Source organism: Salvelinus alpinus, chromosome 9 (assembly GCF_045679555.1).
Source record: "Salvelinus alpinus chromosome 9, SLU_Salpinus.1, whole genome shotgun sequence".
NCBI classification, from domain to species: Eukaryota; Metazoa; Chordata; class Actinopteri; order Salmoniformes; family Salmonidae; genus Salvelinus; species Salvelinus alpinus.
Genome location: NC_092094.1, coordinates 22,775,476 through 22,895,093, shown reverse-complemented (window position 1 = coordinate 22,895,093; position 119,618 = coordinate 22,775,476). Strand labels below are relative to the sequence as shown.

General features: G+C 42.1%; 4 protein-coding genes and 1 long non-coding RNA gene across 10 annotated transcripts; 1 reads left to right on the top strand and 4 right to left on the bottom strand.

Annotated features, from left to right (window-relative positions):
• Positions 1-11,244: 11,244 nt before the first annotated feature.
• LOC139584508 (diphosphoinositol polyphosphate phosphohydrolase 3-beta-like) lies at positions 11,245-41,154 on the bottom strand. Its single transcript, XM_071416465.1, has 5 exons — positions 40,692-41,154; positions 27,414-27,524; positions 21,588-21,632; positions 20,958-21,045; positions 11,245-11,902 (listed from the first exon to the last, which is right to left on the bottom strand). The coding sequence occupies exons 1-5, from the start codon at positions 40,788-40,790 to the stop codon at positions 11,688-11,690; spliced, it is 558 nt and encodes a 185-aa protein (XP_071272566.1). The 5' UTR covers positions 40,791-41,154; the 3' UTR covers positions 11,245-11,687.
• Positions 41,155-43,758: 2,604 nt separating this feature from the next.
• Positions 43,759-54,314, bottom strand: LOC139584509 (ubiquitin-conjugating enzyme E2 N). Its single transcript, XM_071416466.1, has 5 exons — positions 53,945-54,314; positions 53,811-53,863; positions 47,839-48,085; positions 45,735-45,875; positions 43,759-45,124 (listed from the first exon to the last, which is right to left on the bottom strand). Exons 2-5 carry the CDS (start codon positions 53,838-53,840, stop codon positions 45,078-45,080), a joined length of 465 nt encoding a protein of 154 aa, XP_071272567.1. The 5' UTR covers positions 53,841-53,863; positions 53,945-54,314; the 3' UTR covers positions 43,759-45,077.
• A 1,983-nt stretch (positions 54,315-56,297) lies between these two features.
• On the bottom strand, positions 56,298-71,486 carry LOC139583981 (uncharacterized). Of its 3 annotated transcripts, none has more exons than XR_011676657.1 (4): positions 71,254-71,486; positions 58,771-58,850; positions 57,632-58,015; positions 56,298-57,519 (listed from the first exon to the last, which is right to left on the bottom strand). It is a non-coding gene; the product is annotated as an uncharacterized lncRNA (long non-coding RNA). The 3 variants fall into 3 exon arrangements; XR_011676655.1 differs by having other exon boundaries at positions 57,662-58,015; positions 71,254-71,470; XR_011676656.1 differs by lacking the exon at positions 71,254-71,486 and adding an exon at positions 63,544-63,659 and having other exon boundaries at positions 57,662-58,015.
• On the top strand, positions 64,578-69,750 carry LOC139583980 (complement C1q tumor necrosis factor-related protein 4-like). The gene is made up of 2 exons (XM_071415474.1): positions 64,578-64,767; positions 67,835-69,750. The coding sequence occupies exons 1-2, from the start codon at positions 64,737-64,739 to the stop codon at positions 68,926-68,928; spliced, it is 1,125 nt and encodes a 374-aa protein (XP_071271575.1). The 5' UTR covers positions 64,578-64,736; the 3' UTR covers positions 68,929-69,750.
• A 7,218-nt stretch (positions 71,487-78,704) lies between the features above and the next one.
• nr1h4 (nuclear receptor subfamily 1, group H, member 4) lies at positions 78,705-115,778 on the bottom strand. Of its 4 annotated transcripts, none has more exons than XM_071415471.1 (10): positions 115,610-115,778; positions 108,181-108,397; positions 105,858-106,235; positions 91,031-91,189; positions 84,833-84,975; positions 84,251-84,346; positions 83,747-83,846; positions 81,407-81,553; positions 79,617-79,730; positions 78,705-79,328 (listed from the first exon to the last, which is right to left on the bottom strand). In XM_071415471.1, exons 2-10 carry the CDS (start codon positions 108,275-108,277, stop codon positions 79,090-79,092), a joined length of 1,473 nt encoding a protein of 490 aa, XP_071271572.1. In that variant the 5' UTR covers positions 108,278-108,397; positions 115,610-115,778; the 3' UTR covers positions 78,705-79,089. The 4 variants fall into 4 exon arrangements, with proteins under 4 accessions (XP_071271572.1, XP_071271571.1, XP_071271573.1 ...); XM_071415470.1 differs by having other exon boundaries at positions 84,251-84,349; positions 115,610-115,777; XM_071415472.1 differs by having other exon boundaries at positions 84,251-84,349; positions 91,049-91,189; positions 115,610-115,775.
• Between the last annotated feature and the right edge of the window lie 3,840 nt (positions 115,779-119,618).

The window sequence follows — 119,618 nt, the reverse complement described above, 5'->3', positions numbered from 1 at the left end:
TTATGAGAAAATCAAAAGATATCAGCCAAGACCTCATAAAAAAATTGTAGACCTCCACAAGTCTGGTTCAACCTTGGGAGCAATTTCCAAATGCCTGAAGGTACCACATTCATCTGTACAAACAATAGTACGCAAGTATAAACACCATGGGACCACGCAGCCGTCATACCGCTCAGGAAGGAGATGTATTCTGTCTCCTAGATATGAATGTACTTTGGTGCAAAAATTGCAAATCAATCCCAGAACAACAGCAAAGGACCTTGTGAAGATGCTGGAGGAAACAGGTACAAAAGTATCTATATCCACAGTAAAATGAGTACTATATCGACATAGCCTGAAAGGCCACTCAGCAAGGAAGAAGCCACTGCTCCAAAACCACCATAAAAAAGCCATACTAGAGTTTGCAACTGCACATGGGGACAAATAACATACTTTTTTGGAGAAATGTCCTCTGGTCTGATGAAACAAAAATAGAACTGTTTGGCCATAATGACCATTGTTTTGTTTGGAAGAAAAAGGGGGACGCTTGCAAGCCAAAGAACACTATCCCAACCGTGAAGCACGGGGATGGCAGCATCATGTTGTGGGGGTGTTTTGCTGCAGGAGGGACTGGTACACTTCACAAAATAGATGGCATCATGAGGCAGGAAAATTATGTGGATATATTGAAGCAATTTCTCAAGACATCATTCAGGAAGTTAAAGCTTGGTCGCAAATGGGTCTTCCAAATGGACAATGACCCCAAGCATACTTCCAAAGTTGTGGCAAAATGGCTTAAGGACAACAAAGTCAAGGTATTGGAGTGGCCATCACAAAGCCCTGATCTCAATCCCATAGACAATTTGTGGGCAGAACTGAAAAAGCATGTGCAAGCAAGGTGGCCTACAAACCTGACTCAGTTACACCAGCTCTGTCAGGAGGAATGGGCCAAAATTCACCCAACTTATTGTGGGAAGCTTGTGGAAGGCTACCTGAAACATTTGACCCAAGTTAAACAATTTAAAGGCAATGCTACCAAATACTAATTGAGTGTATGTAAACTTCTGACCCACTGGGAATGTGATGAAAGAAATAAAAGCTGAAATAAATCATTCTCTCTACTATTATTCTGACATTTCACATTCTTAAAATAAAGTGGTGATCCTAACTGACCTAAGACAGGGAATCTTTACTAGGATTAAATGTCAGGAATTGTGAAAAACTGAGTTTAAATGTATTTGGCTAAGGTGTATGTAAACTTCCGACTTCAACTGTATGTACCATAAAATCGATAACTTGCTAGCAACAGAAAGCATTCAAATACTGGCTATCTCTGAAACTCACTTAGATAATTCCTTTGATACAGTACTAGCAATATATGGTTATAACATCTACAGAAAAGACAGGAATGCCAATGGAGGAGGTATTGCTGTTTATAATCAGAGTCATATTCCTGTAAGGCTTAGAGAGAAGCTCATGTCACATGCTGTTGAAGTACTACGGCTACAGGTTCCCCTGCCTCACCTAAAGCGTATTATTGTGAGAAGTTGCTATAGTCAGTATATGGATAATATGTGTGAAATGCTTGATAATGTATGTGATATCAACAGAGAGGTATATTTTCTGGTTGACCTAAATGTTGACTGGCTTTCATCAAGCTTTCATCAAGCCACTCAAGAAAAAGCTTCAACTTGCAACCTGGTTCAGGTTATCAGCCAACCAGGGTTTGATTTAGGAAAATGTGGCGCCAAACAACGTGGCCTTACCGGACCCATATGCATTAGGGCGTCCATCCACAGTGTGAATGATAGAAATCGCATTTAGATTATGGTAATTAATCTTAACAGAACATGCAACTCCTATTACTGAAGCAGCTAATAAAACATCACTCTCAAACATTTGCCAAAATGCAATTCGAGGGAAAACACCATTCTAAACAGTGCACCTGATGAGAGCGGTTCCATATATGACAGAGATGAAAATCTCCATTAGAAACTTAGAAAGAGGGGGAATCTAAAGATACAACAACTAAGATGGGATGCTAATATGACTAGGATTGTGCCTATGGCTTCTGGACAATGAAAGATAGTATGAACCAATAGAACAGAAATTGCATCGTGGTGGGTCCAATAGTCTAGGGAAGTAAATTGAAATACATTTTCCAAAACTATATAATTATTTTTGTCTATATAAAATACACCATAAAGCATGACTTAGCCACATAGGAATCGAGGATCATTAGCTTCCCCCAAAAAAAGCTGTGGATTGTTTCAGAACACAAACTTGTAGGCCTATGCCTATTTTGGGAAGTACGCAAATTGGGGCAGCGCAAGTGGCAATAGGCCTAGCTGATTATTGACTTGCGGATGTCAGTGAAAAGCATCAAAATATGTGTGAAGATAATGTGTCTTGAGTATAATTTAAAATGTTGAGATAAGAAGGGGAGGGTGTGTGTCAAAGATATAGGCTAGTCTCTTTCCAGAATGGCTCAGCAGTCTTCAGTCAGTTCTTGCACATTCATTGTGTCATTGTGTGAATTGTTTCCCCTTTGATTATTTATTTTGATCAATTCCCCATTACATATGTCACCAGTAGCAAATGTACCTTTAATCTCCATCATTTAGTTACAGTAATTACTGTTACTCCATGTATTAAACCCTCTAAGGGCAAAGTCCGTGACCCCACAGAAATCGAATTAGCATAATAAAAAATCCCCTTCAAAATCTGTCAGTTTAAGATAGAGATCTGTTCTTTAGTAATGGATGTGTCTCAATCCCCCACATCTGCCTATGTCACTTCCGCATCTGCAGTGAAAGGTGACAGAGCTAGAGCGTGTTTGTCAGACCATGAGACATCCCAAAATGTCAGTCTTCTCACAAAATCGTCTGTATCGTCCGATTGGTTTGGCCTACAAACTATTATTATACCGCTCTATGGAAAGATGTGACTCTCACGAACACGATGGTGTTCTACATTTTGCTCTACGACCCCAACAAGCATATTGGGACTTCTGAACTCTGAACGTCTGAACTCGGTACAGTTGATCTGCCAACTTCTGTCTGTAGCGTCCGAACAGTTTGGGCCTGTTCTTTCCCTCTGTGGAAAGGTGAGAATCTCACGAACACGTGCATGTCGATTGCATTCCTCTAGGACGCCCACAGGCCTCACAAGACTCGTCTGAAGGTCCCCCTTACCAGTTAAAAAAAATGAATGGAAGTATATATGGAGACTGTTTAGTGCCAATAAGGGGTTATATACATTAAAAAATATATATATATATAGGTATAGGACAGACACTTCAGAACCAACTTTCTTTTGATTTTTTGGGGGGGGACTTCCTGTTGCTCCATGTTGTGAATCTGTTATTCAATGCGTTTGTATTGGCTAATAGCAGTAAGGGTCCCCAAAAAACGTTTTTGTTTTGTTAATTGTTTTAAACATTTTTATATTTTAATACTTCAAGGGGTCTTAAAATTCAAAATCAAATAGCAAAATGATCCTTGGTATGGTCTTAAATCAATTCCATATAGCTTAGTAGAAGCCACCTTAGACGGGGCTTAGAATCTTATAGGTTAATTAGGCCTACAGTCATTCTCATTCACAACAACCCGCTACACTTGTGAGAAACACATTTTGGTTTATTTCATAACCATCATTTACAAGTTTTTTTATTGTCTTTTGTTTAGAGTGCTCCATGTGAGCAATGAGGATGTGTCTGGTTTCTCTGTCCTGTTAATGTTAAGTGATTGCGCGTGCCTGAGCACGCATAGAAGGACCTGGCCTGCTGCAAGGAAATGTAGGAAAGTCAACAGTCAGTTTTTTTTACATCCATTGTGAATGATAATATAGCCTATTAAAACTATAGTTCCTCACAGTAGGCTATTTAAAAAATATTTTCAACAATCTCCCCCTCGATAATCACCAAGCCTCAGCGTGAAAGAGCAAAATATCATGATCTGATGATCCCATATATCCAGTGGAAACGTCATAAAATACAGACTTTGTTAGTGACAGGTTTGTGATTTCCACATAAGTAGTCCACCACTAGCAGGTAGGTGGTGCTTTTTAGAGTGAACAAGTACTCTCCCAGTCTTTGCCAGGGTCTTTCAGGAAGTTGTGAAGGTATGAGTGGTTCTGTGTGGTTTGTGCACTCTTTGATGCATGTCCTGCAGTTAAGCACAAGTTTGTTTAGTTGCTGGCTTAGTCCAGGCCACCACACTGCCTGTTGTGCGCATTCTCTGAATACATTGTGACTCCTATTTTCCACATCTTCAATCTAAGCCTAGAAGAGGGAGTGTGCCCTCAGGCCTGGAGGGAGGCAAAGGTAATTCTGCTACCTCAAAATAGCAAAGAACCCTTTAATGGTTCAAACAGCTGACCAATCAGCCTGTTACTGGTGCTTAGCAAACTTTAGGAAAAAATCATTTTCGACCAAATAACATGTCATTTTACCCAAAAAAATTAACAACAGACTTTCAGCACTCTTATAGGAAAGGGCACTCGACATGCTCGGCACTGACACAAATGACTAATGATTGGCTGAAAGAAATTGATAATAAGAAGATTGTGGGAGCTTTTTTGTTAGACTTCAGTGCAGCTTTCATATTATTGATCATAACATATTTCTGAAAAACTCTGCCTTATCATGGATTGAGAGTTACCTATCCAATAGAACACAGAGGGTTTTCTTTAATGGAAGCCTCTCTAATACAAATTTGGTTGTGTGGTGTCCCGCAGGGCAGCCGGCTTGGGCCATTATTGTTTTCTGTTTTTACTAATGATCTTACACTGACCTTGAATAAAGCCTGTGTGTCCATGTATGCTGACGTATACACGTCGGCTGCAACAGTAAAATAAATAACTGACACCCTTAACATAGAGGTCCAGTCAGTTTTAAAATAGGTAACTAGCAATAGGCTGGTGCTAAATATCTAAAAAAACGAAAAGCATAATTTTTGGAACAAATCACTCACTCATTCCCTAAACCTCATCATGAACAATTACTGAATAATGTGGCGATTGAGCAAGTTGAGGAGACTAAACTGCTTCGTGTCACCCTAGATAGCGAGCTAACATGGTCAAAACATATAGACTCAATGGTTACTAAAATGGGAAGAGGTCTGTCCATGATAAGGCATTGCTCTCCTTTCTTGACATCTCAGTCAGACACACAGGTTTTACAGGCCCTAGTTTTGTCGCACCTGGACTACTGTCCAGTTGTGTGGTCGGGTGCAGCAAAGAAGGACATAGGCAAATTGCAGTTGGTCCAGAACAGAGCAGCACAGATGTGCACGGAGGATGAATGTCAAATGCATGTCAGTCTCTCCTGGCTCAAAATTGAGAAGAGATTGACTGCATCACTATTGGTCTTTGTGTGAGGTGTACTGAACTGTCTGTTCAAGCAGTTGGCACATAGTTCGGACACTTATTGGTATCACACAAGACATGTAACCAGAGGTCTCTTCACAGTCCGCAGGTCCAGAACAGAGGATGGGTAACACAGTATTAAATAGAGCCATGATTAAATGGAACTCTCTGCCACCCCAGGTAACTCAAGCTAGAAATTAAACCAGATTCAAAAACCAGATAACCAGTCTTAAGGCACAACGGAAGAGACACACAGACATTTTTATGCATTTTGTATTGTATTATGTATGTGATATGTGGTTGGTATACGACTGTGAATCAAATCAAATCAAATTTTATTGGTCACATACACATGGTTAGCAGATGTTAATGCGAGTGTAGCGAAATGCTTGTGCTTCTAGTTCCGACAATGCAGTAATATCTAACAAGTACTCTAACAATTTTACAACAACTACCTCATACACACAAATGTGAAGGGATGAATAAGAATATGTACATACAAATAAATGGATGAGCGATGGCCATGCGGCATAGGCAAGATGCAGTAGATGGTATAGAATACAGTACATACATATGAGATGAGTAATGTAGGATATGTAAACATCATTAAAGTGGCGTTAATTAAAGTGACAAGTGATACCATTATTAAATCCATTTATTAAAGTGGCCAGAGATTTGAGTCTGTATGTTGGCAGTAGCCTCTCTATGTTAGTGATGGCTGTTTAACAGTCTGATGGCCTTGAAATAGAAGCTGTTTTTCAGTCTCTATGTCCCAGCTTTGATGCACCTGTACTGACCTCGCCTTCTGGATGATAGTGGGGTGAACAGGCAGTGGCTCGGGTGGTTGTTGTCCTTGATGATTTTTTTGTTTTTGGTCTTCCGCTGACATCGGGTGCTGTAAGTGTTCTGGAGGGAAAGTAGTTTGCCCCCGGTGATGCGTTGTGCAGACCGCACTACCCTCTGGAGAGCCTTGCAGTTGAGGGCGGTGCAGTTGCCGTACCAGGCGGTGATACAGCCTGACAGGATGCTCTCGATTGTGCATTTGTAACAGTTTTTTCACACTGATGAGGTTGCAGAGGCGCTATTGCGATTGTGCCTTCTTCACCACGCTGTCTGTGTCGGTGGACCATTTCAGTTTGTCCGTGATGTGTACGCCGAGGAACTTAAAACTTTCCACCTCCTCCACGACTGTCCTGTCGATGTTGATGGGGTGTGCTCCCTCTGCTGTTTCCTGAAGTCCACGATCATCTCCTTTGTTTTGTTGACGTTGAGTGGGAAGTTATTTTCCTGACACCATACTCCGAGGGCCCTCACCTCCTCCCTGTAGGCCGTCTCGTCGTTGTTGGTAATCAAGCCTACCACTGTAGTGTCGTCTGCAAACTTGATGATTGAGTTGGAGGCGTGCATGGCCACGCAGTCATGGGTGATGCTCTGAGGACGCAGCTAGGGATGCCGTCTGGGCTGGACAGCCTTGCAAGGGTTAACACATTTAAAAGTTTTACTCACGTTGGCCACAGAGAAGGAGAGCCCACAGGCTTTGGTAGCGGGCCGTGTCAGTGGCACTGTATTGTCCTCAAAGCAAGCAAAGAAGTTGTTTAATTTGTCTGGGAGCAAGACAAGTTTTCTTTTTGTAATCCGTGATTGACTGAAGACCCTGCCACACACGTCTCGCGTTTGAGCCATTGAATTGCGACTCTACTTTGTCTCTATACTGACGCTTTGCTTGTTTGATTGCCTTACGGAGGGAATAGCTGCACTGTTTGTATTCGGTCATGTTTCCAGTCGCCTTGCCATGATTAAAAGCGGTGGTTCGCGCTTTCAGTGCAAGATGACGCCGATAGAAATGGTCACCTCCTTTCAGGTCCTTAGGAAACTATGCAGTTTTTTATGTTTTATTTTTTACATTGTTAGCCCAGAAAATCTCAAGTGTTATTACATAGAGCCAGGAAGAACTATTGGATAAAAAAGTGATGTCAACTTACCAACATTACGACCAGGAACACGTCTTTCCCGAAGCTGATCCTTTGTTCGGGCCTCCACCCTGGACATGGGATCTTAACCCAGAGGCCAACCCAAAACAACGCGGCCACCGCAGGAGAGGCAGACGGAGCGGCCTACTGGTCAGACTCAGAAGTCGAGCACACCATCCACCGCTTCCGAGCATATTACTCGCCAATGTCCAATCTCTAGATAACAAGGTGGACGAAATTAGGGCATGAGTTGCCTTCCAGAGAGACATCAGAGATTGTAACATTCTCTGTTTCACGGAAACATGGCTCACTCAGGATATGTTGTCAGAGGCGGTACAGCCACCCGGTTTCTTTATGCATCGCGCCGACAGAAACAAACATCTCTCTGGTAAGAAGAAGTGCGGGGGTGTATGCCTTATGATTAACGGCTCATGGTGTAATCACAACAACATACAGAAACTCAAGTCCTTTTGTTTACCTGACCTAGAATTCCTTACAATCACATGCCGACCGCATTATCTTCCAAGAGAATTCTCTTCGATTATAGTCACAGCCGTGTATATCCCCCCAAGCAGATGCCTCATCAGCCACGAAAGAACTTCGCTGGACTTTATGTAAACTGGAAACCATACATCCTGAGGCTGCATTTATTGTAGCTGGGGATTTTAACAAAGCTAACCTGAGAACAAGACTTCCTAAATTCTATCAGCATATCGAATGCGCGACACGAGCTGCTAGCATTCTGGATCATTGCTCCTCTAACTTCCGTGATGCATACAAAGCCCTCCCCCGCCCTGCCTTCGGCAAATCTGACCATGACTCCATTTTGTTGCTCCCAGCCTATAGACAGAAACTAAAACAGGAAACGCCCATGCTCAGGTCCATCCAATGCTGGTCTGACCAATCGGATTCCATGCTTCAAGATTGCTTCGATCACGTGGACTGGGATATGTTCCGGATAGCCTCAGACAATAACATTGATGTATATGCTGACTCGGTGAGTGAGTTTATTAGTAAGTGCATCGGAGATGTCGTACCCACTGTGACTAAAACCTTTCCTAACCAGAAACCGTGGATCGATGGTAGCATCCACGCAATCATGGGGTTGTCTCGCCTGGCTATCTGGAGATGAATGCACTAGCTATGGGTCGCTCTGGATGGGAGCGTCTGCTAAATGACTAAATTGTAATGGAAATATAGTGCTATGTGTATTTACATTGACTTATTTCCCCCAAAAAAACTGTTACAGCCTGAATTCAAAAATGATTAAATTGATACTTTTCTCACCCATCTACACACAATACCACATAATGACAAAGTGAAAACATGTTTTCAGAAATATTTGCAAGTATATTGAAAATTAAATACAGAAATACCTCATTGACAAGTACTCACATCCCTGAGTCAATACTTTGTTGAAATACCTTTGGCAGTGATTATGGCTGTTAGTCTTTCTGGGTAAGTCTATGGATTGCGCAACATTTGCCCATAATTATTTTCAAAATTCTTCAAGCTCTGTCAAATTGGTTGATGATCATTGCTAAACAATCATTTTCATGTCTTGTCATCGATTTTCAAGTAGACTCAAGTCAAAACTGTAACTAGGCCACTGTCTTCTTGGTATAAGCAACTCTAGTGTAGATTTGGCCTTGTGTTTTAGGTCATTGTCCCACTGAAAGGTGAATTCATCTCCCAGTGTCTGGTGGAAAGAAGACTGAACCAGGTTTTCCTGTAGGATTCTGCCTGTGCTTAGCTCCATTACGTTTATTTTTTATCCTAAAAAACTCCCCAGTCCTAAATGATTACAAGAAATATGGCAAAGTGATCAAATTTGTCCTGAATACAAAGTGTTATGTTTGGGGCAAATCCAGTAAAATACATCTGAGTACCACTTTGTCACGGCTCCTCCTCTGCAGTGCAGGGGGCGGTTCCTCCTGCAGGCAGAGGAGGGTCGTGAGTGATTGGAGCCACCTGGGCTCAGGGTATAAAACTGTCACTAATCACTTCTCTCTCTCTCTCTCTGCTCCTCCAGGTATGCTCATGTTTTGTTTGTTCCTTTGTAGTTTTGCATAGTTTTCACTCAGTCATGTTCACACACACATATTCACGCATCCATGCACTTTACATACACCTTACAATATGATACTTCCACACCTCATTCCTTTTTCTTAGTTTAAAGTTAATAGTTTGTTTATAATAAAGAACACTTTTAATTGGCCTATACCTGTTTGTGTCCCCTCCTTTTTGTCACAGGCTATGAGCCGGCTTGTGACAACTTCATATTTTCAAAACATAACAAACATAACACTTTGTATTCAGGACAAATTTGATCACTTTGCCACATTTCTTTGCAGTACTACTTTAGTGCCTTGTTGCATGTTTTGGAATATTTTTATTCTGTAGAGGCTTAAAGTCATCATTGGCCTCATGATGAAATCCTTGAGCGGTTTCCTTCCTCTCCAGCAACTGAGTTAGGAAGGGTGCCTGTAACTTGAGGGACCTCCCTGGTCTTTGTGGTTGAATCTGTGTTTGAAATTCACTGCTTTTTATTTTACCAGGCAAGTCAGTTAAGAACAAATTCCTATTTTCAATGATGGCCTAGGAACAGTGGGTTAACTGCCTTGTTGAGGGGTAGAACAACAGATTTTTACCTTGTCAGCTCAGGGATTTGATCTAGCAACCTTTCGATTATTAGTCCAACGCTCTAACCACTAGGCTACCTGCCACCCCAGGTACCTTACAGATAATTGTATGCGTGGGGTACAGAGATTAGGTAGTTGTTCAAAAATCATGTTAAACACTATTATTGCACACAGAGTCCATGCAACCTATGTGACTTAAGCTAATTTTTACTCCTGAACTTATTTGGCTTGCCATAACAAAGGGGTTGAATAGTTATTGACTAAAGACAATTCAGCTTTACATTTTTTATTAATTTGTAAAAATAAATCCACTTTGACATTATGTGGTATTATGTGTAGGCCAGTGACAAAAACCTTTATTTTATTCATTTTAAATTCAGTGTGTAACAAAAAAAGTGTAAAAAGTGAGGGGGTGTGAATAGTTTCTGAAGGTATTGTATGTATATTATGCATTTTATTTGAGTCGTTTCCTGTTTGGGCCCCATTAAGAGTAGCCACTGCCTCAACAGCAGCTAAGTGGGGTCCTAATAAATACTAAATAATTATGTTCTGGCACCCTGACAAAAGTTTCCTACCTTTGCCCTAGTTCCGGCACCCTGACAAAAGTTTCCTACCTTTGCCCTAGTTCCGGCACCCTGACAAAAGTTTCCTACCTTTGCCCTAGTTCCGGCACCCTGACAAATGTTTCCTACCTTTGCCCTAGTTCCGGCACCCTGACAAAAGTTTCCTACCTTTGCCCTAGTTCCGGCACCCTGACAAATGTTTCCTACCTTTGCCCTAGTTCCGGCACCCTGACAAATGTTTCCTACCTTTGCCCTAGTTCCGGCACCCTGACAAATGTTTCCTACCTTTGCCCTAGTTCCGGCACCCTGACAAAAGTTTCCTACCTTTGCCCTAGTTCCAGCACCCTGACAAAAGTTTCCTACCTTTGCCCTAGTTCCGGCACCCTGACAAAAGTTTCCTACCTTTGCCCTAGTTCCGGCACCCTGACAAATGTTTCCTACCTTTGCCCTAAACTAAGCAGCATTTGGGGTTTTGACATAAAGGAAATAAGCCTTTCCAGAGGTAACACTACCCTCTATTGGCCTATCAGAGCTACTTCAAGCAGAAAGCAGTTCACCAAAATGCTGCACTCTGACCATAGACTGTCGTCTTTGACCTTATATAATCAAAATGTAAGATAAACTTGTAAGAATAACTTGAAACAAAGGACCTTTTCACAGAGGTTGACGTCATTCTAATGATAGAAAGCTGATGACTAATGGATCTCATTAACAGAGATGAGCTTTAAGATCCAGTTTTTATTAATAATATATATCCTTATTTGGCTGATGACAGTTGATAAAAACAATATACAAAGAAAAATATTGAATATCCATTTGACACATTTTCACTCTTCATGCCCCCTAATAAAATAATGAATTCCTTTTAACTTAGAAAGTTCATAATGTACAAATTAAGAATCAACACAGAAAGGAATCCATGCAAAATGTCTATTCTGGGTACTTGCACCCTAGAGTCCCCCTGGGTCCTCCTTGGCTTGGTCCCAGATCAGTTTGTGCTCTTGCCATACTCCATTACTGTCATTGTCAAGCCAAACATGACAAGTCCACAAGGAGTTGGCAGGACAGCAGAAACAGACTGGCACCTAGGCTAGGTCCTCTTACGATGCTGGTTCCTCTGATGGCGGCATTCCTATCTGTCCTATCTGTCGACCGAGGAAGGTCCTCTATCTGTCCCCTGTGGTGGAGTTGACGTAGTCAGGGGCATTGTCGTCCGTCATGGGGAACACCCAGGTGTTGCCATTGGTGGGGCCGCAACAGGTGGAGCTGCATGTGGGATTACAAGTGGCTGTGAGTCGGCGCAGGTACTCTGCGTGGACAGGCTTGTGGCTTTGCAGCACCCGGATAGCCTCGTCGATATTGAACCACTTCCGTTTCCTACCTGAAAGAGGTAAGGCAGAGAGAAAAGGTCAGCGGGCTCTAATAACCTCTTAAACTGCCGCCCTCTAGTGGCACTTTCTAAACGACACATTATTGTATACTACCCTCAAAGTACATGTCAGTATAAAAAACATCCTACAAATACATGCTTAGTGCTCTGTGTGTGTGTGTGTGGGGGGGGGGGGTAAACAAACAAAAATGGTATTTTACCCATAAAGACACAGCCATTTTAAAAGCGCCGGGCTTGTGCAACGTGCCATGCTTTAATTTTCCGTGAATGATATACAGTGCCTTCAGAAAGTATTCACACCCCTAAACTTTTAACACATTTTGTTGTGTGTTACAAAGTGGGATTAAAATGTATATGTCATTTTTTGTCAACAATCTACACAAAATGTGACATTTTATTTATGTAAAATAAAATACTAATATATCTTGATTAGATAAGTATTCAACCCCCTGAGTCGATACATTACATTTACATTACATTTTAGTCATTTAGCAGACGCTCTTATCCAGAGCGACTTACAGTAGAGTGCATACATTTTATTACATTTTTACATACTGAGACAAGGATATTCCTACCGGCCAAACCCTCCCTAACCCGGACGACGCTATGCCAATTGTGCGTCGCCCCACGGACCTCCCAGTTGCGGCCGGCTGCGACAGAGCCTGGGCGTGAACCCAGAGACTCTGGTGGCGCAGCTAGCACTCCGATGCAGTGCCCTAGACCACTGCGCCACCCGGGAGATCCCATGATCCCATACATGATCGAATCACATTGGGCAGTGATTACAGCTGAGAGTCTTCCTTGGTAAGTCTAAGAGCTTTGCACATCTGGATTTTACAATATTTGCCAAATATTCTTTTAAAGAAATTAAAGTTCTATCAAGTTGGTTGTTGATCATTGCTAGACAGTCCTTTTCAAGTCTTGCCATAGTTTATCCAGCCCATTTAAGCCAAAACTGTAACTTGGCCACTCAGGAACACTCAAGGTAGTCTTGGTAAGCAACTCCAGTGTATATTTGGCCTAGAGTTTTAGGTTATTGTTCTGCTGAAAGGTGAATTTGTCTCCCAGTGTCTGTTGGGAAGCAGATTGAACCAAGTTTTCCTCTAGGATTTTGCCTGTACTTAGCTCTGTTCCATTTATTTTCTTCCTAAAAAAACTCCCTAGTCCTTGAAGATGACAAGCATACCCATAACATCATGCTGCCACCACCATGCTTGAAAATATGAAGAGTGGTACTCAGTGATGTGTTGTGTTGGATTTGCACAGAGTGAGCAAATGTTAAGTGATTTGTTAAGCACATTTTTACTCCTGAGCTTAGACTTGTCATAACAAAAGGGTTGAATACTTATTGACTCAAGCCATTTCATCTTGTAATTTATTCATTTGTAAACATTTCTAGAAACACAATTCCACATTGTGTTTAGATCAGTGACGCAACATCTCAATTTAATAACTTTTAAATTCAGACTTTAGCACAACAAAATGTGGATAGTCAAGGGTTGTGAATACTTTCTGAAGGCAAATGAGGAGAAAGCTGAAGTCTCTATCCATTGATGTAAATATACAGTATCCCTCCCCTGTCCGATTCCCAGTTCATCCACTAGATAGCAATAGGAGATCACATGACATCTCTTGGCCACCAGTTGCGTCTGGTTTGGGTCGTGAGTCACTGTGCCAAAATGGCTGAACGGTTTTTCAAGCCTGACATCTTAAAATTACATTATCAATCAGGGCTTTCAAGTTATGGAGTTTGCTTTTTTTAATTTTTTTATAAATAAGACTTCTTTTCCCATTCACTTTTCCTATTGTAAACAATTCGCTAGATCAGTGGCGCATGTGGAGGATGTATACAAGGATATTCATATGACATTGCCAGCAGTAAGATTTGAGTTAGATTTCCAAAAAGGACTGCAGCTTTCAAATGTCATCGCCGGACCCTGTACCGGGTCCAAAACAACCACTCAGAGTTTAGCAGGTTAACAGAGTAATAGGATCTAAAAACTGATTCCCATCAGATGTATACAACGATTTTCAGTTTTTGTAATAAGCCAACAATGATTACTGTTTGTTTTTCCCTGACTGCCTGAATGTACATTACATTGTATTAGGAACTAATCAAAACTTTCCTTAAAGTAGGTATTTGTTACTGTAACGGATGCATGTGACATTCAGAAAGTGTTTTTACTTATCTGCTTTTGTTGGACTTCCCAATTAGCATATCAACATGAACACTGGCTAAACCTCTGTAAGCAGCTACACATTTTCCCCACCCCTTCACACCAACCAGCTCTGAAATACTGAAAAATGTAACACCCCTGAATGTTGATAACTTTACCCATAGTACAACTGGACATTTCTGTAATTTATCCTGTGGTGTTTATGAAGCTTCCCACCTAAGCCTCAGTATAAAGATTTCACATAAAAAAAACATTGTCTGGTTAACTGTCAGTTAACATTATTTATACATCTCTTCAAAACCACTTTCTCCTGGCTTCCAAATGCTATCCATATTTTATCATTCAAGTATTTTGTAAAAGGCATTCAAAAGTGCCCTCTGACATGAAAATGGGTTACTGAGGGGGGCGTAGCGGTGTGTATGGGGGGGGGGGGGGTTCACTAACCACTGAGGTACTCCAGACAAGCCCACAAATGTAGAGCCTGACCAGGCACAGTCATGGGCCTTGTAAAAGGCAAGAGTGGACAGAGGGAGGGAGGGGGCGACAGTGTGGGTAGTGACGAAGACTGGAAAACAACTGTGCACAGCAAACATGCATGCACCTTGTGAACAGGCCTGAATTCTATTTATATGGCTGAAGGGAACGAACGATAAGCACTTTTTTCAGACCGGCTACAAATAGTTCACGTTTTGAGTTACAGGGTCCCTTGTCAAACGTTATATTTTAAACACCTGCTACCACATCCTAAACCAATTATGGTGATAATTTCTGGGATCTAGTCCACGTCTTAACATGTAGAAAGTGTCTAGTTAGCTAAGACAGTTCGGTGTTTTCTACCGTACAATATTTACTTGACACTAATTTGCACAGATACCACATATTTTAGTTACAGAACATGGAAAATGTCTTCATGTAAATATTAGACAAACAAATGTACAAGTAACTTATTCAAAACAGAATTTGGTCAGTTTCATCTCATAATTTGATACTTAGTTTGCATAAAGAAAAGTGTATCAAAACACAAGTGGACAGGAAATACTGTTTTTTCAAACCATTCTTCAAATACAACCATTTTATTTAGACATCCAGCAATATGCTGACATTACTGAAGATTAACAGGTGTGTCACGATCGTTATACTGAATGGACCAAGGCACATCGTGCGTAGAGTTCCACATTATATTTAATAGTGAAAACTTACAATCGAAACAACAAAGAATAACAAACGTGCAGTAGTGCAGTGCTCAACGCAACTAAACACAAAACAAGATCCCACAAACAACAGGTGGGAAAAGGCTGCCTAAATATGATCCCCAATCAGAGACAACGATAAACAGCTGCCTCTGATTGGGAACCATACCAGGACAACATACATCTATATAATCACCTAGATAACCCTCCCTAGTCACACCCCGACCTAACCAACATAGAGAATAAAAAGCTCTCTATGGTCAGGGCGTGACAAGGTGTTTGACATAGAGGTGATGATGGTGTGAAAACAACTGACACCATTTTTTCAGTCAATATATCCAGTAGGTCAGAGTTCAGGTGGCTAGGGACGTATTACTGTAGACATGGACGTGTCCCTCGGTCAGTATCTCAAGTGACAACAGAGACCATCTGTCAGTCTGTCTGCTTGTTCCTCTCTGTTTTTACAAGCTGTCTCCTGCCAACTAAACTGGGGTCAGCCTCTATATGAGTCATTTTAACTTCTTAAATGTAATGGCAAAATTTAGATTTCCACCTAAATAGACATAGCCAAAAGTAACTGCTATTCATGTGTAATTACATGATTCTGACATGCCAAAACTTGGTATATTTGGAAAGACGACGTCTGGGAGATTATGAGGAAATGATCAGAAGATAGTTGTTACATAGTTCAGAATACACAAGATCAAGCACACACAACATTTTATTTTGAAAGTAATCTTTCATTGACAAGCTATAAGTGAATTATTGATGCCCAGAGCTGGAAACACTCTCAGATGGCTTCCAAAACATGTGAACAAGATCAGAAAAAAAGGGATTGATAGACCTAACAACTAGAAATAGGCAGATGTTTTAGTAAGTGGTCAGGTGTGGTCACGGGATGTTTTCAAGTGTCTCTAAACCTCTCCAAAGTGGCATACGTCTGTAAATTAGATAATTCCAGTGCTATTACACATTTGCAATCTGTTCAGTATAAAAATACAATTTCTACCATATTAACCTCACTCAAACATTGTGGTGGTGTTATGTGGTATCCAGGGTACATTCAAGTGTCCTTTCAACCTCTCCAAAGTGGTAATTGCACAGTTTTTGCACACTGGATGTGCCTAAAAGTTATTGTTCACTATAAAAACAACATTTCTACAACACCAACCTCTCTCAAACATTGTGGTGGTGTCGGGGGACATACAGGGGATATCCTAGTGTTTTTTCAACTTCTCCAAAGTGACAGAATGTTTAGCCTAGGCATATCCATTGTATTAATCCCATATACAAATGAGCTGTTTACAAAAACAACATAGAAGCAACAGATATACATAAAAAATATATAACATTTCTTATCAAACACAAAGTTGGTTACACATGTATCCTTCACTAAAAAAAGGTGCAAAAATAGAAATAAGCTGAAATATTTACAAATGGCATTCGTGTTCGTTTTACATCCCAGGTGTAGATGATTAGATTTCCCTTTCACTGTACCTTGTGCATGTAGTGATAGTCTTTGAAGCAGTCCCTCTGCCTGGAAACAAAAAGGCAACTGGCATTTCGGACAGAAAATCTGGCATTTCACCCTTTTTTCCCCCTGTGTTTTGTGCAATGCTTGCAGTTCTTCCTTTTTGTTTTTTGGCATGTGTGTTGGATAGTGGTGCTCACCTTGAGTGGGGGGGGGTCTTGTGATGATTGTGAGGTTGCTTTGGGCCCCCAATTCAACCATTTCCAAAACCAGCTGCTCTCGGAAGGCCAACTGGGAGACGGGTTTGACCTTTTGCTTTGGCCATCTGCTTGTGGAGAATGAAAGCATTTACTGTAGCAATGTCCACAAAGTGGTAAATAAAAGTCTTATACCACTTCCTGGTCTTGTGGAAAACCTGGTAGTAGTTTATCAGAGCATCAGATAGGTTGACACCCCCCATGCTGGCATTATAGTCCTTCACAGAAACAGGAATGGAGACATTCTTCCTTTTTCACTCTCCTTGTGACATTGTTGTTATTGAATGCCTTATGCTGTGTGGTGAGCATGGTTGTTTCCTTAGTGTCTTTCCATTTCACAAAAAGCTGCTTGTTTGTCCTGATCCAACGTATGGTCCCCCTCTCCGCTGTCTTTGTCATGTTGTTTACCTTGGTCTTGGAGAAACCGATTCTGTTAGGACGAATGGTGCCACAGGCCCCTATTTTCTTTTTGAAGAGGTCTATGAAAAGTGGATGTAGAACCATCAGACGGGGTGATTGACATCGCAGTGAAGACCTTGAATGGCAGGGGCGCTTGCTGGGGAGGGGTGGCTCTCAAACGTCATCAATATCCTCTGCGGTGAATAAAATAAAGGGATATATTGTTGTATGACACAGAATTACAGTTGACTAAATTTACTAAATGACATTACTGTAAAGTAAAAACACCAAGCCTAAACTTTATCTGTACAGTGACTCACATAGAAGGTGTGAAGTACACACACAATGTAAACAGTAACACTTTGGAAAGAAAGGCAGAGGTGAGAACCACAAATAAACAATGACCATGAGAGTTTAGTGGCCTCTCCAAAGTTACAAGGATGAAACTTAGAACAGCATACAGTGAACTAATATGAAACATAGACAATAACTACTTTGGAATTATATAACATATAAATTACTTGTTACATAGGCCTATGTAAACGAAATCCAAAGCATAAAAAGCAGACAACTTACATATAGTACATTTTCTATATAAAGTCATGAAATCAATTTACTTACAGATCTAAAAGTGGATCCAATCTTCTAGAAAGCAATATTTTTCGGCCGAGTCGAAATCCTCATTGATGCACGTTCCTTATACTTTGCTTGAAAAAATGTATGAATAAACAAATACCCTACCATCTACTCTAACAAAATATAATAACAAATTTAAATAAATACCACCCCTACTCCACTATTTAAATCTACTTAGTCATACCTCAGGCCAACAACCTGAAAGGATGTGACACCACCACTTAACACACCCTGTAACTGTTCTGATGTCAAGTCTCGCACACCCAAATACCTCTCTGCAGCTGCCACCACAACCTCATTTTTCTGTGACTTACGTTCCATCCCTGCAGTACAGTTGATAACCATTGCTATAAATGCTAAAAATCAAATCTTACTGAAACATATATTCCTTGTTGGTCGATCCCTCTGTACGGGTACAGATCTACTACACAAACCACTCCTCTCAGGATCCCTCCCCCTTGAACCATCTTCCTCTACTTTCTTCACTGTCTCAGCATATGACAACTTCTGCACTACTCTAACCCTGGAAACCTCAACCTGCCTCTCTCGCACAGGACATTTCTGATCCCCAGCCCTGTGGGCACCCTTACAACTAACACATACCACTACTTTCCCCAATGCTACATATTCCTTTGTCTCATGCCCTTCTGCACACTTCTCACACCTAGGAACCTCCCTCCTACACACTGCTACCACATGCCCATAAGCTTGACACCTGTAACAACATAATGTATTCGGCACAAAAGCTTGTACACAAAGACTTAACGTAAAAATAAAAAAAAACAGACAATGACTCTTCTGTTTCACCACTCACGCTACCCTGTCTGTGTCGCACCAAACGACAAGCATCACAAACACTGGGAATCTTCCCCTTCAGTTGGTCAACTTTTACTGCTACCCCAGAAATCAATTCTTTCAATGGCACCCTTTTCTTGAGAGCAAAACAATTCACGTCTTGCCCCCATTCATTTAACGCAGAACGCCTTCTCCCTCTGAGCAGCAGAAACACAAACAATTATCACAAGACCACTTCTGGTTAACCTCACTGATTCCACAGCACCCAACTCTGTTTTCACCCATCCTGAAACCACAAATGGATCAGCCAAAAGGCAAGGGTCCACTTGTTCCAAAAACTTCACTCCTACTGTCACAGACTCATCTTTATCCTGACTCTCGGTGCAAGCATAAGGCTCAGAGAACTTCACTACACCTACCACCCCTGATACTTCAACCTCATTCACTTCCATTTCTCCTCCTGTCTTCAGCTCACTCTGCTTACACTTTCGAGCATTCTTCTCTAACAAACCATCTCAGCTTTTTTCCACCATTTTTAACCGACTCAATCGCAACCTCTTCCTCCCCCTCTCTTAGACCTCCTCTGCCTCTCTTTTTCCCTCCATTCCTCTTCCATATTCCAAGTATATGTCTCCTTATGATAATACTGCACTTCTCCTGACATACATCTTGTTCTTGCCTTCTCAAGGGACGCCATTTAACCGGCTGTCACAATCTCCATACAATCAGCACGAACACCTCGGGATCTTGAAATGAGGTCATCTGCTCGGCCTGCCCTATATGCCCATATATGGTAGTAAATCCCACCAAAGATTTTAAGGCACAGATAAATAGCCAAGAAACTCAGATTTCCGCAGACACCCTGCTTTTGCAGATAGGGCTACCGTTCTCATACCAGACTGAATTGAATAAAAACATCTAATAGGGTTCCTAAACATGGGGACTTTACATTTAAGAGGTTCATTTAAACTCCTTTCAATGCTGAGATTTACAATTTAAACTTTTGATTGATTGGAACATCAGTCAATAGTACAGTCAGTAGATACAAAATCATTGATTATTTGGCACTGATAATTGTTTTTAATATATTAAAAGATAACCAAGACACATACATCATTTGGTATGTACAGTAGCCATTTTAGGAACATGGCTCATCTGCTCCACTTTGATGTTCCACAGATCCACCCAGGAGAGAACAGTGATGTACATGTGACCTATGCAAAAAGCTCGTAAATAAATTTATCAAATTCATGGTTCAGCAGCTTGAAATGCAAAGAATAGTGATGACAGTGTGAAATTCTTGCTCCCAAGAATTCCGGTCCATGATGGACTATCGGCCTTGCGAGGGTCAACTGTCCTTGAGGCATTGAGACACTGATCTTTGACCAACAGATATCCTGACCTGTATATTGACTTAGAACAACAGTCAGATTCTCCGTCTGAAGGCACTGTACAGTCGTAATATGAAAGTGTTACATTTCTTTCCCCTATTAATAACATTGGATAAATTACATAAATGCATAATAATTTTACTTATCTAAAGAATAAATGTTTTGATACAACATGAGTACTATGCATGAACCCCCCAAAGAGCCACTTCAACTTACAAACTCCAACAGTATTCGTGCTTTTGTCTTTTCATGATACAAATTCTCTTCAAAGGGATTCTTACATGAACCTGACTTTGATACACTCTCTATGAATGGAATTACCAAATATCATCTGATGATTTGCGTTAAGTACCCAGGAGTCAAACCAACAGTCCTCAAACCTCATTTCACAGCCCTGACTGCTTAGGAGATCAAAATATTTTTGTTTAATGAGGCACAAATGTGTTTGTGAGTTCCAATGTTTTGATGTCAACATCACAGACTGGGAGAGTGAAAGGGGCCCGGGGTGTGAGAGAGACGTAGTTGCGTAGGTGTAGTAAGAAAAGGTTGTTTGTCTAAATTTCTCAGAAGTTCCCAGTTTCCCACCAATTGTGTCAGAGAGGAAATGCTTAGACAAAAGACGTGCATAAAGGTCTAAAGAGATGTGGGAAAATTGTGTTCCCTAACCAGATGTCTTCATGTACAGTAGAAGTTCCCTAACCAGATGTCTTCATGTACAGTAGAGGCCTACCGATGTTGACAGAATCCTCCCAGTCCTCCAAGGTCTCTGTCACAGTCAGGACATAGACGTATGTTCTGTGTTTCCTGTCCTGGTTGTGCTACAGGAACAGACAAACAGACAGACTGATTCATATCATAATAAACCCTTTGTACAGTGTTTCTGTATTGCATGCAGGGCTTAAACATGTTGTGGTGTGGTGTGTGGTATTTTCAGCAGGAACCCCATTTTTTGGGGTCCCAGCTGAAACCGACCCCACCCCAGCCCAAATCTAATGATACAACCTTGAAATCAGTAAATGTTTATTTACATCAACAAATAACCTTGCATTCATTCCATTTGTCTTTCTTATCAAAAGTAACCAATAAATACATATACTCAATAAAATACATTTACTAAATCTGTACTCTTAATTTTTTGTTCCCTGAATATCATTTTTTATGTGGCAACCCCACTGCAGTTCCCACGTGGGGTCGCGACCATGACTTTGAATATCACTGGTCTAAGGTATGAGGAAGTAGGGCTTAATAATAATGTTGTAATGAGAGAAATGTTTTGATATAATGTGTTGCATGATATGTAATATACAGTGCTATGCTACAGTGTGCTATGACATGATGATTGACAGTTTGCGAGGCTTACCTCAAAAACCCCCAGTAGCCTGCCAAGTTTTCCCTTTACACCAGCCTGGACAGTGACACAGACAGATTAGAACAAAGGACAGTCAGCTACTGTATAAACACCAGTATAAAACCAATACATTCCCACATCCTACATTACAAGACAGAATCACTTTTAAAAGTTGTTACAAGCCAATATCATGTAGAGTTCTACTCTTCTGTTAAATCAACATCAGCAAGACAATTATTTTCAGAAAACAGAATCAAATTCTACTAAATGTAAATGTAGCAGATGGAAATCTGTGAAACTGATTCCTCAGCCTGAAGTGTCCCCACATGTGCTGCTGAATAGTAAGACGCTTCAGGAGGGAAGTCACGTGTGTTTGCGAGGCAGAGGTCCTGAGTTCGAACCTTGGTATGAGCTGAATCAAGGGGAAGTGGTACTCACTAAGCAAGGGGCGCGACATGTTTTACATAAACAAATAGCCTACATTTATTTAATTGATGATAGGATAACTAACACATCACAGATTATAACAACTAAAAATGAATCCATGTATTGTGGTTTTCACAAGCAAGGTATGTGCTCTTAAAGAACGTGCTTGTTTGGTAAGGCAGATATGTTTTACCTCAAACAATGCAACATGTTTGACAGTACCCTACGCTCACCCCCTGCAAAAGCCAGATGTGAACATCGACTGACTGTGGGATATTTTCATGCCGAGACAGAATTCCAGCAGACTAGCCAAAGGGGAATACCATGTCTCTGCTCCCATAAAACTTAGTCTCAGCATTGCCCATGATGAGGACTGCATGTACAGTGCATTCGGGATAGTGTTCAGACCCCTTCACTTTTCCCACATTTTGTTATGTTACAGCCTTATTGTAAAATTAATTCAATCATTTTTTCTCCTCATCAATCTACACACAATAGCCCATAATGACAAAGCAAAAACAGGTTTTTAGAAATGTTTGCAAATGTATTAAAAATAAAAACTGAAATATTACATTTACATAAGTATTCAGACCCTTTACGCAGTACTTTGTTGAAGCACCTTTGGCAGCGATTACAGCCTCGAGTCTTCTTGGGTGTGACGCTAAACGCTTGGCAGACCTGTATTTGGGGAATTTCTCCCATTCTTCTCCGCAGATCCTCACAAGCTCTGTCAGGTTGGATGGGGAGCGTCGCTGCACAGCTATTTTCAGGTCTCTCCATAGATGTTCGAAAGGGTTCAAGTCCGGGCTCTGGCTGCGTTGTCTTGGCTGTGCTTAGGGTCATTGTCCTGTTGGAAGGTGAACCTTCGCCCCAGGCTGAGGTCCTGAGCGCGCTCTGTACTTTGCTTCATTTATCTTTCCCTCGCTCCTGACTAGTCTCCCAGTCCCTGCCACTGAAAAACATCCCCACAGCATGATACTGCCACCACATTGGGATGGTGCCAGGTTTCCTCCAGACGTGACGCTTGGCATTCAGGCCAAAGAGTTCAATCTTGGTTTCATCAGACCAGAGAATCTTATTTCTCATGGTCTGAGAGTCCTTTCAGGTGCCTTTTGGCAAACTCCAAGTGGGCTGTCATGTGCCTTTTACTGAGGAGTGGCTTCCGTCTGGCCACTCTACCATAAATGCCTGATTGGCGGAGTGCTGCAGAGAAGGTTGTCCTTCTGGAAGGTTCTCCCATCTCCACAGAGGAACTCTGGAGCTCTGTCAGAGTGACCATCGGGTTCTTGGTCACCTCCCTGACCAAGGCCCTTCTCCCCCGATTGCTGAGTTTGGCTGTGCGGCCAGCTCTAGGAAGAGTCTTGGTGGTTCCTAACTTCTTCCATTTAAGAATGATGGAGGCCACTGTGTTCTTGGGTCCTTCAATGCTGCAGATATTTTTTGGTACCCTTCCCCAGATCCTTGCCTCAACACAATCCTGTCTCGGAGCTCTACGGACTATTCCTTCGACCTCATGGCTTGGTTTTTGCTCTGACATGCACTGTCAACTGTGGGACCTTATATAGTCGGTGTGTGCATTTCCAAATCATGTACAATCAATTGAATTTACCACAGATGGACTGCAATCAAGTTGTACAAACACCTCAAAGATGATCAATGGAAACAGGATGCACCTGAGCTCAATTTCGAGTCTCAAAGCAAAGGGTCTGAATACTTTAGTAAATAAGTGTTTTTATATATATATAAATTTGCAAACATTTCTGAAAACCTGTTTTCTCTTTGTCATTATGGGGTATTGTGTGTAGATTGATGAGGAAAATGTTTTATTTTATCAATTTTAGAATAAGGCTTAAAGTAACAAAATGTGGAAAAAGTCAAAGGTCTGAATACTTTCTGAATGCACTGTATACCCACTGATTGGGGTTTGGCCCATCTCAAGACAAGATCCCCAGGAGGACCTATGCCATCCTAGCATGCCTCATCGACTGAAGCGCTCAGCAGTTTAGTCAGCAATATAAAAACAAGGCCAAGAACTCCTGCTAATGATCATAGCTATAATGTTAGCCTGGTTCCAGATCAGTTTGTGCTGTCTTACCAAATACATTTCTGTCATTGTCATTTGTCACGCCAAACAATGACACGCCAGGGATGGAATTGGCAAGACAACACAAATAGATTGGTGACCATGCTAATATATAAGCCTAATGTTGCTTGTCAAACCATTTGTGGTAAAAAGCAGACAACATGAAATGGCTGATGTGAAATGGCTCCACTGCTTCCCAACTCATCATACTGTCCTTGTGGATATCATACTGTCCACTAGGACAGTGGTTCCCAAACTCTTTCACTCGGGGCCTCCCTTCCGTTATTGGTAAACAAAATCAATGGGCAAAGGAAACGAGCTAAAAAACATTAGCTGACATGGGTTAGATGATCTAGACATTTCCGACAAGTTATAAATAATTATCTGAGGTCTGCAATGACTGACAAGAGCAAAACTGATGATGCACTACCCAATTTGTGCATTCACCTATTACAACTTCCAAGAGTAGGTTGAAAGCCTGAGTGAGTTCCCCCTCCCGCATGCCCCACAGTTTGAGAACCACTGCACTAGGATATAAAGATTTGTGATATATGCATGAGAAAAAAATATTAAAAGATTCTTGTGACCCGGCCGCTGACTGTTTTGGGAGAGCCTGTTAACACCTTGCAACATTCCAGGACTGGAGCCCATTGCTCTGTTCACATGATCCTGGGAGAGAGACATCATTCTGGTTTAAGTTCCTGCATCTCTCCCAGGTCTGCATGGCTAGGGCCAGGTTACCAGGACCACATGGTCATATGACAAACACAAGCCCCTACTAACTTCAGCTCTATGATGGGATAAACCCAATATGTTATTTTGGGGGGCTCAACAGGGTGAAAAGTCTTATATTTGAACTTATCGTATATATTTAACCACCACGTGGATATACATCATAAAACTGATTTATGTGATAAAATCGAAATAATCTGACACTCATGCACATATTAAACCTCAATTAAACGTCCATTACGTGGTTCTTTGGAGTGGATGTGTTGAACTTGACAGAAGGGTATTACAGTGGGAGGACCATTTGAGTTATTAGCTCCCAACAGCCTGTGTTGGGGAGCGACTCATTTAACCCTATTCAGGGACATGTCTATCTCAGGAGGAGGAAGATGTGGGTAACTGGACACTGCCTCTAAATGTCACCGCTCAATTCCTAACAGCTGTCAACACGACTCCCTGTGGCAGAACACGGCAGAACATCCACTACAGTCCAAACTAACAGTGAACAAGTAGTCACTTCTTTCATTAAACCAGGGATCATCAACTAGATTCAGCCACGGGAAAAAAAATTCTTGAGTGGATGGTCGGCGAGTCGGAACATAATAAACAAATATTTGTAGACTGCAAATTGATTGCAAGCCCAAACAGATATAATTTTTGACGAAAAACAATCATTTCAAACCTTGCTTACATTTGTATACAATCATGTGTCCCGATTATGCATGAAAATACTTGGGAACAGTTGCAAAACTTTTTTAGTCTTTTATGTTTTTTTTTATATATACACACAGTACCAGTCAAAAGTTTGGACACACTTACTCATTCAAGGGTTTTTCTTTATTTTTTACTATTTTCTACATTGTAAAATAATAGTGAAGACATCAAAACCATGAAATAACACATGTGGAATCATGTAGTAACCAAAAAATGTGCCAAACAAATCAAAATATATTTTATATTTGAGATTCTTCAAAGTAGCCACCCTTTGCCTTGATGACAGCTTTGCACACTCTTGGCATTCTCTCAACCAGCTTCACGAGGAATGCTTTTCCAACGGTCTTGAAAGAGTTCCCACATATGCTGAGCACTTGTTGGCTGCTTTTCCGTCACTCTGCAGTCCAACTCATCTCAAACCACTCAATTGGGTTGAGGTCGGGTGATTGTGGAGGCCAGGTCATCTGATGCAGCACTCCATCACTCTCCTTTTTAGTCAAATAGCCCTTACACAGCCTGGAGGTGTGTTTGGTCATTGTCATGTCGAAAAACAAATGATAGTACCACTAAGCCCAAACCAGATGGGATGGCATATTGCTGCAGAATGCTGGTTAAGTGTGCCTTGAATTCTAAATAAATCACTGACAGTGTCAACAGCAAAGCACCCCCACACCATCACACCTCCTCATCTACGCTTCACGGTGGGAACTACACATGCAGAGATCATCCGTTCACCTACTCCGCATCTCACAAAGACACAGTGGTTGGACTTTTTTATTTTTTATTTGGACTCATCAGACCAAAGGACAGATTTCCACCGGTCTAATGTCCATTGCTCGTGTTTCTTGGCCCAAGAAAGTCTCTTCTTATTATTGGTGTAGTAGCGGTTTCTTTGCAGCAATTCGAGGCCTGATTCACACAGTCTCCTCTGAACAGTTGATGTTGACATGTGTCTGTTACTTGAACTCTATGAACCATTTATTTGGGCTGCAATCTGAGGCTGGTCTAACTCTAATGAAATTATCCTCTGCAGCAGAGGTAACTCTGGGTCTTCCTTTCCTGTGGCGGTCCTCATGAGAGCCAGTTTCATCATAGCACTTGATGGTTTTTGCGACTGCACTTGAGGAAACCGTCAAAGTTCTTGAAATGTTCTGGATTGACTGACCTTCACGTCTTAAAGTAATGATGGACTGTCATTTCGCTTTGCTTATTTGAGCTGTTCTTGCCATAATATGGACTTGGTCTTTCACCAAACAGGGCTATCTTCTGTATACCACCCCTACCTTGTCACAACACAACTGATTGGCTCAAATGCATCAAGGAAGAAAGAAATTCCACAAATTAACTTTTAACAAGGCACACCTGTTAATTGAAATGTATTACAGGTGACTACCTCATGAAGCTGGTTGAGAGAATGCCAAGAGTGTGCAAAGCTGTAATTAATGCAAACGGTGGCTACTTTGAAGAATCTCAAATATATTTTGATTTGTTTAATGTTTTTTTGTTGGTTACTACATGATTCCATATGTGTTATTTCATAGTTTTGATGTCTTCACTACTATTCTTGTAAAAATAAAGAAAAACCATTGAATGAGTAGGCGTGTGCAAACTTTTGACTGGTATTTAACCATATTTAATTTTTTTAAATGCTGAGAAAACCTGGAGGGGTAAATAAAAACAGCCGCCAGTTGTGGAACCCTGCACTAAACCATTAGCGAAAACTGGATGTCTGTGCAGTGTACATCATGCTCAATCTAGAACATTTTGAAACTATATCTCCACCAAGTCTATCAGCGCTACTAATTTATCAAGGAAACTATCTATCTAACTTGGTGCATTACATATAGATGATTAGGATAATAACATTTCTATGGGGGGGTTCTCACCTCTTCGTACACCTCTCTGACTGCAGCTCCACACGGCTCCTCCTCAGGCTCCATCCCTCCTCCTGGTACAATCCACTGGTCCGGGTGCCGACTGCTGCTCACCAGCAACACCTGGAATGGGTAAAAATAAACCAATGATACTCAAATAGTGGTTTGTGGGAAGAATCCGGCCCGCAAGCCTCTAGTTTCTTGTCCAGGCAGATACTTAACTACACAACCTCTCAGTCCAACAAAAGATGCATGAATTGAGGCATACATTTGATGTGGAGGAGTTTAAACATATTCAGAGGGATATTCAATTGAGGAGGACAGTGAAATTTGGATAGAAAATGCTTCTTTATTATCATATATTAACCAACACATTGATCAGCAGTACAGCCTTCATCTGGGTATCTGCCAATTGACATAAAGTATATTGTATGTCTGACACCAGCAGCCGCACCTGCCAGGGTGAGGTGGGTCTGTGACAGGAAAAGCTGCCATTGGAAGAACCCCCAGCTCAGCTCTGTGCCAATCACATGGTCGTCCAGGTCAGGTTTATAAACATGGGGCAATTCCACGGTAACGGAATTATTACTCAGATTTTTCACTTTAAAATGTATGCCAAACAAAAACCATTGATATCAAAGTTTAACAAATCAACTCTATTCACTAGGTCTACTTTGAATACATTTACTGGAGTATGTGCAGATGCAAAGTTTGGTAAGAGATTTATGTAAAATCTCCCTCCGTTTTTATGCGACCACATTTTCAAAAACTCTTAAATATCTGCTCCGAATTAGGATTAAAAAATGTCAGCAGAAATAATAGGGTGTCAGCTATGATATGACAACTTGAGTTTGAAAAATATATATTTTAGTTATTGAACAACAGTAAATTAAGTGGATTTACACCCCATAACAGAATTACGGTAACAGAATTACATCATGGGTCCCTGATATGTACTACACAGAAATTACGAATTATGGATATGAATGTCCTTCTCTTCAGATGTATCGTGAATAGGTACACAAAGGTAGAAATAAGAAATATTATCCTTTGCATATGGGTATTATTCTACACAATGGCTATTATTCTAATGAGCTCGGCCCCCAAACTAGACAAAATCTGAACCAATCATAGATGTCGATGTTTCACAAGTTTGGACATTACAGTACAGTAGAGTACATCACAGTAGAGTTCAGGACAGTAGAGTACAATATAGTAACTATTTACTGTACAATACTCTACTCTTCTTTACTTTTCTGTACTGTAATGTACTCTACTGTGCTTCACTGTACTGTCCAAATTTGTGAAACATATACGTCTGTTATTGGTTCAGATTTGTTCCCAATCATGGTCGTCTATGTTTGGGCCAAATCAAGGCCAGTACGGACCAAAACTCAATGTCTGTGGACGTTGAAATCAAGGCCGGTCCAGACCGACCCAAAAAATGTCCTCTGTGGACATTAAAATCAAGGCCAGGGTGGACTGACCAAATTTCAACTACTTTTCAAATGTCCATGGATGTCTGGTGTCGGTCGGTGCTCAGTGGGTGCGTATGCTGTTTACAGTAAATGGGAAAAGATGGGGCTCATGGGTAGGTGTTAGTAAGATATAGGTAACATTAACGAGAGAGAGAGAGAGAGAGAGAGAGAGAGAGAGAGACGACAGAAAGAGAAAGAAAACAGTTATGAGCTGAACATAACAGTATGCCAGTGAATGGGAGGACATTAGCAGGTGACCCAGCTGTGGTTTGTGACCACTATAATTTCCCATTGTAGCCTATTCAAATGCAGTAATTCCGTTTCATTTTAGATATTTTTTATTTTTGTACTTGATTTTTTACTAGAACACATTCTCAAATACAGCAACAAACTGGGGAATGGTTACAGGGGCGAGGAGGGGGGATGAATGAGCCAATTGGAAGCTGGGGATGATTAGGTGGCCATGATGGGGTAAGGGACAGATTGGAAATTTACTTCAACATTATTGTGTTTTGATGTATTTCTAATACTTTTTGAGACTTTTTTCTGGTAGATATTTTCCAAGATCTCTTTTCCATCTGATTGACCAAAAATCAAATCCATTACATATGCCTAATTTTTAAGATGGAAAATTGTTAAAAATGCATCTATGTCCTTCATTTCCCAAAAATAAAGACTCGAAGCTTTAATTTGACACCGAATTTGATATGCTCCTATGAATTTCACGTTGGTGCTCATGTGTCCTTTTACATGGAAATGGCCCATGGCGTTTAACCAGATGGCTGAGAGTCAGATAGCAGCAGGGTACTGTATTTTGCAAAGGGAGGGTATATTACTGGACACTTTTAGTTTACCAGTAAACTACCAGAATGTTGGCATCTTTCAAGGATTTTATGTTATCTATCACATTTAGTGGCACTTTTGGGTACTTCAGATTGTCACATGTAAAATATATGAAATAATAAAATAAGATGATTTTAAAATAAAAACTGAATGACAAAGCTGTAAAACATGATCCTAAATATAAACAATACATTTTGAGAATACCATTGGTGTTGAATATGAGGGTTTCAGCATGGCGTCAAACTGGTGGAGGTTGTGAAAAAAGTCAATAGTTGGAAGAGTTGCAGAGTTAATTGAAAATAATGCCATTGTTGATTAGATGCTTTATTCATTCATTAAGCTATTTTCTCTTGAACCATATGGTCTATTCACTAGAAAGTCATAGACAATGAATTCTATATATTCTTTTTTTTCTTCAGTTATTCAAGTATAAATTACCAAAGTTAGGGTATATTGACATAGATTTTCAGTTAATTACCAAAATGACTTAGGTACCTGGGCTCTGAGGTACCAGTGGCAGAAGCATCCTCAGAGGACCCTGTTCAACAGGTATCTATTTTGACAGAGAGGTGACAGTAAAACCATAGACATAATCAGGGAAGTGTTCTGTGCATGTTTGTCCTTTTCAGCGATCCCCAAGGTTAGTTAGTAAAGTATCAACTTGTCTTGTGTTGCTATACTTCCAAATCTCGTTCAGCTCTCTGAACAAACATGAGAAAGCCAGAATTCGAGATTTAGTCTACAACAAAATAGGAGTTGACAGTTATCAACAAAAAAAAGGGACTGCCTTTACAATCAATGTCTGCATTGTGACAAAGATTTATAATCTTAAATGAACAATCCACTCATCAGTTCACTGTTGATACAGTACCAAAATATTTTGTATGTCAGCAATTACGTTTTTCAAGATATAGGACTTTCAAAAAGCAAATTGTAACTTGCCACATCATCATGATGCTGTGTCTTGCATTATATGATGCATTTTGCATCATCATGATGATGTGGAAAGTTACAATTTGCTTTGACATGCAAAACATTTGAAAGAAATACCAAAATATAGTTTTTGAGTGGATTATTCCTTTAAGGGAAACATACCAACAAGTCTATGTTTAAAAACTGACCAGAGACAAGCAAAGGGAGAGAGACAGGGTACCCCTCTGGTGCCTCAGTACCATGACCTTCAACCCCATCTGGCATCACACTGACTCACATAAGAGGGCCACGTGTGGATGCCTCCCAGATCCCACCAGGTCGTTCCAGCTCAAAAAGCACAAGAAAGAGGATTGACACCCACCATCTCAGATTGTTCTGAAATTGTTTCTGTAGTATGTAACAGATACGATTAGCATTCCTTAAACATTATTTTGTTGAAATATAATTTGATCTCTGAGAAATTTAGTTCATTGATTGCACCCAAATTGACCATTTTAATTGATAGGATTCAAATCATATTAAATAAATATAGTACTCAACATCTGATTTCTTCCTACCAATGAGTAAGACGTGAGGAATCAAAAAACATGGGGAATTAAAGCCAACTACAGACAGCCACACTATTTTATCCATTTTGCTTGTCTCTTGTGTTTATTAAATAGATCACAACAATTCCTTTGCAACTTCGGGTAGAAAACCAATAGATTTGGCTCATTAAGAAAATACATTGTGTGGTCATCCTCACAATTCAAGCCAGTCCTCCATGAAAGCAATTCAGTTTGTCCTTCTCTCTGCAACCTAATGCTTCAGCCCAACTCTCCTTGAATAGTCCAACAAGTGGCTGCTCTCTGCAATTCTCATATCAATACTTTTCCTACAAGCCCAACACTTTGTTAGAGAAATGGGCTAGAGACAAAAATGTTGTGACAAGCCTAATAAATAATGAATTGCACAGCAGTCTTACCCAACACAACTCAATACTATTACAATTGCAAAACTGTAGTGTGTGTTTGGGACTTTTCCCATTGAAGACCATTAGAGACAATAACATTGAAACCATTAGAGAACTGCTGTAGCCTAATAGTTTGGTTGTTCACCAGGAAGAGTGTAACAGTAACTACTAATCCAGATCTTTTTTAAAGGGAATAAACTACACACAAAGGTGCCTTGTCCTGGACACAAATTAAGAGTAAAAGAAGGACAAACTGATTTGCTTTCCTGGAGGACTGGCTTGAACTGTGAGGATGACCACACAATTTATTTTCATCACAAGCCAAATCTATTGGTTGTCTACCCAAAGTTGCAAAGAAAATGTTATGATCTATTTAATAAACACAAGAGACCAGACAAAATGATGAGTGTGACGGTATAGCAGGACCAGCAGCATCTAGTGGTAAACCAGATTCACAGGGAATACATTACATAGTATGGAGAAGTAAAACTCCAAGTCGCAGCTTCATACTACTTGTCAAACATAAAGAACTGATACTAGCGGTTAAGAGTATTGGGCCAGTAAACGAAAGATCGCTGATTTGAATCCCCAAGCTGACCAGGTGAAAAATCTGTCGATGTGCCCTTAGCAGAGCGTCTGCTAAAATGTAAAAGTCAGTCTGTATACTGGTTGTTGGGGTGGGATGGCATGGGGTGTGGGGGGTCCGTGGATGGCTTTTGACCATGTCTTACTCATTAGTAAGAAGAATTTGGTCCAAATCTGATGTTGGGTACTATATTTATTGAATATTATCTGAATCCTATAAATTAAAATGTCCAATTTGGGTGCAATAAATTAGCTTAATGTTTCAGAAATGCCAATATTACCTGTTTCTAACTACATAAACTATTTTATAACAATCTGAGATGGTGGGTATCATGGCTTGCTGAAATGACATGGAATGACTCCACCATATGTGAGCTCAAAGAGCACATGCATCCTCTGGCTCCTGCATCCCCCCAGCCCCTAGTCAGCTTCTGTCATCAAGAACTGATTTAACATCAGCTTTACTGACTGTTGTAGACCATTGTCCAGAACTAATGAATTACCAACTAAACAATAAAATCAAGGACCCAGGACAGGAGCAGTTGCTAAAAGTATTGTACTACCTGCACGGATATTTAGCAAAAAGTGGGGCTGGGCTTGGGAGATTCTGAAGAGGACTTGCTAATGATAATGCCTGACCTCTAAGATAATGTTGCTGAAAGTCACCCCAGAGTTGCACAAAATTGAGAATGAGTCATTTGGAAAATTACACCATTATGGTATGAAATGCTGTAGATTGGCTATTGATAACTTTACACAGTTTAACATGACCTCGTCATTTCTATCCCTAGATAACCATAGAATAACCCTCAATTCGAATTACAAGGAGCTATCAGGTGACCAAAATAGACCCAGTGAACCTTGGACAGATGAAATTGTGAATTAGCAAACTATAAAATTACAACCTAAAGGATCATAAGGAGTTGCTGTTTATAGGCTGGGATTATTGAAATAAATACTTATCGTGCAACAGGATGTGTGACACTACCTTTCAGAATTGGCCACAGAAACAGAGGTTTCACCCACACTAACTCTGTATAAACCCAAAGCCTAAGGTGTTTGCTGGAACATTGGCGGCAACACACACACACACACACACACACACACACACACTGCAAAAGTACTGGATCAGCAGTTGCCTTTCTGCATGAAAACCACAACAGCTTAACAGAGCAGCTGAATGACCAGTCCTGATCCAATCCACACCGGTGTGAAGGCCTTGTTGTCCTAAGGTTTCAGTGGTTTCGTTTCACAGTTGTTTCACTTGAACTGAAACAATGGTGAGTGCAGCATTCAGCCTGGCTTAACCAAGCTGCCTACTTATGGTAAAAGAGCTCATTTTCATTTGCTTTTCCTCCTGATAGTCAAATGGTATGCATCTTTGATTACAACAAAACTGTCTCTGTCTTTTAAAGAAGTGTAAAATCCATTCTGTGGGGGAGGCTACACATCTAATGCCCCCATCTCTGAATGAAAATGGCTCCTCAGATGCATGTTCTCAGAGAATAGAGATCTATGCCACTAAGGAGGAATTTCCACACATCTTCATTGTATTAATGTGAGTAATACATGTATACACCCTGTCACCCTGCCAACTTACAGACACGTTGCAGCTAAGGTCTCCTATAGTTGAAGTGATACTTTGGGATTTTGACAATGAGGCACTTTATCTACTTCCCCAGATGAACTAGTGGATACCATTTGTATGCCTCTGTGTCCAGTATGAAGGAAGTTAGAGGTAGTTTCAAGAGCCAATACAAGTGTTAGCACAATGACTGGAAGTCTATGGGTATCTGCTCCTTACAAGTAAGGAGAGGAACAGAGAGAGTGAGTGAGTGGGTGGGTTGGTTGTGTGTGTGTGTGTGTGTGTATCAGAGAGAGAGAGCGAGAGAGAGGAGGTGGGTAAGGGAATCTGACAGGGGACAGCTAGTGCCTCTGCCGCAGCGTTTCTATAAATTGCAGCTGACAGGTTACTGGGTATTTAGCACAGTGTAACACTCATCCCTTGGCCCCCCTGGCTCTCCCAATCAAATGCAGGCCTGACAGACAGGGTCTTGTCCCCAGGCAGAGTAGTCATGATCCAAGATGCTCCCTTTCTTACCACTTCAGTCCCATGTTAAGTCCTAAACAGTGTGTGTGTGTGTGTGGTCTACGTACATACAGTACAGTACAGGCTGCCTTTGTTTATTGTGGTGCCTCAGCATAGAGATCACATTAACATGTGTGGTGTCACTCACATGGTACCGACCCTGCACAATATAACCAAAACAGCTGAAGCCTAGAGGGACCCGTATTAAATAGCCAACACCACCCTGACTGACTGCAAATACATTATTTAATAATGGGCCAGTATTTATAGACAGAGGTAGGCTATCATATCATATTTTGGAGGCAAGTGATTATAGCTTGTTACCAATGCAATGAAACAGGACAAATCGCATAACAGCTTCAGAATGCAATTACAGTAGGTAGGCTTATTTGTTCCTCAATGGTCTAAAAAGGTGGTAAAATATATGCCCAAATAACATAGCCTAAGTCTGACACTGTTTCCAAATGGGCACAGTTGTTTTTGTTTATTAAAACCATGCCTTGAGTAAGCATAGCTTACACATGTCAATGAAACTTATGTTGACAAAGAAATGTATAAGTCTAGATGGCATCAAAGCATGCATTACTCTCTCTCTTTCCCTCTCTGTATCAATGGAAATAACGTGACTCTGATACATGTGGTAAAGAGGCCAATGGAACGCAGACCATGGGGGACAGAAGGAAGACGCCGGATTGGCGCACATTCAACAAACCTGATTTAACAAAGTGGATATTTGTCGAATCTGTCATGATTGTAACAGGCCCACAATGTGGTTACTAAAGTCCGATTTTGATATATTTGGCTGTTTTCACTGCATAACATTTAGAAGTTGTCCCTTTTCAGATTTAGAAGAAGCGACTGCTAAATGCTAACTCCTGTTCGGATAAGCTGGTAGCATAGCTAGCATACAGGGATCGGTGGTGGTAGTCAAAGTTGTTTTTAACTGTAATGCAGTTGATTGGCGATGATGATATTAACATGTATTTGGGTTGGCATCCATACAAGCATTATACTCAGTTTTTTACCTCAACATAGTGTGAAGTACACATATATACAATAGCATAGAGAGTTGCACCCCTTCTGAAAAAACCTACACTCGATCCCTCCGATGTCAACAACTACAGACCAGTATCCCTTCTTTCTTTTCTCTCCAAAACTCTTGAACGTGCCGTCCTTGGCCAGCTCTCCTGCTATCTCTCTCAGAATGACCTTCTTGATCCAAATCAGTCAGGTTTCAAGACTAGTCATTCAACTGAGACTGCTCTTCTCTGTGTCACGGAGGCGCTCCGCACTGCTAAAGCTAACTCTCTCTCCTCTGCTCTCATCCTTCTAGACCTATCGGCTGCCTTTGATACTGTGAACCATCAGATCCTCCTCTCCACCCTCTCCGAGCTGGGCATCTCCGGCGCGGCCCACGCTTGGATTGCGTCCTACCTGACAGGTCGCTCCTACCAGGTGGCGTGGCGAGAATCTGTCTCCGCACCACGTGCTCTCACCACTGGTGTCCCCCAGGGCTCTGTTCTAGGCCCTCTCCTATTCTCGCTATACACCAAGTCACTTGGCTCTGTCATATCCTCACATGGTCTCTCCTATCATTGCTATGCAGACGACACACAATTAATCTTCTCCTTTCCCCCCTCTGATAACCAGGTGGTGAATCGCATCTCTGCATGTCTGGCAGACATATCAGTGTGGATGACGGATCACCACCTCAAGCTGAACCTCGGCAAGACGGAGCTGCTCTTCCTCCTGGGGAAGGACTGCCCGTTCCATGATCTCGCCATCACGGTTGACAACTCCATTGTGTCCTCCTCCCAGAGTGCTAAGAACCTTGGCGTGATCCTGGACAACACCCTGTCGTTCTCAACTAACATCAAGGCGGTGACCCGTTCCTGTAGGTTCATGCTCTACAACATTCGCAGAGTACGACCCTGCCTCACGCAGGAAGCGGCGCAGGTCCTAATCCAGGCACTTGTCATCTCCTGTCTGGATTACTGCAACTCGCTGTTGGCTGGGCTCCCTGCCTGTGCCATTAAACCCCTACAACTCATCCAGAACGCCGCAGCCCGTCTGGTGTTCAACTTTCCCAAGTTCTCTCACGTCACCCCGCTCCTCCGCTCTCTCCACTGGCTTCCAGTTGAAGCTCGCATCCGCTACAAGACCATGGTGCTTGCCTACGGAGCTGTGAGGGGAACGGCACCTCCGTACCTTCAGGCTCTGATCAGGCCCTACACCCAAACAAGGGCACTGCGTTCATCCACCTCTGGCCTGCTCGCCTCCCTACCTCTGAGGAAGTACAGTTCCCGCTCAGCCCAGTCAAAACTGTTCGCTGCTCTGGCACCCCAATGGTGGAACAAACTCCCTCACGACGCCAGGTCAGCGGAGTCAATCACCACCTTCCGGAGACACCTGAAACCCCACCTCTTTAAGGAATACCTAGGATAGGATAAAGTAATCCTTCTAACCCCCCCCCCCCTTAAAAGAGTTAGATGCACTATTGTAAAGTGGTTGTTCCACTGGATATCATAAGGTGAATGCACCAATTTGTAAGTCGCTCTGGATAAGAGCGTCTGCTAAATGACTTAAATGTAATGTAAATGTAAGCATAAATGTAGGCACATTTTGCTGGGGGGCAATGAGGAGATTCAGAATGTTTTCCCCACGCAAAGCCACAGGAAGTAGGGGTGCAGCACCCCAGACAAATCGGAATAAATAAATACAAATGTAAAAATGTAATAGTAGAAAAATAAATATTCAAAAAACTACTCCTGTATTAGCGGCCCATACAGCGTATGAAGCTCAGGGAGAAATGTTTTTCTTTTGAAGGTTTAATAAAACCTTAATTCAGCCAAGAAATCAGTTTTTACAGGGTCCTGACCAATTGTGCTATTTTGTGTGTTTTCTTGCGCTGACCTTAACTTTTTTTGTACATCATGTTTCCTTCTGGACATCAGAATAGCAATCATTAACCTGAATTTGGATGTGATTTCTACTTCAATGAGCTGGCAGCAAAGGACATACTTGCTCATCCCAGACCAGGCCCAAATCCCCAACACTTTAGGATATACCTGACAAGACTATGTCGGAGAGTGGATAAACCGCCTCTACCTTCAAACGTGTAATCCAGCGTTTCCCAAACTCAGTCCTGGGGACCCCAAGTGGTACACGTTTTGGTTTTTGCCCTAGCACCTAACAGCTAATTCAAATAATCAAAGCATGATCATGAATTAATTATTTGAATAAGCTGTGTAGTGCTAGGACAAAAACCAAAACGTGCACCGCTTGGGGTCCCCAGAAAGGAGTTTAGGAAACACTGGATTAAACTGGACGAGCTCCGTTCGAGACTAACCTATCAAAGTGATCTGAAGAACTGCAATATCCTATGTTTCTCAGAGTTACGGCTAAACAAGGACTTTGAAAATATAAATCTAGCTGGTTTTTCTATCCGTCAGCAGGACAAAACGGCAGTGGTGGGTACACTCAAGGGGGATGGTGTGTTTCTCTTTGTTAACAACAGCTGGTGCACAATCTCTAATATTAAGGAAGAGAGTTTATTTGGAGGTGAAACAACTCTGGTTCACCTTTACTCCACACATAGATGCATACAAAGCTCTCCCTCGCCTTCCATTAGTCAAATCTGACCATAACTCTATACCCCTGATTCCTGCTTACAAGCAAAAACTCAAACAGGAAGTACCAGTGACACGCTCAATACGGAAGTGGTCCGATGAAAGGGATGCTAAGCTACAGGACTGTTTTGCTAGCACAGACTGGAATATGTTCTGGGATTTATCCAATGGCATTGAGGAGTTTACATCAGTCACTGGCTTCATTAATAAGTGCATCGACGACGTCATCCCGACATTGACCATACGTACTTGTCCCAACCAGAAGCCATACAGGCAACATCCGCACTGAGCTAAAGGCTAGAGCTGCTGCTTTCAAGGAGCGGGACACTAATCCGGACCCTTATTATAAATCCTCCTACGCCCTCCGACAAACCATCAAACAGGCAAAGCGTCAATACACGACTGAGATTGAATACTACTACACTGGCTCTGACGCTTGTTGGATGTGGCAGGACTTGCAAACTATCACAGATTACAAAGGGAAACCCAGCTGTGAGCTGCCCAATGACGTGAGCCTACCAGATGAGCTACCATGCCTTCAGAAAGTATTCACACCCCTTTTTGTTGTGTTACAGCCTGAATTTAAAATTGATTAAATTGAGATTTTTTGTCACTTGTCTACACACAATACTCAATAATGTCAAAGTGGAATTATGTTTTTCGAAATGTTTTACAAATTAATGAAAAATGAAAAGCTGAAATGTCTTGAGTCAATAAGTATTCAACCCTTTTGTTATGGCAAGCCTAAATAAGTTCAGGAGTAAAAATGTGCTTAACAAGTCACATAATAAGTTGCATGGACTCGCTGTGTGTAATAATAGTGTTTAACATGAGTTTTGAATGACTACCTCATCTATATACCCTACACGTACAATTCTCTGTATGGTCCCTCAGTTAAGCAGTGCATTTCAAACACAGATTCAAACACAAAGATCAAGGAGGTTTTCCAATGGCTCATAAAGAAGGGCACCTATTGGTAGATGGGTAAAATAAAAAAAGTAGACATTGAATACTCCCAGGGGTGTGAATACTTATGTAAATGAGATATTTCTGTATTTCATTTTCAATAAATTTGCAAGAATTTCTAAAAACATGTTTTCACCTTGCGGTAATGTGGTATTGTGTGTAGATGGGTGTAGATTTTTTTTTAAATCGATTTTGAATTCAGGCTGTAACACAAAATGTGGAATAAATCATGAAAGCTTTCTGAAGGCACTGTAAATACCTTCCTTCGAGGCAAGCAACACTGAACAATGCATCAGAGCACCAGCTGTTCCTGATGACAGTGATCACTCAGGTACAAACAGGTTTGTAAACGGATTTCCAGGATGCTTACTCAGAGCATGTGCTGACCTGACATTTTCAACCTCTCCCTGACCTAGTCTGTAATACCTACGACGATGAGACAGCCTATAGGTAGGTGGTCAGAGACCTGGTAGTGTGGTGCCAGGACAACCTCTCCCTCAACGTCAGCAAGACAAAGGAGCTGATCGTGGACTACTGGAAACGCAGGGCTGAGCACGTCCCCATTCATATCGATGGAGCAGGTTGAGAGCTTCAAGTCCCTCAGTGTCCACATCACTAAGGACCTATCGTGGTCCAAACACTCCAACAATCGTGAAAAGAGGGCACGAAAATACCTCTTCCCCCTCAGGAGGCTGACAAAATTTGGCGTGGGCCCACAGATCCTCAAAAAGGTATACAGCTGCACCATTGAGAGCATCTTGACTGGCTGCATCACCACTTGGTAAGGAAACTGCTAAGCATCTGACCGTAAGGTGCTACAGAGCGTAGTGCGTACAACCTAGTACATCACTGGGGCCGAGCTCCCTGCCATCCAGGACCTCTATACCAGGCGATGTCAAAAGGCCATACAAAGTGTCAAAGATTCCAGTCACCCAAGTCATAGTCTGTTGTCTCTGCTATCATAGGCAAACGGTACCAGAGCGCCAAGTCTGGGAACAAAAGGCTCCTGTACAGCTTCTACCCCCAAGCCATTAATCTGTTTAACAGTTAATCAAATGGCTACCCAGACTATTTGCATTGACCCACTTTTTTTTGTTGCACTGACTCTATGCACACTCACGGTACTCTACCCACACACACACACACACACACTCTCCATATATACTGCGGCTACTCTGTTTATTATCCATCCTGATTGCCTAGTCACTTTTACCCCTATTATCTCAACACTAAACTACCTCGTACTGCACATTGACTCGGTACCGGTACTCCTTGCATATAGCCTCGTTATTATTTTATTGTGTTACTATTTCCTGCATTTTTGTTGGGAAACGGCTCGTAAGTAAGCATTTCACCGTAGTCTACACCTGTTGTATTCGACGCATGTGACAAATAATATTTGATTTGACTTAGGAATTTGTCACATAGGTAGACAAAATCCATTTAGATGTTAAGTTTACTGAAGATTTTCTGGGGATTTCAATACAAGATCTGGTTGATTATAAAGAGACTGTTTAAGGAACTTGTCATTTGAACTTGGTTAAATAGGCCGTGTTCTTGTGATGAGTCAGTAATGTGAATATCTATCCCATATCTAACCAATCATCTCGAGTCTTAGCCTGGGACTCCCTAAAGCTACGCCACTTAGATACAACTGACTTTTCATAGCAGGTTTGGAGAGCATTTTCACAAACCGTAATTTAATGTTCCTATCCTGCTACGTTAATTATCCTAACCTGCCGCGTAGGTTCTAAAGTGATACGAAAAGTCGTAGCTGTCTCGAAGTGACGTGATTTTAGTGAGTCCCATCCATACCTCTTCCTCTTTTTCACTCTTGAAGCATAAACATGCCGCTCGTCTCTTGAAACCTTCACCATCATAAGTCCTCGTCTGGTTGGGCTTAAACTTCATCATATATTCCCAATATTCTGCAATCTTCGTGCTCCAAGGAAATACGAAAGGTGGTGTGAATGGGGATCTAACCAGATCAAGTCAAGTGCCTTTACTAGGCCAAGAGAGCAACAAGAAACCACGCACACAATATCTCCAAAGAAATCTTCAGGCAATCCAATTTAAACGCTATTCATCTATTCGCATACAAGCATCGCATATCCCGGAGTGTTGTCTACCTAACATGCTGTCTGGCTGGTTTCCGTTGTCAACACACATATTCCCTACGCCAAACCACTGTGGTCCGCGAGCACCGCAACCTGCTGACCTCCGTACTGCGCCGTGTCCACCTATCAGCGCCATGCTACGATTAGACGTGGTTAATTCCATCTAACAATGTGATGACTCATATTTGTCCCTTTAAAATGTCAAACAAAAACCAAAGGTTGCAATGCCGTTATTGTGCATGCCGTTAGAGGTTTTTGGTTTGTTTATCTTTGCAATCTTTGGTTTTTGTCTTGAATACATTTTAAAATGACACATCTCAGCATCACTGTTACCATGGAATTGTAAATTTCAATAACTAGACATTGCTCAAGCTAAAATGAAACGCACTCAGTTGTCAGTCTACTTTTCAAGTTAACGGAACTACGGTTAATTGTAAGTCTACTTTAAAATCTGGCATAACTGGTTCTTCTTGGGCAAGTCAATTTCCCCATTTCGAGGTCCATAAAAAAACACTGCACTCTTGCCCTCGAAGCGCCGAGACTGAATGCAGTGTTCACCACCAATACATTTTACATTGTAGCCAGCTCAGTCAAATCTGCAACACTAACAAAAACTAGTATCAACCTTAACGTTACATTGCTGTCCTCTAGTGGTAAATCGAATAAGGAGCCACCTTCCCTGTTATACAATAATTCTAAGTGTCCCTGTTGTTTTGGATGAGGGAATATGTACAGAAAAATATAAATATATTTTGAAGGCGTGAGAAAATGTTATTTGTTATCACCATGAGGTGGCTGACTTTGACAATATTAATTGAAGAATAGACTAATACATTCAGTAATTGTCAAAAAATCTAGGACCAGTGAAGATTAAGACTGTCTGGCAATGAGCAAGGGTTACTCTTCTTTCTGAATTCACCCGAGGGCAGTCATGTTGAGTTTAGAGGTCGACCGATTATGATTTTTCAACGCCGATACCGATACTGATTATTGGAGGACCAAAAAAAGCCGATACCGATTAATCGGACGATTTTTTTAATGTATTTGTAATAAGGACAATTACAACAATAATGAATGAACACTTAACTTAATATAAAACATGAATAAAATCAATTTAGCCTCAAATAAATGAAAAATGTTCAATTTGGTTTAAATAATGCAAAAACAAAGTGTTGGAGAAGAAAGTAAAAGTGCAATATGTGCCATGTAAAAAAGCTAACGTTTAAGTTCCTTGCTCAGAACATGAGAAAATATGAAAGCTGGTGGTTCCTTTTAACATGAGTCTTCAATATTGCCAGGTAAGAAGTTTTAGGTTGTAGTTATTATAGGAATTATAGGACTACTTCTCTCTATACGATTTGTATTTCATATACCTTTGACTATTGGATGTTCTTATAGGCACTTTAGTATTGCCAGTGTAACAGTATAGCTTCCATCCCTCTCCTCGCCGCTACCTGGGCTCGAACCAGGAACACATCGACAACAGCCACCCTCGAAGCAGCATTACCCATGCAGAGCAAGGGGAACAACTACTCCAAGTCTCAGAGCGAGTGACGTTTGAAAAGCTATTAGCACGCACCCGCTAACTAGCTAGCCATTTCACATCGGTTACACCAGCCTAATCTCGGGAGTTGATAGGCTTGAAGTCATAAACAGAGCTGCTGGCAAAACGCACGAAAGTGCTGTTTGAATGAATGCTTACGAGCCTGCTGGTGCCTACCATCGCTCAGTCAGACTGCTCTATCAAATCATAGACTTAATTATGACATAATAACACACAGAAATACGAGCCGTAGGTCATTAATATGGTCGAATCCGGAAACTATCATCTCGAAAACAAAACGTTTATTCTTTCAGTGAAATACGGAACCGTTCCGTATTTTATCTAACGGGTGGCATCCATACGTCTAAATATTCCTGTTACATTGCACAACCTTCAATATTATGTCATAATTACGTAAGATTCTGGCAAATTAGTTCGCAATGAGCCAGGCGGCCCAAACTGTTGCATATACCCTGACTCTGCGTGCAATGAACGCAAGAGAAGTGACACAATTTCACCTGGTTAATATTGCCTGCTAACCTGGATTTCTTTTAGCTAAATATGCAGGTTTAAAAATATATACTTCTGTGTATTGATTTTAAGAAAGGCATTGATGTTTATGGTTAGGTACACTTTGGAGCAACGAGTCCTTTTTCGCGAATGCCCCCCTGCATCGATTATATGCAGCGCAGGACACGCTAGATAAACTAGTAATATCATCAACCATGTGTAGTTATTCCTAGTGATTGATTGATTTATTGTTTTTTTTTAAAGATAAGTTTAATGCTAGCTAGTAACTTACCTTGGCTTCTTACTGCATTCGCGTAACAGGCAGGTGGTTAGAGCGTTGGACTAGTTAACCGTAAGGTTGCAAGATTGAATCCCTGAGCTGACAAGGTAAAAATCTGTCGTTCTGCCCCTGAACAAGGCACTTAACCCACCGTTCCTAGGCCGTTATTGAAAATAAGAATGTGTTCTTAACTGACTTGTCTAGTTAAATAAAGGTGTAAAACATTTTATTTTTTTTATAAAATAAATCGGCATCCAAAAACACAATTTCCGATTGTTATGAGAACTTGAAATCGTCCCTAATTAATCAGCCATTCAGATTAATCGGTCGACCTCTAGTTGAGTTCAATATATTCAATTCAACAACAGAATTGAGGATATACTGTAAGTCCTAGCCTGCCATCCTTACTTCCTCAAAAAACAAAGGCACACATTTTCTTATTAAATCAACAGATTTTATTTACAGAAAAAAATGCAGGTGGACTGTTTTCATACCATTTGGAGAACAGGAAAACGTGACCCCCCCCCCCCCAGTTCAATAGAAATAATGAATTTACAAACAGTGAATTGAATACAGACTTTTCAAACAAAATACCAATATTGACAGTTGAGACAAAAGCCTTCATTGATCTCTTGGAGTTTGTTCCTGCGATTCCCCCATTACCCCTAACCACCTACTCTTACCTCCCCCCAACCTCCTTGAGCAAAATTCCCCCTAACACACACACACTGCAGAACTTACAACTCATTACACTTTTCTGAAATTAATGCCATGGGGAAGGCAGTAAACCGTTGTGTCTTGTAGCATTAGATTGTGACAAACAGGAAGAACAAGAAGCTAAAAGAGCCATGTAGCCCGAGGGTCATTTGTAGTAGTAAAGCGATGTCAGGAAAACATCCATATCAAATAAAAGGAGAGACGAGACAAACAATATATTCCTAAAACAGAAGAAAGTTATGGAATTCCTGTCCGACTCCCTACTGCCCTCCCTCCGCCACCCACCGCCACAAGCCTACGTTAGGGTCTCTACACGGACAGCGGTTGCAACAGTTAAACGTGATGATGGTGGCAGGCTCAGAATCATTGTTTAGTCGTTATATCGTTACTTTGTATTTCATGTTAAAGTGGTTTAGCAGGCGCTATGTTGATTTTTTTTTTGCGGCTTGGCCTTCAACAGGGTAATGAGTCCAACAATAGCCTGTATCAAAGGGTGTGTCTACTACATGGGGCTAATCAGCGGATTTCAATAAACAACCAGCGAAAACAAGAGAAAACAAAGTTAAAAGAAAAGTTTTTTAAAGTTTGGCCATCTTGGACAAGAACCCCCACTGTCTCCCTCAAACCCACCTCCTCCGAAAAAAACATGGGACAGAAACACTTCGTTTTTTTCTTTTTCTTTACGAAGCTAGTTAAAAGCAGAGGTTGGCGGTTTCCTCCCAAATCAATGAAAAAAGAAAGCCAGGTGGTGAGTTAGATCTCAACCCTGGCTGCCCATGCATCTGAACAGTAGTGAGTTAGGACAAAGATGACCAGTTAAGTATTTTTTCTCTTATGTGCATTTAAAATCACCAATTTACTTGTCTTTTTCCTCTTTTTTAATATATTCCTTAAATGTTTATTTTATTATAATAATACCTTTTTTTTCCTCCAAGACGGTGTCCTTTAAATGCAAATGAAGTAGGAAGAAGAAGAGGTCTTGGCAGAAATAAGGAGTGTGTTCTCACACTGACTTCCCGCTTGTTTTACGTTTTCTACACTTCTATGTTGTTTTGAGCGTAAAGCCTGGTCCATGTCCGGGCTGCAACACAAAATAAGGAAGAGAGATGAGGTCAGAAAGCAAGACTAGGTCCATTATAGTCTGTTCTAAAAAACGACATGCTTTGGTGACAGAGTTAGTTCATTATTAGTCTTCCGGTAGAATCCTTGAGGCTTCAAGTTAACTTTGTCACATTTGTACTTGCTTTGCATGATTGGCTACAGAGTGAAAAAGCTATAATATAACAGTTAAATGTTTATCAAAGGATTGGCTGAATGGTAGCCTACATTTAGAGACTGAAGTACAATTTTAACAAGGTTGTGTTCTTTAGGCACCACACAATAAAATTACCTGGACTTGTCTAAAAAGAAAAGTTTAATTTTCTCTTTCTGTTGCGAAACATTTTAACGTTTCCATTGCATGCCATAACGAACATGACACAGGCAAGTGGGGGTGGTGAGGGGGTAGGAGTGCACTGCTCAGAGCCGGAAAAGGCTATACAGATACTCCTGACCTGTAAAACTATATTTAATTTCAGAACTGGTTAAAATTAGGTAATGGTAAGGGTCAGCTTTAGAATTTAGTTAGTCGTTTTGCAGGTCATGAGTGTTCTTACACTCTCCCCTCAGAGCCGGGCTTCATCTAGACTTACCCGTCTCTATGGCTTGAGCTTCATTGGACTTCCACTGCTCCGCAACATCATTCGCTAGAGGATCATCAGGGTTGGGAGCACTTAGTAATGCCTGGATTGATAGCAGGACAGTACGGATCTGCAAGGCTGGAGACCATTTATCTGTGAAGAGATTTGATGAGAACAAAAAAGGACAAACGAGGGGGAGAAAGTGAGGGAACGGGGGAGAAAGTGAGGGATGAAGGAAGGAGGAAAAAGGGGGAGCGAGGGAGGCAGGTGAGAGGTTTGAGCAATGTTTCTAGTTTGAGTGATGTGGATAGGCAGTTAGTGGCATGTCGCAGCAATGGGGAGATGCGGCTTGAGTGAGAGGTCAAAAGTGTAATCGGAGAGGCTCTTGATCTTTTGAGCGAGACTAAAAAGGCAAATCCCTCATAGTGCTCACAGGCCAAACATGATTCTAACGCAGTGGGGATATGGCAGGAAACAATGCCCAGGCCTGTCCCACTAACAAGCCTGAACTTACTGACGTGCATGACAGAGAAACAGAGCAGTTGCAGCAATGTGACAGACAAGTTAATGCGGTCTCATATCCCCAGTATCTGTTATCAGTCACCTGGATTGTACATAAATACTTTTGATGATAAAACAGGTCAAATATTAGGGCTGGGAATTGCCAGGGACCTCAGGATACAATATTATCATGGTACTTTGGAACTGATGTTCCATGTTTCAGATGTCTGCTGCAGAGGGAGCCATGAGAACACATTTTTATCAGTCATAGAAATAAAAAAGTGCTGAAAACAAATTGGCTCCCTATTTCAAAAGAAGATGGAGAACAAGCTATGAAGGGAAATAATATCCTGATATTTAACTATCGACCCCCCCCCAATAGCAAATATATCGTGATATTTCCAGAAAGGTAGACGTCCCTAAATGTCAGACCTAGAATCAGATAACGTTGGTTGCCACTATTTTAAAAAAGGAGCCATTTTTATTTCTCCCATCCCATTCGGATGCATATGCTTTTGCCTGCCTACCATTTACTATCAGCGGGTCACCCACCACTTTGCAATGTGAGCTTGAGGCATTAAAATTGTTTGGAACCTGAACGTTTTACTTCACTTCAAATAATGTCTTACCTTGCTTCAAAGTAGCCTTATCAAAATCCATCCATAGAAGTGAATTATTTTATAAAGACTGCCATTACCCAGCCCTTCTCTCCAGTTCTACTGGTTTTCATATCAACTTTCTTTCATTGTCCAGAAGCCAAAGGCACAATCCTAGTCATATTTGCAACCCATCATAGTAGTTGCTATTAGAGTCCCCCTCTTTCTAAGTTTCTAACAGAGCTGTTCATCTCTGTCACATATGGAACTGCTCACATTAGGTGCTCTGTTTAGAACTGTGTTTTCCGCAAATTACATTTAGCCAAATGTTTGAGAATTACATTTTATTAGCTGCTTCATTACAGTTGCATGTTCAATAATAGGCTATAGCCTTTTGACTGTAAGACGATTGGCTTGCTAACGTTGCATGTTTCCATTAAGCTCTTCATGAAAAATGTCAGGTCCTTGTATGCACAAATAACGTTAGTATCAGAGAGGAAGAGTCGAAGTGAGAGGTTTCACTCTCGCAAAATCTGTCTAAAATAAGTCCAATGCTATTCTATGGGATTATTTTGGGCCTAAAGCATCTCGTCATTATATACAGATCTCTGATAGTTCTCTCTGTTGGCCACCTCATTTGACTGTTAATATATTTTTATTTACTGTTTGTTGAATGGTTAATGAGGGTCACTTAGTCTGCAGCAAAATTGACAGAAATGTTTAGGGGTATGAAAGGAATATCTGACCCTGTATCAGCTGCACCTGCAACATCTACCTACTCAATATTTTCAATACTGACATCATTTGCTCCATTATTGCTAACAATCTAGGCCAAAATCTTCATTTTCAAGCAGCCACATTGTACTGACAAATAAACAATTTTTTTCAAAACTTGCCATGTTGAAATGCTCCCCATTAACTAACTTAACATGAACTGAAACAACGGTGAAACGTAGCAAAATCACTTTGGATGCCGGGCTACCATGTTGGTGCAAAACAAAGAGTCAAGCTTTTCTTACCTTTCAAGATGTCTAGACATATTCTTCCCAGCTTGTCTACGTTGGGGTGGTATATTTTGGTCATAAAGCGTACTTTTGGAGCTGCCATGGGGTATTCCTCGGGGAGAAAGAGTTCAAGTTTAAACGTGCCGCCTTCGAAGGGTGAGTCCTGGGGCCCGGCGATGACGACATGGAAGTAGCGGGCGTTCCCTTCGTCAGGCTCCGCCTTAATGCCTGGGACAGGCTCAGCCATCAAGCGCTGAGTCTCCTGACAAACAAACGACAGACATAGAAACAGGGTATACCTCTATGCAAATACAGACACACAATCACAGCGAGGAAAGGTACAGTGGCTGCGTTCTGATTCTCCACCCTTCTCCCAAAGTTTGTAATTGCATACTCCCTTCTAATGAGGAAACTCCCTCCAGCCAATGTCCTCTGTAGCTCAGTTGGTAGAGCATGGCACTTGCAACGCCAGAATAGTGAGTTTGATACCCGGGACTACACGTATGCAAAATATATGCACAACTGTAAATCGCTTAGGATAAAAGCACCTGAGAAATGGCATATATTATTATTCTTATACCAGTCCAATGGTTGGAAATCCATGACAGGGAGAATGGTAGGGAATCGGGACGTAGCCAGGGACAATGGCAAAGATGCATAAAGACGGCGGCCCCCCATATTCTTGGATCAAATGCCTTGTTTGCTAAGTTCACCTTTTGTACACTGCTCTTCCATTAGTTTTATTATAAGCATTAGCATAGTATACATGATCCAAATTCTAGCTCCAAGACTGCAGCAATTTAAAAAAAGAAAAAGTTAATTTACTGGCACATTGAACCATGTCGCGCACCGTAGTTTAAGAACACTGTGGGCAGTGCTAAAAACAATGACATCATATCTGAATTCTTCCATCTTTATGCACCTTTGTCATTGTGTGATTTTGGAGTATTTGTCTAGACTAGAACAGAGAACTTAAGATAGGCTGCTTTTCACATAGGCTAGGCCTAAGTGAAAAGCAGCCTAAAGTCTCGGACACACCAATAATGTTTGCCTGCCGAGAGTAATTAGCACCACTGAACAGAGTGCCGGCCATACGAGAATGTCGGCAGCCAGACGTCAACAGCGCACTGAGCGATCAGTTGACGAACAGGACATTCACTGTCCTTTACACGTCCTCCAAGAGGACAGATTGTCCCATGTCATTCCTGACACATGGACTAGAGCCTGCCCTGACCCCTCTAGTAGCTCTTGAAAAGCATGCTGTTAACTGTGACAAATACCTCACTTTCACATAGCAGCTTACTTTCAATATTTCAAAGGTTTCATTTTCTAGGAAGCGTACTGGAGTTGTCTTAGCATGTAGGCTACCTGCCACAATGTTCATTCTGTGCTTTCCCATTTGGAATCTATCAATCTAGTGGTGGTAACCATGGTTCAGCAGACAAGTTTATGTTCCCTTGCTAGCTCAACCCTAACAATAGAAGAAAAATGGCACATTTTAGATTTATCCTTTTTATCAGCGTTAGTACTGATCAATCTTTCAAAGACATCGCCTACAGCCGAAAACATCTAGCCTAACAATTCTCCATCAAATGGATGGGAAAAACACAAGCAACCTGTCCTGGGCCACGCCTCCAACTTGGCAGCAACCAGTGACTCACTACACTTAGCCTAATCGCTTACAAAGGAGACCTGTTGCCAAGAGGTGCATTGTGGTATTCTCCTTTCTCTCTCTCTCACACACACGGGTTGGGCGGTATCCAAATTGTCATACCGTTTCTGTACCATACCGGTATTACCGGTAGTGCACACAAGGGGCGCTATAAAAAATATACAAAATAAACCATTTTTTATTCATTTATTTTACACACAAAACAATTTAGGCAACAGGGATCTTGATCCAGGAGGGGATTGAATGTCTCTGCTGTAACCAAGATCTTGAAATCTAGCCACTTAGCAAACCAACTGCATGTAGCAGGAGCACGGGGCTGGATATAATTTATTTGACATCCTAGATTTCTTTTAGTTCTACTTAACTTATTCAGTGGCATAGCACACACCCACAAAATACCCCGGTATACAGTATATCACTTAAGCACACACACACACACACACACACACACACACACACACACACACACACACACACACACACACCTCTGTAGCTGGCTGCAATAGCACCTAAAGCAGAATATCAGGCAGCCGAATCAGATTTCTCCCATTCTCTGCAATGTGCTAAGGGCTTTTGGAGATGACACAGAGTCATATTTATTATTATTATTATTATTATTAAGCACCAATACAGAAGAAAACTGACTGAAACAGGGAATGACTACCTGTATTTGTTCCCCCCCAAAAATGCTTATTTGGGTTTTCCGTTACAAAACTGGCTCCAATTTTTTTTCTCTGTAGCGTGTCCTAAGGAATACGACCCAGGTGACAACTAGGGTTAACTTTCCCATCAACCACTGCAGCAGCAAGAGTACGTCATCAGACTATAGGCTGACTAGCTCATCGTGGAAGCCAAATGTCCCGGACTCCGGGCTGTGACCTGTTGAAACTCACACCCATCTCAATGTGATGGAGCAAAAGGAATCTGATACATCCTTATGGTATGCATGAGGCTGACTGGGTTACACACCTGAGCCAGAGAGGTGTACAACAAGGAGCCACTGAAGGAATACTGCAGGTGCAGCAATAACAATGGACTTTTACAGGTCTAGGCCTATTCCTCTTCACTCGCCTATATCTATTTTTCCAACAGCCTAAATGGAAGCCTAAAACACCAATACCAATCTTTAGAAATTTTCCTTTCATGACTTTATACTTAATTCAAGTGGATAATCCTAACAAAATCTTGAGCACTCTTCAGACAATAAATAGCCTCCCTCTACGATGATGATGCTACAGGTCAGGCTGAATGACATCCCAGGTCAACAGAGCAATGTAGCTTAATAAATCAACTGTGTTAGCCTAGATCTATCTACAGGCAGCTTTGACAGACAGACAACTAATAGAGGGGGAAAAAAATAGTTGCCCAGCAGTAGCCACTGTTCCTGCTGCTGTTTTTTATTTCCCCAAATGCAACTCGGAGCGAGATTCCTGAAATGTTTCAGATAACCCATAGACAAAAACACAGTCCAAACACAGACAAGCGAGTGGCTCCAGGACCAGTCACACGCTCATAGGGGCTCAGGGGGCCAAGCTCACTGGGAACAGTCCTGCCCCCAGAACTTCTCCTTTTCCCACCACATCAAACCAATGTAACCATCATGTGTGTTCCCTCCCTTACTCACACACCAGCCGCCACCACTGCGTGATTGTCCTTCTCTCTGTTAGCATAACAGCACTGATTCAATGACAACTCGCAATGGCACAGGACATGAACTTGGGAATGGGAACAACAGCTCAACATTCCCTGTGTGGGGGACATTGTTTTTGTGGGAGGGGATCAAGATTGAAATGTTGAAAAGAACCGTAGGATAGAGGCCAACTAGTAGCAACTTTTCTTGGAAGCATGCAAATTTGACTAAGAAAGTCTGTTTCATGGCTACTTTGAAGAATCTCAAATATAAAATATATTTTGATTTGTTTAACACTTTTTTGGTTACTACATGATTACATATGTGTTATTTCATAGTTTTGATGTCTTCACTATTATTCTACAATGTAGGAAATAGTAAAAATAAAGACAAACCCTGGAATGAGTAGGTGTCCAAACTTTTGACTGGTACGGCAGGTAGCCTAGTGGTTAGAGCGTTGGGTCAGTAATCGAAAGGTTGCTATATCGAATCCCCGAGCTGACATGGTAAAAATCTGTTGTCCTGCCCCTGAATAAGGCAGTTAACCCACTGTTCCTAGGCCGTTATTGTAAATAAGAACTTGTTCTTAACTGTCTTGCCTAGTTAAATAAAGGTAAAATAAAAAAACACTGTGTGTGTGTATATATATATATATATATAGATTTAAAATATTTTACCGACATATGGTTTTTAGGCCATATCGCCCAGCAATAGTGTAGATGGGTGACGGAACAAAAATCTATTTAATCCATTTTAAATTCAGGCTGTAACAACAAAATGTGCAATAAGTCAAGGGGTATGAATACTTTCTGAAGGCACTGTACTAGTATACTGGTGTATCTAGGCCTCATCACTTTCTTTAGTGTATGTCAAAATAAATGTTCTATTGATTTTGTGTCAGCACAGTCGATGTCTGAAATATAATTATAATCCTTGTTGTTGTGTGTGACAGATTCATAAAAACGAGCTAATGCTGAAAATGCTCTGTACTGTTAGCAAATTAGTTAGATTGCATTTGCACTAGCTGCAAAGTTAGCTACTTCCGTTTCGTCCCTGTTCCATAACCGAATAAGTATCTATGGGTGGGTTAAATACGTCCACGCTGTTAAAATTTTGTTGTTACAGCCTGAATTTAAAATGGATTAAATAGATTTTTGCTAGCTAAACAAAAACATTTGTTGATTCTTGGCCTATTGCCCTTCTACCCACCACTGCGACCTGTACGCTCTCGTTGGCTGGCCCTCGCTTCATCCTCGTCGCCAAACCCACTGGCTCCAGGTCATCTACAAGACCCTGCTAGGTAAAGTCCCCCCTTATCTCAGCTCGCTGGTCACCATAGCAGCACCCACCTGTAGCACGCGCTCCAGCAGGTATATCTCTCTGGTCACCCCCAAAACCAATTCCTCCTTCGGCCGCCTCTCCTTCCAGTTCTCTGCTGCCAATGACTGGAACGAACTACAAAAATCTCTGAAACTGGAAACCCTTATCTCCCTCACTAGCTTTAAGCACCAGCTGTCAGAGCAGCTCACAGATTACTGCACCTGTACATAGCCCATCTATAATTTAGCCCAAACAACTACCTCTTCCCCTACTGTATTTATTTATTTAGCTCCTTTGCACCCCATTATTTCTATTTCTACTTTGCACATTCTTCCACTGCAAATCTACCATTCCAGTGTTTTACTTGCTATACTGTATTGTATTTACTTCGCCACCATGGCCTTTTTTTGCATTTACCTCCCTTATCTCACCTCATTTGCTCACATTGTATATAGACGTATTTTTCTACTGTATTATTGACTGTATGTTTGTTTTACTCCATGTGTAACTCTGTGTTGTTGTATGTGTCGAACTGCTTTGCCTTATCTTGGCCAGGTCGCAATTGTAAATGAGAACTTGTTCTCAACTTGCCTACCTGGTTAAATAAAGGTGAAATAAAATTTAAAAAAAATGGGTGTGTCATGACTACCTAGCTTTCTAATCAGAGAAATTGTTGACTGGTAAGTGGAATCGAACTATCCGTTTCAATGAAGCTCAGTTAAACTGAAATCCTGCTTATGCCCTGGCCCCCAAGTATGTACGCAGTTATCCGTGTCTCCTGCCCACTGCCCATAACTTCTTATGCTAGTTAGCTAACACAGGCCTTGCGGAAAATATCTGCCACAATGGTCATGTTTTGATTAGTAAATAGCCTGCTAAATTGATCCTTTAATAAAGGTTAAAGTATATTTTTTATTCATGAGCAATTTAGCCCAAAATAAAGATTTCAGCCGTTTATATTGTGGCACAGTTAATGGAATAGGCTGTTTAATTGATTGTTTATTCCTTGCAACACATTTACGGTTAGCTAGCCTATTTGGAATGGGTGGCTGGCTAACCTTTTAGCTAGCTAGTAACAGTGATTGCTAACGCTTTTTTGTCTATATGTTACATTCACCGTGTATAGTGTATTAACGAATAAACAAACACCAAATTTATCCGCCATTTTTAACAAGCGTGGACGTATTTAACCCACCCGTCGATACTTATTCGGTTATGGAACAGGGACGAAACGGAAGTAGCTAACTTTGCAGCTAATGCAATCTAACTAATTTGCTAACAGTATAGAGCATTTTCAGCATTAGCTCGTTTTATGAATCTGTCACACACAACAACAATATTCAGTCAAAATCACTGAATAATTACCTTAATAATCCTGCGGGGAAGTCCTGCCATCTTGTCTTTATTGCGGGGTTTAGCTGTAACCACAGATAGAACAATGAGACAGATATATTACCGGATGTATAAATGTGAAGCATCCGCTTGGCGTTTCCACTCACTTTCACATATGGTAGTGAGAGAAAGTCCAGTGGGAGAAGATGAACGAGATGGATTTTGGCCGATGAAACATTTGATCTCAATACAGTTTTCTGTTCTTAAAACTAAATTCTGTTATGAACAGAGTGAACTACATTTAGTAGATTTTACTCTTTGGAAAAGTTTTTTTTAAATCGCGTTGTTTAGAAGGACTGCAAAGGAAAATGTAGGTATTGCACACGCGGAAACATGTGTGCAATACATGTGTGTTCCCTAACGGAAACACGCAAACGTTTACGAGAACGCGCCAATAGAATCTCACTAGTTTGTCCTTGGCTCTGCCCACCGCCCAGCTAGTTCAGCCAACTATGACTCTTTGTTCCGATTGGACAGGCTGTGGTCTATCTTTGGTTAGTTATAAACAATATTTGCTGTAGCTCTCTTGCTTCTTTTCTTTGGTTTGCATTGGCAGCGAAAGGCGCGCGCACACACGTCTTCCGGTGTTCTGCAGTTCTGCGCCATGAGACGATCATTAAAGATGATGGAAAATGTAATTTTATTATGGTTAATGGGTATGATAAGTGACAGTGATTGATTGGACAGATCCCCATCTCATTCACATCCTTGTACTATATTTAGTACAATCAGAATGAGTTTTTCCCCACAAAAGGACTTTATTACAGATTTTAAACACATTTGTGCACAACATTTGAGAGAAATAAGCTTTTTGTGCTTATGGAACATTTCTGGGATCTTTTATTTCAGCTCATGAAACATGGGACCAACACTTTACATGTTGCGTTTATATATTTTTTCAATTTAGTTACAAGTATCGACAGGCCACATTGAAATGTTAAGATTGACACTGGAAGTGTAATAGATAATGACAATCAAAGTTGACAATGGAATATTTCAGAATTAAATTGTTTAAAAGCATAGTATTGTTATTTGACCTGTTCTAAGCCCCAATATGCCAAATACCGTACATTCGGAAAGTATTCAGACCCCTTGACTTTTTCCACGTTTTGTTACGTTACTGCCTTATTCTAAAATTGATTACATCTTTTTTTCCCTCATCAATTTACACACAATACACCATAATGACAAAGCAAAAACAGGTTTATAGAATTTTAGAAAATGTATTATTTTTATAATGCATTTACATAAATATTCAGATCCTTTACTCAGTACTTTATTGAAGCACCTCTGGCAGTGATTACAGCCTCAAATATTCTTGGGTATGACACTACAAGCTTGGCACACCTGATTTTGGGGAGTTTCTCCCATTCTTCTCTGCAGATCCTCTCATGCGCTGTCAGGTTCGATGAGAAGTGTCACTGCACAGCTATTTTCAGGTCTCTCCAGAGATGTTAGATCAGGTTCAAGTCCGGGCTCTGGCTGGGCCACTCAAGGACATTCAGAGACTTGTCCCGAAGCCACTCCTGTGTTGTCTTGGCTGTGTACTTTGGGTCATTGTCCTGTTGAAGGTGAACCTTTACTCCAGTCTGAGGTATTGTGTGTAGATTTATGAGGAAAATTGCTTATTTAACGCTCCTGTTGTGTTCCGGTCAAATTGGACCAATTTACAAGTTCTCTCTGAAAAATGTAGTTCATTAAATCTCATTGTCATAAGGTTCCATGACTTTGCCCACACAGGGCATCTGAACACACAAAATACATTTTGTTGGGTGTTTTATTTAACTTTTGTACACCTGTGGTGTTCCCGGTATATAAAGCTTTTTTAAGGCCTTGCTCACAATTCATTCTGTGGCTGCACAATGACCAAACTATATACTGTATGTGAGGCTCTTGATTATATCTTTGATCATGACACTGGCGAGGAGGAGAGAGTCCTTAATAAACTTTGACACAAAGTAGTCTGTGATAAATAGCACAATACGTTTCATCTGAGTATTTGTTATAGTCAAAATAATCCATATATGCTTTTTTTAACTCAAAAACTAGTTGTATGAGCTCAGGTCAATGAGGCCTACAGGCCATAAATAGCAAATAGAAGTTCATAACTTGTAATGTTCACAAGAATTTAAGTTGATGAAAAGATCGAACACAATATTAGGTGATAATATATTATGGATTTATAATCAGCTATAATGGGGTGGTCATTTTAGACCTGGAACACAGAATTAATTCACATGAAACAAACACAACAGGAGGTTTAATACATTTTAGAATAATGCTGTAATATAACAATGTGGAGAAAGTCAAGGGTTCTGAAAACTTTCCAAATGCACTGTATATTATTCAACTCTTTGTCGTTTGTGAAATACAACAGTTTCTGTATTGTACTATATTTAGTCTTTGGACACATGGGGTTACTGTTTTTTTTCCACATTTCATGAATCAAATCCTGTGAATACATGTTCAAATGATCAGATTTTATTATTATTTTTTTTTTAAATCGCTTTGGTACTCCATTCACAGGTATGTGGTACATTTTGACAAATCTTAGTACTAAACTCCAAACTGGTCACACAGACAGTTTTTCATTAACAACCTGTCATTGTGCAGTCTTTTGGATTGTAAACCTCTCACCACACAACCATTGATTCAAAATAGAAGTTTGTGAAATTTAATGAGAAGATTAGACAATCACCAAAACATAATGATATCTTTCAATTTAGTTGTTTTAACTACCAGTTAATGCAATAGAAAACAAAGCAAGATACGCGTTTCAAATCACCCTTAGAAGTGCTGAAAATAATATGCTACAGTACTGTAAATTACATAGTTTTCACATTAGGCAATACACTTACATTATCGAACAAAATTGACAGAAAATCTATAATTTACATAATATCAATCCAATGTGTAATCAAAGGTGTGCTCAATAAAAACATCCTCTACAATCATTCATGCTAAATATTTTTACAAAATAATTGCAACGTAGCTGTACTGACTGTAATCAAATGTAAGAAATTAAATGAAACGAATGAAAATAAAACCATTAATTTGGATCAAGCCTGTCTTCATTTGGCCATAAATTCTCATCCACATCACAATGAATGTCCTCATTGTTCATGCAATCATGGGGAAAACCTTTTGGCATGGTGAATCCAAGCTTGACATTAGTCTGCATTGATGTCTTCACATGCCTCACCTATGGCCAGGAGGGTGGCTCATGGGGATGGGTGGAAGTGTGATCGTACACACTTCCACCTCCATGCTGAAACAAATTCCTCAATAGGGTTGAGGAAAGTAGAGTATGGGGTAACGAATCAGGGATCGGCCCAATACCATGCCTCAACCCCCTCTGCATGGTGGAACCTGACATTGTCCCACACAATGACATACAGTAGGTGACCCCTTCAGCTTGACTGGCCTGCTCAATTTAATTGAGAAACACAATGAGGTGTGCAGCATTGTAGGATCCAAGTAATGGCCTACATCCTACCACACCATCTTCAGAGATACCTGCGCACATGGAGATGTTTGCCCCACATTGTCCAGGGACTAGGACGGTCGCCCGTTGACTGATGAGGTTCCGCCCACGACACAAGTTTTTGGCCAGGTTGAAGCACGCTTCATGAAGAAAGATATACTTGTGATGGTTCACAGCAGCATCAAGCACCATCACCCTCTAAAAATATATTTTAGTCAGTTATTTTTACAGTATAGTTCCAACATGATATTGTGAAGTAGCATGTGCATCAAATAGTAACAGTAATACAGTATACAGTATAGTGCTGTACCTGAACATACTCGGCCCGCAGTTGTTTTACCTGGTCACTGTTTCTCTTAAAAGGCACCAGGTAAATGTGTTTCATAGATACCTGGTGCCTTTTCAAAAGGTTGGCGATTATTGGTAGGCTGATGGATGCCACATTGTCGAAGGTGTCATCGTTCTCCTCAATGGCCTGCTTTGTTGGTAGGCTGATGGATGCCACATTGTCGAAGGTGTCATCGTTCTCCTCAATGGCCTGCTTTGTTGGTAGGCTGATGGATGCCACATTGTCGAAGGTGTCATCGTTCTCCTCAATGGCCTGCTTTATTTAAGACAGCCGTATGTCATTCCCGGCCCTCACCATTTCCACCACTGCCCACGGCCACCACCACCATAGGGTCTTCTGTCAATTCTGAGGATAGAACAGTAAGAACGCTGTAACATGTTTTGTGAATTTACATGCATTACAAAATGTAATTTACTGTAAATGTAATGGTAAAGCATAATGCATATCCTGAAGGCCTGCTTGCTGACCTCATCCCATCAGTAGAGGATGCCTGGTTGCTCTTCAAAAGTGCTTTCCTCACCATATTAAATAAGCATGCCCCATTTAAAATAATTTAGAACTAAGAACAGATATAGCCCTTGGTTCACTCCAGACCTGACTGCCCTTGACCAGCACAAAAACATCCTGTGGCGTTCTGCATTAGCATTGAATAGCCACCGCGATATTAAACTTTTCAGGGAAGTCAGGAACCAATATACTCAGTCAGTTAGGAAAGCTAAGGCTAGCTTTTTCAAACAGAAATTTGCTTCCTGTAGCACTAATTCCAGAAAGTTTTGGGACACTAAAGTCCATGGAGAATAAGAGCACCTCCTCCCAGCTGCCCACTGCACTGTGGATAGGAAACACTGTCACCACCGATAAATCTACGATAGTTTCAATAAGCATTTTTATACGGCTGGCCATGCTTTCCACCTGGCTACCAACATCTCAGCAGCAGCTTTCCCAAGCCCCCCTGCTTCTCCTTCACCCAAATCCAGACAGCTGATGTTCTAAAAGAGCTAAAACAAAATCTGGATCCCTACAAATCAGCTGGGCTAGACAATCTGGACCCTCTCTTTCTAAAATTATCCACTGAAATTGTTGCAACCCCTACTACTTGCCTATTCAACCTCTTTCGTATCAGCTGAGATCCCCAAAGACTGGACCGCTGCCACAGTCATCCCCCTCTTCAAAGGGGGAACTGGCAACACAAACAGAGAACACAGGAATAAATACACTGGGGATAATGGGGAAGATGGGCAACACCTGGAGGGGGGTGGAGACAAGCACAAAGACAGGTGAAACAGATCAGGGTGTGACAGTAGCATGCCTCACTCTGCATTGACTTGCATTGGATATGTTTCTGCTGTATAATGTACTCTAGAAGTGCGTGGGAGTGTGTGTGGAATACTTAAGACATTGTTTTTATATACAGTACCAGTCAAAAGTTGACACACCTACTCATTCCAGGGTTTTTCTTTATTTTTACTATTTTCTACATTGTAGAATAATAGTGAAGACATCGGGCCTCCCGGGTGGCGCAGTGGTCTAGGGCACTGCATCGCAGTGCTAGCTGTGCCACCAGAGTCTCTGGGTTCGCGCCCAGGCTCTGTCGCAGCCGGCCGCGACCGGGGGGTCCGTGGGGCGACGCACAATTGGCCTAGCGTCGTCCGGGTTAGGGAGGGTTTGGCCGGTAGGGATATCCTTGTCTCATCGCGCTCCAGCGACTCCTGTGGCGGGCCGGGCGCAGTGCGCGCTAACCAAGGGGGGCGGGTGCACAGTGTTTCATCCGACACATTGGTGCGGCTGGCTTCCGGGTTGGAGGCGCGCTGTGTTAAGAAGCAGTGCGGCTTGGTTGGGTTGTGCTTCGGAGGACGCATGACTTTCGACCTTCGTCTCTCCCGAGCCCGTACGGGAGTTGTAGCGATGAGACAAGATAGTAATTACTAGCGATTGGATACCACGAAGAAAAGGGGATAAAAGGATGGAGTGAAAAAGTACGGTGCTTAAAGACACACAAAGCCTGAAATGGCATTGCCATTATCTCCAGGCCGTGCCGAGTTCAACGAGATGCCCCGCTTGACCGTAGCTAGCTCGGTCTGAGTGCAGCGACAGGGACAAGAAGAAGGACCCAAATGACCCTTTGACCTCAATTTCATATTTTTTTGCTTTTGGGAGACAGAGAGAGAACCGTTAAGGTTAGAAGCACAATTTGACCTCAGGAACGTTCCTAAGGTCCTCCCGATCTGTGCAAGCCTAACATTGACCGTGTGGCATTAACCCTTAATAGTTAAAAGAAGGTGTTTACATCAAACAGTTTACAATGACATGTCTCCCCATAGGAATATATTTCCTGCTCCCCTAAATTCAACCTGAAGCCTATGTGGGTTAATAATGCCTTATGAACCTGTCTTCGATGACAATCCATCAGGCCACTATGAGGTCTACCTGTGTCGATTCTAAAGATTCAAATCACCCTAAAAGTGTTTGCCATACCCAACCTGCAGTTTGAGAGAAATAGTGCATTCAACCCTATGTAAATCAGTGAGTTCTTAACGTATAAACTTAAAACTCAGGATTGTGTAAAAGCCCACTCCAATGAGGATATGTGTTTACTTTCAGCTTCCTGTGCCAACCGGAAGTGCCATAATTGGTGTCAAAAGGGCTGTTTCGAAGGGTTAAAAAAGTCAAATCTTTCCAAAACTTAATATATGGGAATAGGCAACCCTCATGAACTGTAAATCAGTCATTCATCCCATCAGATTTCAAGGAAAAATTTACACACCCACACAGAAAGGATGGAGTGACACACTGAGGGGCTTAGAGGCAGACAGTGCCTGCAATAGTTACTTTTGTTTGAACTTTTAAAGAACCGTCAGACCTAGAGTTCTGAAACTTTACAAACCTGTTCTAGAGCTCAGGTCGATTAAGCACGGTGAGTTATGTGGCTCTAGAAGGTTCTCGGACTGATAAAAAGCCTCGGTGCATTTGCATTGACTTCAATTCATTTTGAGCATTACAAAATGGTGACATTTAGAAAAGTCCCAGAGTTGCAAGACTAGGTGCATTGAAACCGGCTCGGCCCATAGAGACGGACCCCGACATTTCTGTCCGATAGCTCATTCAAGGACCCCGTAGCAAGGCATGGACAAAAGTGGAATTTCAGCACCAATTAAGGTTTTGCTCGGGCACCGAATGACCTATCAAGCCGAAACTTGGGATTCGAGGTCGCCTCACATAGGGCTAAACACAATGTGAAAACTGGACCCGCAGCTAGAACATAACTACGTATTGTTTGTTTTATTATGGTTTAAATGGAAGGCGCTGTGAATTTTGGGCCTGCTCTGAAATATGTGATAGTTGGCTTCTAAACGAGTTGGAAAAAGTGAGTTTGGAGTCAGATGGTATCAGTTTGGTGTCTGAAAATATCTAATTGGCTGATGGACACTGACTTGCTAGTTGACTTTTGTGCATTTGCAATATATTTCAACAGTGAAAAACCACCAAAATAGCATTCTGAAATCACCACTAAAACTGACATCACCATAGCCGTGCCGAGTTCAACGAGATGCCCCGCTTGACCGTAGCTTGCTCGGTCTGAGCGCAGCGACAGTGACAAGAAGATGACCCTTGACCTACATTTCAAGTCTTTTGCTTTTGGGAGACAGAGAGAGAACTGTTAAGGTTTAGAAGCACAATTTGACCTCAGGAACGTTCCTAAGGTCTCTGTGCAAGCCTAACATTGACCGTGTGGCATTAACCCTTAACAGTTAAAAGAAGGTGTTTACATCAAACAGTTTACAATGACATCTCACCCCATAGGAACACATTGCCTGCACCCCTAAATTCAACCTGAAGCCTATGTGGGTTATGAATGTCTTATGAACCTGTCTTCAATGACAATCCATCAAGCCACTATGAGGTCTACCTGTGTTGATTCTAAGCTTCCTGGAGCAACCGGAAGTGATAAAATCACCCTAAAAGTGTTTTGCCATACCCAACCAGCAGTTTGTGATATATAGTGCATTCAACCCTGTGTAAATCAGTGAGTTCTTAACGTATAGACTTAAAACTCAGGATTCTGTAAAAGCATACCCCGATCAGGATATGTATTTACTTATAGCTTCCTGTGCCAACCGGAAGTGCCTTAAAATGGGGTCATAGGTGCTGTTTCGAAGGTTTAAAAAAGTCAGATCTTTCCAAAACTTTAAATGTGTGAATCGGTCAACCCTCATGAACTGTAAATCAGTAATTTCGCTAAACAGATGTCAAAGAAAAGCTCTCTCACACACACACACACACACACACACACACACACACACACACACACACACACACACACACACACACACACACACACACACACACACACAGCAAGGATGGAGTGAAAAAGTATGGTGCTTAAAGACACACAGAGCCTTAAATGCTTTTAGGGGGGATCCAGACTTCCATACCCGCTCTGGGAGCGCTATACTACCGCCCCAAATCGATGGGTGCTGGCCTGAGTGATTTATGGAGGTTTTCAAAAAATATTCTGTTTTTTCTTCTGGATAATATTTTATGTTTTTTCTTCTCGAGTCAACGGCCTGAGTGATTTATGGAGGTTTTCAAAAAATATTCTAAGTCCAAACTTTTCATGCACCTGGTATTTTTTTGGGGTTACCAGGCGTCATTTTTCAAAACGGTTGAAATTGCTTTTAGGGGGCATCCAGAGTGTCACATGACCGGATGAGGTAACTATTCTTGTTCTTCTTGTAACTTTCCGGTAGGCTAGAAGCTTTCCGGTGTTTTGCTGCTCGACACAGGTCGACGCAGGTATTGCACTTGATTTATCGTTATCGTAACCGTAGGTGCAGCCAAGTGGAAATACGAAAGCTTTCTAGCTATTTCGCACTGACGGTAATTTGAACACAAGAACGTTTCTAGTGAAAAGGTGCTTACACTCAGAGCCATGTATTTACACTCAGCCACCCTAGCCTTATTACGGGTTAACGTTTTGGTAATTTTGGTTGGCCAACAAAATGTAAGACTACAATGACTGCATACGTTTCCCCAAATGTTATACGGAAAAAAAATGTTTTGTTATTGATGGACAATGGCAAGGCTGCCGTTGTATTTTCAGTTACATTCTGTTCAATAAAAATGGTTGACACGTTTATTTTTTAAGAAATACATGGAACTACAACCGAATAAAACACCATTAACCATCATGCATTGCTTACATTCATTCTATCCTGAAAAGTCTGTTCAGAAAAATCGAAAACAGTACATATATGCATAAAACCACAATGTTTTAATAGGGATTAAATAAAGACAATATATATATATAACCTCTTATGGTTAAATGGTTAAAAAAAGACAAAATATCTATATATTCATAACGTAAAATAAATAAATACAGGCGATCGCGTCTATGGTTGTTGCAACGGCTTGTGTATCGCCTACTGGTTAAATTCGTGTCTTTTCGCACGAATTAAGTAGCACAGAAATTCGTGTATTTTCGCACGAATTAAGTAGCACAGAAATTCGTGTATTTTCAAACGAATTGAACCACCCCAAAAATGCACAAAAACGCACGAAATCTGCTGAAATACATTTTGTACATATATGCGCGAATTGAATGTGAGGCTGGGCTGCATCATTACACACACCTGCCACCATCGTTATGCACACCTGCGCGTCATGACACTCACCTGGACTCCATCACCTTCCTGATTACCTCCCCTATATCTGTCACACCCTTTGTTTTTTTCCCCCCCATGCGTTATTGTTTCTGGTTATGTGTTTCATGTCTATACCTTACTCGTGTTTGTTATATTGTTAAATGTTCCGTTTATACGTAACTGACTTGCCCAGTTAAATAAAGGTTCAATAAAATAAATTATTAAACTCACCAACTGCGCTTGCTTTCCGACTCCCAGCGTACACGTTACAGAATAACGCCTCACCAAAGGGAAGCAACAGGGATATTTTTTATTATATTGGTTACGTCGGGTCCGATTGCCGCTGCAACGGGGATGCCTCAGCCGGCTCGTCAGGCTCCCATGCACTTGCTTTTTGACTCCCAGCGTACACGTTACATCTACAATGTAGAAAATACTAAAAAATTAAGAAAAACCCTTGAATGAGGTGTGTCCAAACTTTTGACTGGCACTGTATATTGGTCCAGACAATTATTAAGATCTGAAAAATAGAGATTACGCTGTAAAATGACTGTCTCCATTGAACTTGCTTATACTGCATATGCTATAGGTGTGTGTGGATTTCTTTAGATATTGTTTTAATATATATATATATATGTCTGGACAATCTATATAGCAAACATTTTTAAGATCTGATAGTTTTAACATATATTCACATGAAATTATAAAAAACAGTAACCCAATGTGTCCAAAGACTAAATATAGTACAATATCAAAAACTCCCATTGTAGACAAGTGCTTTGGCCGATTGAAAACATGTCTTCAGATTTGTCCATCAGTAAGCTCAGAGAACATGTGTGCCAACATAAATGAAACATTTCCGTTATGGACATGAATGAGATTAAGTCAGTGATGCTTGTTAAAACATCTGTGATTAATTTTGTTTCATGTTAGTCCTACTGTTGCTGTGAAATAGACATAGTAGGCTTTGGCTCCATCACTCAGGCACCCTGTCCCTTTTGGATCAATTTCAAAGTGTAAGTCATTTCTTGCTGAGGGTGCCAATTGAAAGGACTATGCTTTTATTTATTTTTTTCACTTTATTGAGCATGTGGTGCTCTACAATTTAAAACCAGTATCATGGTTGTTTTTAAGGATGATAAACTCAACACAATGTGGACTAGATGTTCTGTTCCCTTATGAGACTAAACAAACCTGTGTATTTCCTCCCTTCAATGATAAACTACCAGACCAGGATGCAGGGGTCAGCAGTGTAAAATGGGACCCATGGAGCTCCACCTCTTGACTCATCCCAATGGACATATACCATTGCGCAATGGGTTGACGGTGAGGCTAGGGGGGGTGGACATTAGCTAAGCAGCACAGTGGTAGGTACTTTGGGGAAAGGCTGACGAGAGAGAGAAGGTGACCAGCTGACTACAGACATGCACACTCTGTACCAGAACACGAGAACAGGTAGGACCCAAACTTGTATTGTTTGTATTTCTCTGTCATTAGCTGTCATGTCAATTACATAGACTGTATATATAAAGGTTCCAATACAGAAGTTATGATTTTGTGAGATGTAAGAGCTATGGGATTGTTGCTGCTGTATTTCTGTAAGAATCATAACTAAATCTGACCTCATTCAAATAATTTGTAAGAGTTTACTGTTTGTTTGATTTTGACACTGATTTCTTTGTAATTGCCATATCTTAAAATATGTTCTGGGGCGAAATGTTTCCACATCCCTAAATAGAACATAGTTTGACTTTTGAATATTCTCTTGAAGTAAAAATAAATATCTACATTTTCAGTTTGAATTTTGGCAGTTGATAAAAATTGCCTCTTGTCAACTGTTCCGTTCTTTCAGTATAGGTTTCACAGAGTTCAACTTATTGAAACACACATATTTCAGTGCTAATGTATATACAAAAGTATGTGGACATCCCTTCAAATTAGTAAATTTGGCTATTTCAGCCACACTGGTTGCTGACAGGTGTATAAAATCGAGCATGCAGCCATGCAATCTCCATAGACAAACATTGGCAATAGAATGGCCTTACTGAAGAGCTCAGTGACTTTCAACGTGGCACCGTCATAGGATGACAACTTTCCAACAAGTCAGTTCGTCAAATTTCTGCCCTCCCAGAGCTGCCCCGGTCAACTGTAAGTGCTGTTATTGTGGAAACGTGTAGAAGCAACAATGGTTCAACCACGAAGTGGTAGGCCACACAAGCTCACAGAATGGGACTGCCGAGTGCTGAAGCATGTAGGGCTGTTGGAACACTCACTACCGAGTTCCAAACTGCCTCTGGAAGCAACGTCAGCACAAGAACTGTTCGTCGGGGGCTTCATGAAATGGTTTTCCATGGCCGGGCAGCCGCACAGAAGCCTAAGATCACAATGCGCAATGCCAAGCGTTGGCTGGAGTGGTGTAAAGCTCACTGCCATTGGACTCTGAAGCAGTAAAAACGCGTTCTCTGGAGTGATGAATCACGCTTTACCATCTGGCAGTCCAACGGACAAATCTGGGTTTAGCGGATGCCAGGAGAACGCTACCTGCACCAATGCATAGTGCCAACTGTAAAGTTTGGTGAAAGAGGAATAATGGTCTGGGCTGTTTTTCATGGTTCGGTCTAGGCCCCTTAGTTCCAGTGAAGGGAATTCTTAACGCACACAATGACATTCTAGGTGATTCTGTGCTTCCAACTTTGTGGCAACAGTTTGGGGGAGGCCCTTTCCTGTTTCAGTATGCCAATGCCTCAGTGCACAAAGCAATGTCCATACAGAAATGGTTTGTCGAGATCGGTGAGGAAGAACTAGACTGGCCTGCACAGAGCCCTGACCTCAACCCCATTGAACACCTTTGGGATGAATTGGAACGCCGACTGTGAGTCAGGCCTAATCGCCCAACATCAGTGCCCTACCTCACTAATGCTCTTGTGGCTGAATGGAAACAAGTCACCACAGCGATGTTCCAACATCTAGTGGAAAGCCTTCCCAGAAGAGTGGAGGCTGTTGTAGCAGCAAAGAGGGGGCCAACTCAATATTAATGCCCATGAATTTGGAATGAGATTTGACGAGCAGCTGTCCACATACTTTTGGTAATGTAGTGTATCATTACAGTGATCATGAATGAACATTACAGGCAATAATGGTAGACATATGAAAGTAACCAGGTTTAAAACCTCAGATTATAAGACTGTAATTACTGGTGGTAATGTACTGTATATTTTCTTTACTAGGTGCAAGTTTTCCATACGTTTAGTGCAAGAGCAGCTGTACAGAATATGGGTCGGCTCTCTGGATTTGTTGGAGCTTTAGTAATAAAATAAAAATAAGTGATTAAATGTTTTACATAAGCAAAATCTATTTTAAAATCTATTAATGAATTGTTCATTGAGTGATATACTGTTTATTTTCTCATACTCAGTTAGCTCAATCCCATTTGATGAGTAATAATGACATTTCTTAGAGGATGTCAAATGCTCCAGAAAAGAGGCATAATTCATGAGTGAAGCCATAACTATTCTGGGATGGGAGATCCCCACCCTTTCAACCATGCAATATGCGTCTACCAGAGCTAGAAATAACAGGTTAGAAATAACACAGACAGAACATCAAGTAACAATAGGAAGCTGCTGAAACATTTGCTTAGGCCCTGAAATGACAACTTACTTCAACATTTCCACAGTGCCTTTTATAACAGTCTAATCAAGATTCAAAAATATATAAATGTATAACATAATGATAAAGTATTGAAGCTTGTTGTCCTGAAAACAACCTCATTCCCACAATTGACCCACAACATATCCCTCCCATGGTCTCACTGATCTTTCGTCCGCCAATTGTCCACCATGTCAAAAGGCTTTATACAACAAAAAAATTGTCCCTAACCCACAATACCCTTGATGCCCTGCCCCACATCGTTCCCCATCCCAAATGTTCCATTGTCCAGACACACAGGAACATATGAACCAGGGTCTAATCTAGTCCGTTTTCTCAGTGCACATAGAGAACAGACAATACCAGCTGAATTAGAGGAGCTGTTGCTTCCACAGGGCATCTGATTTAATGAGCAGGATCTATCCTGACAGGGCTCAACCAGACTTCCTAACCCACTCATATAGTATTTCAGCCAGCCCATCACACAATGTGCAATCTTAGCTTGTAATCTTGCCTTTTTTAACAGAATAATAAAAATAAAAAAAGGTTTACATTGTGAAAGTGTGAAATGCTCTGCAGGAATAAACTATTTTGCCCAATTTGACTGTATAAGGTACAACATTTTACAATCAGCAAAAAAATCTATCTTTTCAAAAACTCGAAAAGTATGGAGTTAATAAGGTGGACTGCCAAAGAAGAAAACTGTGGCTTGATGTTTCCAAGCAACAACAAAAAAGCTACATTGTTACAATGAAACAGCTGGTTGAAGCAAAAATAGAATAAAATAGCCAGACTGGCTGATAAATATAACTGTTGTAAATAGTTTTTGAAGGAAAATAAAGTATTTTTACTCATTGTTGTTTATCTCTCCAAGTTGAACGGACATCATGGAGCAGTCCTTGGCACCTGGCTTGTTTACTGGGCATACTCAGCTTCCTGGGGTCTGTCACACCCCTCCATGTAGCTCCTGTGACGATGGGCCTCCGCTCCTCCTTCTCGGCCACACGGACCAATAGCATCCTAGGAGGCACCCAGAAGGCTGTGACCTTCAACAGGCTCCTGGTCAACGCAGGAAGTGACTTCAACCCAGACACCGGCCACTTCCGCTGCAGAATCCCTGGGGCTTATTACTTCTCTTTCACAGTGGGGAAATATCCCAAGAAGATGCTATCTGTCATACTGGTGAAGAATGGGCAGGAGGTGCAGGCTATGGCCTACGATGACTACAAAAAGAAAGGGCGGAAGGTCCAGAGTCAAAGTGTCATGATCAGCCTGAGGGCCATGGACACAGTGTGGCTGATGCTGCAGGACAGTCCTCAGCATGCTCTCTACAGCACCGCTGGCCCTTACATTACCTTCACCGGTTACCTGGTGTACCCCGACATCCCAACACCTGGCTATCTCAACAACCACCTATCCCTGCCAGGGCAGCCTTACCCCAACCCCAACTGCCTTCCTCCTGGAGACCACAGGCATGGCTTGAGCGGTAGTGCTAAGGCCCCTGAAGAGCCTCGCTCTGCCTTCTCCGTGGCCAGGACATCCCCGGTCCTGGGGGAGAATGGTGGCGGGCACCAAGAGAAGGAGCCTCTGACCTTCGACGTGGAGTACGTCAACATTGGAGCGCACTTCAACAAGACGTCGGGCCGCTTCACCTGCCGCTACCCTGGGGCCTACTACTTTGCCTTCACGGTGGGGAAGCATCCGCACAGGGCAGTGTCAGTCAAGCTGATGACGGGCCACGGCGAGGTGCAGGCCATGGTGTTCGACGAGGACATGTCCAGAAGGAGGGAGATGCAGAGCCAGAGTCTGCTGCTGCCGCTGCGTAGAGGGGACACTGTGTGGCTCTACAGCCAGCAGGATGAGCGCTATGCCGTCTACAGCAACCAGGGACGCTACACCACCTTCTCAGGCTTCCTGGTCTACCCAGACGCTGAGCCCACCACCACAGCCAGCCAGGACCAGGACTAGGACAGAACTCACGTCTGAGGGCTCTGAGTTCTTCAAAACACACCGGACCCTCCTTCAAATGTACATGGTGCTATGGTTACAAAACCAAAGTTGTGAAAGTGCGAATGCTTTAAAGGCTTTGTGTAGAACCGCTGCAGTCACTTTCTGGGTGTGGATTGAACAACAACAGCAGCAACCGCTGAAAAATGGGGCAAAGATGTACATATCTTATACACAGATACACATTTGTTTGCTCTTCTATTGATTAAATAGCAATTTCCTTTGAAGTATTATATCATTCCACAAGATGGTGTTGTGAGTCATTTTTTGTTGTTGATACATCGACAAGCTTATGACTTTATCACACATAATCATGTAATGTTTCTTATTATAAGCACATTTTCTGTAAAACGATGGAAAATGTTATGTTTTGTGTTTGGCTGTGTTCAAACCAAAGTTATAGGCAATATGTTAGTATATGATGCTGGACCATCAGGATTCCTTGGATACCTCATGAATCTCATTGACTTTTTTTTCTCATTCACCAAAGGATATGAGTTATAATAAGTAGAGCTGTCCTATGTAATCTTTATATATACACAGACTTTTTTAGTGACAGAATTATATATCCTTACTGAGCAGATGTTTATGCAAGTCTCAGAACTCATAAAACCATTTAATACTTTAACTTCTGTAGTGATTGCACTGAGTAGAGACTACTGTGTAAATACTGTATAGTTTGCCTGACTGACTGTATGGAGTTAGATAACCTGAATGTGATGTAGTTATGATTGTTTGATCTATTCTGAATGCATAGTGATTAAAGGTCAATTTACAAGATTATCAGGAACTCAACATTCTCTACCAGTGTTAGCAATTCTCAAGCCTTTCTCAAGTTTCTGAGATTATTTTCCTGAGGTCAAACAAATACATTGTTCAGATTTGATGTAAGAATTCAGATGAGTTATCACTATCCATTTTGTAAATAGCACAGCTGCATGACAAACAATTGTCAATACAGTAATTCAGAGGTAAATACAGTACATACCACAGGTAGTAGGTAGTTAACATAGCTTACTACTACATAGCTTACTACATATTCAGATATGTGTTCAAAAGAGCGTAACATTGCTGATCCTGAGTAATTGACTTCATGTGCAGTTTGCTCAATTTGAACAGGCACTCCTTGAAACCTCAGACTTTAGCAAAGCACTTTCTAACTTTGCTTGACAAACAACATGCAGGCAATATTTGTTCTGAATTCAACAAGCAGTATTTACTCTGTCGTCCTCATCTCAAGTGTGGACATAAGGCTGCAAAAATCTTCTGCCACTGGAGTCTATCTTTGGCTGCAGCTTGCACCCTATCCTATGAGAGACCCAATGCTTCCAGCTCAGCCACCATTATCCATCACCAACTAGCAGTGGATTATCCAATATCAGACACTCATTTAAACCACACAGTTTCTGCTACTGAGCCATGCAACCGGATTCTGAATGCACAGAAACCTGACCCTGTTTGTCTCTTCTATGAGCGTAATCTGTGAAGCGTTGAGAGTTAGAGGATAAAGACACACAACTACATATCAAGGATGATATTGCTATGATATGATTTATACAATGATTTTGATGACTTTCTGACTTATGACTTCAAAGTCAACAAGATGATCCGAAAAAATATTTACTTACTTACTACATTTACCTGCTTCTCATCAACTGAATCCTGCTATGAGTGTTTCACAAGTCTTCTCCTAGTCTTGGATTCTGTGTCCACAAATGCCACAAAATGGATCCGAGGGTAGATAAAATAATAAAACAAATTGAACAACAATGTAATAGCTGTTTAAGAATTGAAAGAAAATGGGACATACTGTACCGGTAATGGGATTAAAAGTTCATGCTAAATTCAAGCTAGAATCCTTTGAAACAATAACAAAGCGGTCACCTCAACTGTGTTTTGGTAAAAAGCTGAGGGATGGGCATGTAGAAATTGTATCACTCTCAAATTCATAGACAGAGCTATGGATGCAAGAACTGACCATCCATGATATCAACATTATAGTTTTAACCATGTTTTGTTTACATTTACTTTGTTTATAAACATAAAAAAAGCTTGTATTTTGAGTTCTGATGGGGTACGACAGTTGAACTAAACTCATGAGGCATTTATAAGTTATTTCCCGAAGAATCAGTCATTTATATGTCCAAAAATGGATGTAGCAACCAAGGATTTCAGATTTAAATCAGTGTTAAATTTAAATTAAATCACAGTGTACAACGGAGAGTATTTTGTATTTGAGTGTTTAGAATTGGATGAAAACTAAAGACAGATTTAAAACATAATCACCTGTGATACACCCTGGCAAAGAACTACACCAGTAGCAAGGATGTAAAGCTCAACCAAACCATCAGTCCCAGAGGATCCAGGTAGATATGGGTCCCAGTCTGGGAAAAATTGAGATGGAGATTTGGGATTCTGATGTAGACCGAGGTTCCAAAGACCTAATAACAGAATGTTGCCACCAGCCACATGGCAGTGCAGATGAAATAGTTAAACGTCATCTATATAAAACAGGGGAGAGGGTGTATTTCATTAAAGGTGTCATTGAAGTAAATGTGGGTGTCACACCCTGATCTGTTTCACCTGTCTTGTGCTTGTCTCCACCCCCCATCAGATCTGTTTCACCTGTCTTGTGCTTGTCTCCACCCCCCACCAGGTGTCTCTTATTTTTCCCCATTTCCCTCTGTGTATTTATACCTGTGTTTTCAGTTTGTCTTTTTCCAGTTCGTCTTGTTTTGTCAGGTCTTACCAGCTGTCAGAGTCGTGTGTATAGGTGGCAGGGAAGTCAGGCGCAGGAGAATCAAACTTAAGGTAATGGAGTTGTTTAATAACAATAAATACAACATAACTCCAAAACTATAATAACAATAATACAAAGTGGGTACGAGGACCCGTCGCGCACCAACACAAACGAAACTGAACATCAAATAATCTCTGACAAAGACATGAGGGGAAACAGAGGGTTAAATACACAACAGGTAATGAGTGGGATTGAAACCAGGTGTGTAGGAAGACAAGACAAAACCAATGGAAAATGAAAAATGGATCAATGATGGCTAGAAGACCGGTGACGTCGACCGCCGAGCACCGCCCGAACAAGGAGAGGCTTCAACTTCGGCAGAAGTCGTGACACCAGCATGTATCCCGTTTCCCCTGCGTTGAAGTTTTGTTTTCTAGTCTTCCCGGTTTTGACCTTTCTGCCTGTCCTGACCCTGAGCCCACCTGCCATTCTGTCCCTGATTGACTCTGCCTTTACGAATTACGAACCTCTGCCTGCCCTCAACCTGCCTTTTGCCTGCCACCGTATATTCAATAAATCTCTGAGACTTTAACCATTTGCCATCTGGGTCTCATCCTAAGTCATGATAGTGGGACTCAAAGCTCACATCATTGGTGGGGTTATTCGTTGGCCTGTATTTGTCCAGCCTATTAAAGAAAGAGGTCATTCATCATTCTATCATTTGTGGGAAAGAATTATTGCTTTCAGACTTTACCTGAAAATGTGGATTATTATTTTCATCATCTCGTCACAGGTCTCTGTAACTGGATCTGTTTCCCTAGTGATGAAGGAAATACAGTATTATACACACACACCACACATATACACACAAACATACACTTTCTCACACTTCACAGAAACTGGACAAATCCTACCTTTTTTGCTTTCTGTCCTTCTGAATCTCAAAACGTATGTTGAGCAGCATGGTCTGTTCCAGAAAGGCCCCCTTGTGGATCTTCCATACAAACAGGTCTTGGGTCCACTCAATGCACTGGGTCTGGAGGAACCAGATGTGCCCAGTGGACAGCATCAAACCCACCCCCTAACAGAGGGACGTACGCCCCCCACCACAGCCGAAGTGACCAGGAGTCGGACCAGGCTGGAGAGAATACATACCACATTCCTGGATCTCCCAATGTCCTCAGGATACTGTACAGAGACAAAGTGGGTCCCAGTGATGGCCATGCCAACCCAAAGGCCCATCTCTCTGTGCTGTTCTCCCAGCAGGTAACTCAGGGCAAAGAGCAGGAAGCCTATCAGAATGAGGCCGATAGAGAGGATGGAGGGAATTGTGAATCAATTCTGCTCTCTGGCAACATACTGGGCACCCACCTGGAGGACTGAGGACAGGAAGACAACACTGTTCAACAAGAGGGTGCATGGCTTTTGGCCAGCGGGAACCGTGCTGGTGGTGTTGCTCGACAGTGTTATCAGAAGCAGAAAGCATGATTGCAAAATAATCAAAATAACATCAGTTGTACAGGGTTTTATCTAGACCTAGAACTAACCAGAAAATAAATAGACTCTATTTCATACATTTACATAAAATACTGTATGTTGAAATGAATTTTTAGTTAATGTACTCACAGAATCTGTTTTTTTAATGAATAACATCTGAAAAAGTAATATCACAGAAAACTGTTTCCTAAAACATTTCTTAAAATCAATAAAAATATAACTTGTATAGCTTTTTTGCTTTTAAATCATCTATAAAAATTACATTTTGATCCCCAGGCAACTTATTTTGTGTATGATGCATTTTGTGCATCATACACAAATATAGGAGTTGTGAGACCCCATGTAGGTAAAGTAAACTCAGTGACGGGAAAAAAATAATACAAGTGTTTCATTGCTTAAGTTCACAGCCCTGATTTCCAAAGCTAAATACACATTGTTGAAACGGGTGTCTCAAAATGTTATGCACGCAACGTTCCCAATTGTGACAAATGAGAGTGTTCTCACAGTAAATCAGCATAATAAGCACTTACATTTTCTGAAGCAGAGGATGGACCATGTTCTTAGAACTGCTATGTGTCCCCAACCTTTGCCATTTATTGAGGAGGGACATTTGTCACATGTTTCCTTTTTTCTTTTGTTTGTTACTTTGATCTTCAAATTCCAGGAATATTATGGGTTTCTCAACCAATTGAACTACATTACAAATGCATGAATGTGTCAAACAAATGCTGTAGCGAACCTGAAGCAGAGCTTCTTTTCTTTCCTCGCTGTTTTTTAATGATCAGGTCAGTGTTCTTCCCTTTAGTTCCCAATTTTAGTAGAGGTCAGTGGTTTCAGTGGTGTACTTTACTTTACTATTAATATATTTTTTAACTTTTACTCCATTATATTCCTAAGGAAAATATGTACTTTTTTACTTTGGATAAATTTTTCATGACACCAAAAGTACTCATTTGCATTTTGAATGCTGAGGCAGGACAGAATTATGGTCCAATGTACGCACATATCAATATACCCTATTGTCATCCCTACTGCTTATGATCTGGCAAACTCACTAAACACAAATACACAGTTTGTAAATCATGTCTGAGTGTTGGAGTGTGTTTTTGTTTGACCGTATATAAAAAAACAAGAAAATCGTGCCGACATGGTTTGCTTAATATAAGGAATTTGATGTATAGCATTTATTTTTACTTTGTTTTTTACTCAAGCATGATAATTTAATAATTTTTACACCACTGTACTTAAGTACATTTAAAACCAGATACTTTTATACTTTTACTCAATATTGGGAAAGTATTTTACATGGTGACTTTTACTTTTACTTGAGTGATTTTATATTAAGGTATCTTTACTTTTAGTCAAGTATGACAATTTGTTACTTTTCCCACCACTGTTAGAGGTATTGTCACAAGGGTATGCAAATTAAAGATATAAAAAGAAAGAGTCATTGGGAGCATTTTTGATAATACATGTGAATATTTAGTCACATAATTGGGTCAGATTGTTAGATTCATGACACAGGTTTCCAGAAGGGACGATACCAGGAAGCAGGTGCCATTTGCATGTCAGTCTGATTGTAAACCATTATAATCATTCCTTAATCTATCTGAATATAAACAGTATCCTTAACGTAAGAATATGTCATATGTGTGCTATCTGAACAATGAACAATCTGAGCAATGGCATTGTTCATGAACAAGGGCTTCTCTTTAATGTATTGTATCTGAACATAAACAGGGGATATGATATCATGCTATCGACAAGCAATCATATTGGGAAAGTCTGAAATATGACCCCATAGGTTCCACGAGGTTAAAATCCAAATTTTTTATTATATTTGCCACCACAGTAGTAACTATGTTACAGGAGTATTCCAATCTAGTTATGTTGTGAGAAATATCTGTGGTTCATAACTAGGTTATGAGGTGAGCTTAGTTTGACTACCCAAACTGAAATATTATGGGGCGGTTTCCAAATTAAGCCTGGACTTAAAAGCAATGTCAATGAATATTCTCCACTCAGCGTGCTTACGGGAAACCTGCCTGTCACGTTCCTGACCTGTTTTCTGTTTAGTTTTGTGTGTTAGTTGGTCAGGACGTGAGTTTGGGTGGGCATTCTATGTTATCTGTTTCTATGTTGGTTTAGGGTTGCCTGGTATGGCTCTCAATTGGAGGCAGGTGTTTGGCGTTCCTCTAATTGAGAGTCATATTTAGGTAGGCTGTTCACAGTGTTTGTTTGTGGGTGGTTGTCTCCTGTGTCTGTGTCGATGTTTGCACCATACGGGACTGTGTACGGTTTGTTCGGTTTGTGTAGTCTATATGTCCTATTCGTGCGTTCTTCTTGTTTTATGTGAGTTCGTCGTCTAGGTCTGTCTACACCGTTTGTTATTTTGTTAGTTATATCCAGTATAGTTCGTTTTCGTCTTGTCTTTAATAAATATTATGTGTTCACAACCCGCTGCGCCTTGGTTCCCTCACTACTCCTCCTTTTCGGTAGAAGAGGAGGAGGAGAGCCGTTACAGAATCACCCACCAATCCAGAGCCAAGCAGCGGTGTAAACGGAGTAAGGGACAGCGAAAGAAGGAGGAATGGACTTGGGACGATGTATTGGACGGTAAAGGTTGCTACACATGGGAGGAGATCCTGGCTGGAAGGGATCGCCTCCCATGGGAACAGGTGGAGGCACTGAGGAGAACAGAGGCAACCGGAGAAGGGAACCGGCGTTATGAGGGGACGCGTCTTGCACGGAAGCCCGAAAAGCCCGTGAGTAACTCCCAAAAATTTCTTGGGGGGGGGCTAAGGGGTTGTGGGCCAAGGGCAGGTAGGAGACCTGCGCCCACTTCCCAGGCTAACCGTGGAGAGCGGGAGTACGGGCAGACACCGTGTTACGCAGTAGAGCGCACGGTGTCTCCTGTACGTGTGCATAGCCCGGTGCGGGTTATTCCACCTCCCCGCACTGGTAGGGCTAGATTGGGCATTGAGCCAGGTGTCATGAGGCCGGCTCAACGCGTCTGGTCTCCAGTGCGTCTCCTCGGGCCGGCATACATGGCACCTGCCTTACGCATGGTTTCCCCGGTTCGCCTACACAGCCCGGTGCGGGTTATTCCACCTCCCCGCACTGGTCGGGCGACCGGGGGCATTCAACCAGGTAAGGTTGGGCAGGCTCAATGCTCAAGAGAGCCAGTACGCCTGCACGGTCCGGTATTTCCGGCGCCACCTCCCCGCCCCAGCCTAGTACCTACAGTGCCTACACTACGCACTAGGCTACCAGTGCATTTCCAGAGCCCTGTTCCTCCTCCACGCACTCTCCCTATAGTGCGTGTATCCAGTTCGGTGCCTCCAGTTCCGGCCCCACGCACTAAGCCACCTGTGCGTCTCCTAAGTCCTGTACACACTGTCACTTCTCCCCGTACTAGTCCTGAGGTGCGTGCCCTCAGCCCGGTGCCACCAGTGCCGGTACCACGCACCAGGTATAGAGTACGCTTTGAGAGTTCAGTGTGCCCTGTCCCTGCTCCCCGCACTAGTATGAAGGTGCGTGTCCTTAGCCCCGTGCCTCCAGTTCCGGCACCACGCACCAGGTCTACAGTGCGCCTTATCCGGCCAGAGCCATCCGTCTCCCCAGCGCCATCTGAGCCATCCGTCTCCCCAGCGCCATCTGAGCCATCCGTCTCCCCAGCGCCATCTGAGCCATCCGTCTCCCCAGCGCCATCTGAGCCATCCGTCTCCCCAGCGCCATCTGAGCCATCCGTCTCCCCAGCGCCGTCTGAGCCATCCGTCTCCCCAGCGCCGTCTGAGCCGCCCGTCTGCCATGAGCCTGCAAAGCCGCCCGTCTGCCATGAGCCTGCAAAGCCGCCCGTCTGCCATGAGCCTACAGAGCCGTCCGCCAGACAGGAGCCGCTAGAGCCGCCCGCCAGACAGGAGCCGCTAGAGCCGTCCGTCAGACAGGGTCTGCCAGAGCCGCCAGCCAGACAGGATCTGCCAGAGCCGCCAGCCAGACAGGATCTGCCAGAGCCGCCAGCCAGACAGGATCTGCCAGAGCCGCCAGCCAGACAGGATCTGCCAGAGCCGCCAGCCAGACAGGATCTGCCAGAGCCGCCAGCCAGACAGGATCTGCCAGAGCCGCCAGCGAGCCATGAGCAGCCAGAGCCGCCAGCGAGCCATGAGCAGCCAGAGCCGTCAGCGAGCCATGAGCAGCCAGAGCCGTCAGCCGGCCATGAGCGTCCAGAGCCGTCAGCGAGCCATGAGCGTCCAGAGCCGTCAGCGAGCCATGAGCAGCCAGAGCCGTCAGAGAGCCATGAGCAGCCAGAGCCGTCAGAGAGCCATGAGCAGCCAGAGCCGTCAGAGAGCCATGAGCAGCCAGAGCCGTCAGAGAGCCATGAGCAGTCCAGAGCCGTCAGAGAGCCATGAGCGTCCAGAGCCGTCAGCCAGCCATGAGCGTCCAGAGCCGTCAGCCAGCCATGAGCGTCCAGAGCCGTCAGCCAGCCATGAGCGTCCAGAGCCGTCAGCCTGCCATGAGCGTCCAGAGCCGTCAGCCTGCCATGAGCGTCCAGAGCCGTCAGCCTGCCATGAGCGTCCAGAGCCGTCAGCCTGCCATGAGCGTCCAGAGCCGTCAGCCTGCCATGAGCGTCCAGAGCCGTCAGTCAGCCATGAGCTGTCCCTCAGCCAGAAGCGGCTAGTAATTCAGAACTGCCCCTCAGTCCAGAGCTGTCTCTCTGTCCGGAGTTGCCCCTCTATCCTGAGCTACCTCTTTATCCTGAGCTACCTCTTTATCCTGAGCTACCTCTTTATCCTGAGCTATCCCTATGTCCTGAACTACCTTGTCCCAGAGCTGTCCTTGATTCTGGTGTTGCCCCTAAATTTAGGTGGGGTTATTTGGAGGGTGGTCATTGTGGGGAAGCTAAGGAAGCGGGGATTGATTATGGTGGGGTGGGAACCACGCCCGGAGCCTAAGCCACCACCGTGGTCAGATGCCCACCCAGACCCTCCCCTGGACTTTTTGGTGATGCGTTCGGAGTACGCATCTTGAGGGGGGGGTTATGTCACGTTCCTGACCTGTTTTCTGTTTAGTTTTGTGTGTTAGTTGGTCAGGACGTGAGTTTGGGTGGGCATTCTATGTTATCTGTTTCTATGTTGGTTTAGGGTTGCCTGGTATGGCTCTCAATTGGAGGCAGGTGTTTGGCGTTCCTCTAATTGAGAGTCATATTTAGGTAGGCTGTTCACAGTGTTTGTTTGTGGGTGGTTGTCTCCTGTGTCTATGTCTGAACGTTTGTAGCCTGTATGTGCACTACGTTTATTAGCTTCACGGTCGGTCGTTTGTTTGTTTTGTTAGTTTTGTAAGAGTGTTTTGTTTTCGGTTCTCCTTCTTCTAAATAAAAAAGAAGATGGCTTATTTTCCTACTGCTGCGTTTTGGTCCGTCAATCCTCCACACGATCGTGACACTGCCCAATGAGTATAAACACAATTAAAGGACAATAACATGACTACGGTAAACAAAGTCTATCAGTCAAAATATGTTTAATGAGTGATTAAAACATGAATTGTCAATGCTATATAAGTCCATTATCCCGTTGGGAGATCTTTTCTTTAAATAATATCTCCAAGTTTCTTTGGCAACAGGTGGTCACATTCAAGTAGTCCATCACAAAAGCTCACAGAAGACCTGAGCATAGCCTACACAACATTCCTTCACAACATCTCAAGCGGTGTTAAGTCCAAAGTCAGAACATCGGAAATGGTAAAATGGTCAGCTTCTGAAAAGGTTGCAGCATCTGAAATGGTCAAAGGAGTCACTAAGGTGAAATGTTTGTTTTTCCTCTCCTCTCCCTCATCCACCCATCCATCCACCCATCCATCCGTCCATCCATGCAGCCTCTGTGTACCATTTACTGTACGTCCCAGATCTCGCAGAGGAGGGGTGTGAACTTGTGGTCGCTCATGCGCCAGGAGGTGAGCATCTCAGCATGGTGGTGGTTGAGTGTCCGCAGCTCAGTCAGACGGCCCAGGAGACGGGCAAAGTGCTGGGGCTCCAGCGGGTGCTGCATGGCACAGAACCTCCTGAGCACCTCCAACATGGGCTCCTGCAGCCTCTCCACCGCCTGCTGGCCCTTCACGTACGGCCGGTCTGTAGAGGAGATGAAAGGGAAGTTCAATATTTTACAACTAAATGATAGATCGTTTCTCACCCTGAAAGTAGTCTATGGAGAAGGAGAAACTGTATTTCATAGTTCGGTTTACAAACTTCAAATAACTTTAGCCATCGCTAGCTGAGAAGGAGTGATAGGGGGCATTCAACACATTTTTAAAAAGGCCCAATCACCTTTCAGTAAGGTCAAACCAAATAATCAAGTTGATTTTTGTTGATTTGACAATGACATTTTAACTTGTGCCACATGCCCAGGTGGCAGCTCACCTGGTGACAGGATGGTAATGGCGGTGAGGAGGGCGTGTTCTTCCTGCATCATCTGGAGTTCCCCGATGCTTTTATAGAAGGTGAACATGGGTGTAATAAACTCCTCTGATATGCCTGGAAAACATGTGGAGGTGCATGATCAATACACAACCACTGGATGGCAGTGTTGTCCATAGATGCAGTATGGATCACAGGGGAATGGGTTCAAACATTGTTCAACGGCATAGATAATATACTGATATCAAGTATAATTCCCATAACGTCCCACTGTAATGAACCAAAATATGTGATATAAAATTAAAGGTAGTATACCATTTGAGGATACCATAAAAAAAATCCTGAGAGCAGGACAACCTCCACCTACCACCACTACTACCACCAAAACCATTTTAGAAATCCACCCAATCCAGTCAGTCAAATCACAGAGCCATAAGCCTTCAGAAATGCCAGGAGCGCACAAAGAGGGAGAGAGGGGGACAATAGAGCTCTGGATGTTTAGATAAAGAACAATAGCCTCTTTAGACATCTCTCTCTTTTCCCTCATACTGGCCTTTAGCTTGAATGTCTCTCAACTAATCCATTCACTCAGGACCTGCACCAAGGGATGTAATGACGCACACAGAGCAGCCATCTCTACCACTCTATATTCAACTGTCCAACCGGGGGTATGAAAGTGACAGCTCAGATATGACTGCATATTACAGCAATACAGTAGGCTTTAGATATCAAGGCAGCCAGACTGCTGCACTCTTTAAAAAATATATGAAAGTGAGTTTCATAAATAAAGATGCGGAAATAAATTTAGTTAGGGATTACTATGAAGATTTCCTAACAACAACAAAAGGTCCAATCATCGATTCACAAATATGGGCTTTCTCTATTAAAAGTAATTATTGTAATATCCCAGTTAGCAAACTGGTTTCAGTGAGAAAACTGATGTCATTTCAACCAGCTTTGCCCGCTGGGGTAATGTGTTGTCTTGTGTACTGTACACACAAATCAGAATATCAAAGCCAGATCCTCTCGTTTGATGTGTTATGACCAGTACAATTAATTGGATGTTTAGTGAATTATTCATGCTACCTTACACCACACTGCCATCCGATACCCAACACTACCAGCATTTATGGACGATAAATCATGTGCATAGTTCTAACTGATCCAGTCTAGCTAGCACCTGAAGACAGCCCTCTTCTACCACCCCACCTGGCACATTGCCCATACACGCTCACAATGGAATGAAATGCTATCCGGTAGGCAGGGGTCCGTTTACACGGGTAACCCACACCTGGCCAAGGATCAACAGGTCAGTACACTGCTAGGCTGCCAGTCTCCTCGTCAACTAGATCGTCAGATAAAGCAGTCCTATCCATTATTCACACCAGACCTGTGTGTGTGTGTGTGTGTGTGTGTGTGTGTGTGTGTGTGTGTGTGTGTGTGTGTGTGTGTGTGTGTGTGTGTGTGTGTGTGTGTGTGTGTGTGTGTGTGTGTGTGTGTGTGTGTGTGTGTGTGTGTGTGGGGTGCGTGCGTGTGTGGTGGATGAAAGGCCGGATGCCTATCAATGTCATGAATGTTTCATGCCAACCATGGATTGTGGTAAAAATTTGTTTGACATGTTAAGGTGATGTTCATGTTGATGAATGAGCTGAAGATGTTTCTGAGGATCATGATACTGATGATAATGATAACCTCCGTTTAGTTCTAATAGCATTAGTAGACTTGTGGATGGATATTGGAATATTGTTGTAGTATTTTCACTTGTATGTGCCAGTTTCCCAGTATGAACGCACCACTCTTGCGTATCCTGTCCTCCAACACCTCTGTGTGTCCATGGGGCAGCTTCCTGGTAAACACCTGTGCTGAGCGCAGGAACATGGCCTCCACTGCCGAGCCCTTCAACAGTGCTATCTGATCCTCATGGTCCAGGGCTGAGAAACCTGCACACATGCACCCACCCACCCACAAATGCACACAGACACACACGTACACAGACACACACACACAGTCAGGGGAGGCTATTGCAGGGAGGAAGGCGAGAATGGACCTCCTCTATGGTTTGTGAGAAATTAAAAATAATGAAATGTAAAAAATCCTCTTTGCAAATAAAACTATGCTAAATAATCTCACTCAGTAGATGCCTCAACAACAGAAAGAGATTAGTTAAGGAAGACCTTTCCATTTCAATGTAATATAACAGAGTTGGTTTGGTGAACAACGCTTGTGTGATGAGTTACATTGCCTGAGACATTCCTTGTCTTGCTAAGATTATTGAGTCCTTGGTAAATGTCCAACTTTGTTATTTGTTTATCTGAGAAATGTATTTTGAATGTAAACTAATCAGGGTTTAGGCCTGGGCATAGCATATTACAGCAACCTCTGTAGGGGTTGCTGTAATGACAGCCTACCCCGACAAAACCCGGACGACGCTGGGCCAATTGTGCGCTGCCATATGGGACTCCCAATCACAGCCGGAAGTGATACAGCCTGGAATCGAACAAGGGACTGTAGTGACGCCTCTTGCACTGAGATGCAGTGCCTTAGTCCGCTGCGCCACTTCTTGTCAATGCTTTAGACACTAAAATGAAATGTGCTGCTTTGTTTGTGGACCTGTCAAAAGCTTTTGATACTGTTGATCATGCTATTTAATTTAATAAGTTGTCCTCGATAGGACTGAGTTCTGACGCCTGTTCATGGTTTCATGATTATCTTAGTGAAAGAACTCAGGCCATCATGATTGATGGGGTTTAGTCTGAATTTCTCGAAGTGCATAAAGGTGTACCACAGTGGTTGATTTTGGGACCTGTTCTCTTCCCTATTTATATAAACACCACTGGTCAATCTGTTAAAAATTGTTAACTTCATCTATCTTCGGCTGATACTATTTTGTACGCTATTGCCCCGGCTGTTGATCTGGCTGTGTCAGAACTACAGTCAGATTGTATTGCTATGCAGGAATCCCTTGCTGATTGAAAACTTAATACGGACAAAAGGAACTACATGTTGTTTTTAAACTCTCGTAAGAATGTTTCAGATGAACTACATTAGATGGTTCTCCAATTGAACGTGTTCCCGCATATAAATACTTAGGCATTTGGATTGATATGAATTTGACTTTTAAAAAACATATAGATGAGCTCGTTAAGATGCTAATATTTAAAGTTGGCTTTTTCTACAGAAACAGATCGTGCCTTTCTCTAAGCAATAGGAAGCAGATTATTCAGTCAATATTTTTATCTGTTCTTGATAATGATGATATTATTTGTCAAAGTGCAGCTGATACTACTCTTAAACCCTTGGATGCTATCTACCATAGTGACCTTTGTTTTGTTACAGTTCACAGTTTTGATACTCATCACTGCATCCTGTGTCAGAAGGTTGGCTGGACTTCGCTAAAGACCTGTCGATCTCTACATTACTCCCTTTTCATTTACAAGGCCCTACTTCATAAACTTCTGTCTTATCTAACTTTGCTGTTGAAGTAGACACCTGAGTTGCCTAACCCGTTCACAGGATTGGTTAACTCTTCAGGTTCCCAGGGTCTCCACCGAGCTAGGTAACTCTGCTTTTCTTTAATGCACCGTATTGATGGAACAACATTCTAAATACATTTCAACTTAATGTTGTGGTGCCGTTCGGGTTTAAAGCATTGATTGGGGACTTATTTGTGGAGGAATGTAACTGTTTTTCTGGGTGATTTGTGATGTTTTATTTGTGCTTCCCATGACTGTGTTTTTGTATTTTAATGTGTATATATGTATATTTTGTGTAACATGTGTATTTTTGTGTTGTATTGTGCAGGGCACATTTGAAAAAGAGACCTAGGTCTCATATGTCTTCCCTGGTCAAATAAAGGTAAGTTAAAAATAACAAAAAATACAGTCTTGAATTACAATGATGACCGATGTCAACACCCGCTCGGTACTATTATGTTAAGTCATACAAGCTATTTGTTGCTATGATGATGCCAAGGAGCCGATTAGACTATAAGTATGGAGTACCGAGGTACAAAAGGCCAGAGGTTGACTGATAATTGATGTTGACTGATAATCCATGGGAGTAATCTATTTATATAAACATTTTATGTATTGAAAATATTGGCATGATCATCGTAGCCTAATAGATGTCCAGACCTGGAATGTTTTTGGTAAACTCCACCAGCACTTGAACATGACTGGTGGCCATCTCTGTCAAAAGAAGGAAGTTCTCTTCTGCATTGAACTGCTCTTGTAGCTGGAGAAACAACAAGGGCACACAAAAGGGAGATAATTACAGAATGTGTGTGGGGTGACACTGCTGGCTGATAAGGAGCTTTATGTAACTTCATCTACGACTTGAGGGGAAAAAACTGTTTGACTTCTACTTGGATAGAGAGCATGTAGTGTAAGTCACATCTATTCTGGGATACGTTACAAGGGTATCTTACTGTCTTCCATGAACTATGAATATGTCTGAGTTGTAAAGCATGCACTATGGCTTGGTGAAAAACACACCCCATTGGGCACATGCTGGTTAAATCAACATTGTTTCCACATCATTTCACTGATATTACGTTGAATCAACATGGAATAGACATTGGATTGACATCTGTGCCCAGTGGGACAGAATTTGCTAGAATTGTAGGAGATATCACGTACCAGTTTTTTGGCCATGTCTTGAGGAATTCGATGTTTCTGATAAGCTTCTACGATGAAGCTCAAGAGAGCCTGTTGCTCTTGACTGAGTTCAAGCTTCTCCTGAAATAAAACCATTAGCTATCCGTTTTGAATCTCTTCGGTGTAACACTAGGGCTATTTATGAGTCATACTTTGTAAAGTGGCAGTCTTAGCTGTGAGTAATACAATCCCTTGGTGGCAACAGGACTTTAGACATGCTTAAATATTCATGGTTTACTTAAACACTGGGCTTATGGGGATCACAGACAACTGCAGCTGAGGAACCTTTTTTTCCCTCATTTTCATGTAATTCCCATATGCAGTAATCAGTGTAGGGCATTTATATTTAGTTAAAAACAAGTAGACAATCAAAGAAAAAAACAAATAATAACTATTTTCTTTACAATTCAAGGTATTTCAGGAAAAAGTTAGTTTTGCTGAGTATATAAACATCTAAAATAATTTTGTTGATAGTATTTAGATTCCTCAATTGGGAATCACTGACATGTCTCCCATTTTGAAGAGCAAAAAAACATTCTAAAGAGTAAAAGGGGGAGAGTTTACCTTCGACAGTTTGGTGGTGGAGGTGACCTGTTTGGTGTCTCCGTTGTCTCCCCCCTCTGTCTCGTCCCCGGTGGACTGTCCTGGTGAGACCTTGGGGTTTTTCCTCAGCCTTTTAGATTTACACTGGATCTCTGTCAGCAGACCTGTGGGCATTGATGATGGGTTCAAACACAAAGTGCTGAAGGAGAATTTCACCCTTACTTCTTCAATAATTATTATCTTTGTGAATGCACTGTAGCCACTGTAGTTTGATATTTTATTCAAGTGGCTTCACCGTATAGCTATGGGTTTGAGAAAGTTGGTTAGCACAGATGTAAAGTTCAGATAATTAGGGAATTATTTTCGATGACTGGGGATTTCTCCATTATTACAAATTCTATCAGTGTGATATTATTCTAAATTATACAACCCCTGTATTTAATGTAGGGAGTATGTCAATGTTACTCCTTTCAGTAAAGTTCTGACAAACCAGGGAAAAATGATGATCAGTGTTTCCTTTGAATGAAGACCTTCAGAATTGGCTCTTTTAACATTGAGATCAAAGGAGACTGCGAGATCAGGCCATGATAGCCATCCAGGCCTGCCTAACAAATAGCTTTGGGAGTCATCGGAGGGAGCACTGTAGCGCCAACAGACAGGGCTGTTGAATGCCTGCTACCTGCAATATTCATCCCAACTTCCTACAACATTTATGAGCAACATGAGCCCAACTCCTTCCTCCTGCTCTCCTGACTCCCCCCACCTCTCTCTCTCTCCCTCCCTCCCTCTCTCCCTCTCTCTCTTTTCCTCCCTCCCTCCTATCTTTCAACCTTTCAACCCGGGCGCCGAAGAAGTGGATATCGATTAAGGCAGCCCCCCACACCTCTCTGATTCAGAGGGGTTTGGTTAAATGCGGAAGACACATTTCAGTTGAAGGCATTCAGTTGTACAACTAACTAGGTATCCCCCTTTCCCTTCCCTTTCCCTTTCCACAGTTTTTCCTTTAAGAGCAACAATGGTGAGACCTTTCTATTGTGAGAGGTATGACACATTTTCCCTCGGTGGAATTCAAAGCAGTCGTGTCAGAATCCACAAAGACAGTTCTCTGCTTGATCTGAGACTGCCTCCAGTGCATTGAAAGAACAGTATGACACTATCACACAGTCTTATGAAGAGATAGTTAGGGGGTCAGGCTCACAGCTAGACACGTCCATCACAGTAAGACACACGTCAATCACAGCTAGACACAAGTCAATCACAGCTAGACATGTCAATCAGAATCAAATACTGAGAGTGAGATAGCTCTGTTATAATCATGTTGATCCTAAACTGATAAAAAGTAAATGGATATATGAATGGTAAAATGCAATACTATTGAAGAAATCCAAGATAATTAAAAATAATTAAAAAATAATTAGTAGACTGCAAATTGACCGCAAGTAGCCCAAAGAGATATAATATTTGACTAAAACATAATAATTTCAAACCTTGCTTAAATTTGCATATACGATCACATATATCTCTATATTCTCTACAGGATCAGTGTCCCACCCGTGGGACAGTTGAGCTAACATGCGCTAATGTGACATATATCTCTCTATATCTCTTTATTATGCGTGGGAATACTTTGGAACAGATTTCCAAAATTATAATCACTTGGAGCTGATTTGCTGATGTTTTTACAGTCTTTTATATCCAACCCAATTATTATTATTTTTTTATTTGAAAAAAATTGGGGGTCCAATAAATTCGGCCCGCGATCTGCCAGTTGGGGAACCATGCTCTAGCGGGAAAGAGTAGGTGCACATATTCTTAAAGGAGGTGCCCTTAGATATGTCCGTACTTCAGTTGAATTAAAACAAAGGGTTTGAATATGAATTTTTGTACGCGCAGGTAATACCGTATAGTATGTGCATCAAGTAACAAGTACCATGAGTTAATAAAATCTACAATATAGTCTCTCAAGTAATAAATGCACATAATAGTATATCAAAGAGATGGGGTTATCACCAAATGAATTTCCTGATGTTAGCAAGATATTCTGTTGCACATAAGAAATAGCAATATGGTTAGTCACGCAGTACACTCTTAGAAAATTATTTAAATCATTTTCTATCTACAACTTCAAAGAGTTATTCGGCTGTCCCCATAGGAGAACCCTTTGAAGAGCACTTTTGGGTTCCTTATCAAACCCTTTCCACGGAGGGTTCTACATAGAACCCAAAAAGGGTTCTACTTGGAACCAAAAAGGGTTCTCCTATGGGGACAGCCGAAGAACCCTTTTGTAACCTTTTTATCTAAGAGTGTAGGATATCCATGCATCTGCAACTCAGTGGCATGTATTCACAGATACCAAGGGAAGCCAGGCTTTTAAATAATAATAATAAACTTTCGTCTCTCTCTCTCTCTGTGTGTTTTTATAATTTTCCATCAATTTGCAAGTGGCTGAATCCCACCGGAGAAATAATCTGAGCGAGGGAAACAGTGCCCCTCTGTTTCAGTATGTGTAGCCCATGTATCTGATGCTGTCTGCACCAAAACAGTATGATATGTTGCAGCTGGAGCATTTGATTGATTGATGCCAGCAAGCATTGGGCCTCCCTTGATAATAAAAAAATAAAACATTTGCCAATCAGCGTTGAGCTCACTCACTACCGAGTTCCAAACTGCCTCTGGAAGCAATGTCAGCACAAGAACTGTTCGTCGGGAGATTCATGAAATAGGTTTCCATGGCCGAGCAGCTGCACATAAGCCAAAGATCACCATGCACAATGCCAAGCGTCGGCCGGAGTGGTGTAAAGCTCGCCACAATTGGACACCAGAGTAGTGGAAATGGTTCTCTGGCGGGATTAATCACGCTCTACCATCTGGCAGTCCAACGGATGGATCTGGGTTTGGCGGATGCAAGGAGAACGCTATCTGCACCAATGCATAGTGCCAACTGTAAAGTTTGGTGGAGGAGGAATAATGGTCTGGGGCTGTTTTTCATGGTTCGGGCTAGGCCCCTTAGTTCCAGTGAAGGGAAATCTTAACGCTACAGCATGCAATGACATTCTAGACGAATCTGTGCTTCCAACTTTGTGGCAACAGTTTGGGGAAGGCCCTTTCCTGTTTTAGCATGACAATGCCCCCGTGCACAAAGCAAGGTCCATACAGAAATGGTTTGTCAAGATCGGTGTGGAAGAACTTGACTGGCCTGTACAGAGCCCTGAACTCAATCCCATCGAACACCTTAGGTTGAATTGGAACGCCGACTGCGAGCCAGGCCTAATCACCCAACATCAGTGCTCGACCTCTCTAATGCTCTTGTGGCTGAATGGAAACAAGTCACCACAGCAATGTTCCAACATCTAGTGGAAAGCCTTCCCAGAAGAGGGAAGGCTTTTATAGCAGCAAAGAGGGAGCCAACTACATATTAATGCCCATGATTTTGGAATGAGATGTTCGACAAGCAGGTGTCCACATACTTTTGGTCATGTAGTGTAGCTAGCTAACTTAGCTGGTTCATTGTTGCCCATGCGAGGATGTTAGGCTAGCAAGAATTTTAGCTAGGTAGCCTATGACAACAAAAACTAAAAGCATACTCTATGACAGAGCCATAGACCGTTTTGCCAACATGAAAGAGAGTAAGATGGCTTTGGTGTTCAACTAGTCTACAAGTGTTTTACTTGCACGCTCACGCACGCACACACAAGCACACAGAAATCAGTACCATTGACAGCCACATGATATTTAGCAGCATTGATTGGACTAAATCATTTTTGGTATCTTTAAGTTTGTTTTCAGTGTATTAATCTAAGCATATATAGCCTTGTTGATTTGATGATGTTTAAATGTCTGTCACGCCTACTCCCGCTCCCCCTCTACAGCGCTCGAAGTCGCCAGTCTACTAACCACCGGTACTGGCAACCATCATTACGCACACCTGCTCCCCATCATTATGCACACTTGTTCCCCATCATTACGCACACCTGCTCCCCATCATTACGCACACCTGGACTTCATTACCTTCCCTTTGTTTAGCCCTCAGTAGCCTTAGTCATCAGGCAGTATTGGTTTGTTTTCATTCACGGTCTGTACACTTCTCATGTTTTGTTTATCGGCATTCTTCATTATTATACTCACCTTCTGCACCTGCTTCCTGACTCCCAGCATTTACGTGACAATGTCTAAGAAGAAAAGGTGCTGAAATAGGCAGTGCTCCTGTTCTCTTTGTGCTGACTTGCAGTAACTCCTTGTTTCTAAATCAGTAGTCGTTTAACCTGTCTAGGACAGGGGTTCCGCTAGCGGAACCCCGCCCACATTCCACTGAAAAGGCAGCGCGCGAAATTCAAAATATATTTTTTAGAAATATTTAACTTTCACACATTAACAAGTCCAATACAGCAAATGAAAGATAAACATCTTGTGAATCCAGCCAACATGTCCGATTTTTTAAATGTTTTACATCGAAAACACCACGTATATTTATGTTAGCTCACCACCAAATACAAAAAAGCACAGACATTTCTTTCACAGCACAGGTAGCTTGCACAAAACCAACCAAACTAACCAAGAACCAACCAAACTAACCAGGAAACAACTTCATCAGATGACAGTCTTATAACATGTTATACAATAAATCTATGTTTTGTTCGAAAAATGTGCATATTTCAGGTATAAATCATAGTTTTACATTGCAGCTACCATCACAAATAGCACCGAAGCAGCCAGAATAATTAGAGAGAGCAACGTGAAATTCCTAAATACTCATCATAAAACATTTATGAAAAATACATGGTGTACAGCAAATGAAAGACAAACATCTTGTGAATCCAGCCAATATTTCACATTTCTTAAGTGTTTTACAGCGAAAACACAATATAGCATTATATTAGCTTACCACAATAGCCAAAAACACAACCCATTTATCAGCAGCAAAAGTTAGCGATCGCAAAAAAACAGCAAAAGATATATAATTTTTCACTAACCTTGACAAGCTTCATCAGATGACAGTCCTATAACATCAGCTTATACAATACACTTATGTTTTGTTCGAAAATGTGCATATTTAGAGCTGAAATCCGTGGTTATACATTGTGAAAACGTAGCAACTTTTTTCCAGAATCTCCGGATACATTTCTGACACTCACCTATTCTGACCAAATAACTCATCATAAACTTTACTAAAAAATACATGTTGTACAGCAAATGATAGATACACTAGTTCTTAATGCAATCGCCGTGTTAGAATTCTAAAAATAACTTTAGTACGACATACAGCTTACGTTATAGCGAGACAGCGCCCAAAATCAGGACGGAAAATAATACTAAACATTTTCGGCAGAAATACGAAATAACATCATAAATGGGTCCTACTTTTGCTGAGCTTCCATCAGGATCTTGTACAAGGGGTCCTTTGTCCAGAATAATTGTTGTTTGGATTTAGAATGTCCTCTTCGTCTGTCGAATTAGCAACCAAAGCTAGCCAAGTGGCGCAAAGCTGTCCATCGTCACCAAACGCAGAGAACGGAACACGCCAAAACTCCCGATAAACTTTCAATAATCTGATAAAACTATATTGAAAAAACATACTTTACGATGATATTATCACATTTATCAAATAAAATCAAAGCCGGAGATATTAGCCGTCTATAACGAAAGCTTTTCAGAAGGCAATCCAGAGTTCCTTCCCGCGCCTTGCTGAACAAAGGAAATTGGGGTCATGTCATTCCAAGAGCTCTCTTTTGACCTCAGATAAAGCTAGACACCCCATTCCACCTCTCACTGCCTATTGACATCTAGTGGAAGGCGTATGAAGTGCATGTATAGCCATAGATTTCAAGCAAATGAATAGGGAGGCCCTGGAACAGAGCCTCGATTTCAGATTTTTCACTTTTTGACAGGAAGTTTGCTGCAAAATGAGTTCTGTTTTACTCACAGATATGATTCAAACGGTTTTAGAAACTTGATTCGGTTTCGGTTTTCTATCCAATAGTAATAATAATATGCATATTGTACGAGCAAGAATAGAGTACGAGGCCGTTTAAATTGGGCACGATTTTTTCCCAAAGTGAAAACAGCGCCCTCTATCCCAAACAGGTTGATGGTTTATGGTTTGTTTTGACTATTAGTCCCTTTCCTTATTCATTATACCAGTACTTCGCAGTCTGTACCATTAGAGTGGCATCATGGGTACAGTATCATGGAGAACAGCTGTTGGCGGGGGCTGATACTCACACTCTGCCTGATACTCACACTCTGCCAGCATGCCCATCTCTTTGCACTTCCGGAGACGACACTCCTGGCACTTCCTCCGCATGTACATGTCCATCTCACAGGTCCCTCCATTCTTGCACTTGTACACAGCTTTCTTGGTGATGCTCCGCCTGAAGAAGCCTGAAGGCAGTGATCAACACAATTACCCAGTGACCTCAGTCTTTGGTCATATGATGAAATACTATTGATATTATGTACTGTCCTTGTGTGTCCTTGAAACTGATTAACTCAATAGAAATATTGGAATAAACCTGATAGACTTGCCCTACAAATACTATGACACGATACAGGTACACGGTCACCCATGAATTACACCTTTAATGGAATAATGGCATTGGATTTTTGGTTGATCTATACCAGGGGTGTCAAACTCATTCCACGGAGGGCCTAGTGTCTGCAGGTTTTTGGTTTTTCCTTTCAATAAAGCCCTAGACAACCAGGTGTGGGGAGTTCCTAACTAATTAGTGATGTTAATTCATCAATCAAGTACAAGGGAGGAGCGAAAACCCGCAGACACTCGGCCCTCCGTGGAATGAGTTTGACACCTGTGATCTATACAATCTGCCCTTTGCCTTGACATATGCTCAAGTGATGCTTCAAACCATTAACATGAACCCCTTTCAACAGTGTAACTCATAGTTCTAACAGGTAATTAGACATTCAAGCGCAGGGTGATGAGTACAATGACACGCATTAACATTGCTTAGCTCAGGTTCCCTCCACCATTATACAGATGAAAGCTGACAGGGAACCCTATCCAGAGGGTGAACCAACGAGGGACAGTCTAACCTCAAACCTACACTCAGACATGAGGCAGGACAGCCCAGTGACCACATCCTTGGCATTGTCCACCCCAACAGGGTGGAATTACACTTGCACCCATTCACCTGGGGTTTTACACGAAATAGAATAAAACAATGTTGTCATAAAACAGTTAAAGATAGATTGTTAGTTGTGGTTTGTCACTTTGGGTGTGACTGAGCTCGTAATTTGTACATGGTGCTGTAAAGTAATGCTTACTCTTGGCACTGTGTGAAGTCCAGAAACAATACATACATTTTTCCTTGTCATGAGGAAATATAATATTGATCACCTTCTGAGTGTTTGTCATACCAGTGGAGGATGAGTGAAAGTAGAAACAAACAGTGGTGAATGGAAAGAGACCTCTGTTAAACAAAACACCAAAAAGTGTTATGACATTTGGCGACAGTCATTAGGACAGAATTTATGCGTCCACCGCAGTCTGTGCGTGTCTTGGTGTCGGCCACTCTTCTCTCCCTTCGCAAAATGTCTGTGTTCTAGTCTAACCACATCACATTTTAGAGAATAGGCTATAGTTCACCACCCATTTTCAAGCCCATTCGCTGATTTCCCATAACTCTGACATTTGGTCATGATAGAAAGCGGTGTAATAACCGACAGTTTTCTTGACATTTTGTTTTAATTATTGTGATGGGCTCATGTTTTACCGGTAAGGCATACCCCCACTCTTTATTTTGCCGGGACACCAGTACCAGACCGTATCGCCTTACTTGACCCTGCAGTGGAGTAATCTTCAAAAGAACTGAAGATTAACAGAACCTCATCACCACCAGGTCACCTAATGTGATCTATTTTCATTCATGTCCTCTATGAACGCAACGCCAGTCGAAAACAACATTCTTATCAACTACAAGTTCTTTTCAATAACACATTTCCTATGAGTCACTTGTGGGCTCAACATCTCTCCCTCCTCACAATTGAATTTCCCCTGTGGAACATCATTACTAAACCAACAAGCCGGAAGGCTTAATGAGCCAAATTAGGACTGGAAATTAGGACTGGAAATGCAATTTAGTGCTTCAAGTGTTCAGCTGTTAACAAGACTTTATTTCACACATGTGCATGTAGAATCACCTCACCAGAAGTGACAGCCTTTTAGAAGATGTGAGCCGATCCATCGAGGGCTTCTCAAATGCTGAATGTTGAAGACGCTATTCTTTGGCGCTATCTTTGCAGTCAGTAGCACTTCAATGTCTACAGCTATGATCTAGATGTTCTTACAAAAAATAATGGTGCTGGATAGCTGGAGTTTTACAGGCTCCTGACCAATTCTGCTATTTTGTGTTTTTTTTTTACACTTAATATTTCTGCCATCGTTTCCTATGACCGAAAAGAGCTTCTCGACATCAGAACAGCATTCACTAACCTCGATTTGGAGGAAGAATTCTACTTCAACGAGTCGGCAGTGCAGGACATACTGCTCATCCCGGACCAGGCCCTAATCCCCGAGACTTGGAAGAGAAAAAGATGGCGCAAACAAAAACATGCTCATCGAGTGGACGCACTCTTAGTGGACACACTCCTACCATCATGTCATCTGTGCAACTAGAGGCTAACAACTCTGGTTCACCTTTACTCCACACAGAGATGCATACAAAGCTCTCCCTCGTCCTCCATTTGGCAAATCTGACCATAACTCTATACCCCTGATTCCTGCTTACAATCAAAAACTCAAACAGGAAGTACCAGTGACACGCTCAATACGGAAGTGGTCACATGAAGCGGATGCTAAGCTACAGGACTGTTAAGCTAGTACAAACTGGAATATGTTTCAGATTCATCCGATGGCATTAAGGAGTTTACCACATCAGTCACTGGCTTCATTAATAAGTGCATTGACAACGTCATCCCCACGATGACTGTACGTACATATCCTAACCAGAAGCCATGGATTACAGGCAACATCCACTCTGAACTAAAGGCTAGAGCTGACACTTTCAAAGAGCGGGACAATAATCCGGACACTTATAAGAAATCTCGCTACACCCTCAGACGAACCATAAAACAGGCAAAGTGTGAATACAGGACTAAGATCGAATCCTACTACACCCGGGTCTGACGCTCGTCAAATGTGGCAGGGTTTACAAACTTTCACAGATTACAAAGGTAAATCCAGCCTCGAGCTGCCCAGTGACACAAGCCTACCAGACAAGCTAGCCTTCTATGCTCGGCTTCAAGGCAAGCAACAATGAACCATGCATGAGAACACCAGCTTTTCCAGACGACTGTGTGATCACGCTCTCCGTAGCCGATGTGAGTAAGACCATTAAACAGGTTAACATTCACAAGACAGATTACCAGGGCGCGTACTCAGAGCATGCGCTGATCAGCTGGCAAATGTCTTCACTGACATTTTCAACCACTACCTGATCCAGTCTGTAATAGCTATATGTTTCAAGCAGACCACCATAGTCCCTGTGCCCAAGAACGTCAAGGTAACCTATCTAAATGACAATCCCCGTAGCACTAACATCTTTAGTTATGAAATGCCTTGAAAGGCTGGTCATGGCTCACATCAACACCATAATCCTAGACCCACTCCAATTAGCATACCACCCCAACAGATCCACAGATGATGCAATCTCTATTGCACTCCACACTGCCCTCTCCCACCTGGACAAAAATAACACCTACACTACCGTTCAAAAGTTTGCGGTCACTCAGAAATGTCATTGTTTTTTTAAAGAAAAGCACGATTTTTGTCCATTAAAATAACATCAAATTGATCCGAAATACAGTGTAGACATTAATGTTGTAAATGACTATTGTAGCTGGAAACGGCAGATTTTTTATGGAATATCGACCTAAGTGTACAGAGGCTCATTATCAGCAACCATCACTCCTGTGTTCCAATGGCACGTTATGTTAGCTAATCCAAGTTTATCATTTTAAAAGGCTAATTGGTCATTAGAAAACACTTTTGCAATTATGCTAGCACAGCTGAAAACTGCTGTTCTGATTAAAGAAGCAATAAAACTGACCTTCTTTTGACTAGTTGAGTATCTGGAGCATCAGCATTTGTGGGTTTGATTTCAGGCTCAAAATGGCCAGAAACAAAGAACTTTCTTCTGAAACTCGTCAGTCTATTCTTGTTCTGAGAAATGAAGGCTATTCCATCTCGTACAACTATTCCCTTCACAGAACAGCGCAAACTGACTCTAACCAGAATAGAAAGAGGAGTGCGAGGCCTCGGTGCACAACTGAGCAAGAGAATAAGTACATTAGAGTGTCTAGTTTGAGACAAGTCTCACAAGTATTCAACTAGCAGCTTCATTAAATCGTACCCGCAACAGGGAAGAGGCAACTCCGGGATGCTGCCCTTCTAGGCAGAGTTGCAAAGAAAAAGCCATATCTCAAATCAAATCAAATCAAATCAAATTTTATTAGTCACATACACATGGTTAGCAGATGTTAATGCGAGTGTAGCGAAATGCTTGTGCTTCTAGTTCCGACAATGCAGTAATAACCAACAAGTAATCTAACCTAACAATTCCACAACTACTACCTTATACACACACACAAGTGTAAAGGGATAAAGAGTATGTACATAAAGATATATGAATGAGTGGTGGTACAGAACGGCATGGCAAGATGCAGTAGATGGTATAGAGTACGGTATATACATATGAGATGAGTACTGTAGGGTATGTAAACATAAAGTGGCATAGTTTAAAGTGGCTAGTGGTACATGTATTACATAAAGATGGCAAGATGCAGTAGATGATATAGAGTACAGTATATACATATGAGATGGGTAATGTAGGGTATGTAAACATTATATTAAGTGGCATTGTTTAAAGTGGCTAGTGGTACATTTTTACATAATTTCCATCAATTCCCATTTTTAAAGTGGCTGGAGTTGAGTCAGTATGTTGGCAGCGGCCGCTAAATGTTAGTGGTGGCTGTTTAACAGTCTGATGGCCTTGAGATAGAAGCTGTTTTTCAGTCTCTCGGCCCCTGCTTTGATGCACCTGTACTGACCTCGCCTTCTGGATGATAGCGGGGTGAACAGGCAGTGGCTTGGGTGGTTGTTGTCCTTGATGATCTTTATGGCCTTCCTGTGACATCGGGTGGTGTAGGTGTCCTGGAGGGCAGGTAGTTTGCCCCCGGTGATGCGTTCTGCAGACCTCACTACCCTCTGGAGAGCCTTACGGTTGTGGGCGGAGCAGTTGCCGTACCAGGCGGTGATACAGCCCGACAGGATGCTCTCGATTGTGCATCTGTAGAAGTTTGTGAGTGCTTTTGGTGACAAGCCGAATTTCTTCAGCCTCCTGAGGTTGAAGAGGCGCTGCTGCGCCTTCTTCACAGCGCTGTCTGTGTGGGTGGACCAATTCAGTTTGTCCGTGATGTGTACACCGAGGAACTTAAAACTTTCCACCTTCTCCACTACTGACCCGTCGATGTGGATAGGGGGGTGCTCCCTCTGCTGTTTCCTGAAGTCCACAATCATCTCCTTTGTTTTGTTGACGTTGAGTGTGAGGTTATTTTCCTGACACCACACTCCGAGGGCCCTCACCTCCTCCCTGTAGGCCGTCTCGTCGTTGTTGGTAATCAAGCCTACCACTGTAGTGTCATCCGCAAACTTGATGATTGAGTTGGAGGCGTGCATGGCCACGCAGTCGTGGGTGAACAGGGAGTACAGGAGAGGGCTCAGAACGCACCCTTGTGGGGCCCCAGTGTTGAGGATCAGCGGGGTGGAGATGTTGTTACCTACCCTCACCACCTGGGGGCGGCCCGTCAGGAAGTCCAGGACCCAGTTGCACAGGGCGGGGTCGAGACCCAGGGTCTCGAGCTTGATGACGAGTTTGGAGGGTACTATGGTGTTAAATGCTGAGCTGTAATCGATGAACAGCATTCTCACATGGGTATTCCTCTTGTCCAGATGGGTTAGGGCAGTGTGCAGTGTGGTTGCGATTGCGTCGTCTGTGGACCTATTGGGTCGGTAAGCAAATTGGAGTGGGTCTAGGGTGTCCGGTAGGGTGGAGGTGATATGGTCCTTGACTAGTCTCTCAAAGCACTTCATGATGACGGAAGTGAGTGCTACGGGGCGGTAGTCGTTTAGCTCAGTTACCTTAGCTTTCTTGGGAACAGGAACAATGGTGGCCCTCTTGAAGCATGTGGGAACAGCAGACTGGGATAAGGATTGATTGAATATGTCCGTAAACACACCAGCCAGCTGGTCTGCGCATGCTCTGAGGACGCGGCTGGGAATGCCGTCTGGGCCTGCAGCCTTGCGAGGGTTAACACGTTTAAATGTTTTACTCACCTCGGCTGCAGTGAAGGAGAGCCCGCAGGTTTTGGTAGGGGGCCGTGTCAGTGGCACTGTATTGTCCTCAAAGCGGGCAAAAAAGTTGTTTAGCCTGTCTGGGAGCAAGACATCCTGGTCCGCGACGGGGCTGGTTTTCTTTTTGTAATCCGTGATTGACTGTAGACCCTGCCACATACCTCTTGTGTCTGAGCTGTTGAATTGCGACTCGATTTTGTCTCTGTACTGGGACTTAGCCTGTTTGATTGCCTTGCGGAGAGAATAGCTACACTGTTTGTATTCGGTCATGCTTCCGGTCACCTTGCCCTGGTTAAAAGCAGTGGTTCGCGCTTTCAGTTTCACGCGAATGCTGCCGTCAATCCACGGTTTCTGGTTTGGGAATGTTTTAATCGTTGCTGTGGGTACGACATCGTCAATGCACTTCCTAATGAACTCGCTCACCGAATCAGCATATTCGTCAATATTGTTGTTGGACGCGATGCGGAACATATTCCAATCCGCGTGATCGAAGCAGTCTTGAAGCGTGGATTCAGATTGGTCGGACCAGCGTTGAACAGACCTGAGCGCGGGAGCTTGTTGTTTGAGTTTCTGTTTGTAGGCTGGAATCAACAAAATGGAGTCGTGGTCAGCTTTTCCGAAAGGGGGGCGGGGGAGGGCCTTATATGCGTCGCGGAAATTAGTATAACAATGATCTAGGGTTTTCCCAGCCCTGGTAGCACAATCGATATGCTGATAGAATTTAGGGAGTTTTGTTTTTAGATTAGCCTTGTTAAAATCCCCAGCTACGATGAATGCAGCCTCAGGGTGTGTGGTTTCCAGTTTACAAAGAGTCAGATAAAGTTCGTTCAGGGCCATCGATGTGTCTGCTTGGGTGGGAATATATACGGCTGTGATTATGATTGAAGAGAATTCCCTTGGTAGATAATGCGGTCGACATTTGATTGTGAGGAGTTCTAGATCAGGTGAACAGAATGACTTGAGTTCCTGTGTGTTGTTATGATGATCACACCACTTCTCGTTAATCATAAGGCATACCCCCCCGCCCCTCTTCTTACCGGAAAGATGTTTGTTTCTGTCGGCGCGATGCATGAAGAAACCAGCTGGCTGCACCGACTCCGTTAGCGTCCCTTGAGTTAGCCATGTTTCCGTGAAGCAGAGCACGTTGCAATCCCTGATGTCTCTCTGGAATGCTACCCGTGCTCGGATTTCATCAACCTTATTGTCAAGAGACTGGACATTGGCGAGTAGTATGCTAGGGAGTGGAGCGCGATGTGCCCGTCTCCGAAGCCTGACCACGAGACCGCCTCGTTTGCCCCTTTTTCGGCGTCGCACAGGGTCGCCGGCTGGGATCAGATCCATTGTATTGGGTGGAAGGCAAAACACTGGATCCGTTTCGGGAAAGTCATATTCCTGGTAGGAACGATGATGAGTTGACGTTAATCGTATATTCAGTAGTTCCTCCCGACTGTATGTAATGAAACCTAAGATTACCTGGGGTACCGATGTAAGAAATAACACATAAAAAAACAAAATACTGCATATTTTCCAAGGAACGCGAAGCGAGGCGGCCATCTCTTTTCGGCGCCGGAACAATATCTCAGACAGACCAATAAAAATAAAAGATTAAGATGGGCAAAAGAACACAGACACTGGACAGATTAACTCTGCCTAGAAGGCCAGCATCCTGCAGTCGCCGCTTCACTGTTGACGTTGAGACTGGTGTTTGCGGGTACTATTTAATGAATCTGCCAGTTAAGGACTAGAGCGAGGGGGGGGGTGTACTGTCACACCTGATCTGTTTCACCTGTCTTTGTGATTGTCTCCACCCGCCTTCAGGTGTCGCCCATCTTCCACATAATCCCCTGTGTATTTATTCCTGTGTTCTGTTTGTCTGTTGCCGGTTCGTCTTGCTTGTTCGAGTCAACTAGCGTTTTGTGTCTCAGCTCCTGCTTTTTCCAGTCTCTCTTTTCTCGCCCTCCTGGTTTTGCCCCTTGCCTGTCTTGAATCCGAGCCCGCCTGCCTGACTACTCTGCCTGCCACTGACCCTGAGCCTGCCTGCTGTCCGGTACTGTTGACCCACCACTGGTTTACTGACCCCTGGCTTTCCTTGACCTGTCTATCGCCTGCCGCCGTTGAAATATTAAACTATTGTTTATTCGACGTGGTCTGCATCTGAGTCTTACCTTCATACCTGATAACAGCTCAGCGTTAAACACCATAGTGCCCTCCAAGCTCATCACTAAGCTAAGGACCCTGTGACTGAACACCTCCCTCTGTAACTGGATCCTGGAATCCCTGGCCTCAACACGGGGGCCCCTCAGGGGTGTGTGCTTAGTCCCCTCCTGTACTCCCTGTTCACCCACGACTGCATGGCCACACACAACTCCAGCACCATCATTAAGTTTGCTGATGACACAACAGTGGTATGCCTAATCATCGACGACGATGAGACAGTCTATAGAGAGGATGTCAGAGACTTGGCAGTGTGGTGCCGAGACAACAACCTCCCCCTCAATGTCAGCTAGACAAAGGAGCTGATCGTGGAAACGGATGGACTGCAAAGATAGTGCCAAACCCCCAGTAACATCGACAGGGCTGTAATGGAGCTGGTCGAGAGCTTCAAGTTCCTTGATGTCCACATAACTAAGGGTCTATCAGGATCCACACAGTCGTAAAGAGGGCACGACAATTCCTCTTCCCCCTCAGGAGGCTGAAAAGATTTGGCATGGGCCCTCAGGTCCTCAAAATGTTCGACAGCTGCACCATTGAGAGCATCTTGACTGGCTGCATCACCGCTTGGTATGGCACCTTCTTGGCATCTGATCGCAAGGCGCTACAGAGCGTAGTGGATACGGCCCAGTACGTCACTGGGGCCGAGCTCCCTACCATTCAGGTCCTCTAGACCAGGCAGTGTCAGAGGAAGGCCCTAAACATTGTCAAAGACTCCAGCAACCCAAGTCAAAGACTGTTCTGTCTCCTACCGCACTGCAAGTGGTACCAATACACCAAGTCTGAAACCAACAGGACCCTGATCATCTTCTACCCCCAAGCAAATAAGACTGCTAAATAGTTAGTTACATAGTTAAGCAAATAGCTACCCAGACTATCTGCATTGACCCTTTTTGCACAAACTTTTTTTGACTCATCACATACTCTACTGATACTGTTTATTATCTATCCTGTTGCCTAGTCACTTTATTCCTAGTTATATGTACAGTACCAGTCAAAGGTTTGGACACACCTATACATTGAAGGGTTTCTCTTTATTTGTACTATTTTCTACATTGTAGAATAATAGTGAAGACATCAAAACTATGAAATAACACATATGGAACCATGTAGTAAACAAGAAAATATATTTTATATTTCTGATTCTTCAAAGTAGCCACCTGTCACGTTCGTTATAATGAGTGGACCAAGATGCAGCGTGGTATGGTTCCATCCTCTTTATTAGGTAGTGAAACTCAGAGAAACAATAAATCGCAAAACGAAACGTGAAGCTACTAGAGTGCTCACAGGCAACTATACATAGTCAAGATCCCACAAAGCACAATGGGGAAATGGCTGCCTAAATATGATCCCCAATCAGAGACAACGATAAACAGCTGCCTCTGATTGGGAACCATACCAGGCCAACATAGATCATTAATCACCTAGATAACCCACCCTAGTCACTGTCACGCCCCAACCAACAAAGAGAATAAACAGCTCTCTATGGTCAGGGCGTGACACCACCCTTTGTCTTGGTGACAGCTTTACACACTCTTGGCATTCTCTCAACCAGCTTCATGAGGTAGTCACCTGGAATGCATTTCAATTAACAGGTGTGCCTTGTTAAAAGTTAATTTGTGGAATTTCTTTTCTCCTTAATGCGTTTGAGCCAATCAGTCATGTTGTGACAAGGTAGGGGTGGTAAACAGAAGATAGCCCTATTTGGTAAAAGACCAAGTCCATATTATGGCAAGAACAGCTCAAATAAGCAACATGAAGATCAGTCAATGTGTAACATTTCAAGAACTTTGAAAGTTTCTTCAAATGCAGTCGCAAAAACCATCAAGCGCTATGATGAAACTAGCTCTCATGAGGACCGCCACAGGAAAGGAAGACCCAGAGTTACCTCTGCTGCAGAGGATAAGTTCATTAGAGTTAACTGAACCTCAGATTGCAGCACAATGCTTCACAGAGTTCAAGTAACAGACACATGTCAACATCAACTGTTCAGAGGAGACTACGTGAATCAGGCCTTCATGGTCGAATTGCTGCAAAGAAACCACTACTAAGGGACACCAATAAGAAGAAGAGACTTGCTTGGGCAAAGACACGCAAGCAATGGACATTACACTGGTGGAAATCTGTCCTTTTATCTGATGAGTCCAAATTGGAGATTTTTGAATCCAACTGCTGTGTCTTTGTGAGACGCAGAGTAGGTGAATGGATGATCTCCGCATGTGTGGGTTTCACCGTGAAGCATGGAGGAGGAGGTGTGATGGTGTGGGGGTGTTTTGCTGCTGACGCTGTCAGTGATTCACTTATTATTCAAGGCACACTTAGCCAGCATGGTTACCACAGCATTCAGCAGCGATATGCCATCCCATCTTGTTTGTGCTTAGTGGGACTATCATTTGTTTTTCAAAAGGACAATGATCCAAAACACACCTCCAGGCTGTTTAAGGGCTATTTGACCAAGAAGGAGAGTGATGGAGTGCTGCATCAGTTGACCTGGCCTCCACAATCCCCCGACCTCAACCCAATTGAAATGGTTTGGGATGAGTTGGACTGCAGACTGAAGGAAAAGCAGCTGTCATGACTGTCCTGTGAGGATCTGAATGGGTCAGATCAGCTTTGCAATGGAGGGGGGGGGGGGGGGGGGGGGGACTGGTGGGGGATTGACAACCCACAGCCTGTTGTAAATCAAGGAGAGAACATCACACTCCAAATTCAGGAGGAACAGGAATGTTCCTTTGTTTCACAGACATTTTCCCGCTGAAACTCTAACATGTTCTAAAGCGAGTACTGTAACAATATTTCTAACATAGAACGTGGGGAATGGTCAGAGGCGACCCAAAGACCACTTAAGTCGTTTGGTTGTTATTTTTTGATGTCATTAAAAATGTTATAAAGGAAAGACTGTAACTTCAAAAGTATGCACACTATATCTGTGAAGTGTCCATCCTCTATGTTTTGTATGAAATATGAAACATGATGAAAGTGTTTTTGTTAAGAGAGGGATGTGATCTTAGAAACTACAAGACGAAATTGTTTCTATAACTTTGTACAAGTAAGTAGTCACCGCCCCCTTGAGCCCCCCTTAGAGAGTGTGTCAGCCTCACGAACCGCCCCTTTAGAAGAACTGTATAAAATTATGAGTTAAGAATTAACACATCAGACCAGAGAGACGTGTAGCTGCAGCTCACGTCCAAAGTGGTTAGAACTTAATCTCAACACAAGGTAGAGACGTTAACGTCACCTTCCGGACAATCACTGGTACGGCTGATTAGCTGTCCAAAGTAAAGTATCTCGAAAAGCAAATTTAAGTGGGACTATTCCACTACTCTTCTCGAAATACCGTGGTACGCTACTCTCATCACCCCACTGTGAACCATCCACACACCATCGATCTTCAAAGAATCATCTTTCAGAGCGAGTGGAAGTAGAGTGAGCTCTGTAGTTCTGTTCAGGACTACATGACGGGTCGCCGGATGCCAACGGGTCGCCGTTGCTTTTACACCTGCATTGCTTGCTGTTTTGGGGTTTTAGGCTAGATTTCTGAACAGCACTTTGTTACATCAGCTGATGTAAGAAGAGCTTTCTAAATACATTTGATTGATTGATTGATGCTGGGTGACGGCAGAGGAGAGCAACAGTAAAAGACGGGTGGGGACACCATTTGGACAATCAGTGCCTTACAAGCGCACCGCAAAAAAGGCCCTACACCCTTTCCAAGAACGCCTGGCTCTGACAGAAATTCACAAAGAACCAAGACATTTACACATAAATACATTCATGATTTCTTACTCCAAATGGGTGGCGGTTTCTAAATGTACCAAAGTATTATGTCTATGTCACTTTCTACCCACTCCCCTCTCCATCTCTTTTGTAACAAGCCGCCATATTGTGTCAGTCCACTAGGGACCTGTTTCAAATGTATTAAGTATGTATGTTTATCCTGTGTTACCATTTAGTTAGCTAGTAAATAAATAATTAAACCAATTTGTGTAGTTATGAATCATAAGTTAAGCTGGGTTTTTTTGCAGATGCAGGAGGTTACGACTGTTCAGAATGATGATATGATACGAGGTTATGATTAATACGCTGACTGTTTATGGAGATAATAGGTAAAGACCTTTAGAGTTTAATTTGGGAGATGGTAACTCTTTAAAGAACTGCTCTGGTGGTGCCCCAATTCCTAATGAGTTAAGTGTTACATGATTCATTTAATCGGGAAACAATTAAACGTAGTTAGTTGATTAGATAAAAAACAGTCATCAGATTAATGAAACAACACAGCCAACAAGTGCTCAGCATATGTGGGAACTCCTTCAAGACTGTTGGAAAAGCATTCCTCATGAAGCTGGTTGACAGAATGCCAAGAGTGTACAAAGCTGTCATCAAGGCAAAGGATGGCTACTTTGAAGGAAAGAAAATATAAAATGTATTTTCATTTGTTTAACACAATTTTTTGGTTACTAGAGTTGAAGTCGGAAGTTTACATACACTTAGGTTGGAGTCATTAAAACTCGTTTTTCAACCACTCCACAAATTTCTTGTTAACAAACTATAGTTTTTGCAAGTCGGTTTGGACATCTACTTCGTGCATGACACAAGTCATTTTAACAACTATTGTTTACAGATAGATTATTTCACTTATAATTCACTGTATCACAATTCCAGTGGGTCAGAAGTTAACACACACTCGTTGACTGTGCCTTTAAACAGCTCGGAAAATTCCAGAAAAAGATGTCATGGCTTTAGAAGCTTCTGATAGGCTAATTGACATAATTTGAGTCAATTGGAGGTGTACCTGTGGATGTATTTCAAGGCCTACCTTCAAACTCAGTGCCTCTTTGCTTGACATCATGGGAAAATCAAAAGATATCAGCCAAGATCTCAGAAAAAAAATTGTAGACCTCCACAAGTCTGGTTCATCCTTGGGAGCAATTTCCAAATGCCTGAAGGTACCACGTTCATCTGTACAAACAATAGTACGCAAGTATAAACACCATGGGACCACGCAGCCATCATACCGCTCAGGAAGGAGACGCATTCTGTCTCCTAGAGATGAACGTACTTTGGTGCGAAAAGTGCAAATCAATTCCAGAACAACAGCAAAGGACCTTGTGAAGATGCTGGAGGAAACAGGTACAAAAGTACCTATATCCACAGTAAAACAAGTCCAATATCGACATAACCTGAAAGGTCGCTCAACAAGGAAGAAGCCACTGCTCCAAAACCACCATAAAAAGCCAGACTACGGTTTGCAAATGCACATTGTGACAAAAATCGTACTTTTTGGAGAAATGCCTTCTGGTTTGATGAAACAAAAATAGAACTGTTTGGCCATAATGACCATTGTTATGTTTGGAGGAAAAAGGGGGAGGCTTGCAAACCGAAGAACACCATCCCAACCGTGAAGCACAGGGGTGGCAGCATCATGTTGTGGGGGTGCTTTGCTGCAGGAGAGACTGGTGCACTTCACAAAATAGATAGCATCATGAGGCAGGAAAATTCTGTGGATATATTGAAGCAACATCTCAAGACAATAGTCAGGAAGTTAAAGCTTGGTCGCAAATGGGTCATCCAAATGGACAATGACCCCAAGCACACTTCCAAAATTGTGGCAAAATGGCTTAAGGACAACAACGTCAAGGTATTGGAGTGGCCATCACAAAGCCCTGACCTCAATCCCATAGAACATTTGTGGGCAGAACTGAAAAAGCGTGTGCGAGCAAGGAGGCCTTCAAACCTGACTCAGTTACACCAGCTCTGTCAGGAGGAATGGGCCAAAATTCACCCAACTTATTGTGGGAAGCTTGTGGAAGGCTACCCAAAACGTTTGACCCAAGTTAAACAATTAATAGGCAATGCTACCAAATACTAACTGAGTGTATGTAAACTTCTGACCCACTGGGAATGTGATGAAATAAATAAAAGCTGAAATAAATAATTATCTTTACTATTATTCTGACATTTCACATTCTTAAAATAAAGTGGTGATCCTAACTGACCTAAGACTGGGAATTTTTACTAGGATTAAATGTCAGGAATTGTGAAAAACTGAGTGTATTTGGCTAAGGTGTATGTAAACTTCCGACTTCAACTGTACATGATTCCATATGTGTTATTTCATAGTTTTGATGTCTTCACTGTTATTCTACAACGTAGAAAATAGTAAAAATAAAGAAAAACCCTTGAATGAGTAAGTGTGTCCAAACTTTTGACTGGTACTGAACATATCTCCCTCAATTACCTCAAATCTCTACATATCGACTCAGTACTGGTACCCAGTGTACATAGCAAAGTTAACATTACTCATTGTGTATTTAATATTACTTTTATTATTTTGTGCTATTACTTTTCTATTATTTCTGTATTTTCTGTCTTTCTGCATTGTTGGGAAGTTCCCGTAAGTAAGCATTTCACTGTTAGTCTACATCTGTTGTTTACAAAGCGTGTGACAATTTTTGTATCATTTTTTGATACCTTTACACCCCTCACAGGTGAGAGCATTATAGTGATACCCGGATGCCTTGTCCCCACACACCACACACAGCTCCTCCCCTTTGACACTGCCTGTGTGGGATGTGTGCCGGGTCCTATTGCACAACGCAGGCACTATGGTGGACGCCTCTTCCATTTCAGCATTATAAGTGCCCTCTAGGGGTCCTTTCCTCAGTTCATACATCCCTGTGGGTGAGTACCACTCATCGCTGTTGTACTGGGGGTAGTAGTTCTGACTGGAGTAGTATGGCGGGGAGGACATGGTGGGCTCCACCGAGGGGTATTGCATGCTGGGATAGCTGGTGAAGGGTAAGACTTCCTGGTGCTGGAGCAGAGGGCTACCTTGTTCTGACAGAATATCTGTAAGGAGAAAAGAAAGAGGCATAGATTAAATGATAGTATCACTGAATAGAAGTGTGCAATAAACTGATGATTTTAATGATGTAAAGTTTTTATAGCCAATAAAAAGTCAGCATTTTTTCAGCATGGTTCAGATAACCACAATAGCTACACATTTCCAAAGCCAATTAGTCCTGTATTTTCCCAAGCATACTGAGTCACAACAAAACCATTTATCTGATCGGACAAAAAACACTTCCCAGCAGAAGCTACAGTGGTATTAGATAGTGACTTAATTAGAGTATTTGAACGTTAACATAACAGGGGATAGTAATCTACACAGTCACATATAAACCCAGCAAAACTTAAAGGTAGACTCAGTGATATGATGTAGATGCAAAAAGTAAACAGCATAGTGGGTCAATATCTGCAACAACTAAGAACGTTGAAGCGCGAGGCTCAACTTCTCCACTGTTTTGGTGTGCTGGCTACCACACTGTAACAGCATGAAGCTAACCCATGCACATGCGCATATAATGTGTGTGACTGTGTAAGAGCAAAGTCTTGCATGTAGCTCATCTCAATATCTGTGGCAACATCATTTCGCTGAGTCTACCTTTAACCTCACGCTCTCACAGAACACTGCCATAACAGACTGAAAGGACAGCTTGGGCTAACTAACTACTTCCAAAGAGATATAGTACTTTTTAACCTTTATTTACTGTAACTAAGTCAGTTAAGAACAAATTATTATTTACAATGACTAGGAACAGTTGGTTAACCACTGGGCTACCTGTCAGCCCTGTACTTACTGCATATATCTATACTTATATTTCTACTTATATTATACATATTTCTATATTTCAGAAATGCTTTATCTTTTTTTTTTTTTTTTTTTTTTTTTAAATCATCATCAGGTTTATCTACTCTGTCATAAAATATAATAATTATATTCCTATTTTGTCAACGTGAACCCTTGGTTAGACCACCCTAGCATTTGAACCATTTTGATACCATAATTTCATTTTTATTCATTAAAATACATTAAGGTAAAAATACATACTGGGCAACAACAAAAAACAGCTGGAATGTAGCCGTACAGTTTTATAGTGTTGAGTTAATCCAAACTCATCTGATAACACACATAACCCAAACTGACGCAACACGATCGACAGGCGTGAGACACTGACCTCCTGAAGGTTTGATCTGGACCATGGCCATCTCAGGGTGACCCAGAGCACCCAGAATAAAAACCTCCCCTTTCTCTGTCTCTCTCTCTCTGTCTCTCTCTCTGTCTCTCTGTCTGTCTGTCTCTCTCCCTCCCTCCCTCCCTCTCTCTCTCTCTCTCTGTCTCTCTCTCTGTCTCTCTCTCTGTCTGTCTGTCTCTCTCCCTCCCTCCCTCTCTCTGTCTGTCTGTCTCTCTCCCTCCCTCTCTCTCTTTCTTTCTGTGACCAACTGAAAAGTAATCCCCCTCTACGGCTCTACTCTTACCGTTACTTCTTCTACTTCAGCATAACTCCCTCTATTGTCTTCGGGAAAGGAAATTCTCAATTAAAATGCTGGTTCAATAGTCCTAAAACAGAACAGTTTTGTGCTTGCTTGAGGACTGACTCAGGAATGACAAAGGGGAGCAAAGGTTTTCATGGTTACTTATTAACTTGACATTCACATTTCTGCCCATCAATAACGTAGCTGTTTTGGTAATGTGTAAAGTCACTTTCACATCTGGCCTGTGTGACTGGCTGCAACCGACTGAGAGGTAATGTGTGTCATAGGTGTCAACTGGATCGCCTGATCCCAGATCTGCATGTGCCAACTCCCCTATCATTGGCATGCCATATGCATATACTGTATATAATATGTTACACTGCATATTATGTATTGCATGACAAAAATAGTCAGAGGAGTTGGATGAAGCACATACAGTACTGATCTGGGACCAGGCTAGTCATTGGAGGTTGCTTACCAAAGAAGTGTGAGCTCTCAGACAGTGGGAATCCATCGTTGGGAGGGATCTGTAGTAGTCCCACCACATTGACGTCGTGGCCCACCCACTCATTCATTCACAAATCTGGTTGGACCTCAGCTCAGAACCTCAGCTCAGAGTAAAGATGGTGTGATTGGCCAAAACACAAGGAGGGAATTAAGAAGTAAGTTCTTTCCAGTCCAATCCTGTAAGAAAACTAAGATACACCCAGACATAATGTTAGTGTTAGTTTTGACATTTCGTTAAGCTACTTGGTGTTAAATACCTCACGGACAACTCTTTAGCCTTCAGAAAGTTTTCACAACCCTTGACTTTTTTCACGTTTTGTTGTGTTACATACTGAATTTAAAATTGATTAAAATGAAAAAAAATTGTCACTGGCCTACATACAATACCCCATAATGTTTTTATGTTAATTACAAATGAAAAGCTGAAATGTCTTCAGTCAATAAGTATTCAACCCCTTTGTTATGGCAAGCCTAAATAAGTTCTGGAGTAAAAATGTAAGTCACATACTAAGTTGCTTGGACTCACTCTGTGTGTAATAATAGTGTTTAACATGATTTTTGAATGACTACTTCATCTCTGTACCCCACACATACAATTATCTGTAAGGTCCTTCAGTCGAGCAGTGATTTTCAAACACAGATTCAACCACAAAGACCAGGGATGTTTTCCAATGCCTCGCAAAGAAGGGCACCCATTCAAATAAAATAAAATAAAATTGTATTGGTTACATACACATGGTTAGCAGATGTTAATACGAGTGTAGCGAAATGCTTTTGCTTCTAGTTCCAACAGTGCAGTAATATCTAACAAGTAATCTAACCATTCCCAACAACTACCTAATACACACAAATCTAGCAAGTAATCTAACAATTCCCCAACAACTACCTAATACACACAAATCTTAAGGGATGACTGAGAATATGTACATATAAGTATATGGATGGGCGATGGCCGAGCGGCAAAGGCAAGGTGCAGTAGATGGTATAAAATACAGTATATACATGTGATATGAGTAATGTAAGATATGTAAACATTATTAAAGTGGCATTATTTAAAGTGGCATTGTTTAAAGTGACGAGTGATCCATTTATTAAAGTATCCAGTGATTGGGTCTCAATGTAGACAGCAGCCTCTCTGAGTTAGTGAAGGCTGTTTAGCAGTCTGATGGCCTTGAGATAGAAGCTGTTTCTCAATCTCTCGGTCCCAGCTTTGATGCACATTGGTAGATGGGTAAAAAAAGCAGAGATTGAATATCCCTTTGAGCATGGTGAAATTATGAATTACACTTTGGATGGTGTATCAGTACACCCAGTCACTACATAGATACAGGCGTCCTTCCTAACTCAGTTGCCGGAGAGGAAGGAAACCTCTCAGGGATTTCACCACGAGGCCAATGATGACTTTAAAACAGTCACAGAGTTTATTGGCTGTGATAGGAGAAGACTGAGGATGGAACAAAAACAGTATAGTTACTCCACAATACTAACCTGACAGAGTGAAAAGAAGGAAGCGTGTAAAAATACAAATATTCCAAAACATGTATCCTGTTTGCAATAAGGCACTAAAGTAATACTGCAAAACATTTGTCAAAGCAATTAACTTTTTGTCCTGAATACAAAGTGTTATGTTTGGGGCAAATCCAATACAAGATATTACTGAGTACCACTCTCCATATTTTCAAGCATAGGGGTGGCTGCATTATGCTATGGGTATGCTTGTCATCAGCACGGACTACGGAGTTGTTTTCTGATAAAAATAAACGGAATAGAGCTAAGCACAGGCAAAATCCTAGAGGGAAACCTGGTTCAGTCTGCTTTCCACCAGACACTGGGAGATTAATTCATCTTTCAGCAGGACAATAATCTGAAACACAAGGCCAAATCTACATTGGTGTTGCTTACCAAGAAGACAGTGCATGTGGCCGAGTTACAGTTGTGGCCGAGTTACAGTTTGGACTTAAATTTACTTGAAAATCTATGGCAAGACCTAAAAATGGTTGTCTAGCAATGATATACAAACCAATTTGACAGAGCTTGAAGAATTTTGAAAATAATAATGGGCAAATGTTGCACAATCCAGGTGTGGAAAGCTCTTAGAGACTTACCCAGAAAGACTCACAACTGAAATCACTGCCAAAGGTGCTTCCACAAAGTATTGACTCAAGGGTGTGAATACTTATGTAAATAAGATATTTCTGTATTTCATTTGCAAATATTTCTAAAAACACATTTTTACTTTGTCATTATGGGGTATTGTGTGTAGATGGGTGAGATTATTATTATTTTTAATACATTTTGAATTCAGGCTGTAACAACATAATGTGGAATAAGTCAAGGGGTATGAATACTTTCTGAAGGCACTGTATACATTGGCAATGCATTATTCTACATTATGGTAATTATGATATTTGCAGATTTATGCAAATTTAACAATGCCCATACCTCTACAATTCTTATGAAGGAATGTAAATGGCTTAATTCATCCTATTAAAAGAAAGAAAGTCCTCACCTACCGCAAAAAAATTCAATGCATCCCTCCTCTGTGCTTACAGTATATGGGACCTCCCTCGCAACTCTCCCCAGTGCTACAATAGCCGTTACTTACCCCTTACCAGGGTAAGACAGTATTACCCTCCCTATCAATGTACAGTAATTAAGTCTCAGGTACTAAGTCTTTATACCAACACACCTGACAGGTCCTCTTTAAATACAGGCCAAGGTGAGGTGACACCCTGGCTGTGCCCCGTAGGAGGTGAAGGAGAGGGGTAAGACATGTGCTTATTGAAACTCTGGAAGGGACCATACAACACTAATGGGCTGGGCAAAGCTATCTTGGTTTATTAACAATGAAGTAGCCTACTGTGGTGGAGTACACTTGCCATCCACTTAAAGTGTTTACTGAACAGTAGTCTTAAAGTGTTTACTATACAGTAGTCTTAAAGTGTTTACTGAACAGTAGTCTTAAAGTGTTTACTATACAGTAGTCTTAAAGTGTTTACTGAACAGTAGTCTTAAAGTGTTTACTATACAGTAGTCTTGCGTTGCCAGACTTCCAAGTCTCTTGGCTACTGGAACGAACGAAAGCCGGAGGTTCCCAGTATTATAGTATTCTATTTCCTCAAAACACCTCATTGGATAATCCAATACTTATTGAATTACTGTGCTTGATAATGAACTGCTGAAAATAATGGTGCATAAAGCCAACATTTACTTTCTATAACAGGCTGTGTATAATACAATAGCATGCATTGTCAAATAATTTAATTTCAGTGTGTGTTTCGCTGGTTACATTTGGTAAGATTGGCTGCATAAAGCCACTGAAAATGTAATTTCCACAGGACCTTGTCTCGTGCCATGTCTTGTTTCCCTTTTGGTGTAACCATAACCACACTGAACCCTACTCAATTATTGCCTTTAGGTTACATTCTGTATTGGGAAAGGGGGATACCTAGTCAATTGCAAAACTGAATGCCTTCAACCGAAATGTGTCTTCCGCATTTAAGCCAACCCCTCTGAATGAGGTCTGTTCCTGTGCAGAACACAGGTGCTATTCTATTCCTCTATTATCACAGTAAAATAAACACAGTCCTTAAACTTTTCCATGGACTCCCTGAATCTATCACTGACTAGCAGCACCCATGGTGGCGTTAACTGACATCCGGCTGCAGTGAACAGAGAGGAGGTAAATCACCATGTGTACCAGGGGTTGGAACCGGTTCAGGGAACAGAACAGAAAACCAGAAAATAAATATATTTTTTGAGGAACTGAATCAGAACTGGTAACAAAAGTGATCTATACTTTCAACAAAAAATTGCAACAAAGCACCTATGCAAAGCCCTCACTCTATCACTCAGAAACTTATTCCAGTGTCTGCCTGCCAGCTGAAACTATTTGCCAGTGTGTGTGCATGTGTAGGCTACCTGCACATCCCCTTTACGAAGCATAGTCTAGTAAATAAAGTAAAATGTTATTTGTCACATGCTTCGTAAACAACAGGTGTAGACTAACAGATACATGTTACTTAAGGGCCCTTCCCAGCAATGCAGAGAAAAAAAGAGAAATAATTATACGAGCAATAAATACACAATGAGAGGTAATTGAGGTAGATACACTATATATACCAAAGTATGTGGATACCCCTTCAAATTAGTGGATTCGGCTATTTCAGCCACACCCGTTGCTGACAGGTGTATAAAATCGAACACACAGCCATGTAATCTCCAGTGGTGTAAAGTACGTAAAAATACCTGAAAGTACTACTGAAGTAGTTTTTTGGGGTATATGTACTTTACTTTACTATTGATATTTTTAACAACTTTTACTTTTACTTCACTATGTTCCAAAAGAAAATTATGTACTTTTTACTCCATACATTTTCCCTGACACCCAAAAGTACTCGTTACATTTTGAATGCTTAGCAGGACAGGAAAATGGTCCAATTCACACACTTATCAAGAGAACATCCCTGGTCATCCCTACTGCCTCTGATCTGGCGGACTCACTGAACACACATGCTTCGTTTGCAAATGATGTCTGAGTGTTGGAGCGTGCCCCTAAATAAAACAAGAAAAAGATGCTGTCTGGTTTGCTTAATATAAGGACTTAAAATTATTTATAATTTTACATTTGATACTTATATTTTAGCAACTAGATTTACTTTTGATACTTAAGTATATTTAAATCCAAATACTTTTAGACTTTTACTCAAGTAGGATTTTACTGGGTGACTTTCACTTTTACTTGAGTAATTTTCTATGAAGGTATCTTTACTTTTACTCAAGTGGTGTAAAGCTTGCCGCCATTGGACTCTGGAGCAGTGAAAACGCGTTCTCCAGAGTAATGAATCACGCTCCACCATCTGGCAGTCCGACGGACGAATCTGGGCTTGGCGGATGCCAGGAGAATGCTACCTGCCCCAATGCATAGTGCCAACTGTAAAGTTTGATGGAGGAGGAATAATGGGCTGGGGCTGTTTTTCATGGTTCGGACTAGGCCCCTTAGTTCCAAGGAAGGGAAATCTTAATGCTACAGCATACAATGACATTGTAGATGATTCTGTGCTTCCAACTTTGTGGCAACAGTTTGGGGAAGACCTTCTTCGGGAGCGTCTGCACCCCCATCGCCTCTCTCCCTCCTTCGTTGGTTGTGGAATTGTTAGGTTAGATTACTTGTTGGTTATTACTGCATTGTCGGAACTAGAAGCACAAGCATTTTGCTACACTCGCATTAACATCTGCTAACCATGTGTATGTGACAAATAAAATTAGATTTGATTTGATTTGACTATGACAACTCATGTTGAGTATGTACTCAATCTAAATCTCCCAGGCACTCTCCAGCAGGGAATCTCCTTCCCCTTCTTGTGCCTCAGCATCCCTGGTCTCATCTGTCCATTGATTTCATCACTGATCTCCCCTCCTCTGATGATTTCACCACCATTTTGGTGGTTGTGGACAGATTCTCAAAATCATACCGTTTCATCCCTCTCTCTGGTCTCCCAACTGCTCTCCAGGTCGCAGAGGCACTGTTCCAGCAGGTCTTCCGGGCACTATGGCCTTCAGGAGGATATTGTCTCCGATCGTGGCCCCAAATTCACATCACGTGTATAGAAGTCTTTCAAGGAGAAGCTGGGGGTCACGGTCAGCCTCACTTCCGGGTACCAGCCTCAATCTAACGGGCAGGTGGAGAGGATGAACAAGGAGCTAGGGAGGGTCCTGAGGAGTCACTGCCAGGACCGGCAGGGTGAGTGGGCCCGATTCCTTCCTTGGGCTGAATACGCCCAGAATTCACTTCGTCACTCCTCTACCAGGCTGTCTCCCTTCCAATGCATCCTGGGGTACCAGCCGGCCCTGGCTCTTTGGACCCCGAGCCAGACCGACGCTCTTGCGGCGGACGAGTGGTTCCGGCATGCAGAGGAGGTTTGGGAAGCCTCCCACGTCCGGCTCCAATGCGCCGTCCGCCAGAAGAAGAAGCAGGCAGACCGCCACCGCAGTGAGGCTCCCGTGTTCCATCCTGGTGATCGCGTCTGGCTCTCCACCAGGAACCTCCCGCTCCGCCTGCCCTGCTGGAAACTGAGCCCCCGGTTTGTGGGGCCATTCAAAGTCCTCTGGAGGGTCAATGAGGTAACATACTGATTACAGCTCCCCACTAACTACCGGACCCTCTTTTCATGTTTCCCTCCTCAGGCTGGGGGTTCCTGGTCCCCTGGCTAATGCCGTCCCCCATGACACCCCTCCGCCTCCCTTGGATATCGATGGGAGTCCCGCCTATACCGTCAGATCACTCCTGGACGTCGTGGGGTCGGCTCCAGTACCTGGTGGACCGGGAGGGGTACAGTCCAGAGGAGCAGTGCTGGGTTCTGGTGGATGACATTCTAGATGACAACATCCTTAGAGAATTCCACCTTCGCCTTCTGGACCGACCTGCTCCATGCCCTCGGGACCATCCTCCTGGTCGGCGTCATCCTGCGGCTGGAGCGGCGTGTCGGCGCGGGTACTGTCACATCTGCTCCCCCTCTTCTGCGCTCAACGTCGCTAGTCTACTAACCACCGGTCCTGGCAACCCATCATTACGCACACCTGGCAACCTTCATTACACACTCCTGCGCCTCATCATCAGACACACCTGGACTTCATCACTTCCCTGATTAATCCCCCTTTATCTAGCACTTCATTGTATTCACCCCTCAGGCAGTATTGGTTATGTTATCTTGTCTGCCGTTTTGTATCGGTCTACGTTCGTTAATATTAAACTCACTAACTGCACTTGCTTCCTGACTCCTTGCGTCGACGTTACACTTATTCAAATAATGCATGCCATAACAAGATGCCAAGCTCCTCCTCAACCCTCTTTTGCTCTCTCCCCACAAGCAAAATTTCAGTGGCATCTTGCGCCCTACATTTATCTGTCCAATGCTTGTAAACAACTATAGCTTGCCTGCTCTATATCAAGCTGCTCTATCCGCACAGATTGGTGAAGTAATTTTATGTTGAGCTAAATGTATAAAATGTCAATTTCAGCGGTTTAAAAAGAAACAATATAAACTGGTACTTTTTGGGGGGTTCGAAACTGTTTTTTTTCTGGTCAGAACAGTGGAACAGAACGAAGAAATCCATGGTTCTGTTAAGAATGACACGATTGGAAAATTATTTCAGTTCCAACCACTGATGTGAACCATTGGATTTATAAATCTTACCTGACATAGCTTTAATGAATTACTCAGGGCTAATTTCCCCAGAGATTAAACCGCAGCCCACAAGAAGATCCCAACGAAGGCGTCAAGGCCAGTTTGTCAGCCTACACAACGAATCAACCTATCCCTCTCACCAGTTATGAAAAGTCATTTTTTTTTTACAGCTCGCTATACGTGATACATGTTTAAGTTATCATTCATCCTTACCTTATTCCTCAGTGTGGATTTCCCCTGTGTAAATCCAGTCTAGTTCCAGCCTTCACCCTCTCTCTGATCTCCACGTAAAGTACAGAACCATCAATATTTGCTAATGAGCATCTGAATGTCTGGGGTTGTAGGAAGAGTATGTGTGACTGGCTGGGGTCATGGCGAAAGGGGACAGTGGTTATTAATTAAGCTGTCCATTCCTCTCCATGAACGCACTACCCCTCTTCCCCCTCCTCCCCCGCCTCCTCCTATCCCCAAAAGCCCTCCTCATCGAACCAAACGATGTGGTGGCCATGTCTGCTGCCTAACATAGAGATAACCAGACCAGCACACTCCCTCTGACACATGTCACAGACACACACACAATTAGTCACAGGAAGTAAGTCTTGGATGAGGCACAAGTGAATAAGTTGTAAGGCAAGGCATTCATTAGATACTGTAGTTCATGTTGTCCATAAATCATAACGAACACAAAAATTCTATGGTGCTGTGTTTAGAATGTAATAATTTACAGTAGTACCTTAACACAAGGCCTATAGGCAGACATACTGGAATTGCTCTCCTGGCTAGGCCACCTATTGTAAGGTGTGTTTATACAATATACTGTAGCGTAGATAAAGCACTCTAAGTTTTGATGGATTGCAGAAAAAGTTGCTAAAGCAAGAAAATATAAGGAAATAATAATTGTAGAGCTAAAGAAAAAAATTTTTTTTTGCGGGTAGACATGTCTCAATTCAGATAAGGGATCCTCTTCATAAAACATTGTTCAAGGGTGTCTTGATTTGGAGCCTGGTGTTAGTTTGTTTAGCCAATGCGTTACAGTAAGAAGTAATTCCCCTCACTGCTTTTTACATTTTTTTATTTCACCTTTATTTAACCAGGTAGGCCAGTTGAGAACAAGTTCTCATTTACAACTGCGACCTGGCCAAGCTAAAGCAAAGCAGTGCGACAAAAACAACAACACAGAGTTACACATGGGATAAACAAACGTACAGTCAATAACACAATAAAAAAATCTATGTACAGTGTGTGCAGATGTGGTAAGATTAGGCAGGTAAGGCAATAAATAGGCCATAGAGGAGAAATAATTACAATTTAGCATTAACACTGGAGTGATAGATGTGCAGATGGTGATGTGCAAGTAGAGATACTGGGGTGCAAAAGAGCAAATAAATAAATAATAACAATATGGAGATGAGGTAGTTGGGTGTGCTATTTACAGATGGGCTGTGTACAGGTACAGTGATCGGTAAGCTGCTCTGACAGCTGATGCTTAAAGTTAGTGAGGGAGATATAAGACTCCAGCTTCAGTGATTTTTGCAATTCGTTCCAGTCATTGGCAGCAGAGAACTGGAAGGAAAAGCGGCCAAAGCAGGTGTTAACTTTGGGGATGACCAGTGAAATATACCTGCTGGAGTGCGTGCTATGGGTGGGTGTTGCTATGGTGACCAGTAAGCTGAGATAAGGTGGTGCTTTACCTAGCAAAGAATTATAGATGACCTGGAGCCAGCGGGTTTGGCGACTAATATGTAGCGAGGGCCAGCCAACAAGAGCATACAGGTCGCAGTCGTGGGTAGTATATGGGGCTTTGGTGACAAAATGGATGGCACTGTGATAGACTACATCCAATTTGCTGAGTCGAGTGTTGGAGGCTATTTTGTAAATGACAACGTAGAAGTCAAGGATCGGTAGGATAGTCAGTTTTACGAGGGTATGTTTGGCAGCATGTGTGAAGGTGGGTTTGTTGCAAAATAGGAAGCTGATTCTAGATTTAATTTTGGATTGGATATGCTTAATGTGAGTCTGGAAGGAGAGTTTACAGTCTAACCAGACACCTAGGTATTTGTAGTTGTCCACATATTCTAAGTCAGAACTGTCCAGAGTAGTGATGCTAGTCCGGCGGGCAGGTGCGGGCAGCAATCGGTTAAAGAGCATGCATTTAGTTTTACTAGCATTTAAAAGCAGTTGGAGGCCACGGAAGGAGTGTTGTATGGCATTGAAGCTTGTTTGGAGGTTTGTTAGCACAGTGTCCAAAGAAGGGCCAGATGTATACAGAATGGTATACTGTCTGCGTAGAGGTGGATCAGAGAATCACCAGCAGCAAAAGCAACATCATTGATGTATACAGAGAAAAGAGTCGGCCCGAGAATTGAACCCTGTGACACCCCCATAGAGACTGCCAGAGGTCCGGACAACAGGCCCTCCGATTTGACACACTGAACTCTATCTGCGAAGTAGTTGGTGAACCAGGCGAGGCAGTCATTTGAGAAAGCAAGGCTATTGAGTCTGCTGATAAGAATGCGGTGATTGACAGAGTCAAAAGCCTTGGCCAGGTCGATGAAGATGGCTGCACAGTACTGTCTTTTATCGATGGCGGTTATGATATCGTTTAGGACCTTGAGCGTGGCTGAGGTGCACCCATGACCAGCTCGGAAACCAGATTGCATAGTGGAGAAGGTACGGTGGGATTCTAAATGGTCGGTGATTGACCATCCACAGCTGGATGTAGTAGGAGGAAAGCTGTGACGGGAATACAGTCTGGAATAGGCCCCAGTGTCTCTATAAGCTTCTACATAATACACACTCGCCTACGTGTTTATTTGAACAGTGAAGCTGCAACTTTTAATTTGGCTCTATATTCCAGTATTTCAGATTTGAGACCAAATGTTTTATATGAGGGGACAGAAGAGAAAGTCACCTTTTATTGGAGGGTAGTTTCATGCATACTGTTTAACCATTTAGAAATGAATGCACTTTATATTTGTAGTCCCCCCATTTGAAGGTGTCATAAGTATTTGGACAAATTCACTTATATTGTATTACATTTGGTCAAAAGTTTAGTATTTGGTCCCATATTCCTAGCACGCGATGACCACATAAAGCTTGTGACTACAAACTTGTTGGATGCATTTGCAGTTTGTTCATGCCCCCCAAAACATGCTAACTTCTCACCATTACCAATAACAGGGGAGGTTAGCATGAAATGTCTATAGTCAATAAGTATCCAACCCCTTTGTTATGGAAAGCCTACAAGAGTTCAGGAGTAAAACTTTGATTAACAAGTCACATAATAAGTTACATTGACTCACTCTGTGTGCAATAATAGTGTTTAACATGATTTTTTCTGTAAGGTCCCTCTCTGTAAGGTCCCTCAGTTGAGCAGAGAATTTCAAACACATATTCAACCACAAAGACCAGGGAGGTTTTCCAATGCCTCGCAAAGAAGTGCACCTATTGGTAGATGGGTAAAAAAAAGAGCAGAGATTGTATATTCCTTTGAGCATGGTGAAGTTATTAATTACATTTTGGATGGTGTATTGGTACACCCAGTTACTACAAAGATACAGGCATCCTTCCTAACTCAGTTGCCAGTGAGGAAGAACACCGCTCAGGGATGTCACAATGAGGCCAATGGTGACTTTAAAACAGTTACAGAGTTTAATGGCTGTGATAGGAGAAAACTGAGGATGGATCAACAACATTGTAGTTACTCCACAATACTAACCTAAATGACAGGGAAAAGAAGGGAGCCTATACAGAATAAAACATATTCCAAAGCATGAATCCTGTTTGTAATAAGGCACTAAATTAAAACTGCTAAAAATGTGGCAAAGAAATGAACTTTATGTCCTGAATACAAAGTGTTATGTTTGGAGCAAATCCAACACAACACATCACTGAGTACCACTCTTCATATTTTCAAGCATGATGGTGGCTACATCATGTTATGGGTATGCTTGTCATCTGCAAAGGAGTTTTTTAAATAAAAAGTAAAAAATCCTAGAGGAAAACATGGTTCAGTCTGCTTTCCAACACACACTGTGTCACGGCCGTCGTCTAGGTGGAAATGACCGGACCAAGGTGCAGCGTGGTGAGCGTACATTTTCTTTTATTTAGAATGTTGCCAACAAAACAAGAAACAAAGAAACAACCGTGAAGCTTACTAAGGCTATAGTGCCACTAACAAAGTCAACTACCCACAAACACCAAAGGAAAAAAGGCTACCTAA

What these genes read in the sequence shown, in the direction of transcription:
- LOC139584508 (XM_071416465.1), bottom strand. Translation starts at nt 40,790, where the DNA reads ATGATGAAGTTTAAGCCCAACCAGACGAGGACTTATGATGGTGAAGGT. An exon ending in AGAGTGAAAAAGAGGAAGAG is followed by an intron (nt 27,525 to 40,691) that starts GTATGGATGGGA and finishes TACCCATTCCAG; the next exon opens with GTGTTGCTGGTGAGCAGCAG. An exon ending in GGCTACTGGGGGTTTTTGAG is followed by an intron (nt 21,046 to 21,587) that starts GTAAGCCTCGCA and finishes CTGTTCCTGTAG; the next exon opens with CACAACCAGGACAGGAAACA.
- LOC139584509 (XM_071416466.1), bottom strand. Translation starts at nt 53,840, where the DNA reads ATGGCAGGACTTCCCCGCAGGATTATTAAG. An exon ending in TTCCCCGCAGGATTATTAAG is followed by an intron (nt 48,086 to 53,810) that starts GTAATTATTCAG and finishes TTTGTTTGTCAG; the next exon opens with GAGACTCAGCGCTTGATGGC. An exon ending in ATGTCTAGACATCTTGAAAG is followed by an intron (nt 45,876 to 47,838) that starts GTAAGAAAAGCT and finishes ATCTCTTCACAG; the next exon opens with ATAAATGGTCTCCAGCCTTG.
- LOC139583980 (XM_071415474.1), top strand. Translation starts at nt 64,737, where the DNA reads ATGCACACTCTGTACCAGAACACGAGAACAG. An exon ending in GTACCAGAACACGAGAACAG is followed by an intron (nt 64,768 to 67,834) that starts GTAGGACCCAAA and finishes TATCTCTCCAAG; the next exon opens with TTGAACGGACATCATGGAGC.
- nr1h4 (XM_071415470.1), bottom strand. Translation starts at nt 108,277, where the DNA reads ATGAATGAGTGGGTGGGCCACGACGTCAATGTGGTGGGACTACTACAG. An exon ending in CACCTGTGAGGGGTGTAAAG is followed by an intron (nt 91,190 to 105,857) that starts GTATCAAAAAAT and finishes CACTGCCTTCAG; the next exon opens with GCTTCTTCAGGCGGAGCATC. An exon ending in CATTACCATCCTGTCACCAG is followed by an intron (nt 79,329 to 79,616) that starts GTGAGCTGCCAC and finishes TCTCCTCTACAG; the next exon opens with ACCGGCCGTACGTGAAGGGC.